Source organism: Heteronotia binoei, chromosome 6 (assembly GCF_032191835.1).
Source record: "Heteronotia binoei isolate CCM8104 ecotype False Entrance Well chromosome 6, APGP_CSIRO_Hbin_v1, whole genome shotgun sequence".
NCBI lineage: Eukaryota > Metazoa > Chordata > Lepidosauria > Squamata > Gekkonidae > Heteronotia > Heteronotia binoei.
Window position 1 is genome coordinate 148,208,700 of NC_083228.1, and position 142,174 is coordinate 148,350,873.

Consider the following 142,174-nt stretch of genomic DNA (forward strand, 5'->3'; position numbering starts at 1 on the left):
CACACTTCCTCAGACGAGGAATCCAGCACAGTGAGCAAAGCCATACAGAGCTGAGCAGAGCCATACAGAGCTGGTAGGCAGTGGGCCAGAATGCAACATGGTACAAGTTTAAGAACCAACGACAGTGAAGTAAAATGGTAGGCAGGGGTTTAGAATGTAAAATGGTACAATGACAGAATAGTAAAATTAACAAATGGAGCACACCTTTGATCTGAGTAGCATGAGCATGTGAAAGCAACAAAACAGCAGTATTCCTCCTCTGAAGTTCGTCTGGATTCCTCGTCCGATGAAGTGTGCTTAAGAGCACACGAAAGCTGACGTTCTAAATAAAAATCGGTTGGTCTTAAGGGTGCAGCTTGACTCCTGCTTTGTTCAGCTGCTTCAGACCAACACGGCTGCCCGCTTGGCTCTATTTAAAGGGACCACACCCCTTTTAAATGCCTTCCCTCCGTTTATTTCACCTTATTTATTTATTTCATTGCATTTGCATCCCGCCCTCCCCGGATGGTCTCAGGGTGGCTAACGACAATAAAACAACATAGTGCAAAGATAAAATCGCAATAAAAGCATTGAAAACATTTCATACAGTTTTGCACAATTCCATTGGGAATAATGAAGGATGGGGCGCCTTCTTTTTGGGGCTCATAGAATGGGACCCCCTGGTCCTGCCTTTTTGGAACTTGCAGGGTGTTTTGAAGAGACGCATTGGATGCTGTGCTGCACCCCCCAAAAACAGCCCCTCCAGAGGCTGAGCCCCAGATACCAGTGGATCAATTCTCCGTTATACCCCATGGGAATTGGTCTCCATAGGGAGTGCCCAGCAGACATTTCCCTCCCCTCACTGCTTTCTGATGACCCTGAAGCGGGGGAAGGGCCTCCAAACCAGAGGATCCCCCGCCCCCACCGGGGGACTGGCAACTCAAGCCCCCAGGTTGAATTCTCAGCGTTTTGCAAAGTGCGTGACGGCCAACTATGTGAATGCAAACAGGAAGGCATAGATACGTTGAGGGAGGGTGGGAGGACTAGCACCAAAGGGAGAGGGACTTGCACAGAGGTCTCCAGGGGGTGGGGGGTGGGGAGGACTGTAGCTCAGTGGGGTAGCCAGAGGCCTCTCGGGTACAGCCCTGTTCTATTCTGGCTGGGAAAAAACCAGGACCTCTGCCCTCAGCCCACTTGGGGAGGAGACATAAGGGATGGGCGGTTTGCAGATACCTCCCCTTAGTTGCAAGGCAGCTTTGCATACTCTGCTTATGTAGGGTGCTGGGCTGGGTGGAGATTTCGGCATCTATGAAGAGCTCGTCTCTCATTCCTGCTCTAAGTTGACAGCTGGAGGTTGTTTTGTTTTAATTATGCTTCTTGCAGCCAGCCTTTCTCAGTGGGGCTCAGAGCAGAACACCTGCCATGTTAGGCAGCACCAGGGGTGGCCAGGGGTAGCTCTCCAGATGTTCTTTTTGCCTACAACTCCCATCAGCCCCAGCCATTGGCCATGCTGACTGGGGCTGATGGGAGTTGTAGGCCAAAAACATCTGGAGAGCTACCGTTGGCCACCCCTGCAATAGACTGATGGCCTCTGGAACTGTGGCCGGTTATCACCTTGAAAGTCCTCTGGAAAGCCCTTTCCACAGTTCAGAAAGACTGTCTAAGAACATAAGAGAAGCCATGTTGAATTAGGGCAATGGCCCATCCAGTCCAACAATCTGTGTCACACAGGGGCCAAAAAACCCACCCAAATGCCATCAGGAGGTCCACCAGTGGGGCCAGGACACTAGAAGCCCCTCCACTGTGCTCCCCCAAGCACCAAGAATACAGAGCATCACTGCCCCAGACATAAGAACATGAGAGAAGCCACGTTGGATCAGGCCAATGGCCCATGCAGTTCAACACTCTGTGTCACACAGTGGCCAAAAACCCCCCCAGGTGCCATCAGGAGGTCTACCAGTGGGGCCAGGACACTAGAAGTCCTCCCACTGTGCCCCCTAATCACCAAGAATACAGAGCATCACTGCCCCAGACATAAGAACATGAGAGAAGCCACGTTGGATCAGGCCAATGGCCCATCCAGTCCAACATTCTGTGTCACACAGGGGCCAAAAAAAACCCCGGGTGCCATCAGGAGGTCCATCAGTGGGGCCAGGACACTAGAAGCCCCCCCACTGTGCCCTCCCCCCAAACACCAAGAATACAGAGCATCGCTGCCCCAGACAGAGAGTCCCAACAATACGCTGTGGCTCATAGCCACTGATGGATCTCTGCTCCATATATTTATCCAATCCCCTCTTGAAGCTGGCTATGTTTGTAGCCTCCGCCACCTCCTGTGGCAGTGAATTCCACATGTTAATCTCTCTTTGGGTGAAGAAGTACTTCCTTTTATCTGTTCTAACCTGACTGCTCAGCAATTTCATCAAATGCCCACGAGTTCTTGTATTGTGAGAAAGGGAGAAAAGGACTTCTTTCTCTACCTCTCCATCCCATGCATAATCTTGTAAACCTCTCTCATGCCACCCCGCAGTCGACATTTCTCCAAGCTAAAGAGCCCCAAGCGTTTTCACCTTTCTTCCTAGGGAAAGTGTCCCAACCCTTTAATCCTTCTAGTTGCCCTTTTCTGCCCTTTTCTCCTCCTTTGTGTTCCTGAGCAGCAGCTACATTTGCCAGGCGGTCATCTGCTCCTGAGGGGTGGGCCTGTCTGGCATCGACCGGGGCCTTTTCCCTCGTGGCTCCGGCTCTGTGGAAGGGGCTTCCTGAAAAGGTGTTTGTGGGGGGCTACTTGGTGATCTTCAGGAGGTTCTGCCAGGCCTGTCTGTTATATGCCAGGACTTTTGAGGGGAGTCTAAATGGGAAGGGAACGATTTGGGGTTTGTTATTCTACTTTGGTTTTAACGGAGAATGTTTTTAACTGACCGAGCGGCTCGGGGAAGTTTGTCTCTGAGGTCTTGCCGAACTCAAATCTAGCCAAACGTGTTTTTGACTGTTATTGCAAGTTGTCTTGGGACACCGAGGAAATGGGGGATATAAATGTTTTGATAAGTAAAGTAAATAAATCCACAGGATGGGAATCCAGTTAGCAGAGCAGTAATTTCTGGCTTGCAGAAATCCAAGCGTATTGCTGAAACAAAGCGTTGCATTACCAGGGGTTTTTTTCGAGCAGGAACGCACAGAAACGCAGTTCCGGCTGGCTTGTTGTTGGGGTGTGTGTCCTAATATGCAAATGAGTCCCTGCTGGGCTTTTCCAACCAAAAAAGCCCTGTATGAAACAACGGTGATATCAGGGGTGTGTGGTCTGGTATGCAAATGAGTTCCGACTGGAGCTTTTTTGCCCCAGAAAAGGAAACAAGAGTTGGGGGTATTGGTTAGTAGCTACAGCAGAAACGAGGTATAATGAAGTCTTTCAGTACTCTTATCGCAACGTTCCTCTGCGTAGTTGATCATCAAGCACAAGTGTGCAGGATTCGTAGAGGCCTAGATCCGTGAATGTCTTTGAGAAAGTGAGTCTGCTAATACCCGTGTGCCATCAGAAAGCCTGGCCTCTATTGCAAGAATTTAACTCCGTTACAGTTGTTTGCATGTATTCAGCGTCAGAGCGATCTAGTCCGCTGTTTCCAGACTTGATTTTAAGATGTTTTTAATCCTTAGCGGGCCCCTTGGGCTCAGGAGGCCTGTGGGAGCTTCAGCCGTCCCCACTGATGGGATAGTGAACACCTTAAAAGCTTCCTGTTTTGGCCCAGCAGCTGATCTTTTCATTAACTTGAGGAACTCCAGACTGTTCCTGCCTTGTTGAAAGGTTTAATCAATGGTGCACCTTTAAGATACTGGTTTTATGTGTTTAGAGCAAGGGTAGCCAAAATTGCTTAAAAGCCATATAGAGAAAAGTCAGATGTTTGAGAGCCACAAGGCATGAACGTCAGCTGTTTGAAGGAAGGCAGGCAGGCAAATAGATGGGGAGGGAAAGGTGGAAAGAAAGCAACTTTAACTTTAAATGCATTCTCCAAGCTGGCTGATGGGGTGCTTGGGACTTCGAGAGCCACACAATATGTGCGAAGGAGCCTCAGTTTGGCCACTCTTTGTTTAGAGTATTATTACTTTTATATCCTGGCTTCCCTTGATAAAATGTCAGAGATGGTGTAAAGTGGATAAAAACCCTTCGCGAAAAAAATTGAAGCAACATCCCAAAACTCCGAGAGAAGGACCAGCAACAAGCTTCAGACGCACAATGTGCAACAGAACGGAATGGTTTTAACTTGGAACTGGTCCTAGCAGATGTTATAGAAGAGGGTGATCTACAGCTGGGGTGCCACCACAGAGGGGACCCTGTTCCAGGGGATGGGAACCCCAGGAGCAGGGTCTGGGCAGAGTAACTTGCAGAACAGGTGGTTTTATGAAGGGACGTTGGCTCTTCCGTTTCCCTAGTCCCAGTTCACAGAAAGCTTTAAAATATAGAAACAGGACCTGGTCTCGCATCCAGAAGCAAAAGGAAATTCACAGCAGAGTTCTTAAGCACTAGCAAGTATGATCAGATCAGACAATCTGAGGCACTAATCCTTTGAATCTCAGTGTCTGGAGGCAACATCTGGGGAAGGCCTTGGCCTCGGAGAGCCAGTTTGGTGTAGTGGTGAAGTGTGCGGACTCTTATCTGGGAGAACCGGGTTTGATTCCCCACTCCTCCACTTGCAGCTGCTGGAATGGCCTTGGGTCAGCCATAGCTCTCTTATCTGGGAGAACAGGGTTTGATTCCCCACTCCTCCCCTTGCAGCTGCTGGAATGGCCTTGGGTCAGCCATAGCTGTCTTATCTGGGAGAACAGGGTTTGATTCCCCCCTCCTCCACTTGCAGCTGCTGGAATGGCCTTGGGTCAGCCAGAGCTCTGGCAGAGGTTGTCCTTGAAAGGGCAGCTTCTGTGAGAGCCCTCTCAGCGCCACCCACCTCACAGGGTGTCTGTTGTGGGGGAGGAAGGGAAAGGAGATTGTGACCACTCTGAGACTCAGTCCATGAAAGGGCAGCTGCTGGGAGAGCCCTCTCAGCCCCACCCACCTCACAGGGTATCTGTTGCGGGGGAGGAAGGGAAAGGAGAATGTGAGCTGCTCTGAGAGTCTTCGGAGTGGAGGGCGGGATATAAATCCAATTTCTTCTTCTTCTTCTTCTTCTTCTTCTTCTTCTTCTTCTTCTTCTTCTTCTTCTCCTTCTCCTTCTCCTTCTCCTTCTCCTTCTCCTTCTCCTTCTCCTTCTCCTTCTCCTTCTCCTTCTCCTTCTCCTTCTCCTTCTCCTTCTCCTTCTCCTCCTCCTCCTCCTCCTCCTCCTCCTCCTCCTCCTCCTCCTCCTCCTCCTCCTCCTCTCTGTCCTGTTGGCCCTCCAGAGGAACTGGCTGGCCACTGTGTGAGACAAGAGGTTGGACTAGATGAACCCTCACTGGTCTGACCCAGCAGAGCTCTTCTGATATTCTTCTCGGGGGAAGGCCTCAGCCTCTCTACCCTGTTGTTGGCCCTCCAGAGGAACTGGTTGGCCTCTGTGTGAGACAGGAGGCTGGACTAGATGGACCCTCCCTGGTCTGACCCAGCTGGGTTCTTCTGATATTCTTCTCAGGGGAGGGCCTCAGCCTCTCTGCCCTGTTGTTGGCCCTCCAGAGGAACTGGCTGGCCCCTGTGTGAGACAGGAGGCTGGCCTAGATGGACCCTCCCTGGTCTGATCCAGCAGGGCTCTTCTGAGGTTCTTCTCAGGGGAAGGCCTTGGCCTCTCTGCCCTGTTGCTGGCCCTCCAGAGGAACTGGTTGGCCACTGTGTGAGACAGGAGGCTGGCCTAGATGGACCCTCCCTGGTCTGATCCAGCAGGGCTCTTCTGATGTTCTTCTCAAAGGAAGGCCTTGGCCTCTCTGCCCTGTTGCTGGCCCTCCAGAGGAACTGGTTGGCCACTGTGTGAGACAGGAGGCTGGACTAGATGCACCCTCCCTGGTCTGATCCAGCAGGGCTCGTCTTATGTTCTTAGGAAGGCCTTGGTCTCTCTGCCCTGTTGTTGGCCCTCCAGAGGAACTAGTTGGCCTCTGTGTGAGACAGGAGGCTGGCCTAGATGGACCCTCCCTGGTCTGACCCAGCTGGGTTCTTCTGATATTCTTCTCAGGGGAGGGCCTCAGCCTCTCTGCCCTGTTGTTGGCCCTCCAGAGGAACTGGCTGGCCCCTGTGTGAGACAGGAGGCTGGCCTAGATGGACCCTCCCTGGTCTGATCCAGCAGGGCTCTTCTGAGGTTCTTCTCAGGGGAAGGCCTTGGCCTCTCTGCCCTGTTGCTGGCCCTCCAGAGGAACTGGTTGGCCACTGTGTGAGACAGGAGGCTGGACTAGATGCACCCTTCCTGGTCTGATCCAGCAGGGCTCGTCTTATGTTCTTAGGAAGGCCTTGGTCTCTCTGCCCTGTTGTTGGTCCTCCAGAGGAACTGGTTGGCCACTGTGTGAGACAGGAGGCTGGCCTAGATGGACCCTCCCTGGTCTGACCCAGCAGGGCTCTTCTGAGGTTCTTAATCCCAGTTAACCACGTGGCTGCTGCAACCCCATTGATATTTCCAAAATGGCTTTCAAAGGCAATCCTGACATTGCAGCTGTCACATGGACATGACCGGATCCAGACCGCTCCCACACCAATCTCAGTGGTGTTTTTTTTTTTTTATCAGCTTCTGGGTATTTTACCTTGAGAGCTTTTTGTTTAAAGATACGAACTGTGACCTTTCGAATAAATCCATACGTAAGATAAAAATTAACAGGCTTGCTCAAGATCCAAGGCGGAGGGATTTTGTTGTCTGGGCGTGGGGCTCATTTGGGGAACGTCGCTTTTTGCTGCACCCCCTTTGGAACCGAACGGTCGTTTTCAAGAGCGCATTGTTCCTTAACAAGCCAAACATCGCAGGTTTTTTTTTGGGTTTTTTTGCACCGTTCATATTTCTCAGATCTGCTGCTTTAAACAAACACCAAGAGTTTTCCGGTGGAGGAAACGACACGGACTTTCTGTCCCCCAAGAGTGACTCTCGCTGCTGTAAAGGGAGCTGGAATTTCCTTGACTGAAGCTAGCAACTTCCTCCAGAGATAAGGAGGCCCCGGGCTGTACCAGAGAGAGCCCATCCCACTTTGATTGGTGTGAGGAGGAGAAAAGACAGGCTGCCAGCCTGTGGGACTCCTGGCAAGGCTGGAGTGAATTTTGCCTCCTGCAGACACGGCCCTCCTGGCGATGCTGCGGTTGCGTCTGCTTCTGGGCCTGTCTTTGTTGCCCAGAGACGGATCTGAGAGACTGCAGAGGAAGCCGTCTGTCTCGGCGACGAAGGAAGAAGACACATCTGTCATCTTTCCTAGCGGCAGGCCAGCTTCTCCGGAGGCGGTGGCAGGTCCTCAGGCACATGTCTGTGGGAAGCGGAAGCCGGCCTAGATCCAGCATGCCAAAGAATGTGGGCCGGTCCATTTGCATTTCCTGTGTGGGGAGCGGGGGCTGCGCTCCTTCAAGCTGTTCTTTCTTCTCTCCACCCCCCCCCCAGTCGCAGTAGATGAACCTTGCGCTGGAGATGCACCATGCAGAGTTGCAGCTCTGTGTGCGCTTTTAAAAAGAGTCAGCAAATGTCAAAGCTGGGGACCGCCTTTTATTTTGTCTTGCCTGGCTCAGGCTCGCCGTGGCTCCCTGTCTTTTGACCTTCCTTTTCCAGATTGTGCAGAAAGGGGGTGTCTGTACTTTTGTCCAGGGTTTTTTTTTTTTTTTGAGCAGGAACACAGTTCCGGCTGGCTTGGTGTCAGGGGATGTGACCTAATATGCAGATGACTGCATATTAGTACTCAGTCCTGGGTCCCATGCTCTTTAACTTGTTCGTTAATGCTTTGGAGTTGGGAGTGAGCAGAGTGTTGGACTGAATGGGCCATTGGCCTGATCCAGCATGTCTTCTTATGTTCTTATGACTTCCTGCTGGGCTTTTTCTACAAAAAGCCCTGTGTGAAACAATGGTGATGTCAGGGGGTGGGGCCCCATATGCAAATGAGTTCCTGCTGGGCTTTTTCTACAACCCCCCCTCCCCACTTTTGTCCTTGCTGTCCTGAAGCACAAGAGAGGAGGGGAAGGGGTTGCATGAGGGTGAGAGAGGTTGCCAGAGGGAGAAATGGACGTTCCACGATCCACTGGCCCTTAAAAGCACTGGGAGAGTTTATAGCTGGCTGGAGGAGGTGGGGCTCTGATATCCAGGAGCAAAGCAACTCTCAGTACTTCCGGCAGCATTTCACAGAGTCTTCGGCTTGGGTTGGGCCAGCTGCAATGTCGGTGGGGCTGGGGCTTCTGACGGCAGAGATGCTTCTCCCAGCGGCTCTGGGTGCACCTTTGAAGGCCAAGTTGGCACACGGACAAAATTGTTCAGAGGCCATTTTGCTGAGGTCCTGAAATGTGGCATGGGAGGGGAGGTTCTTTCTCCTGTGTCTCTCCTGCCTTTTTAGAGCATGCTTATGGGTGGGATCCTGGTCTGGTTTTGTGATTATAGAATCCTAGAGTTGGAAGGGACCTCCAGGGTCATCTAGTCCAACGCCCTGCACAATGCAGGAAGCTCACAAACTCCTCCCCCTAAATTCACAGGATCTGCATTGCTGTCTGATGTCCATCTATCTTCTGTTTAAAAACCTCCAAGGAAGAGGCTAGCCAGCTGGTAGCTTTTCCAGTGTTTGAAGAAGACTGCAGGTTTATACCCTGCCCTTCTCTCTGAATTAGAGAATCAGAGCGGCTTATGATCTCCCGTATCTCTCCCCCCACAATAGACACCCTGTGAGGTGGGTGGGGCTGAGAGAGCTCTCCCAGAAGCCGCCCTTTCAAGGACAACTCCTGTGAGAGCTATGGCTGACCCAGGGCCATTCCAGCAGCTGCAAGTGGAGGAGTGGGGAATCAAACCCGGTTTTCCCAGATAAGAGCCCGCACACTTCACCACTACACCAAACTGGCTCTCAGAGACTCAGAGCAGCTCACAATCTCCTTTCCCTTCCTCCCCCACAACAGATACCCTGTGAGGTGGGTGGGGCTGAGGGGGCTATCACAGCAGCTGACCTTCAAGGACAACCTCTGCCAGAGCTATGGCTGACCCAAGGCCATTCCAGCATCTGCAAGTGGAGAAGTGGGGAATCAAACCCGGTTCTCCCGGATAAGAGAGCTCTGGCTGACCCAAGGCCATGCCAGCAGGTGCAAGTGGAGGAGTGGGGGATCAAATCCGGTTCTCCCAGATAAGAGAGCTTTGGCTGACCCAAGGCCATTCCAGCAGGGGCAGGTGGAGGAATGGGGAATCAAACCCGGTTGTCCCAGATAAGAGAGTGATGGCTGACCCAAGGCCATTCCAGCAGGTGCAAGTGGAAGAGTGCGGAATCAAACCCGGTTCTCCCAGATAAGAGAGCTCTGGCTGACCCAAGGCCATTCCAGCAGGTGCAAGTGGAGGAGTGGGGAATCAAACCGGGTTCTCCCAGATAAGAGAGCTCTGGCTGATCCAAGGCCATTCCAGCAGGTGCAAGTGGAGGAGTGGGGAATTAAACCCAGTTCTGCCAGATAAGAGAGCTATGGCTGACCCAAGGCCATTCCAGCAGGTGCAAGTGGAGGAATGGGGAATCCAACCCGGTTCTCCCAGATAAGAGAGCTCTGGCTGACCCAAGGCTATTCCAGCAGGTGCAAGTGGAGGAGTGGGGAATCAAACCGGGTTCTCCCAGATAAGAGAGCTATGCCTGACCCAAGGCCATTCCAGCAGCTGCAAGTGGAGGAGTGGGGAATCTAACCCGGTTCTGCCACTTAAGAGAGCGATGGCTGACACAAGGCCTTTCCAGCAGCTGCAAGTGGAGGAGTGGGGAATCCAACCCGGTTCTCCCAGATAAGAGAGCTCTGGCTGACTCAAGGCCTTTCCAGCAGCTGCAAGTGGAGGAGTGGGGAATCAAACCTGGTTCTCCCAGATAAGATTTTGTACACTTAACCACTGCACCAAGCAGGGCTCTACTGGTGTTCTTACGTTCCCCTGCTCTAGCATCCGGGCGAGCTGTTCTCCAGTGCCCTCCCCCCCCCCCCAGTGTAGGAATCTGGTGACATCTTCGTTGCGACTTCAGGGGCGCTGAGCCAGGGCTCCCCCAGCACAGACTCAACGGAGCGGAGAGTACAGAGTGAGGACGTGCAGCCAAAGCAACCTCCTCATGCAGCAAGCAATTTGGCTCCGCGCTTGTTGAGCAAATACAAGGCTGCCTTTTTCTCTCCCTGCCCTGCAGTGTGCCTGGCTGAGCTGAAAAGGTTTTGGGCGGCCACTTGGCCTCCCCAGCCCCAGAACGAAGGCAGAGGCCTCATCCTCCTCCTCCACCTCCTCCTGCGCAGCTTTATTGGTTGATCGATAAAGTTTGGGGGGCGGAACTGACTGGCTTTGCAGCCCCCATTTCTCTGTGGGTAGCAGCCCTTGGGGCCCATCCAAGGAGACTGGGGCATTGAACGGGGTAAGACCTGGATAGCCCAGGCTACCCAGTCACATGTGATCTCTGAAGCTAAGCAGAGTCGAGCTGGGTTAGTGCTTGGATGGGAGACCCCGAAGGAAATCCAGGATTGTTCTGCAGAGGCAGGCAAGGGCAAATCACCCCACTGCTGGATCTGGGAATGAGCAAGGTGAGCCCCGGTTTGTGCTTGGATGGAGGGTCCCAACTCATATTTGCAAATTGCCATGTGATGAACATAACAGCATAAGAGAAGCCATGGTGGATCAGGCCAGTGGCCCATCCAGTCCAACACTCTGTGTCACATAAGAACATAAGAGAAGCCATGTTGGATCAGGCCAATGGCCCCTCCAGTCCAACACTCTGTGCCACACAGGGGCCAAAAAACGAGGTGCCATCAGGAGGTCCACCAGTGGGGCCAGGACACTAGAAGCCCTCCCACTGTGACCCCCCAGGCACAAGAATGCACAGCATCACTGCCCCAGACATAAGAGAAGCTATGTTGGATCAGGCCAATGGTCCTTCCAGTCCAACGCTCTGTGTCACACAGGGGCCAAAGAAACCAGGCGCCATCAGGAGGTTCGTCAGTGGGGCCAGGACACCAGAAGCCCTCCCCCTGTTGCCCCCCCAAGCACCAAGAAGACAGAGCATCACTGCCCCAGACATAAGAACATAAGAGAAGCCATGTTGGATCAGGCCAATGGCCCATCCAGTCCAACACTCTGTGTCACATAAGAACATAAGAGAAGCCCTGTTGAATCAGACCAATGGCCCATCCAGTCCAACACTCTGTGTCACACAGTGGCCAAAAAAACCCCAAGTGCCGTCAGGAGGTCTACCAGTAGGGTTAGAAGCCCTTCCACTTTGCCCCCCCAAGGACCAAGAATACAGAGCATCACTGCCCCAGACAGAGAGTTCCAACAATACGCTGTGGCTAATAGCCACTGATGGACCTCTGATCCAGATGTTTATCCAATCCTCTCTTGAAGCTGGCTATGCTTGTGGCCGCCACCACCTCCTGTGGCAGTGAATTCCACATGAAAATCACCCTTTGGGTGAAGAAGGACTTCCTTTTATCCGTTCTAACCTGACTGCTCAGCAATTTCATCGAATGCCCACGAGTTCTTGTATTGTGAGAAAGGGAGAAAAGGACTTCTTTCTCTACCTTCTCCATCCCATGCATTATCTTGTAAACCTCTCTCATGTCACCCTGCAGTCGACGTTTCTCCAAACTAAAGAGCCCCAAGCGTTTTAACCTTTCTTCGCAGGGAAAGTGTTCCAACCCTTGAATCCCTCTAGTTGCCCTTTTCTCGATGCTATAATATCCTTTTTGAGGTGCGGTGACCAGAATTGTGCCTTCCTTCCGAGGGAGCCCTCTGATGCCCAGAGGTGACACGAAATGAGTGCTCAGCTGCGTGATTGAGTTGCGCAGTTGGTTGGCTGGTTCCTTCTCTGCGTTCTGCCCGTTCCGCTCAAAGGCTGTAGGGAGGAAGTAGAGAAAACGCCCACAGTTTTTGCCAAGGTGTAGGGTTGGCATGGGAGAGTGGGAGGAAGGGGATACTTGGAAACAATCACCTGCCCCCACCTCCGTCAGACGTCTGGGGGATTTGCATTCCCTTCTGCTGACCCAGCCCTCTCTCTGCTTTGCTCCTGCAGTGTGCCGGGACTTTGCCATCTTGGAGGATCACACCTTGGCCCACAACCTGCAAGAACAAGAGAGTAAGTCCTGACGTGCAGCTGAAGAGAGATGGGCATTTGACTGTGGCAGATGATGCTGGTTGTCATGGTTCGTTGTGCTCTGCAGAATTCCACTTTAGTCTCTCATGAAGAGGAACGTGTGGAGCACGATCTCCCGTGCAGGTGCCCAGGATAACCGCTGATCTTTGGCGTTGGGCGTTTCCATCTTTGGTTCAAGTGTAGCTCTGCAGTCCAAAGGGTTGATCTTTTTTTTTTTTTTTTAGCTGGGTTTTGTCTTTAGAATTCTGCATCAGAGACATTGCCCGGTCTCTGAGACTCGACGAGAGAAAGGTGGGCCCCTGTGTGCAAACGCCAAAGTTCTGCATGAACACCCTGAAGTGTGCGCTTTGGGTGCGAATCTTCACAAAAGTAATTTGATGGGGAGCTAAACGTGACGACAGATTTTCCTTGTTGGTGCTTTGGAGGGTTTTCCCTTGCCGCAGAGGAAGGGCCAAGGGTTTGTGTTTGCGGGAGGGGCTTTTGCTCTGTGGTAGAGCATCTGCTTGGCAAGCAGAAGGTCCCAAGTTCAGTCCCCGGCATCTCCAGTTAAAAGATCTGGCAGGAGGTGATGGGAAAGACCTCTGCCTGAGACCCTGGAGAGCAGCTGCCAGGCTGAGTAGACAAGACTGACTTGGATGGACCAAAGGTCTCATTGAGTCGAAGGCAGCTTCATGTGTTGTATCTTCTGTTGTGCTGTCAAATGTTATTCAGCTAACACCAAATGAAAGTGTTCAAAATGGCAACTGAGGAGCAGTGACTCGAGGTGGCCGAACTTGCTTAATGTAAGTGCCACACAGAATGAACATCAGATGTCTGAGAGCCGCAAGACATGAACATCAGATGTTGGAGGGGAGGGAGGGGAGGGAAGGAAGGCGGGAAGGGAAATAGATGTGGAGAGGAGGTAGAAAGAAAGCAACTTTAATTTTAAATGCATTCTCGAAGCTGCTGGCCGGCTTGGCTAAGAGAAGTGATTTGAAGAGACGAACGCCTTCTCCAAGCCAGTCAAAGGAGCGGTGGGGGCTTTGAGAGCCACACAGATTGTGTGAAAGAGCCACGTGTTCGGCCACCCCTGTCTTAGGCGGTCATCTGCCCCTCCTCCAAAATCTGGACAGCTCTCCCAACTCCGGAGCAGGGATTTCTTCCCACCGCCGGAGGTGTTGTGGGCCCTCCCGGAGCCGAGGCCTAACGGGGCACGTGTGCCTTCCCTTGCAGTCGAGCACCACTTGGCCACCAACATCCAGCGGAACCGCCTGGTCCAGTACGACTTGCAGGTGGCGAAGCAGCTTCAGGAGGAAGAGAACCGCAAGGCGCACGGCCGCATCCAGAAACGCCACAAAAACATGTGAGTGGGGACCTGTTTTCTTGGGCGGGCGGTGGGGGAGCAGCGGGTGGTAGCCAGGCAGAATTGTGGCCTTGTTTTGTAGCAGGACCTCCTTTGCATATTAGGCCACACCCCCCTGAGGTAGCCAATCCTCCGAGAGCTTATGGGGGCTCTTAGTACAGGGCCTACTGGCAGCTCCAGGAGGATTGGCTACATCCGGGGGGGCGTGGCCTAATATGCAAAGGAGCTCCTGCTACAAAAAAAGCTGTGGCCGCACATGACCCCATCCGCCTCAGCTCCCGCTACGTTTCACAGAACGATCAGCCTCTTTAAAGTAGGAGGAAGTTTAGATTAGATTAGAGTTTAAAATTCGGTCTGTGAGTAGAAAAGGTTTCATCAGAAGGGAGCCTAGTGGATCTTTGACGGACAGGCAAGGTTTTATTTCAGCTGTAATGGACTGGAGGTCCCTTTTCCCACAGCCTGGTAGCCGATGGGAGACTGCAGAGGCGGGGAGTTTTGCCATTTAGAGGTTATTATGTCGTATAGAGGATGGTGCAGAATGGTTTTGTGTGGCCCCAGACGGTCAGACCAGAACCAGCAGGTTGAAATTACATCAAAAGAGTTTCTTACTGAACCTTAGGAAGAACTTCCTGACCGTTAGAGCGGTTCCTCAGTGGAACAGGCTTCCTCGGGAGGTGGTGGGCTCTCCTTCCTTGGAGGTTTTTCAACAGAGGCTAGATGGCCCTCTGACAGCCAGGCTGACCTTGTGAATTTAGAGGGAGGTATTTGTGAATTTCCTGCATTGTGCAGGGGGTTGGACTAGATGACCCTGGGGGGTCCCTTCCAACTCTTATGCTTGGGGAGGAGTATAGCCATCCTTGGTGTGATGACATCACTTCCAGCGCAACCCGGTGTCAAGCATCGATATTTCCCAATAATCAGTCTTTTGTTATTGAATCAAAATTTGCTTTTTTGTAGAAACTCCATAGCTTTGCCAAGGACAGAATCCTTGAAAGTAATGACGTATACAGACTTACATAGCTACTTTATAGGATAGCTTCAAAGGAACATACAGATGCAATCTGAGTCACGGGTTCAAAGGTTACTGCAAAATATCTCTTTTATTACTGTAGCTACGCGCTCAGAAGCTGAAGCAGGGTGTATTGTATTTTCTGATTAGATGGAAACATTTTTCTGTAGCACACGATGAGTGGGTCGAGTGCTCAAATGTAAAAGCACCAGAATTAATTAAGAAATTCTATGCCAAACATCCTATCAAACCCCGATGAGAGTTTTTTTTGGGGGGGGGGCACTATGTAAGTCTGCATGTCATTACTTCCAAAATGTCAAGCATTGATATTTCCCAATAGTCTTTTGTTATTGAATCAAAAGTTGATTTATTGTAGAAACTCCATAGCTTTGCCAAGGACGGAATCCTTGGAAGTATTGACGTATACAGACTCACATAGTTACTTTATAGGATAGCTTCAAAGGATAACATATGGATGCAATTTGAGTCACGGGTTCAAAGGTCACTACAAAGTATCTCTTTAATTACTAAGGAATGTAAGTTAATAAAAACATCTCCCTTTCTCACACTTTCTCTGCTAGTAGATAAGACCTGTCTGTGTGAATCTGGGGGAGAGGCACGTCACACTGTTACCAGCCAGGCTAACCTAAACATTCTTGGGGCAGATAGATTTATTATTGCCCTTAAGTTGTAAAAGAGGGAGCAGGAGAGCTTGGTATTCTGCGCTTTGTCTGAGGGACCCTAATGGCACTCAGAAATATGCATGCTTGGCACCCAGAAGTGATGTCATTGCACCAGGATGCCACTGTAGCATTCACGTAAAGCTCTGTGGCTTAATCATAGCGTTTGGGGCCAATGCTAAAGCGTCACCTGCGGAGGAAGGGACATCATCAAGAGTGGGTCCATTGCTGCCCAGCTGAATTGTGGCAGGCAGTGGCAGGGCAGATGGGAGTCTTAGCAACCCTTGCAACCTTCCAGCAACCGTTTGCTGGAATAAAATCCATTCATTTTAGGCTCTAAGGGGCTGCTGGCCTCCTGTTGGCTCTTTCTGAAGTGGATTCTCGCGGCTGCCCTGTGGAAGGAAGGGCACCGGGCAGCTTCCTATCTTGGAGGCACCTCTCTCTTGCTCTCTGAGTGCACAGTCCTCTGGCTTCCTTTGTCCCTTCCTGTCTCCAGCTTGTGGCTCGTCCCTGTGGCCCCCTTCTGACCTCCCCCTTCTCTCCCCCCCTCAGAGAGCAGCAGGACTGCGAGATCGCTCAGGAAATCCAAGTCAAGCTGGTCATCGAAGCGGAGCAGAAGCGGCGGCAGGAAGAGGACGATGAGGTGAGCGCGGAGGAAGGGGCCCTCTAGCGCATGCAGACAGGCATTCCCCCCCCTGCCCCACAAGTCAGCTGGCTGCTCTGCTCGGGGCAGCTGTGCGGTGGTGGCGTCGAGCGGAAACAGCCCCCTTTGGAACTTGTCGCAAAAGGTCAAAAGAGACTATTTTGGGAGCCGGGATGCAGCGACACACCATCTCGTAGCTCAGTGGCGTCAAACTCATTTGTTATGAGGGCCGGATCTGACATAAATGAGACTTTGTTGGGCCGGGCAGTGTGTGTACCTATTTAAGATTAGATTAGCAGAGATATAAACTTTTTATAGGACACAGACAAACACAATTAAATATATATATATATATATATATAATATATATATATATATATATATATATATATAATATATATATATATATATATATATATATATATATATATTTAAAAAAACCTTAAAATAAAACATGCTTAAAACATTAGCACTCCTTGGTCTTAAAGGTGCTTTCTTTGTATTTCTCCCATGGGATCCAGGGAACTGGGCAAAGGAAGCTCTGGCTCTTTCCTTCCTTCCCCAGGGGACCAGGAGGGGGAGGAGCCTCAGCCAATAGAAGGAAGAGAGGGTTGTGGGATTGAGAGAGCCTGGCAAAGCAAGCTGAGATGCAGAAGGAAGCAAGAGAGAGGGAGACGGAAGCAGACAAGAGCCAGTTGCTTGGGGGCCTCTTAGGAGCCCTCCAGGGGGGCCAGATTTGGCCCCTCGGCCATATGTTTGACGCCCCTCTTGTAGCTGTTCCATCTTCCAGAGTACGGGGACGTTTGCAGGCTGCTTGTTGAGCTTTGGGAAGGATTTGGGGGAAGGTGATAAATGGCGTCCAGAGGCATCCTTTTTGGGGAGACCTGGCAACTCTCATCTTAGGGAAATGATGCATTGGTAGCTGCCCAGTTACAAGAACTGGCCTGCATTTTGTGCAACTGGAAATGAGATCAGATGATTCTCCTAACTGAGAAGAAATTGTTTCTACCCCATCTTTCTTCCCAGTGTGGACCCAAAGTGGCTTCCATCCTTCGCCTCGCCTCCATTTTGTCCTCACAACAACCCTGGGAGGTAGGCAAGGCGGTGAGTGACTGGCCCAAGGTCACTCAGCAAGATTCCACAGCAGAGTGGGGATTCGAACCTGGGTCTCCTAGCCCAGTGCTTTAACCTCTGCCCCACACAGCCGTAAAAAATAAAATAAAGAGGGACAAAGGCAATGTGTCCTTTTAAAGATTTTACTGAAAAATTAAAATAAAACACGGCAGGATAAGGAACATGTGTAATCCAAGTTTTTTTAAAGTCAGAGCTGTCTCTCTGAGAGTCAGTTTGGTGTAGTGGTGAAGTGCACAGACTCTTGTCTTGGAGGACTGGGTTGGATTCCCCACTCCTCCTCTGGCAGCTGCTGGAATGGCCTTGGGTCAGCCAGAGCTCTCTTATCTGGGAGAACCGGGTTTGATTCCCCGCTACTCCACTTGCAGCTGCTGGAATGGCCTTGGGTCAGCCAGAGCACTCTTATCTGGGAGAACCAGGTTTGATTCCCCACTCCTCCACTTGCACCTGCTGGAATGGCCTTGGGTCAGCCAGAGCTCTCTTATCTGAGAGAACCGGGTTTGATTCCCCACTCCTCCACTAGCACCTGCTGGAATGGCCTTGGGTCAGCCAGAGCTCTCTTATCTGGAAGAACCAGGTTTGATTCCCCACTCCTCCACTTGCAGCTGCTGGAATGGCCTTGAGTCAGCCAGAGCTCTCTTATCTGGGAGAACAGGGTTGGATTCCCCACTCCTCCACTTGCAGCTGCTGGAATGGCCTTGAGTCAGCCAGAGCTCTCTTATCTGGGAGAGCCGGGTTTGATTCCCCACTACTCCACTTGCAGCTGCTGGAATGGCCTTGGGTCAGCCAGAGCTCTCTTATCCGGGAGAACCGGGTTGGATTCCCCCCTCCTCCACTTGCACCTGCTGGAATGGCCTTGGGTCAGCCAGAGCTCTCTTATCTGGGAGAACCAGGTTTGATTCCCCGCTACTCCACTTGCAGCTGCTGGAATGGCCTTGGGTCAGCCAGAGCACTCTTATCTGGGAGAACCAGGTTTGATTCCCCACTCCTCCACTTGCACCTGCTGGAATGGCCTTGGGTCAGCCAGAGCTCTCTTATCTGAGAGAACCGGGTTTGATTCCCCACTCCTCCACTAGCACCTGCTGGAATGGCCTTGGGTCAGCCAGAGCTCTCTTATCTGGGGGAACCAGGTTTGATTCCCCACTCCTCCACTTGCAGCTGCTGGAATGGCCTTGAGTCAGCCAGAGCTCTCTTATCTGGGAGAACAGGGTTGGATTCCCCACTCCTCCACTTGCAGCTGCTGGAATGGCCTTGAGTCAGCCAGAGCTCTCTTATCTGGGGGAGCCGGGTTTGATTCCCCACTACTCCACTTGCAGCTGCTGGAATGGCCTTGGGTCAGCCAGAGCTCTCTTATCCGGGAGAACCGGGTTGGATTCCCCCCTCCTCCACTTGCACCTGCTGGAATGGCCTTGGGTCAGCCAGAGCTCTCTTATCTGGGAGAACCAGGTTTGATTCCCCACTCCTCCCTTTGCAGCTGCTGGAATGGCCTTGGGTCAGCCAGAGCTCTCTTATCTGGGAGAACCGGGTTTGATTCCCCACTCCTCCACTTGCAGCTGCTGGAATGGCCTTGGGTCAGCCAGAGCTCTCTTATCTGGGAGAACCGGGTTTGATTCCCCACTCCTTCACTTGCACCTGCTGGAATGGCCTTGGGTCAGCCAGAGCTCTCTTATCTGGGAGAACCGGGTTTGATTCCCCACTCCTCTACTTGCAGCTGCTGGAATGGCCTTGGGTCAGCCAGAGCTCTCTTATCTGGGAGAACCGGGTTGGATTCCCCACTCCTCCACTTGCAGCTGCTGGAATGGCCTTGGGTCAGCCAGAGCTCTCTTATCTGGGAGAACCGGGTTGGATTCCCCACTCCTCCACTTGCAGCTGCTGGAATGGCCTTGGGTCAGCCAGAGCTCTCTTATCTGGGAGAACCGGGTTTGATTCCCCACTCCTTCACTTGCACCTGCTGGAATGGCCTTGGGTCAGCCAGAGCTCTCTTATCTGGGAGAACCGGGTTTGATTCCCCACTCCTCTACTTGCAGCTGCTGGAATGGCCTTGGGTCAGCCAGAGCTCTCTTATCTGGGAGAACCGGGTTGGATTCCCCACTCCTCCACTTGCAGCTGCTGGAATGGCCTTGGGTCAGCCAGAGCTCTCTTATCTGGGAGAACCGGGTTGGATTCCCCACTCCTCCACTTGCAGCTGCTGGAATGGCCGTGGGTTAGCCATAGCTCTGGCAGAGCAATAGTAATAGTAAATACAACTGGAGCCGGTGTGAAGTGAAGCAACATAAGATAACCACCGGTAGCAATAAAACTTTCACGCAAAGCGTGTAAATAGGCGTTTTTCGTGAAGTAAAACAAAAACTAAGGAACACTGAACATTCTTGAAATTTTCCCCACAAAGTCTCTCAAGAGTCAAAGAATGACTGAAATAGGACTTCATGAAGACGTGGGTGAAGTCTTTAAATTCTTAGTGTTCCACTCGTGATGGTATGGAGAGAATAAAGAACCGCTTTTAAAAGGACTCTTCACGGTTTCAGTAGTTCTTCCTCAGCCTCTTTCTCCTGACGTTCCACAGAGCCACAGCTCTACTCTTTACAGCATGGATCCACGCATGCTCTAATTTGCTGCTACCGGCTCTTCAAGCTGGTCGGTAGCAGCAAATAAGAGCATGAAGATGGACTTGAAGATGGCAATCATATCACCTCTCAGCCGCCGCCTCTCTAGGCTAAACAGGCCCAGCTCCTTCAGCCTTTCCTCATAGGACTTAGTCTCCAGCTCTCTGTTTCCTCTTTTCTTTCTGAAGGATATTGCACGGATTCTCCAGCAGAAGGAACTCCAGGAAGAAAAGAGGAGGAAGAAGCCGCCCCCATCTGCAGAGCCTTTGAGGCGCAGCCCTTACGAAGACGGTTACTATCAAGACAGCAGAGGTAATAATGCACCCCAAGAGGCATAAAGCCTGCCATGGAAGAAGGGTGGGGGGGGGTCCCTTTGTTTTTGCAGTCTAATTTCAGGCCCCAAAGTCCTGAACTGCACAATCTGGGTAGCAGGAGGAGTGCAGCCTTCTGACACCAAGTTCCCTGGGCCGTTCTCTTCCGCTGGCTGTTGTGCCGGACCTCTGAAGAAGAAGATTTTGGATTTATATCCCACCGTATACTCTGAATCTCAGAGCGGTCACAATCTCCTCTACCTCCCCTCCCATAACAAACACCCTGTGAGGTAGGTGGGGCTGAGAGTGCTTTTACAGCAGCTGCCCTTTCAAGGACAGCTTCTAAGGGATTAAAACAATTTTTATTTGGTAACATATGGTGACAAATTATATTTCTTGCATCATTAATAACTTCTTTTATCTATCCCATATATTACTTTCTACCCACCCCTCCCCCCGTTACTTGACCCCCGCCGGTGTTATTTACTTAAAGTACTAATGTTTAAAAGTACACTTAACTAATAAAAACAAAAATTAATATTCTCCTTTTTTCTAAGACTTAATCATTATCAAAAATTGTCCAATGTCCTTTTATTTTCCACTCTTTTTCTACATATCTTCTGAACTTTTTCCACTCCATCTTAAAAACTTCTAAATCATAGTCTCTTAAAATTCTTGTTAATTTGTCCATTTCACTCCATGTCATAACTTTTACAATCCAATCCCATTTCTCTGGTATTTTTTCTCGCTTCCACAACAGTGCATATAATGTCCTAGCAGCTGAAAGCAAGTACCAACCCCGGAAGTCTCAAGGACAGCTTCTATGAAAGCTCTGGCTGACCCAAGGCCATCTTAGCAGGTGCAAGTGGAGGAGTGGGGAATCAACCCCGGTTCTCCCAGATAAGAGTCTGCGCACTTAACCACTACATCAAACTGAGCAGTTGGGGCAGTTTTCAGAATTTATCTATTACGTTAGATTTATATCCCGCCCATTCTACAAAGATGCAAGGCAGCTAACAACATAAGCGAAACAATGCTCAAACAGTAAAGAGCCAGTTTGGTGTAGTGGTTAAGTGTGCGGACTCTTATCTGGGAGAACTGGGTTTGATTCCCCACTCCTCCACTTGCAGCTGCTGGAATGGCCTTGGGTCAGCCAGAGCTCTCTTATCTGGGAGAACCAAATTTGATTCCCCACTCCTCCACTTGCAGCTGCTAGAATGGCCTTGGGTCAGCCAGAGCTCTCTTATCTGGGAGAACCGGGTTGGATTCCCCACTCCTCCACTTGCAGCTGCTGGAATGGCCTTGGGTCAGCCATAGTGGTTAAGTGTGCGGACTCTTATCTGGGAGAACCAGGTTTGATTCCCCACTCCTCCACTTGCAGCTGCTGGAAGGGCCTTGGGTCAGCCAGAGCTCTCTTATCTGGGAGAACCGGGTTGGATTCCCCACTCCTCCACTTGCAGCTGCTGGAATGGCCTTGGGTCAGCCATAGTGGTTAAGTGTGTGGACTCTTATATGGGAGAACTGGGTTGGATTCCCCACTCCTCCACTTGCAGCTGCTGGAATGGCCTTGGGTCAGCCAGAGCTCTCTTATCTGGGATAACCGGGTTTGATTCCCCACTCCTCCATTTGCTGCTGCTGCAATGGCCTTGGGTCAGCCAGAGCTCTCTTATCTGGGAGAACCGGGTTTGATTCCCCACTCCTCCACTTGCAGCTGCTGGAATGGCCTTGGATCAGCCAGAGCTCTCTTATCTGGGAGAACCGGGTTTGATTCCCCACTCCTCCCCTTTCACCTGCTGGAATGGCCTTGGGTCAGCCAGAGCTCTCTTATCTGGGAGAACCGGGTTTGATTCCCCACTCCTCCACTTGCACCTGCTGGAATGGCCTTGGGTCAGCCAGAGCTCTCTTATCTGGGAGAACCGGGTTTGATTCCCCACTCCTCCACTTGCACCTGCTGCAATGGCCTTGGGTCAGCCAGAGCTCTCTTATCTGGGAGAACCGGGTTTGATTCCCCACTCCTCCACTTGCACCTGCTGGAATGGCCTTGGGTCAGCCATAGCTCTGGTAGAGGTTGTCCTTGAAAGGGCAGCTGCTGGGAGAGCCCTCTCCAGTCCCACCCACCTCACAGGGTGTCTGTTGTGGGGGAGGAAGGAAAAGGAGATTGTAGGCTGCTCTGAGACTCTGTCCTTGAAAGGGCAGCTTCTGGGAGAGCTCTCTCAGCCCCACTCACCTCACAGGATGTCTGTTGTGGGGGAGGAAGGTAAAAGAAATTGTGAGCCGCTCTGAGACTCTTCGGAGTGGAGGGCAGGATATAAATCTAATATCATCATCTTCTTCTTCTAAAACAGTCAGATAAAATCCACAATAGTACTACTTCTATTAAGGCAGGATCATATAGTATTTTCCTTTCTCCGAAGCGGTCGTATCTTAGGCAGTTGGTACTAATGCGAGATAGATCGAGGTCAGGGGGCAACCCTCTCCCATTGAGATGTCATGTGCCATTTGAAACAATTCAGTCTTGCAGGCCCTGTGGAATTGCAATAGGCCCCGCAGGGCCCTGATGGCTTCTGGGAGGGAGTTCCAGATTATCGGGGCCGCCACCGAGAAGGCTCTTGCTCTGGTGGAATTTAGCCTGGCCTCTTTTAGCCTAGGGACAACCAGAAGATTTTGAGCCCTTGATCGAAGTGCTCTCTGGGGAACATGTGGGCAAGGTGGTCCCGCAGATGGATAGGTCCTAGGTCATATAGGGCTTTGAAGGTTAATATCAGGACCTTGAAACGGATTCACTGTGCGACTGTCGAAGGCTGCCTCTGGGGTGTACAGGGGACTGGGTGCTGGGTTCCAGCGCTTGGGTGGGGCGGGGCTCTTGCTAAGCTGCTGCTTCTTTCTTTCCTGAGTGTTTTGAGTGTGAGTGGTGTATGTATCTCATGGCTCATGGAAGCTGCATTGCTGGCGGTAGGCTTGCTTTAGAGCGCATAATGTGGTGGTGGGCGAAGTGGCAACAGATGCTAGTCAGTGGTGCAGAAATTGCCAGTTTGCTTCCGCGGGCTGCCAGAGCAGCGGGGGCTACTTGGTGGTGGTGCAACAGGACATGAACTGCAGTGTTCTGGAGGCGGTCCGCAGGGCAGCACAGGTGCGCAGCAGGGGCCCAGAAGCTCACAAGACGCCGGATGCAACGCTTGCTGAAATGCATTTCCAATCACCGTCCGCTGTCGTCTTTGGCGAGATTATTTCATGAGACTGGAAATTGCAGGCTGAATCTCCGTTTCTTGTCTGGGATCACTTTGGGATGAGATGAGTTCCAATCTCAGGGACTTTCATGACTAATGACGTTGGGATATTTCTTTGAAGTTGCAGCTGCTGGTGGTGGTTTCTTTGGCACGCATCTCTTTGGTTCTGTATTCTTCCTCTTCAGCTTGCGGGTGGCGGAGAAGTAGCGGGTGGCTTTTGAGGTCCCTTCTGGCTTCCTGATTGTCTGCTTTGTTGTCACTTTTCCCAACAAGGTGAAGGGTGAAGCGTAGCTGTCCTGCTTCCAGCTTTCCAGAGCTGAATTAACAAGTAGCCGCAGACCGCAGGAGATTTACCTGAAAAAGTCACATGGCAGTGAAATGTGTGCCTGCACAAGCCCATCTCCCACGAAGGCTGCCTTCTGTGGAATCAGATCCAACCCGTTAGGGTTTGTAGAATCTTTCGGGCTCAAGTGCCGTGTTCTACTGGAGAAAGTTTTCCTTCCAGACGTTTTGTTCTCAGCTGCGGAGAACATCCTCAGTGGCGTTGCAGCCGGAGCAGGCGCTCTGACCTTCTTGGCTGCTGTGCGTTGAGTGGGGCCAGGGCTGCTGGAGAGCTGCTATTTCTAGAAGGTCAGAGCGCCTGCTCCGGCTGCAACGCCACTGAGGATGTTCTCCGCAGCTGAGAATGAAACGTCTGGAAGGAAAACTTTCTCCAGTAGAACACGGCACTTGAGCCCGAAAGATTCTACAAACCCTAATGATGTTACCAGCCGTGAAAACCTGAAATCTTTGAGATCCAACCAGGTCTGGACCAGTAGCTCCTCTAAGCTGTGATTTCTTGTGTGCAAAAACTCTACATCATGAGCTACTAGCATTAATGTTGTGAGCTCTACTGCATCAGTCAGTTTGCGCTGGGGCCGTTTTATCTGAGCTGAGACAAAAATGTGTGAGCTGGTGGCTAGAAAACTGAGCTAGCTCACACTAATTCAGCTTAGGGGGAACACTGGTCTGGACCTCTCTAGGCCAAATTTGTCACCTTTTATGGGCCAATATGATCACCATCTTGAAGTACTTGAAGGGCTGTCCTACAGAGGATGGTGTGGAATTGTTTTCTGTGGCCCCGGAAGGTACGACCAGAACCAGTGGGTTGAAATTAAATCAGAAGAGTTTCCGGCTCAACATCAGGAAGAACTTCCTGACCGTTAAAGCGGTTCCTCAGTGGAACAGGCTTCCTCCTCTGGAGGTGGTGGGCTCTCCTTCCTTGGAGGTTTTTCAACAGAGGCTAGATGGCCCTCTGACAGCAATGGAGATCCTGTGAATTTAGGGGGAGGTATTTGTGAGTTTCCTGCATTGTGCAGGGGGTTGCACTAGATGACCCTGGAGATCCCTTCCAACTCTATGATTCTATGAGCTGGGGATGTTTAGCCTGAAGAGGAGGCGGCTGACAGGTGATAAGATCACCATCTTCAAGTACTTGAAGGGCTGTCCTATAGAGGAAGGTGTAGAATTGTTTTCTGTGGCCCCGCAAGGTAGGGGTTGCTATGCAGCCTCTGTTTATCTCTTGCCTTGGAAAACCCCATGAGGGGTCTCCATAAGTTGGGTGGGATTTGATAGCTTAAGGAGGAGAGCAGCTCTTCAAGCCTGGACAGAAGATGCTTCAGTCCTTCTGCTCTGGCATGTGGCTTGACGACTGTTTCCCCCATGCGTTTTAATGCCTTGTGTAGAAATTTCTAGTGGGTTTCTGGCCTATGTTCTTCCGCTTCCCCCGCATGCCTGAGTAACCTTGCATTTGCTCTTGAAGACTGACCCATTAAAACAACCAGTGATTCATGAGAACACCAGAAGAGCCTTGCTGGATCAGACCAGTGAGGATCCATCGGGTCCAGTATCCTGTCTCACACAGAGGCCTCTCTGCCCTTTTGTTGGCCCTCCAGAGGAACTGGTTGGCCCCTGTGTGAGACAGGAGGCTGGACTAGATGGATCCTCACTGGTCTGATCCAGCAGGGCTCTTCTGATGTTCTTCTCAGGGGAAGACCTTGGCCTCTCTGCCCTGTTGTTGGCCCTCCAGAGGAACTGGCTGGCCACTGTGTGAGACAGGAGGCTGGACTGGATGGACCCTCCCTGGTCTGATCCAGCAGGGTTCTTCAGATATTCCTCTCAGGGGAAGGCCTTGGCCTCTCTGCCCTGTGGTTGGCCCTCCAGAGGAACTGGTTGGCCACTGTGTGAGGCAGGAGGCTGGACTGGAAGGACCCTCACTGGTCTGACCCAGCAGGGCTCTTCTGATGTTCTTCTCAGGGGAAGGCCTCAGCCTCTCTGCCCTGTTGTTGGCCCTCCAGGGAAACTGGTTGGCCACTGTGTGAGGCAGGAGGCTGGACTGGAAGGACCTTCACTAGTCTGACCCAGCAGGGCTCTCCTGACGTTCTTCTCAGGGGAAGGCCTCAGCCTCTCTGCCCTGTTGTTGGCCCTCTAGAGGAAGTGGTTGGCTCCTGTGTGAGACAAGAGGCTGGACTAGATGGACCCTCACTGGTCTGATGCAGCAGGCCTCTTCTGACGTTCTTATGTCCACCTGCTTGGTGGTGTCAGTCCAGAGGCCCGTGTGCCCCCTCTGGTGTCTTCCTTGGCTCTGCAGTTTCCCACCAACTGCCTGCAGTCTCCTTGCCTGCCTGTCCTGTCTTTTTCCAGTCTCCCTTCTTTGTGGCTGTGCCTCCACCCCCACCCCTCAAATTGCACACCGTCAAGTCAGGCTCTCTCCCCCATTTGCATGTGTCACTAACTCCCCCACCCCTTATTGTTTGTCTCCTCCATTTGTCACTCAGAGGGAATAAGAGGTTGCCCGAGGGAGCAGGCCTCTGAGCCAGCTAGGCCTCGGCCACCCCAGCAGCCCCGGGACCACCGGAGGGGGCCTCCTCTTGTGTCAGAGGGCCTCGACTTGGAGGTCCTGGGGAGCTCTTCGGAAGTGACCACAGCCAGAGATGGCCAAAGGCGCAACAGAGAGAGGCGGGACAGGAAGCCAGGCTACCGAGACAAACCTCGCAGACCTCCTCAGGATGTGGAAGAAGATGAAGATGTCGGCCGTAGCCACAGTGGAAGCAGAGAATACAGGGAAAGAAAGGCAGGCAGCCAGGAGAGAGCGTGGGGCTCAGCCTCCCTTGGTCTGGATGAGGAGGAGGATCGAGCTCCACGGGGCAGCAGGGGGAGGCACGAGAGGCAGCCACGAAGCCGGGAGAGGCCCCAACGATCGCCCCCTCTCCTCCTGGACTGGGAAGCTGAGGAACGTGGCAGGAGACGTCGTGAACATCTCGAGAGCCACTCACCCAGCTCGGAGAAGTCTCTGAGACCACCCGGCAGGGAGGACAGGCGTCGGGAACGGAGGGATGGTACGAGCAGCTCACCAAACTCAGGCTATCATAGGCTGCCGCGGGAGGGTAACCAGTCACCGTTGGCCACCCGTGACCCCCGAATCCAGGACTCTGATGCATCCCCCCGGGGAGGCCGCAGGAGGGATGTCGAAAGAGAATTTGAAGGAGCAGGTTACGGGCCCAGAGCGTCTCCCTCCTCACTTCACAGGGAGGACTGGGAAGTGGACCGAGGACACCGTTGGACTCCAGGTAACCAAGAGAAGGCTGTAAGATGGCCGAGGAGAGCCAGATGTTTTGCGAAAGTATCTGAGTCAGTATGCTGAGGCTATGCTGGAGGTTGTTCCTGTGTTGGCCAGCTGACAGCAATGTTGATTCTGTGAACTTAGGCAGATCATGAGAAGGAGGGCAGGAAAGGTTGCATCAGGGCTTAGTTTCCCCTTCTTACGCACCCAGAGAAATGCTGTTCAACACTTTGGGATCAGCCAGCTGTTTTTCTCTAGGCCAGTTTGGCCATGGATCCTGGAGGGTTTTTTTTTTTGGCCATTTTCTGAGTGTGGAGCAGGGGTCACTCCGTATGCGTGTGTGTATGTGTGTGTGTGGTATTTTGAAGTCCCTGTGTTGTGTAGGGAGTTGGACTAAATGACCCTGGAGGTCCCTTCCAACTCTGTGATTCTAGGCCAGGGGTCTACAATGACACCCACCAACTGCTTTTAAAAATTGGGCATGCCTTTTGCTCAGCAGGGCATCTGATTGGCCGTGCATCCTATTAAACAAATCTTCTGCCTGCAATGTCGAAGCGTTATTGTTAGGGCTATAAACACGGCTCTTTTTGTAGCAGGAACTTCTTCGCCTCTTAGGCCACACACCCCTGATGCAGCCAATCCTCCTGGAACTTACAGCAGGCCCTGGAGAGCCAGTTTGGTGTAGTGGTTAAGTGTGCGGACTCTTATCTGGGAGAACCGGGTTTGATTCCCCACTCCTCCACTTACACCTGCTAGCATGGCCTTGGGTCAGCCATAGCCCTGGCAGAGGTTTACCTTGAAAGGGCAAATGCTGTGAGAGCCCTCTCAGCCCCATCCACCTCACAGGGTGTCTGTTGTGGGGAGGAAGGTAAAGGAGATTGTGAGCCGCTCTGAGACTCTTGGGAGTGGAGGGTGGGATATAAATCCAATATCTTCTTCTGTACTAAGAGCCCTGTAAGCTTGTGGAGGATTGGCTACATCTGAGGGGTGTGGCCTAATATGCAAAGGTGTTCCTGCTACCAAAAAAAAGCCCTGGTTATAAGCCCAGGCATTCTGTGACTTTCTGCTGTGGCCATTTTGTGGCTGCACCCACCTCCCAGTGTCAGAATTTCAAATGTGCCCACAGGTTCTTAGAAGTTGGAGACCCCTTTTGTAGACTTCCTCTGCGTCAGAGAGAGAGAGAGAGATTTCACTTAAATAAACTATGCAAGTGAAATATGTGAGAAATTCCTGTGCAGATTTATTAGTTAGCTTCTTTGTTTTCCAAAATGTTAGCTTCTGGCTTTGGTGCAGCCAGGACCTTTAAGTATAGTTTCTAAGAAAATAAGGTTGTCTTTCAGCGGAAAGTTTTTTCATCATTTGGAATGGTTTTGGTTTTATGGAATCTCTCGCTGTCGGTTGTCCTCCATCAACCTCTCCGTCAACAAGGGGTCCAGCCTGATATTGGGAAAGGAAGAAGTTTGTTTCAAACAGATCAAGGAGTTCCAATGTGTCTTTTTTTTTTAACCTAAAAGGGAGGGTGGGGGAATTATAACAACAGGCTGGGATGCGGAATGCCAGATCTGGGGCGCTCAACGCTGACGAGCTTGCATCTCGGAACGGTATATTAAGCCCATTGCCTCCTCCTGACGGGTAAAATGGCACTCTAATTGCCGTGTTATTTTGAAAATGACTCCGCTTTTGACTGCTTTCCAGCGGCAGCCTGAAATGGTTGGGTGCTATTTTTGACACCTTGCTTGCGGCTGCTATGATTTATATAATCCCTAAATGCACCTTGAGTGTTGTAATGATAAAGTCACAGGCTCCAGCCAGAAGCGGCTGAGGATCTTTCAAAAGCCAAAGCGGTGCTTGAAGACAACTCCAGACTCTGTGTCTGGACTTGTGCCGAAGCCGGCCTGACTTTGTGTGGTCTTCTAAGGCAGATGGTGGTGGAGAAGCAAGAATGGACTCTTCTGGTCCATTGCAAGGATGTCCACTTGGGGCATGCCATTTGGACTGTGTAGTGTGGTTACATATGGGGAAATAACTTCACCCCAGGATGTGGTTGCATGAATGAATCAGACCCTGGGCCAGTTATTGGTGTAGTGATGTAGTGAACCAGTTTTATGTAGTGGTTAAGTGAGCGGACTCTTATCTGGGAGAACCGGGTTTGATTCCCCACTCCTCCACTTGCACCTGCCGGAATGGCCTTGGGTCAGCCATAGTGGTTAAGTGAGCGGACTCTTATCTGGGAAAACCGGGTTTGATTCCCCACTCCTCCACTTGCACCTGCCGGAATGGCCTTGGGTCAGCCATAGTGGTTAAGTGAGCGGACTCTTATCTGGGAGAACCGGGTTTGATTCCCCACTCCTCCACTTGCACCTGCCGGAATGGCCTTGGGTCAGCCATAGTGGTTAAGTGAGCGGACTCTTATCTGGGAGAACCGGGTTTGATTCCCCACTCCTCCACTTGCACCTGCTGGAATGGCCTTGGGTCAGCCGTAGTGGTTAAGCGAGCGGACTCTTATCTGGGAGAACCGGGTTTGATTCCCCACTCCTCCACTTGCACCTGCCGGAATGGCCTTGGGTCAGCCATAGTGGTTAAGTGAGCGGACTCTTATCTGGGAGAACCGGGTTTGATTCCCCACTCCTCCACTTGCACCTGCCGGAATGGCCTTGGGTCAGCCATAGTGGTTAAGTGAGCGGACTCTTATCTGGGAGAACCGGGTTTGATTCCCCACTCCTCCACTTGCACCTGCTGGAATGGCCTTGGGTCAGCCGTAGTGGTTAAGTGAGCGGACTCTTATCTGGGAGAACCGGGTTTGATTCCACTTGCACCTGCCGGAATGGCCTTGGGTCAGCTGTAGCTCTCACAGAGCTGTCCTTGAAAGGGCAGCCGCTGTGAGAGCTCTCTCAGCCCCACCCACCTTACACGGTGTCTGCTTTGGGGGAAGCAGATAAAGGAGACTGTAAGCCGCTCTGAGTCTCTGATTCAGAGAGAAAGGTGGGGTATAAATATGCAATTCTTCTTCTTCACAGTGGTTTTTCCGGGTCTCAGGCCAAGGTCTTTCACATCACCTGCTCCTTTTAATTGGGGATGGCGGGGATTGAACCCAGAACCTTCTGCATGCCTAGCAGAGGCTCTTCCACTGAGCCATGGCCTCCCCCACTCCACATGAAGCTGCTGTATACTGAATCAGACCTTTGAATCAGATGCTCCATATTGTGTTCTCAGGCAGGCAGCTACCTCACAGGGTGTCTGTTGTGGGGAGAGGGAGGGAAGGAGATTATAAACCAATCCTCCAAGAGTTTACAGAGCTCTTCATACAGGGCCTACTGTAAGCTCCAAGAGGATTGGCTGCATCAGGGGTGTGTGGCCTAAGATGCGAAGGAGTTCCTGCTACAAAAAAAGCCTCATCGTTTTTATTTATTTCAGTTATACCCCAGGCTTTTTTTGTAGCAGGAACTCCTTTGCATCTTAGGCCACACCCTTGATGTAGCCAATCCTTTTGGAGCTTACAGGGCTCTTAGTACTACTGTAAGCTCCAGGAGGATTGGCTGCATAAGTGACCTAATATGCAAAGGAGTTCCTGCTACCCAAAAAGGCCCCATTATTTTTATTTATTTCAGTTATAAAAAGGTCAAGGTAGTCCCCCTGTGCAAGCACCAGTCGTTTTCGACTCTGGGGTGTCGTTGCTTTCACAACGTTTTCATGGCAGATTTTCTACGGGGTGGTTTGCCATTGCCTTCCCCAGACATCTACACTTCCCCCCCCCAGCAAGCTGGGGACTCATTTGACTGACCTCAGAAGGATGGAAGGCTGAGTCAACCTGGAGCTGGCTACCTGAACCAGCTTCTGCTGGAATCGAACTCAGGTCGCGAGCAGAGGGCTCCGACTGCAGTACTGCAGCTTTACCACTCTGGTTTTTTTTGTAACAGGAGCTCCTTTGCATCTTAGGCCACACCCCCTGATGTAGTCAATCCTCTTGGAGCTAGCAGTAGGCCCTGTAAGAAGACCCCTGTAAGCTCTTGGAGGATTGGCTACATCAGGGAAGTGTGGCCTAATATGCAAAGGAGTCCCTGCTATAAAAAAAAGCCCTGGCCGCGTTAATCTAAAATCTTCAGTCCTCTCCTCACCCCCCACCTCCTCCCGAGTTCTGTTGTGCTTTCAAGAAGGGTCAGGCTTGATATAGATCTTGGATCTATAAGTGGATGCGGACGTCCTCTTCCTGTGGGCGCTAATCATAGCCGGCTCTCTGGCAGCGGCTTCTGGCGAAGTTTGTGTAGGAGGAGCAGGGAAGTGTTGCCGCTCTGTCTCTCTGGTGCAGAGCTGACAGGTTACAATTTCCCACCTGCAGATCTGGCTGACCATGAGTGCCTTGTGGGGGCCGGATGGGGCTCTTTCCCCCATGTCTGTGCACCGTGGGAGCAAATGTTAAGGGCCGGCCGGAGTTTTTTGCAGCACCCAGGGCTGCACCGTTCGGTCCATCTCGGCTCCCTTGTGGCAGATGCGGGGATTCCCTTCTTGCAGCTAGGGAAAGAGTCGGGTCTCGGGCAGCGTTCCCTCTAAGCTGTGGAGTCTTGTTAGCAGAAATTCTACTTTGTGAGCTGCCAGCATTAAAGTTGGGAGCTGCTGGCATCAAAGTTGGGAGCTGCTGCATAAATTAGTTTGCTCTGGGACCATTTTCCATGCGTTAAGACAAAAATGTGTGAGCCAGAGGCTAAAGAACTGTGAGCTAGCTAGCTCACACTCACTCAGCTTAGTTAGAGGGAACGCTGGTCTCGGGTGCAACGGAGGAGGAGGAGGAGGGGGCTGCAGGAAGGAGAGAGCCTTTCAGGAGGGCTGCTTCCTCTGTTGTAGAACTGCCCAGAGCTAAGTGGTGTATTAACTCGCTGGACAAAAGGTACTGTGATTCTGCCCAGGGGAAGAGCGGCTGGTGCCCAAGTAAGCCCATAGCAGCTTAATGTTAAGCGAGCTTTTTTTGTAGCAGGAACTCCTTTGCCTCTTAGGCCACACCCCCCTGATGTAGCCAGACCTCCAAGAGCTTCCAGTAGGCCCTGTACTGAGAGCAGAAACTCCTTTGCACCTTAGGCCACACATCCCTGATGTAGCCAATCCTCCAAGAGCTTAAAGTAGGCCCTGTACTGAGAGCAGAAACTCCTTTGCATACTAGGCCACACCCCCTAATGTAGCCAGACCACCAAGAGCTTCCAGTAGGCCCTGTACTGAGAGCAGAAACTCCTTTGCACCTTAGGCTACACACCCCTGATGTAGCCAATCCTCCAAGAGCTTCCAGTAGGCTCTGTACTGAGAGCAGGAACTCCTTTCCATACTAGGCCACACATCCCTGATGTAGCCAGTCCTCCAAGAATTTAGAGGGCTCTTGGAGGATTGGCTACATCAGGGGTGTGTTGCCTTGCAAAGGAGTTCCTCCTACAAAAAAGCCTTGCGTATAAATGAAATAAATAAAAATAATGGGTTTTTTTTGTAGCAGGTACTCCTTCGCATCTTTGGCCACACACCCCTGATGTAGCCAATCCTCCTGGAGCTTACAGTAGGCCCTGTATTAAGAGCCCCGTAAGCTCTTGGAGGATTTGCTACATCAGGGGTGTGTGGCCCAATATGCAAAGGAGTTCCTGCTCTCAGTACAGGGCCTACTGGAAGCTCTTGGAGGATTGGCTACATCAGGGGTGTGTGGCCTAATATGCAAAGGAGTTCCTGCTCTCAGTACAGGGCCTACTGGAAGCTCTTGGAGGATTGGCTACATCAGGGGTGTGTGGCCTAAGAGGCAAAGGAGTTCTTGCTACAGAAAATGCCCTGGTGCCAAGCATGGTCTAGGAAGTGGCACCCAAGAGGGGAGCAATTGCTGGAGCCGCAGCTGCCAGTATTGGCTGCTTCACAAGGGGTGCCTGGTTCTGAAATCCAGTACAGGAAGAAGGGGGCTTTCTTCTGTTCTGAGAGAACCTTTCATGTGAATTGTCCATGAGAACTCAGAGCTGCCAGCCTGAGAGGAAGGGGGTCAAACTCGTGGGCATGAAAGGGGAAGCCGCACTCGCTCCCCACCCGTCACAGAGGTTTGGAGGTGTAGCAAGCTGGGTGTGTGTGTGTGTGTGTTGGTGTGCGCGCACACCTAGTGGCGGACGTCAGGTTTATTGCGCTGCAAGAAAGTGGTTTGGTGTGCAGAGGGAGAGCTGCCTCTGCTGCTGACTCACCGGGTGGCCCATCTGCAAAAAGGAGGCTCATACGGCTTGAGTAGATGTGGAGGCGGGGAGCGAGTCATCTTTTCCAGTTGCAAGGTGCTCTCCAAAAAAAGGGGCAGTGGTCTGCCTAGGGTGGGTTGCATTCGTGCTTCTGAAATCCCAGGGATAGAATCATAGACTTGGAAAGGACTTCCAGGGTCATCTAGTCCAACCCCCTGCACAACGCAGGAAACTCACAAACACCTCCCCCCAAATTCACAGGATCTTATCAAAGATTTCAGGTTTTCACGGCTGGCATCATCACTAGGGTTTGTAGAATCTTTCGGGCTCAAGTGCCGTGTTCTGCTGGAGAACACAGAACAATGGTCACATTCCACAGCCAGTTTCCTTATCACCACCCTTCCAGGAAGCCCCACCAAACAATGGGTACATTCACAAACCAATTGCCCTCTCACCACACCCCCTCCAGCCTAGAAATAGCAGCTCTCCAGCAGCCCTGGCCTCACTCAATGCACAGCAGCCAAGAAGGTCAGAGCGCCTGCTCCGGCTGCAACGCCACTGAGGATGTTCTCCGCAGCTGAGAACGAAACGTCTGGAAGAAAAACTTTCTCCAGTAGAACACGGCACTTGAGCCCGAAAGATTCTACAAACCCTTCTTTGCTGTCAGATGGCCATCTAGCCTCTGTTGAAACGAAGGAGAGCCCACCACCTCCCGAGGAAGCCTGTTGGGGCGTGCACCTTTCTCTTCCGTTCCAGCATGCACTCTTGCTGTGGGGGTGGCATTCTGCAGCAGTGGGGCCTGATGCCAGTTGGCATGGACCAGAGAATGCCCACGCAGGCCACCCTGGAGGGGTTGTCTGGAGAGGGCTTCGGGGCAGGGGGTGAGTCCCTCCCTGGGGATCTGATAACCTGACCTGTGTTTGGCACTTCTGCTTCATGCGTGCCTCTGGCTTTGTTTTAAAGGCAAGCCATTAGCAAATCAACCTCATAATGTAATTAATTCATCTACTACATTTCTTCCCTGCCTTTCTCCCCGTTGGGGGCCTAAAGTGACTTTTTCCTATTTGGGATTTCTCTTTTCAGCAGATCTGTCTTGGATCCCTCAACTTAGAACAGCGCGTAAGAAAGCTAAACCAGAAATAGATTCTTCCATAATAAGGCGGGGGAAGTATATTCCTGGAGCAATGGAAACGTTTGATCTAAAAGTCGTTCCCCTCATACAGAGCCAGCTTAGTGTAGTGGTTAAGTGTGTGGGCTCTTATCTGGGAGAACCGGGTTTGATTCCCCACTCCTCCACTTGCACCTGCTAGCATGGCTTGGGTCAGCCATAGCTCTCGCAGAGCTACCCTTGAAAGGGCGGCTTCTGTCAGAGCTCTCTCAGCCCCACCTATCTCACAGGGTGTCTCTTGTGGGGGAGGAAGGGAAAGGAGATAGTAGGCCGCTCTGAGACTCTGTCCTTGAAAGGGCAGCTTCTGGGAGAGCTCTCTCAGCCCCACCCCCCTCACAGGGTGTCTGTTGTGGGGGGAGGAGATATAGGACACTATAGGCCACTCTGGGACTCTGTCCTTGAAAGGGCAGCTTCTGAGAGAGCTCTCTCAGCCCCACCCACCTCACAGGGTGTCTGTTGTGGGAGAAGGAGATAAAGGAGATTGTAAGCAGCTCTGAGACTCTTAGTCAGAGGGGTATAAATCTGCGGTCGTCGTCTTCTTCTTCTTCTTCTTCTTCTTCTTCTTCTTCTTCTTCTTCTTCTTCTTCTTCTTCTTCTTCTTCTTCTTCTTCTTCTTCTTCTTCTTCTTCTTCTTCTTCTTCTTCTTCTTCTTCTTCTTCTTCTTCTTCTTCTTCTTCTTCTTCTTCTTCTTCTTCTTCTTCTTCTTCTTCTTCTTCTTCTTTATGGCTCAGCTATTTAGGTTAAAACTATCTCCAATAACATTGATCAGCCCTTAGCCCAGTTTTTAAGGGAAGTACTAAATATTCCCTGCTGTGTGTCTAACAGCATATTTCAGACAGACTTTGGACAGATTGCCTCGGAAACCAGCCCATGGCTTTGTGCCTTCAAGCTGAGATTAAGACAGCTCTGTGCCAGAGATGTTTGTTAGCTGCCCTAAATCGAGACACTCACAAATCAACTTGGATGAAAACCCTGATGGTAGCTGGAATATCGATGATTGATAGTTTTGAGACAGGCAAATCCAAAGCATTTTCTCTGATGAAAAAGCATGTCCTAGAAATCGGTCATAGTGGTCTGATCCTGAAAACTCAGAGTTTGCTCACCCCTATCTTTTGCCTTTTGCAAAATTAAATATTTCACCTACAATGGTCTTTCAGGGAAGATTTTTGAATAGGCCCGTATTCTGACAGGATCTCCCCTCGTGGCCTTAATAGAATAGCTACATCCTTCCAGAGCCAGTTTGGTGTAGTGGTGAAGTGTGTGGGACTCTTATCTGGGAGAACTGGGTTTGATTCCTCACTCATCCACTTGCATCTGCTGGAATGGCCTTGGGTCAGCCAGCCAGAGCTCTCTTATCTGGGAGAACCGGGTTGGATTCCCCACTCCTCCACTTGCAGCTGCTGGAATGGCCTTGGGTCAGCCATAGCTCTCTTATCTGGGAGAACCCGGGTTGGATTACCCACTCCTCCACTTGCAGCTGCTGGAATGGCCTTGGGTCAGCCAGAGCTCTCTTATCTGGGAGAACCGGGTTGGATTCTCCACTCCTCCACTTGCAGCTGCTGGAATGGCTTTGGGTCAGCCATCGCTCTCATCTGGGAGAACCGGGTTGGATTCTCCACTCCTCCACTTGCACCTGCTAGCATGGCCTTGGGTCAGCCATAGCTCTGGGAGAGGTTGTCCTTGAAAGGGCAGCTGCTGTGAGAGCCCTATCCAGCCCCACCCACCTCACAGGGTGTCTGTTGTGGGGGAGGAAGGTAAAGGAGATTGTGAGTTGCTCATAGACTCTTCGGAGTGGAGGGCGGGATATAAATCCAATATCTTCTTCATCATCTTCTTCTTCATCTTCCATTCCCTGCTTGAATGCAGGGTTTGGGGCTTTTTTAGAATATAAAGGATGATTATATTATACCTATAATCCACCATCCGCCTTCCCGCACTCTGGCTCTTTTGCTCAGTGATAAGGATCCTACATTTACTTTTAAAAGGTCAAGGCAGTCCCCTGTTCAACCACCAGTCATTTCCAACTCTGGGATGATGTTGCTTTCATGACATTTCCACGGCAGACTTTTTACGGGGTGGTTTGCCATTGCCTTCCCCAGTCATCTATCCTTTTCCCCCAGCAAGCTGGGGACTCATTTTACCAACCTCGGAAGGATGGAAGGCTGAGTCAACCTTGAGCCGGCTACCTGAACCCTGCTTCCGCCGGGATCAAACTCAGGTCGTGAGCAGAGAGTTCATACTGCAGTACTGCAACTTTACCACTCTGCACCATGGGGCTCTTCAAAGGAAAGGTCCCCTGTGCAAGCACCAGTCGTTTCTGACTGTGGGGTGACATTGCTTTCTCATCATTTTCACGGCAGACTTTTTACAGGGTGGTTTGCCATTGCCTTCCTCAGTCATCTACGCTTTCCCCTCAGCAAGCTGGGGACTCATTTTACCAACTCAGAAGGATGGAAGGCTGAGCCAACCTCGAGCCGGCTACCTGAAAACCCAGCTTTCACCGGGATCGAACTCAGGTCGTGAGCAGAGCTTGGACTGCAATACTGTAGCTTTACCACTCTGCATCACGGGGCTCGGTTCCTCTAGGTGACAGCCCTTCAAATACTCATAGAGAGCAATCTTGTCCCCCCCTCCTCCCCCCCAGTCAACCTGGAGCCAGCTACCTGAACCCAGCTTCCGCCGGGATTGAACCCAGGTCATGAGCAGAGCTTGGACTGCAGGACTGCAGCTTTACCACTCTGCGCCATAGGGGTCTTTAGACAATAGGTTAAAAATGTTAATGACCTTTTAGTAGTGACAGCCCTTCCAATACTTATAGCGAGCAATCCTGTCTCCCCCCCTCAACCTCCTCTTCTCCAGACTGAACGTCCCCAAGTGTAAAAGGGTCAAGGTAGTCCCTTGTGCAAGCACCAGTCGTTTCCGACTCTGGGGTGATGTTGCTTTCACAACGTTTTCACTGCAGGCTTGCCTTCCCCGGTCCTCTACGCCTTCCCCCCCAGCAAGCTGGGAACTAATTTTACCAACCTCGGAAGGATGGAAGGCTGAGTCAACCTTGAGCCCGCTACCTGAACCCAGCTTCCACCGGGATCAGGTCGTGAGCAGAGCTTAGGACTGCAGCTTTACCTTTTAACCCTTGCATCGCAAAATAAAGAAGCAAATATCTTCTGCTGCTCAAGAATCTGTGAGTCAGTGAGCTTCCAAGGTTATGAAAGAAAGGAATTAGCTTACAGTATTCTCCTCTCTTCCGTTTTATCACAGCAGCCCTATAAGGTAGTTTGGTTGAATGTGTATGATTGGCCCAATGTCACCAATGTTGCTTCCTGCAACTGGGCAAAGTCAACTTGCCCATCCACATGCTTGCTCTTTTGTGCCCCCCCGCCCCCATGGAATGGCTTGCCTCGGGGGGGGGGGGCGGGGTCAGGAAGGCTCCCCCTCACACAGCTTTCTGCAAACGGGGCAAAACTGAGTAACTAAAGAGGGCATCTCTGTGCAGGTAATAGGGTTGCCCTGTGCAAAAGACTTCTCAAAGTTGTTTGGATGAATCATTGCGGACTATGGTCTGCATGACTGCGTGTAGTTTGCAGCGGGCTGGATCCTGTGGTGTAACTTTGCATCATTTAAGGCTTTCCTTCAGTTCTATGAATACATTTAAAAAGGAGAGATGGGAACCTGGTTCCTAGTCTGATAGGATCACCATCTTCAAGTACTTGAAGGGCTGTCATATAGAGGAAGGTGTGGAATTGTTTTCTGTGGCCCCGGAAGGTAGGACCAGAACCAACGGGTCGAAATTAAATCAAAAGAGTTTCCGGCTCAGCATTAGGAAGCACTTCCTGACCGTTAGAGCAGTTCCTCAGTGGAACAGGCTTCTTTGGGAGATGGTGGGCTCTCCTTCCCTGGAGGTTATTAAACAGAGGCTAGATGGCCATCCGACAGCAATGAAGATCCTGTGAATTTAGGGGGAGTTATTTGTGAGTTTCCTGCATTGTGCAGGGGGTTGGAGTAGATGACCCTAGAGGTCCCTTCCAACTCTAGGATTCTGTGAACTTCCCCACCGTTAGAGTGGTTCCTCAGTGGAACAGGCTTCCTCGGGAGGTGGTGGGCTCTCCTTCCTTGGAGGTTTTTCAACAGAAGCTGGATGGCCATGTGAGAGCAATGAGGATCCTGTGAATTTAGGGGGAGGTGTTTGTGAGTTTCCTGCATTGTGCAGGGGGTTGGACTAGATGACCCTGGAGGTCCCTTCCAACTCTATGATTCTATGATTCCTCAGTGGAACAGGCTTCCTCCTCAGGAGGTGGTGGGCTCTTCTTCCTTGGAGGTTTTTCAACAGAGGCTAGATGGCCATCTGACAGCAATGAAGATCCAGTGAATTTAGGGGGAGGCGTTTGTGAGTTTTCTGCATTGTGCAGGGGGTTGGACTAGATGACCCTGGAGGTCCCTTCCAACTCTATGATTCTATGATTCCTCAGTGGAACAGGCTTCCTCCTCGGGAGGTGGTGGGCTCTCCTTCCTTGGAGGTTTTTCAACAGAGGCTGGATGGCCATGTGAGAGCAATGAGGATCCTGTGAATTTAGGGGGAGGTGTTTGTGAGTTTGCTGCATTGTGCAGGGGATTGGACTAGATGACCCTGGAGGTCCCTTCCAACTCTATGATTCTATGATTCCTCAGTGGAACAGGCTTCCTCCTCGGGAGGTGGTGGGCTCTCCTTCCTTGGAGGTTTTTCAACAGAGGCTAGATGGCCATCTGACAGCAATGAAGATCCTGTGAATTTAGGGGGAGGGATTTGTGAGTTTCCTGCATTGTGCAGGGGGTTGGACTAGATGACCCTGAAGGTCCCTTCCAACTCTGTGATTCTATGATACTCTGGCCCCTGAACTATATCGGCTCTCTTGGTGGCATCTCTGTGTCCAAAGGGGCGTGGCTGCTCTTTCAGTTGTGGGGAGCAAAGCCAGAGCTCAGTGGGGCAGCAACTGACCCATCAGTTCCGAGGTTCAGCCAGCTGACAGAGACAGCTTCTCTGAGCATGTGCAGAGTGTGTGTGTCCCTGGTGTTCGGCGCTGCTCCCCAGGCTAGTTTTCCAGAGGCGAGAAGACTTGGTGGATGCCTTACAGGTAGAATTTTTGGCTTATGCGCACTTTGGATTCTTTGGGGCTGTGTCCGCAAACATTACAATGAGGAATGTGACTTCCCACCCTTCTGGTTTTGTAGGCCCAAGACCGAAAGGAACGAAAGAAGCCCCTTACCAGAAGCCCCGTGTGGCTGGGCAGGGCCTGGAGCTCTACGATGCGGAGATGGCCCGGAAGATGCAGGAGGAAGAGTTGTTGGTGAGCAGGGCGGAGGAGGGTTTGTGGGGAGGGGAGAGAGGGAGGCTGGGGGTGCTCTTCTTATGCCAAAAGCAGAAGACCCGGTGGCCCCCTGTAACAGGAGGAAGCCTCGCAAGGTGTGCTCCCAAGTGTTTGGCCTGGAAACTGCGTCCTCATGCTGCTTCTGACCCTGCGCTCTTGATCTGTGTGAGAGTAAAATTCCAGTCTGAATGAACCTTTGAGAGTCAAGAGTTTCCTTCGTCAGAGAGTTGGGGTCTTGGAGGTGCTCCTGGTCTTCCTCTTCTTCTGCAGACCGGGGTGGGCTCCCTCCTGAAATTGTTTCTGTGCTGGAATCTCGTAAGAACAGAAGAGAAGCCATGTTGGATCAGGCCAATGGCCCATCCAGTCCAACACTCTGTGTCACATAAGAGAAGCCATATTGGATCAGGCCAATGGCCCTTCCAGCCCAACACTCTGTGTCACACGGGCCAAAAACCCCCAGGTGCCATCAGGAGGTCCATCAGTGGGGCCAGGACACTAGAAGCCCTCCCACTGTTGCCCCCCTGCAAACACCAAGAAGACAGAGCTTCACTGCTCCAGACATAAGAGAAGCCACGTTGGATCAGGCCAATGGCCCATCCAGCCCAACACTCTGTGTCACATAAGAACATAAGAGGAGCCATGTTGGATCAGGCCAATGACCCCTCAAGTCCAACACTCTGTGTCACATAAGAACATAAGAGAAGCCACGTTGGATCAGGCCAATGGCCTCTCCAGTCCAACACTCTGTGTCACATAAGAACATAAGAGGAGCCATGTTGGATCAGGCCAATGGCCCATCCAGCCCAACACTCTGTGTCACATAAGAACATAAGAGGAGCCATGTTGGATCAGGCCGATGGCCCATCCAGCCCAACACTCTGTGTCACATAAGAACATAAGAGGAGCCATGTTGGATCAGGCCAATGACCCCTCAAGTCCAACACTCTGTGTCACATAAGAACATAAGAGAAGCCACGTTGGATCAGGCCAATGGCCCCTCCAGTCCAACACTCTGTGTCACATAAGAACATAAGAGAAGCCACGTTGGATCAGGCCAATGGCCCCTCCAGTCCAACACTCTGGTAAGCAGAAGGTCCCAGGTTTAATCCATGGCATCTCCAAAAAAGGGTCCAGGCAAATAGGTGTGGAAAACCACAGCTTGAGGCCCTGGAGAGCCGCTGCCAGTCTGAGAAGACAATACTGACTTTGATGGACCAAAGGTCTGATTCAGGATAAGGCAGCTTCATATGTGTCACATAAGAACAGAATAGAAGCCATGATGGATCAGGCCAATGGCCCATCCAGTCCAACACTCTGTGTCACATAAGAACATAAGAGGAGCCATGAACTGCCACCCCAAACCCGTTTAGGCGGAGAGCATATTTTGGCTCGCCCGCGGAGCCTGATGGACCCGGAACGGTTCCTGACGGCCCTACGGGATACCTGGCCCACTGGCGATTCCCTGGAGGTTCTGGTTGAGTCCTGGAATGATGGACTCTCCAGGGCTATCAAGGAGATCGCGCCTAGGCGTCCTCTGCGCCCCCGCCTCAAACCGTCTCCCTGGTTCAATCAGGAATTACGGCAATTGAAGCAGGACCTCAGACAACTAGAGAGGCTATGGCGGCGTACTCGAGACGAAGTGACCCGAACATCTTATAGAGAGAGTTTGAAGACCTATGAGATGGCAATCAAATCCGCAAAGAAGACATACTTCGCGGCTAAGATTGCGTCCGCAACTTCGCGCCCGGCACAATTGTTTGAGATAATTCGAGATCTGACTACTCTGCCCCAGGGCAGACCAAATTCTAGTGAATTGGAGATAGGCTGTGAGGCTTTTGCGAACTATTTTGCGGACAAGATCGCATCACTCTGCCTCGACCTCCCCGTCAACTTTGAGGCAGTTAACGCAACCGAGGCCCCGAGCATGTCTTCGGATTATATCCTGGACGGTTTCAGCCCCCTCAGCCTGGAAGAAGTCGACAGGATCCTCTCATCTGCCCGCCCAACAACTTGTAAATTGGACCCATGCCCTTCCTGGCTTATTAAATCTTGCCAGGAGGATCTCAGATATCCTATACGGGATATCATAAACAGATCCCTAACGGAAGGGCTTTTTCCAGCGCCACTCAAAGAGGCTGTGGTCCGTCCCCTCCTAAAAAAACCATCTCTAGACCCGGCCCAATTGGCACACTATAGGCCGGTCTCAAACCTGCCCTTTTTGGGCAAACTCATTGAGAGGGCAGTGGCGAGGCAGCTACAGACTTTCCTGGAGGACGCTTCCATCCTTGACCCACTTCAGTCCGGCTTTCGCCCAGGTCATGGGACGGAGACGGTGTTGGTCGCCCTAATGGATGACCTTCAACGGCATCTGGATCGGGGTGGCTCGGCAGTGCTGATGCTGTTGGACCTATCGGCGGCGTTCGATACGGTCGACCATCAGTTGCTGACTTGCCGCCTCGCCGACGCGGGGATTCAGGGGTTGGCCTTGCAGTGGCTTTCCTCTTTCCTTGAAGGTCAGGGACAAAGGGTCGCGATTGGGGGGGAACTATCCCAGAGGCACTCACTTGACTGTGGGGTGCCCCAGGGAGCGGTTCTCTCCCCGATGTTATTTAACATCTATATGCGACCTCTTGCCCAGATTGCCCGAAGGTATGGGCTGGGGTGCCACCAGTATGCTGATGACACCCAGCTCTATCTACTTATGGACGGCCGACCGGTCTGCGCCCCAGATAACTTAGATCGGGCATTGCAGGCCGTGGCTGAGTGGCTCAGACTGAGTGGACTGACACTGAATCCTGCGAAGACAGAGGTCCTCTGTTTGGGCCGTCGGGGGCCGGGGGGGGGAATCCCCCTGCCAGCTTTTGGCGGTGTTCCGCTGAGGCCGGCGGACAGGGTCAAAAGCTTGGGGGTGCTACTGGAGCCGTCCCTAAATATGGAGGCTCAGATAGCGACCACTGCCAAGTCTGTGTTTTTTCATCTTAGACGGGCAAGGCAGTTGGCCCCCTTCCTGGACCCCGACGACCTAGCAACAGTGATCCATGCTACGGTCACCTCGAGGTTGGATTACTGCAATGCCCTCTACATGGGGCTGCCCCTGTGCCGGACCCGGAAATTGCAGCTGGTGCAGAATGCCGCGGCCCGGCTGTTATTGGGCCTCCCAAGATGGGGGCACATTCGGCCGGGTCTTCGGGCTCTGCACTGGCTTCCAATAATATACCGAGTCTGGTACAAGGTGCTGGTCATTACCTTTAAAGCCCTATATGGCCTGGGACCTGCCTACCTGAGGGACCGTCTCTCCCCACACGTTCCCCAGAGAGTACTGAGGTCTGGGACTCAAAATCTTCTCACCATCCCCGGGCCCAAGGAAGTGCGCCTCAAAAGAACCAGAGACAGGGCCTTTTCCACAATGGCCCCTATGTGGTGGAACCAGCTACCGGAAGAGGTGAGGGCCCTGCGGGATCTTACTCAGTTCCGCAGGGCCTGTAAGACGACCCTCTTCCGGTTAGCCTACGCCTGACTGGACAAATGTAGCTTTCAGATTCCAGATTTTTGTGATTATACTGTATAGTTTTAATGTATAATGTAAAATTTTAAGGTTTTTAGGTTTTAAATGCTTGATTTTAAATGTATTAATTTGTTCCGATTTTATTGTTTTATTGTTTGTTGTAAGCCACCCTGAGCCACTTGTGGGAAGGGCGGGATATAAGTTACGGAATGAATGAATGAATGAATGAATGAATGAATGAATGAATGAATGAATGAATGAATAAATAAATAAATGTTGGATCAGGCCAATGGCCCATCCAGTCCAACACCCTGTGTCACCCAGTGGCCGAAACCCAGGTGTCATCAGGAGGTCCACCAGTTGGGCCAGAACATTAGAAGTCCTACCACTGTTAAGTCTAGGGTTGCTGTGCAGAGGCACTTCTGTCCGGCTCTTGCCTTGAAGGACCTTGCAGGGTCTCCATAACTGGCTGTGACTTAAAGACACTTTCCACATATGCCGTTCTAGGGACAGGGGGGCTTTTCTTCCAGGGCAAACAAAAGTTCTCTAGAGGAGCAGAGACTGCAGTTTCAACCTTGGCACCCACCAATGCTGGAGCCTGCTTAGGTGTCTCTGGGGTTCAGGAGCCCTGCTGGGTCCTTCTTAGAGTTGTTTCATCCTCTTCTGCAAAACCAGTAGCATGAGCTCCCCCCCATCTCTCCCCCCCCCCCATGTCATGCCCTATTCTGCCAACTTCCAGGATTCATTAAGTTTGGGAGTGGAGGTGTCAAGAATTAGTAAGCTCCAGGGCATTTTATTTATAGCAGGAACTTCTTTGCTTATTAGGCCACACCCCCCTGATGATGCAGTCAACCCTCCAAGAACTCACAGGTCTCTTCTTACAGGGCCTATGGTAAGCTCCAGGAGAACTGGCTACATCAAGGGTATGTGGCTGTTGGGAAATGCATTTAAAATCAGCGGTGTGGGCGGTTGCAATAAATGGAGATGAGACTTGAGTTTATCAAAAGTTATGAAGTTTACTAGAAAAACATCAGAAAAAGGTACTTGGGATAAAAGAAATAAAACTTAGCTTGCTAGCATGGCTAGCTACGTCTAATCCACTACATATAGAGGTTTACAAGATTATGCATGGGATGGAGAAAGTAGAGAAAGAAGTCCTCTTCTCCCTTTCTCACAATACAAGAACTCGTGGGCATTCAATGAAATTGCTGAGCAGTCAGGTTAGAACGGATAAAAGGAAGTACTTCTTCACCCAAGGGGTTATTAACATGTGGAATTCACTGCCACAGGAGGTGGTGGCGGCTACAAGCATAGCCAGCTTTAAGAGGTGATTGGATAAAAATATGGAGCAGAGGTCCATCAGTGGCTATTAGCCACAGTATGTGTGTGTGTGTGTGTGTGTGTATATATATATATATATATGTGTGTGTGTGTGTGTTTGGCCACTGTGTGACACAGTGTGTTGGACTGGATGGGCCATTGGCCTGATCCAACATGGCTTCTCTTATGTTCTTATAGCTGCTTTTTATTACCCTTTGTTAGCTGGTTTCTTCTCCCCAGAGAACTTTGTGCCAGGAAGAAGAATGATTCTTGGAAAAAGTCCAGAAAAGGGCAGCTAGAATGATTAAAGGTTTGGAACACTTTCCCTATGAAGAAAGGTTAAAATGCTTGGGGCTCTTTAGCTTGGAGAAACGTCGACTGCAGGGTGACATGATAGAGGTTTACAAGATAATGCATGGGATGGAGAAAGTAGAGAAAGAAGTCCTTTTCTCCCTTTCTCACAATACAATACAAGAACTCGTGGGCATTCGATGAAATTGCTGAGCAGTCGGGTTAAAACGGATAAAAGGAAGTACTTCTTCACCCAAAGGGTGATTAACATGTGGAATTCACTGCCACAGGAGGTGGTGGCGGCTACTAGCATACAAGTGTGTGTGTAATCTTTTTGTCCCCTGTGTGACAGTGAGTTGGACTGGATGGGCCATTGGCCTGATCCAACATGGCTTCTCTTATGTTCTTATGATTCAGCTTGCATATAACATCAAAGGAGTTAACCCACAAGGTGCCAACTGACCATTACAGTCTTTATCTTTTTCCCGGGCTTAGAAGGAAGGAAAGGTCCCCTGTGCAAGCACCAGTCGTTTCCGACTCTGGGTGACGTGGCTTTCACAACATTTTCACGGCAGACTTTTGACGGGGTGGTTTGCCATTGCCTTCCCCAGTTCTCTACACGGGGTTTAGAAGATCCAGTACCTAATGGGGTTTAGGTTACGATACATCACTTTCTCTTTTAGGTAAACAGAAACAGTTAACTCTGTAATGGCTGGAATGTAAACTACTTGTATTCCAACAGGGGCCCAAGATGCCTTCAAAAAAGACCTGATTAAGCTCTGCAAGAAGCCTTTATTCTTTGCGGCTTCTGTCATCAAGATCTTGGAAGCGCAGAAAAGGGAGCAGGGGGGCGTGAATAGGGATCCCCCCCCCCCTCAACTGGCACTGCCCACACCTCTCTGAGGTTCACCTTGGGCTTTCTGTGTTTGTTTCCTTCAGGCCAGCCACGTGGACAAGCGGGCAGCCCAGGTCGCCCAGGACGAGGTAGGCACGGGAGGGAGGGAGGGGAGGGGAGGGGTGTGTGTGAAGGGCAAGGTGGAGGGGAGGAAGGGGAAGGAGAGTGGGAGGGCCGGGGATTGCGGGCGCCCACGCTGCTTCCGCTTCTGCGCTTGTTCTTCCTTCTCCGCTTCTGTCCCCCACCCTGCATTTTTCCTGCCCGCCTGCGTCCTTCCCTATTGGCTGCTGCCCCACTTCTGTCGCTGCCGTGGGTGCTGTTTCCCCTTGCTGGGAAGGCTGCCTCCGCCCCGCCCTGGTCTCAGTTGAGACCCAGTTTGGTGTAGTGGTGAAGTGTGCAGACTCTTATATGGGAGAACAAGGTTTGATTCCCCACTCCTCCACTTGCACCTGCTGGAATGGCCTTGGGTCAGCCATAGCTCTGGCAGAGGTTGTCCTTGAAAGGGAAGCTTCTGGGAGAGCTCTCTCAGCCCCACCCACCTCACAGGGTGTCTGTCTCCTGAGAGCCAGTTTGGTGCAGTGGTTAAGTGTGCGGACTCTTGTCTGGGAGAACTGGGTTTGATTCCCCATTCCTCCACTTGCACCTGCTGGAATGGCCTTGGGTTAGCCATAGCTCTGGCAGAGGTTGTCCTTGAAAGGGCAGCTTCTGTCAGAGCTCTCTCAGCCCCACCCACCTCACAGGGTGTCTGTTGTGGGGGAGGAAGATAAAGGAGATTGTGAGAGAAGAGCAAGGTATAAATCCGCAGTCTTCTTCATCATCTTCTGAATAACCTCCAGATGAGACTATTGTAACTCTCTCTACGTGGAGCTACCCTTGACTCTGCTCCAGAAACTCCATCAGGTGCAGAACGCTTCAGCCCGGTTATTAGCATCGAAGCCTACACGGGCGCGGATGCACATGGTACTGTGCGAACTGCACTGGCCACTGGCTACCCCTCGAGTATTGGATCTATTTCACGGTGTTGGTCCTTACTTTTAGGACCCTTTATGCCTTGGGTCCCGCATATCTCTGGGACCACCTTGCCATATGCGAGCCCCCCCCCCTGGGCTCTGAGGTCAGCTGCACAACATCTTCTCGTGATCCGTGGGCCTAGGGACACCCGACTGGCTTCAACGAGGAACAGGGCCTTTTCGGTCCAGGCCCCTATCCGATGGAATGAGCTCCCGTTGGAGATCCGGGCCCTGTGGGACTTATCCAAGTTTCGCAGGGCCTGTAAGGTGGAACTCTTCCGCCAGGTTTGAATTGATCCAGTGGGCATCCCCTGAGGTCATCGCTCCTCCCCCAGCACCTTTACTATCTAAGTGCTCAAGTTATGCTGAATACAACCAGCCGATATGTGGCTTTATGACTTTCTACTGATGGCGTGGATCGTGGTCTTGGTCTGATTTGATAATTTTGTAATTACGACCTTGTTCAGCTCGGATGTGGTTTGTTTAATCTTGCTGTAAAGTTTTTAATATTGTAAGACGCCCTGAGCACGCTTTTGGGGTAGGTCGGGGTATGAATTGAAAAAAAATAAATTAACAGTTAAATTAAATTAAACCCTTTCCACCCAAGTTGCTGCAGCTGGTGAAGAGGTCCCTGACCCAAACCCTGGTGCCCCTGGGACTGATCTTGGTGGTGAAGAAGAAGCAGCCTGCAGATTTATACCCCGCCCTTCTCCCTGAATCGGAGACTCAGAGCTCACAGTCTCCTATATCTTCACCCCCACAACAGACACCCTGTGAGGTGGGGGCAGATTTATACCCCGCCCTTCTCCCTGAATCAGAGACTCAGAGCGGCTCACAATCTCCTATATCTTCTCCCCCCCCACAACAGACACCCTGTGAGGTGGGGGCAGATGTATACCCTGCCCTTCTCCCTAAATCAGACACTCAGAGCGGCTTACAATCTCCTATGTCTTCCTCCCCCCACAACAGACACCCTGTGAGGTAGGTGGGGCTGAGAGGGCTCTGACAGAAGCTGCTCTTTCAAGGACAACTCCTGCGATAGCTATGGCTGACCCTAGGTCATTCCAGCGGCTGCAAATGGTGGAGTGGGGAATCAAACCCGGTTCTCCCAGATAAGAGTCTACACACTTTACCACCACACCAACATTCCGGCTCAACATTAGGAAGAACTTCCTGTCTGTTAGAGCGATTCCTCAGTGGAACAGGCTTCCTCCTCGGGAGGTGGTGGGCTCTCCTTCCTTGGAGGTTTTTCAACAGAGGCCAGATGACCATCTGACAGCAATGAAGGTCCTGTGAATTTAGGGGGAGTTGTTTGTGAGTTTCCTTCATTGTGCAGGGGTTGGACTAGACGACTCTGGAGGTCCCTTCCAATTCTTCCTCCTCAGGAGGTGGTGGGCTCTTCTTCCTTGGAGGTTTTTAGTTTTCAAACAATTTTATTAGTAACATATGGTAATAAATTTCAATTTCTTACTTCATTAATAATTACTTTTTAAAAATATATTCCATATATTACTTTCTACGCACCCCTCCCCCCGTTATTTGACCCCACCTGGTGTTATATACTTAAAATCTTAATATTAAAGGTACCCTTAATTAATAAGAACCAAAATTAATATCCTCCTCCCTCTTGTACTTAGTCATTATCAAAAATTGTCCAATGTTCTTTTATTTTCCACTCTTTTTCTACGTATCTTCTGAACTTTTTCCACTCCATCTTAAATACTTCTAAATCATAGTCTCTTAAGGTTCTTGTCAACTTGTCCATTTCACTCCATGTCATAACTTTTACAATCCAATCCCATTTCTCTGTTTTTTTTTTCTTGCTTCCACAACTGCACATACAATGTCTTAGCAGCTGAGAGCAAGTACCAAATTATAGTTCTATCTTCTTTTGGAAATTTTTGCATTTGTAATCCCAACAGAAAAGTCTCTGCAACTTTATTAAATTCGTATCCCAAGATCTTAGAAATCTCTTGTTGAAACATCTGCCAGTACTTTTTCGCTCTTTTACAAGTCCACCACATATGGTAGAAAGAACCGTCATGTTTTTTACATTTCCAACATCTATTTGGCATCTTATTGTTCATCCTTGCCAATTTTTTAGGAGTCATATACCATCTGTACATCATCTTAAAACAATTTTCTTTAATACTCTGATATGTTGAGAGTTTCATAGAGTTCTTCCACAAATATTCCCATGTGTCCATCTGTATTTCTTTATTTACTTTAATTGCCCACTTAATCATTTGAGATTTCACTACTTCATCTTCTGTAGACCATTTTAAAAGTAACATAGATTTTCGAAATTAATTTTTCATTATTTCCAAGCAGAATTTTTTTCCATTTCTGTTTGTTCTCGCCTTATTCCTTCAGTTTTAACATCGCTTTCCACCGAACTTTTTATTTGTTACATTTGAAACCAATCATATTTATTATTTAACTCTTCAGCAGTTTTCAATTCTATTTTACCGCTTTGTATTTTTAGTAATTGATTATATGACATCCCTTTTTCCTCTTCTGTCTCAGCTTTTATTCTTATTACTTCTGCTGGCACTATCCATAGTGGTTTTCTCTCATCGCCATATTTCTTGTACTTCATCCAAATATTTAGTAGATTATTTCTTATATAATGGTGAGAAAAAAAACCATCCGACTTTTTTCTTTCCATAGTACATATAAGCGTGCCAGTCGAATTTATTTCCATGACCTTCCAACGTTAAAAGTTTTTTATTCAACAGCGTCACCCAATCTTTTATCCACAGTAGACAAACTGCTTCATGATATAATCTTAAATCTGGTAGTTGAAATCCTCTTTCTTTAGCATCTGTTAAAACTTTCATTTTAATCCTTGTTTTTTTCCCCGGCCCATACAAATTCTGAAATCTTTCTTTGCCATTTATTAAATTGTTTACTGTCTTTCACAATCCTTCCTTGGAGGTTTTTCAACAGAGGCTAGATGGCCATCAGACAGCAATGCTGATTCTGTGAATTTAGGGGGAGGTGTTTGTGGGTTTCCTGCATTGTGCAGGGGGTTGGGCTAGATGACCCTGGAGGTCCCTTCCAACTCTAGGATTCTATGAAACTGGCATCTGCTGTCGACGTGTAAACGTCCCGCTTCCCAGCCAGTGGCTGTCAGGAGCAGTAGAGAAGCAAGAGCTCTCGAAACGGCCCCAGCTGTGCTTGAAGGGGCAAGTAGAGCATCGCTGTCAGAACCGGCTGAGGGCTGATCTCCATGAAGGTCGCCGTCTGTCTCCCTCCTGCCCCTGCATCCGTGCATCTCTCTGGCCGTCCGAGAGGCAGGTGGAGGCAGCTTGTCACTCGAGGGAGAAACCTGGAAGCTGATGCTTGGGACAGATGAGCTGCTTTATTCAAACAAATTTCTAGCCTCCCCTGCATGTTTCGGGCTGCGGGTGGGTTGCTGTAGAAAAACATGGCCAAAATAAAACTCTGTGTGTGTGTGTGTGTGTGTGTGTGGAATAAAATAGATCAGGGGTGGCTAACGGTAGCTCTCCAGATGTTTTTTGCCTACAACTCCCATCAGTCCCAGCCAGCGTGGCCAGTGGCTCGGGCTGATGGAAGTTGTAGGCAAAAAAAAAACATCCGGAGAGCTACCGTTGGCCACCCCTGATAGATTCTGAAGCATTTTCTGAGCTGAACAGTTAAAGACGTGTTCCCTGCTCAGGTGTGAAGATACGGCCGGCAGGGCTTCCACAAGAGACGCAGGCTTGTGTTTCAGCATATCTCTTGAGACAAGGCTTGCCAACTCCAGGTTGGGAAACTCCTGGAGATTTAAGGGTGCAGTCTGGGGAGGGAGGGGTCTCAGCCAGCGATGAAGCCGCAGAGTCCGCCCTCCAAAGTGGCCGTTAGTTTCAGGGGATTTGATCCCTGTATTCTGGAGAGCTGTTGTAATTCTGGGAAACCTCCAGGCCTCATCTGGATGTCAGGACAAAGCAAAAAAAAAGCTGTGGAAGATTAACAAAGCCCCAAACACTAGAAGTTGCTACTGTTAAACCTAGTTCCAGAACTCTCTTGAAAGTGAAACAGGCCCCAAAAATAAATTTTTCATCTCAATATTGCATATATTTCATTATTTTCACAGTAAATTCTAAACAGTCAAACAAAAATTATAACAACCAACGTCCCAGCCCATTCAGTCCGATGGAAGCTTGTCAGTTTCAGACCTCAGTAGCTTATTTCAGACGTCAATAACTTCACTCCGGGTGTTTAGCGCTGTAGGAATGATCCATTTCTGAAGTGCTGAGTGGGGCCTGCATCTTCCAGGAAGGGTGAACTGGAAACCGGCACAAATGCTGGCGTTACTGTCAGAGGCTTCCTTTGCACCCACTTCGATGAATTCCAACTTGTGGGTGTTCTGAAGCTGTTATAACTGCTGTCTGCAAACAGGAAAGAACTGATATAAAATCATAAGGCACTTTTCTTCAAAAAAAGGCGAACGCCAAGCTGGGAATTATTAGAAAGGGAACTGAAAACAAATCAGCCAGTATCATAATGCCCCTGTATAAATCGATGGTGCAGTCTCACCTGGAATACTGTCTGCAGTTCTGGTCACCGCACCTCAAGAAGGATATTATAGCATTGGAGAAAGTGCAGAAAAGGGCAAGTAGAATGATTCAAGGTTTGGAACACTTTCCCTATGAAGAAAGGCTAAAACGCTTGGGGCTCTTTAGCTTGGAGAAACGTCGACTGTGGGGTGACATGATAGAGGTTTACAAGATTATGCATGGGATGGAGAGGGTAGAGAGAAGTCCTTTTCTCCCTTTCTCACAATACAAGAACTCGTGGGCATTCAATGAAATTGCTGAACAGTCAGGTTAGAACAGATAAAAGGAAGTCCTTCTTCACCCAAAGGGTGATTAACACGTGGAATTCACTGCCACAGGAGGTGGTGGCGGCTACAAGCATAGTCAGCTTCAAGAGGGGGTTAGATAAAAATATGGAGCAGAGGTCCATCAGTGGCTATTAGCCACAGAGTGTGTATATATATATGTGTGTGTATATGTGTGTGTGTATACACACACACATATTGGCCCCTGTGTGACACAGAGTGTTGGACTGGATGGGCCATTGGCCTGATCCAACATGGCTTCTCTTATGTTCAATGGAATCAGCACAAGCGCTAGAACTTTAACCCGCCCCACAGGAGTGGGGTTGGGGAGTGAAGTTACTGAAGTCTGAAACTGACATGCTTCCATGGAACTGAATGGTCTGGGACTTTGGTTGTTATAACATGTTTGACTGTTTACAATCTACTGTGATAATAATGAAATATATGTAATGTTGAAATACAAAATTATTTTTTGGGGCTGTTTCACTTTCAAGAGAGTTTTGGAACTAGGTTTGACAGTAACAACTTCTAGTATTTGGGACTTCATTAATCTTCCACAGGTTTTTTTGGTTTTTCCTTGCTTCTGCTTGCGGTTCCCCCAACCTTTTTGGCACCAGGGACTGGTTTTGTGGAAGACAATTTTTCCAGGGTCCGGGAGGCAGGGGGGGAGGGCGATGGTTTAGGGATGATATAATAGTGCACTTTATTTCTGTTAGAGCCCCGTGGCGCAGAGTGTTAAAGCTGCAGTACTGCAGTCCTAAGCTCTGCTCACGACCTGAGTTCCGTCGATCCTCGGCAGAAGCTGGGTTTTCAAGTAGCCAGCTCAAGGTTGACTCAGCCTTCCATCCTTCCGAAGTCGGTAAAATGAGTCCCCAGCTTGCTGGGGTGGGGGGAGTGTAGATAACTGGGGAAGGCAATGGCAAACCACCCTGTAAAAAGTCTGCGATGAAAACGTTGTGAGAGCAACGTCACCCCAGAGTTGGAAACGACTGGTGCTTGCACAGGGGATCTTTCCTTTCCTTTCCTTTCCTTTCCTTTCCTTTCCTTTCCTTTCCTTTCCTTTCCTTTCCTTTCCTTTCCTTTCCTTTCCTTTCCTTTCCTTTCCTTATTTCTGTTAGTCTGGTGTGGCGATTAAGTGTGCAGACTCTTCTCTAGGAGAACAGGGTTTGATTCCTCACTCCTCCAGCTTGCAGCTGCTGGATAGCTCTTGCAGAACTGTCCGTAAAAGGGCAGCTGCTGTGAGAGCTCTCTCAGCCCCACCCACCTCACAGGGTTTCTGTTGTGGGGGAGAAAGGGAAAGGAGGTTGTGAGCTGCTCTGAGGCGCTGAAATTCAGAGTGGAGGGCGGGATATAAATCCAGTGTCATCGTCGTCTTCCTCTTCTTATTATTACTGCATTGCAATATATAATGAAATAATTATACAACTCACGACCTGGTTGCTAACAGGCCACGAATTGGTACCGGTCCACAACCCAGGGATTGGGGACCCCTGCTCTAGGGTGATGTATACTCACCTGGATGTTGGCAACCCTACATGGGGAAGTCTTCAGGAATCTTTCTCTACAGGAGACTTGGTGTGTGGACAGGAAGTTCTTGAGAGAGTTTTCAGTAAATCAGAGGAGAGGGGGAGGAGAGGGAGTAGCCGCTGGATGCAGCACGAGAGCTCACGTGACTTCCAACCTTCTGGGCCCCCTGCCCCAGCCCTTCTGCTTCTGGCTTCAGCCCTCTTTCCCTGGGTCTGGGGTCTGCACAAGCCCGCCCAGTGACTCAACACTCGTGGTGGGAGACCAGGAAAACTTCTTCGAAAGCTGCAGCACCCGTTGGTGTGTTTCTTTGTAGGAAATCGCTCGCCTCTTGATGGCAGAGGAAAAGGCGGCTTACAGAAAAGCCAAGGAGCGAGAAAAGTCGTCTTTGGACAAAAGGAGGCAGGACCAAGACTGGAAGGTAGGGGGTGAAGCTCCAGGTGAGCGAGGTGGGTGGTTGGCTATCCATTGGCCTTGCAGGGGGACTGTTAGTTTGTGCCTGGAATGGCCCCAGCACAGACTCTGTATTTCCTGCTTCTCTAGGTTACTGGGTGTCTGGTATTTGTAGTTGAGGGACATTATTTGAATCTCGTTTTATGCTGAAGACCTTGGCTTTGTGGTCAGGTCAGAGGTTTACACTGGTTCCGTGACTAAAGGAAACCTCCAGCTTCAGAGGCAGAGACTTCAGAATCCCAGAACCAGGAGACAACATCAGGGGAAGGCCTCAACCTCTATGACGTGCTGTTGGCCCTCTAGAGGAACTGGTTGGCCACTGTGTGAGACAGGAGACTGGACTAGATGGACCCTCCCTGGTCTGACCCAGCAGGGCTCTTCTGATGTTCTTCTCAGGGAAAGGCCTTGGCCTCTCTGCCCTGTTTTTGGCTCTCCAGAGGAACTGGTTGGCCACTGGGTGAGACAGGAGGCTGGACTAGATGGACCTTCACTGGTCTGATCCAGCAGGGGTCTTCTGATGTTCCTCTCAGGGAAAGGCCTGGGCCTCTGCCCTGTTGTTGGCTCTCCAGAGGAACTGGTTGGCCACTGTGTGAGACAGGAGGCTGGACTAGATGGACCCTCCCTGGTCTGACCCAACAGGGCTCTTCTGAAGTTCTTCTCAGGATAAGGCCTCAGCCTCTCTGCCCTGTTGTTGGCTCTCCAGAGGAACTGTCTGGCCCCTGTGTGAGACAGGAGGCTGGACTAGATGGACCCTCACTGGTCTGATCCAGCAGGGCTCTTCTGATGTTCTTCTCAGGGGAAGGCCTTGGCCTTTCTGCCCTGTTATTGGCCCTCCAGAGGAAATGGCTGGCCATTGTGTGAGACAGGAGGCTGGACTAAATGGACCCTCACTGGTCTGACCCAGCAGGGCTCTTCTGATGTTCTTCTCAGGAGAAGGCCTCGGCCTCTCTGCCCTGTTGTTGGCCTCCAGAGGAAATGGCTGGCCATTGTGTGAGACAGGAGGCTGGACTAAATGGACCCTCACTGGTCTGACCCAGCAGGGCTCTTCTGATGTTCTTCTCAGGGGAAGGCCTCAGCCTCTCTGCCCTGTTGTTGGCCCTCCAGAGGAACTGGCTGGCCACTGTGTGAGACAGGATGCTGGACTGATGTTCTTGTGAAGGCCTCAACCTCTCTGCCCTGTTGTTGGCCCTCCAGAGGAACTGGTTGAGCATTGTATGATGCAGGATGCTGGACTAGAGGGACCCTCACTACTGGGTTCCTTCTTTAAGGATGCTCAAGATGGCAGACTCTGAGCCAGATACGGCACGTGCTGTCTCTGCAGTGAATGGGGTCCTTGTCAGTCCTTTTGCTGATCTCGGTGAGCGAAATGTCCTCCTCTCTTCTCTCTGCCCAGCACGACACGCATGAATTGGTGCCCCCACGGTCCAGAGAAGGTTCCGAAGGTCACAGACACAGGAGTGACAAACCAACACGGTAAGAGGTGAAGGATTCCGTAAGATTTTGCAGGCAGACGCTTTCGAGAGTTAAAACTCTCTTCTCAGATGCCACGGGAGCTCTGAGTCTTTGGAACTCACCCCCCCCGAAATCATGTTGGCCCCTCAGGTTCTGCTGAACCCAAAACTAGTCCTTCCACTGCAAACCAACTCAGCTCCTCTCCTGGATCTGTCTTCATTAAAAAAAAATGTGTAATCCACTAACTCATTTGTTATGAGGGCCGGATGTGACATGAATGAGACTTTAGGGTTTATAGAATCTTTCGGGATCAAGTGCCGTGTTCTACTGGAGAAAGTTTTTCTTCCAGACGTTTCGTTCTCAGCTGCGGAGAACATCCTCAGTGGCGTTGCAGCCGGAGCAGGCGGAGTGGCTGTAACGCCACTGAGGATGTTCTCCACAGCTGAGAACGAAACGTCTGGAAGAAAAACTTTCTTCAGTAGAACACGGCACTTGAGCCCGAAAGATTCTACAAACCCTAATGATGTTACCAGCCGTGAAAACCTGAAATCTTAAATGAGACTTTGTTGGGCCAGGCCATGTTGGATATAAACTTTATAAAGGACACCGACAAACACAATTAAAGATTTTTTTAAAAAATATAAAACATGCTTAAAACATTAGCACTGGTTGGTCTTAAAGGTGCTTTCTTTATATCTCTCCCATGGGATCCAGGGAACTGGGCAAAGGAAGCTCTGGCTCTTTCTTTCCTTCCCCAGGGGACCAGGAGGGGGAGGAACCTCAGCCAATAGAAGGAAGAGAGGCTTGCTCAGTAGCTCTGCTGTGCGATTGAGAGAGCCTGGCAAAGCAAGCTCTGTCTCCCCCCTTCCTCCCCAAGGGAGGAGCCTCAGCCAGTGGGCAAAAAACAGAGGTTTTGCTCTGTAGCTCATGTGCGATTGAGCAAGCCTTGCAAAGCGAGCTGTGATGCAGAAGGAAGCAAGAGAGAGGGAGAAGGAAGCAGAGGACAGCCAGTTGCTCGGGGGCCTGATAGGAGCCCTCTGGGGGCCTGATTCGACCCCTGGGCCAGATGTTTGACTCCCCTGCACTAAATGTATTGTGAGAGAAGGAAGATGTGGGGCAGGGGTAGTTGCTTATGTTTTTCCTTCACAGTTCTTGCCGTTTCTTCCCCAGGCCGCCTCTGCCTCTCAGCGAGGAGCTCGGACACCCGGCCACTCTGATCGGCCCACAGATCTTGGCTCATCCAAGCTCCAAGTCGGAGTCTTCTCATAAAGGTGCGGAGAAGCCAAATTGGGAGTGGTGGGGGGAGGGCTTTCAAAAGCCAAAAGGGGCCAAGTCGAAGGCTAGCATCGGCTGGCCTGTGGGGCTTGCAGCTCTGGGTTTATACCCACTTCCACCATCGGTTGCCGGAAGGGTGGGAGTTTGTCAGGATGAGGTGAAAACTGGCCACGCCGGGCTAGGCAGCTCCTGCAAGCAAAGCGGGCAGGGCAGTTCTCCAGATGTGCCTCCCAAGCAGGGGGGGGGGGGTGGGGGGCTGATCAAGAAGAAGAAGGACTGCAGATTTATACCTCGCCCTTCTCTCTGCGAGAGCCCCGTGGTGCAGAGTGTTAAAGCTGCAGTACTTCAGTCCTAAGCTCTGCTCACAACCTGAGTTTGATCCCAGCGGAAGCTGGGTTCAGGTAGCCGGCTCCAGGTTGACTCAGCCTTCCATCCTTCTGAGGTCAGTCAAAGGAATCCCCAGCTTGCTGGGGGGGAAGTGTAGATGACCGGGGAAGGCAATGGCAAACCACCCCGTGAAAAAGTCTGCCATGAAAACGTTGTGATGCAACGTCACCCCAGAGTCGGAAACGACTGGTGCTTGCACAGGGGAGTACCTTTACCTTTAAGGAGCCCCGTGGTTTAGAGTGGTAAAGCTGCAGTACTGCAATCCAAGCTCTGCTCATGACCTGAGTTCGATTCCAGCAGAAGCTGGGTTTTCAGGTCGCTGGCTCCAGGTTGACTCAGCCTTCCATCCTTCCGAGGTCGGTCAAATGAGTCCCCAGCTTGCTGGGGGGAAAGTGTAGAAGACTGGGGAAGGCAAGGGCAAACCACCCCGTAAAAAGTCTGCCGTAAAAATGTTGTGAAAGCAACGTCACCCCAGAGTTGGAAACGACTGGTGTTTTTCCTCCTCTCTGAATCAGAGACTCAGAGCAGCTTACAATCTCCTATATCGGGGTGGCCAACGGTAGCTCTCCAGATGTTTTTTGCCTACAACTTCCATCAGCCCCAGCCAGCACGGCCAATGGCTGGGTCTGATGGGAGTTGTAGGCAAAAAACATCTGGAGAGCTACCGTTGGCCACCCCTGTCCTATATCTTCTCCCCCCACAACAGACAACTTGCACCTGCTGGAATGGCCTTGGGTCAGCCATAGCTGCTGGAATGGCCTTGGGTCAGCCATAGCTCTCGCAGGAGTTGTCCTCGAAAGGGAAGGTGCTGTAAGAGCTCTCTCAGCCCCACCCACCTCTCAGGGTGTCTGCTGTGGGGGAGGAAGGCAAAGGAGATTGTAAGCCGATCTGAGTCTCTGATTCAGAGAGAAGGGTGGGGTATAAATCTGCAACCTTCTTCTTCTCCAAAAATAATTTAATTAAGTCAACTTTTATAACTTTTGTGGATGGGCTTTTTCAACCTAATATCTACAAGGCTGGATTATGATAAATTTCCAGGTCTGCTAAGCTTCGGTTGCTAAGTTTCTTGTCACAACCACTATGGCAGCCCCTGGCTGATGCAATATTTCTCTTTCTTTCTCCAGGTTACCACTACAAGCCGTAGGCACACTAGACTTTGTGTTGATACTGACTCTCTTCTGTAGCAGCTCGAACTGGAATGTGTCTGGGAGACCGTTGGGGGCCGTTTTCCGAGGGTCCCAGAAGCTGGACGGCCTCCGCGCACGGACAGTGCCTCTTTTTCTTCCTTCCGCCTGTGGGTTCCTTTCTTCTTCTTCTTCATTGTGTCTTCTCTCTTGGGGCAGGGCAGTTAAATCTTGCTTGGGAGGGGCTAACCAACCCTTCCCCCACACCCCACTCCTCCTAGTAGAATTTCTTGGGGGCATAATTGTAGCTCCGCCTTCAGCTGTCCCCCCTCCCAAACCTTCCTTTTGTTTTTCTGAGAATGAGGGAAGGGGGGGGGGAAGAATGGGGACAGAGCAGTAATCAGATCCAAGTGAGCAGCCGTGTTGCTCTGAAGCAGTAGAACAAAGGAGAAATCAAGTGCACCTTTAAGACCAACAAAGTTTTATTAGTGTGTTCTAAGCAGAATAGTAAAATTAAATTTGTTAAGAACATAAGAGAAGCCATATTGAATCAGGCCAATGGCCCATCCAGTCCAACACTCTGTGTCACACAGTGGCCAAAAAAATTATACATATACACACACACACACACACACACACACACACACACACACTGTGGCTAATAGCCACTGATGAACCTCTGCTCCATATTTTTATCTAACCCCCTCTTGAAGGTGGCTCTGCTTCAATGCTCAATTTGTTAATTTTACTGTTCTGTGTTTGGATCTTAAATTTGTACCATTTTGCATTCTAAGCCACTGCCTACCAGCTGTATGTAGGCTCTGCTCTCTGTACCTGATTCCTCGTCTGATGAAGTGCGCTTGGAACACACAAAAGCTCACGTTCAGAATAAAACTTTGTTGGTCTTATAGGTACACTTGACTCCCACTTTGTTCTAGAGCAGTAATCAGCCGGGGTTCCTTTCAGATAGAGTCGTGGGTCGGATTCAGATGGGCGGCAGGGGAGGTGGGGGCGACACTTCCTGTAAATGTTCCGATTGGCTGCCTCTGGGGCAGGGCGGCTCCCACCCTCCCCCTATCAGCTGATGGCTTCCTGGTTGGGCTTTCGTCACCCAAGCTATCCTGGGGATTCTCCCTTACGGATTCACACATCAGTTTCATTCACGGAGGTGTCGGGGAGTCATGTCTTGTTGCCAAGATGTGTATCCTGTCAGAAGACCAGCGGAGGGAACCCAACGAGGTCGGGGAAACAGGCCTTGCATGCAGAAGGCCCGTGCAGGCCAGAGCTATGGGCTGATTGACTTGGAGCACAAGTGGCGGCCAGTTTACAGCCACCCCTTACAGGCAAGAGATGTTCGGAGCAGCCCCATCACTAGGGCCCACAGGGGGAGAGGGCCACTGGGGGTGAGTGCAGAAAGCTGGAGAGGTGAGGGGGGCCCATACCTCTCCCTCTTGCATGATTTAAAGAGCCTGCAGGATCAGCTGACTGCCGGGCCCTTTAACTGATGTGGGAGGAGCAGTGGCACAATTTAAGTCATGGACTCAGAATCCTAGAGTGGGAAGGGACCTCCAGGGTCATCTAGTCCAACCCCCTGCACAATGCAGGAAGCTCACAAACACCTCCCCCTAAATTCACAGGATCTTCATCGCTGTCAGATGGCCATCTAGCCTCTGTTTTAAAACCTCCAAGGAAGGAGAGCCCACCACCAGGTTCAATCCCCGGCATCTCCAACTAAAAAGGGTCCAGACAAGTAGGCCTGAAAAACCTCAGCTTGAGATCCTAGAGATCCGCTGCCAGTCTGAGTAGACAATACTGACTTTGATGGACCAAGGGTCTGATTCAGTGTAAGGCAGCTTCATATGTTCATATGTTCACCTCCAGAGGGAGCCTGTTCCACTGAGGAACCGCTCTATCGCTCAGGAAGTTCTTCCTAATGATGAGCCGGAAACTCTTGTGATTTAATTTCAACCCATTGGTCCTGGTCCTATCTTTCAGGGCCACAGAAAACAATTCCACCCCATCCTCTATATGACAGCCTTTCAAGGACTTGAAGATGGTGATCATATCACCTCTCGGCCACCTCCTCTCCAGGCTAAACATGCTTAGCTCCTTCAACCTTTCCTCATAGGACTTGGTCTCCAGACCCAGTCCTATGAAGAGGGGGTGACCATGGGAAGCGGGTGAAGGCCCCCCCCCCCGAAATCTGTCAGGGGGCCAGGCCCTGTGGGCCCCTGGTTAGCTACAGGCCTGATTCGGAGGGGGTTATGTCCTTGCCTGCCTCTCCGTAGTGACCCAGGACTTCTTTGGGGGTCTCATCCAGGGTTCACTTTGTAGCAGGACCTCCTTTGCATATTAGGCTGCACCTCCCCCCCTGATGTAGTCAATCCTCATGGAGTTTACAGTAGGCCCTGTACTGAGAGCCCTGTAAGCTCTTGGAGGATTGGCCCAGGGGTGGAATTCTAGCAGAGCTCCTTTGCATATTAGGCCACACCCCCTGATGTAGCCAATCCTCCTGGAGCTTACAGTAGGCCCTGTAAGAAGAGCCCTGTAAGCTCTTGGAGGATTGGCTGCATCAGGGATGGGTGGCCTAAGAGGCAAAGGAGTTCCTGCTACAAAGCGGGCTCTGCTCCAATCCAAGAACTAACTGAGGCTGGCCCTGCTTAGCTCCCAAGACCCGATGAGATCAGGCTAGCCTGGGCCGTCTAGGGCAGGGGTGACCAACGGTAGCTCTCCAGATGTTTTTTGCCTACAACTCCCATCAACCCCAGCCGTTGGCCAGGCTGGCTGGGGCTGATGGGAGTTGTAGGCAAAAAACATCTGGAGAGCCACTGTTACCCACCCCTGGTCTAGGGCAAGGCTGAAGGAGATCAGAGGTGGTTTGCCTTTGCCTGCGTCTGTGTAGGAGCCCCGCCCCCCCCAATCCAAGGATTCACAAGCCGCACTTCATTATACCCTATTTTGCCATTGATTTCAATGGCCCACAGGATATAATGGAGCCGAATGGCCACCGAATATGCAGCTCCCGAATCAGGTCAGAGAATCCGATTCAGCTCCGTACGGCTTTAATACCGCTGGATCGGCGTTTTTTCAAGAGTGTATTCGGTTCAGCCAAGCCGAAAGCACACCCCTCGGATGTGGTTTCTTTAATCCTGCTGTAAAATATTTAATATTGTAAGCCGCCCTGAGTCCGCTTGCGGGATAGGGCGGGGAATAAGCCGGAAAATTAAATTAAAAATTAAATTAAAACCTCCCCCCTTCCCCCCCAGTTGCTGCAGCTGGTGAAGAGGTCCGTGGCCCAACCCCCCGGGGCTGATCTTGAGGGAGGGGCTGTGGGTTCAGTGGTGAAGCATCTGCTTTCTGTGCATAAGTCAGAGCTTGACCCTCTTTGCACCTGATGGGAGTGAGCTAGCCTGTGTGTCACCCAGCTCAGGGCTCCGTCTCTGGTCTCGGGTCAAGAGGGGCTTGGAGAGCTGCTGCGGCCAATCAGAGCCTTGAGCCTGCGGAATCCCTGGCTTGACCTGGGCTAAAGCAGCTCCATCCCTTCCCAGAATACTTGCCCTGCAGCGGGATTAGCTCCTCCTGAGGCCTGTGCAGTGGGAAGCTCTGCTCCCATGAGAGCTCTCTCGTCCCTGCCTTTTGTGAGAGGGGTTGGGAGCAGTCTCCTTCTAAGCTGTGGAGTCTTGTGGGCGAGGCTTTTTTGTAGCAGGAACTCCTTTGCTTATTAGGCCACACCCCCTGGTGTAGCCAGTCCTCCAAGAGCTGGCAGGGCTCTTTGTACAGGGCCTCCGGTAAGCTCCAGGAAGACTGGCTGCATCAGGGGGGTGTGGCCTAAGATTCAGGGCCTTTTTTGTAGCAGGAACTCCTTTGCCTATTAGGCCACACCCCCTGGTGTAGCCAATCCTCCAAGAGCTGGCAGGGCTCTTTGTGCAGGGCCTACGGTAAGCTCCAGGAAGATGGGCTACATCGGGGGGGTGTGGCCTATGATGCAGGGCCTTTTTTGTAGCAGGAACTCCTTTGCCGATTAGGCCACACCCCCTGGTGTAGCCAATTCTCCAAGAGCTGGCAGGGCTCTTTGTACAGGGCCTCCGGTAAGCTCCAGGAAGACTGGCTGCATCGGGAGGGGGGGGTGTGTGGCCTAAGAGGCAAAGGAGTAAAGTTCTACATGGTGAGCAACTGGCATTAAAGCAGCGAGCAGCGGCATCAGTTAGCATGCTCTGGGGTCCTCCCTACTGAGCTAGGACAAAAATGTGAGCCGGAGGCTAAAAAACAGTGAGCTAGCTCACACTAACTCAGCTTAGAGGGAACTCTGGTTGGGAGACCCAGAAACGTGCTGATTGAATCAAGTGCCTCAGTTCCTGAAGCCACCTCGAGGCTCAAATTCCCCTCCAGAAGTGGGCATGGCCCCTGCTTGACTAATGTCGTAAATGCCGCATCCCAGAATGCTCTCAGCTGCCACGGTGTGAGCAGCGCATGAGTGAACGGAGCTTCTTAGAGCGTGGCCTTTGGAAGCCAAATGCTTAGCCTGGGAACCTCTCGTGGGCTTGTTTGCCTGCGTGCCTTGAGGGTGGTTTTTATTTGACGCGGGTGGCCTTGGAGCAGATTCTGAGCTCCGCAGTGACTGAGCGGCAGTGGCCCCTCTAACGGGAGCTGCAGTTGAGTCTTGGAAGGCCGAAAATCACCTTTAACGTTTGCTCCTCTCTCTGCTTTAGAGGCTCAGAAGCCTTCACCATTTCTGTACCTGTTTGTGAAACAAGGAGGTCTGGAAACATATTTCTGAGAGCCGGGGGTGAGTGGGGTTGAGATACCGCAGGTGGATAGAAGTGCCTCAGGCAGGGTGGGAGACAATCCCACAGTCTCCCCCCCCCTCCCTCCTCTCAGGTGTCTGTTTCAGCAGCACCCCAGAAAGGAACTTGCCACCTTCCCTTTCCCCAAACTTCAACCCCAACCGCGCCTAGATTTCACTGCCCTTCCGTCTATCCCTTTTACTTTTCCCTCTCCGTGTTTTAAAGCGTTTGCTCCCTTTCTCTCTCTCTCTCCCGCCACCCCCACACAATAACCCGTAAGCACAGTGTAAATGTTCCTTCCACTGCCCCCGCCCCCTGTGTCTTTCTCTTTTATTCAGACCTCTCGCAGTGCCATAATCTTAGCAGTTTGGTTTTATATACGTTTATTTTTATATGACATGGAATAGTCAAATGTTAATGATTTTTTTTACTAACAAAGCTGACATTTCCCCTTCCTCTGTTGTTTGAGCCCCATCGGAACTGTATTTATTGTTGCTTCGTGTTCTGGGGTGATTTGGGGTCGCTGAAGGGCTTGCCTGCACCCCAGAGCCCCCCGTTTGCTCTGTGTATTCAAACACCCGTCTTGCTGCATCAAAGCGCTTCATTGGGAACCCAAAAGCTTCCTACGCTTTTGTCCCTTTGCACTGCCGAGCAGAGGGAAGGTCCATTTGGCTCTGGAAGGGGAACTCCAAGGAGGAATGGAGAATCTGAAAATCCAGAGTAGGAGATGAGGATCCAGGCTGGGCAAATGCGCCCTCCTGTGGCCGAGTTTGGGATGTTGAAGCTGGAAACTCTTCTCTTGATCCCCGGTCGCTTGCTGGCGTCCCAAACTGACCAGGCAGTCTGGTGTAGTGGTTAAATGTGCGGACTCTTATCTGGGAGAACCAGGTTTGATTCCTCCACCTGCACCTGCTGGAATGGCCTTGGGTCAGCCATAGCTCTCTTATCTGGGAGAACCGGGTTGGATTCCCCCCTCCTTCACTTGCACCTGCTGGAATGGCCTTGGGTCAGCCAGAGTTCTCTTATCTGGGAGAACCGGGTTGGATTCCCCCCTCCTCCACTTGCACCTGCTGGAATGGCCTTGGGTCAGCCAGAGCTCTCTTATCTGGGAGAACCGGGTTTGATTCCCCCCTCCTCCACTTGCAGCTGCTGGAATGGCCTTGAGTCAGCCAGAGCTCTCTTATCTGGGAGAACTGGGTTTGATTCCCCACTCCTCCACTTGCACCTGCTGGGATGGCCTTGGGTCAGCCATAGCTATCGCAGGAGTTGTCCTTGAAAGGGCAGCTTCTGGGAGAGCTCTCTCAGCCCCACTTATCTCACAGGGTGTCTGTTGTGGGGGGATTGTAAGCCACTCTGAGTTTCCGATTCAGAGAGAAGGGCAGGCTATATATCTGCAGTCTTGGTCTTCTAAAATGCTCCTGTAGAAGACAGGACCTTGAAGCAGAGTCTGCTTTCTTATTTGTATCTGGCCACGTGCTTAATTTGTACGCACACTTTGGTCTGTGTTAAAATGCTTCCTGGATGATTCATGGAAGGGTGCAAAGAGAAGCCAGGGAGGATAACTTCTCCTTAAAGGGTTACATATGAACATATAAAGCTGCCTTATACTGAATCAGACCCTCGGTCCATCAAAGTCAGTCTTGTCTTCTCAGACTGGCAGCGGCTCTCCAGGGTCTCAAGCTGAGGTTTTTCACACCTATTTGCCTGGACCCTTTTTTGGAGATGCCAGGGATTGAACCTGGGACCTTCTGCTTCCCAAGCAGATGCTCTACCACTGAGCCACCGTCCCTCTTTGGGACGGTTAAATAGCAACCTTAAATAGTAACCATTGAGTGGCTGCTATTCAAGTCTTTGTGAGTGGGGAGGCCAGTGCAAAAAAACGCAGGCAGTGTTCCCTAGGAGAGCAGTTAAAGTAGAGGAAGAGGAAGACATTGGATTTATATCCCGCCTTTCACTCTGAGTCTCAGAGTGGCTCACAATCTCCCTTCCCCACAACAGACACCCTGTGAGGTGGGTGGGGCCGAGAGAGCTCTCCCAGCAGCCGCCCTTTCAAGGACAACCTCTGCCAGAGCTCTGGCTGACCCAAAGCCATTCCAGCAGGTGCAAGTGGAGAAGTGGGGAATCAAACCCGGATCTCCCAGGTAAGAGTCCGCACACTTAACCACTGCACCAAACTGGCTCTCTCCGCACACTGAACCGCTACACGAAATCGAACCCTCCCTTCCTCTCACACCGTAGGCTAAGTCTCATCAAGAACTTGTGAGATCTGTCATGAAGAGGGCAGCAGTGGGGTTTTCCGCCAGGAATAGCTGTACTCACCCGAAATTTGGCCAGTTGCTCTCTCTGTCTGAATCAGAATGCAGTATGGACGCTTGGGAATACTGGCAGCTTCATGCCCTGTTGCCCCTCTGGCTTTTCTGCTTTCTGGAAGCCTAGAGCGGCCCAGGTGCCTCACCATTTTCCCAGTGAGTCCTTTTAGGTCCCATCATTCTTGCGAACAGATCTTTGTGTCTTCTGTCAGTCCAGACAGTTGGTCCACTTCAGCCACAATAGTCTCTCCTGGCTGGCAGAAGCGTCTCAGCCTGGATCTGAATCCGATGCTTCCCCCAGTCTATTTACATCCCCCAGTGCAATGAAAGGCACCTTTCCACCTGCCTGAACCCCACCTCCCCCAGCACTGGCTTAGAACCAGAGGGAAGCAAACGCAGGCGACTTCCTTCCCTCGTGTTGGGAGGTGCAAGAGGCCCACCACAAAAAGCACAAGATTTCCAGTGCCTTTGGAGGACCGAGCGGGGCAAAGGATGAGGTCACCGTGCCTCCTTTATGCCCAGAGTTGCCTTCCCCACTCTGGTCCGGTCAGCAACTCCTTGCCACAAAAGGCCGGTCGTCGGCCCTCCGCAGAAATCCCGTCTGCGATCTCAGGAACAGAGGTGGAGTCTGACTCCTCCGCCATCTTGGCACGACCCACGTCGATACTTCTGAAAAAAAAGGTCTTTCTCGTTTCCTAATAACATTTTCGTTCTTTAGGCAGCGGGTGATGAGAATGTAGGCATTTTTTTCTTTTTAAAAGGGGCTTTTAAAATTGTATTTATTTACTTCGCCTGTACCCCGCCTTTATTTATTTATTTTGTTTATACCCCGGGGGGGGGGGGGAACCAAAATAGCTGACTTCATTCTCCTTCCGTTTGATCTTTACGACAGCCCTGTGAGGTAGGCCAGGTGGGGTGTGTGTGACTGGCTCAAGGTCTGTGGCTGAGTGGGGATTCGAACCGTGGTCTCCCAGATCTTAATCCGACACTAGCCACATTGGCTGCAGCTGCTACACCCCAGTTAGGTTTGTGTGTTGGTATCCTCTGCGTCTTTCTGCCCCCTCCCTTTAGAGCCCCCAGCCCAGACCTCTTGCAGATGTGTTGGGGAAACCCTGCATGTCTCACTTGCTGCTGCTTCTGGAGGAAGGGCAGTAGAAACTTTCACTGTTTTGTCTCCCTGTCCCAGATTGGGGCAGCTGCCACCCCCATGAGACAGGCACAAAAGTCTCCATCGTTTCTGTGAGGATGAGCCGTTGTTCAGCAGTAGAGCCTCTGTGAGTGCCCCGTGGTGCAGAGTGGTGAAGCTGCGCTACTGCAGTTCTAAGCTCTGCTCACGACCTGAGTTCGATCCCGGCAGAAGCTGGGTTCAGGTCGCCAGCTCGAGGTTGACTCAGTCTTCCATCCTTCCGAGGTTGGTAAAATGAGGACCCAGGTTGCTGGGGGGGGAAGTGTAAGATGACTGGGGAAGGCAAGGGCAAACCACCCCGTAAAAAGTCTGCCGTAAAAACGACGTCACCCCAGAGTCGGAAACGACGTGCTTGCACAGGGGACTGCAGTCCTAAGCTCTGCTCACGACTTGAGTTCAATCCCCGGCGGAAGCTGGGTTTTCAGATAACCAGCTCCAGGTTGACTCCGCCTTCCATCCTTCCGAGGTCGGTCAAATGTGTCCCCAGCTTGCTGGGGTGAAAGCGTAGACGACTGGGGAAGGCAAGGGCAAACCACCCCGTCAAAAGTCTGCCGTGAAAACATGAAAGCGACGTCACCCCAGAGTCAGAAACGACTGGTGCTTGCACGGGGGACTACCTTGATCTTAGAGCCTCTGCTTGGCACGCAAAACATCCCAAGTTCAATCCCTGGCATCTCCACTTTAAAAAGGCAGGTGACACGAAAGACCTTAGCCTGAGACCCTGGAGAGCAGCTGCCAGTCTGAGTAGACAAGACGGACCAAGGGGCGGGGTTCGGTTTCAGTAAAAGGCAGCTTTGCATTTCCAAACCTGACTCTTCCAAGAGAGAACTTCAGAGATGCAGCTTTCCTTCTGCAGTTGTGACCAAAATACATCCTCCCCATTCTTGTGCCAGCTTTTGCAACTCCCTGGCTGCAAACCCAACGGGTTGCCTCCCGCTGGAATGGGGGGGCCTGCAGCGTCTCTTGCCGGCTGCCCCCTCGGAAGCCTCGCTGGGCCTCCTCTGCAGGAGAAGTTGTTGTTAAGTGTAGCACGAAGGGATGTGACTTTTAAGCTCAAGGTGAGTATTGAGCTCCACCCCCTCCCCCCCTTCTGGAGCTCCGTGCCCTGTGGAGTCTCCTGCCTGAATGTAAATTGAATGTATTCACAGCTGCCTGTCTATGCCGCCCGCCTGCTTGGCTGCCATTCCTTCCGTTGCCCATCTGTGATGCGCCTCGATGTCCCACGTGTTGTGAAGCAAATGCCATCTTGGCCTGCCTTTTGGGTTTTCTGTCGCATCTCGACTCTGGCCAGGGGACCTCAAGGGTCATCTAGTCCAGCCCTCTGCACAATGCAGGAAATTCAAACCAGCCCCCCACTCGGTGCTCCCTCTACGCCGTGGCGTCTTACGAGCAAAAAAAGATCTACTTTATGAGCCGCTGGCATTGAAGTTTGTGAGCTGCTGCTTAAATTAGGTTGCTTTGGGGCCGTTTTTCTCAGGATAAGACAAAAATGTGCGAGCCGGAGGCTAAAAACCTGTGAGCTGGCTCACACTAACTCAGCTTAGAGGGAACGCTGGCCCTGCTCCCCCCAGGGACCCTTGCTCTATGTCTGGAGGAAGGCCAAAAGCCTCCGGGATCCCTGGGCCAATCCGTCCTGGAGAAAAATTCCTTCATGACCCCAAAGCTTTACCCTGGGCATCTGAGAAAGGCCCACAAAAGCTGGGCGTTGGCTCATCCCTTTCCATCCACCTTCTTGCAATCAGCCTAAATTCAAAGAGTCAGCATAGCCGCCCTGAGCCTGCTGTGGCGGGGAGGGCGGGATATAAATTAAAAATTATTATTATTAAATGGGCCATCTGACCTCTTTCAAAACCTCAAAAGAAGGCAGTTTATTCTTAGAGCAGGATTTTGGAACTCGGAGGCTTTTAAAGAAAAAAAAAATCAAAGCTGTGGGGTAGGGGGAAGTGAAATATATTGTAAACGTAAGGGGAAAGTTGTGAAATGCATTCTCTCGAAATGGCAACAGAATTTAAAGCTGTTTTGTAGCTTTCTGGATACCATAGGCCTTTGAAGCAGCCCACCCACCCCCCGAAAGAAAAAGCTGGAATCATTCTGAGAGCAGATTTCCCCAGTTTCCCCAAGAATACAGAAACATAATGACTGCATGGGCAAACTTTATCGTTTTGTTAGCATCTTTCACAAATACCCAAGGGGGTATGATGCAGTGTGTTAAGACTGTTGAAGTAAACTTAATCCACATCCCAGTGGAACCTTGAAGATTACCGACATTTATTTCAACAGAAGCTTTTGTCAGTCAGAGGAGCCTGCCGGTTATCTGGTGACTTGAGCTCCGGCACGCAAATGCGTCTGCTGGAATAAACTGTTCATCTTTGGGGAGGGCACATTGAAGATTCTCCCCGTGTGAGAATCGTCTCTTTTAGCTCACCCAGGTCTTAAACCTGCCGTTTAGCAAGAGGCTTCAGTTGGCAAGGAAACATCCAACTGACGATTCTCCTTGGGTCATCGTGACCCCCGATTGTATGGTTCTGGAAATCTGGAGTTTATTGTCTGAAGAAAAAGAAGATGATATTGGATTTATATCCCGCCCTATACTCTGAATCTCAAAGTGGTCACAATCTCCTTTGCCTCCCCTGTGAGGTGCGTGGGGCTGAGAGAGCTCTTATAGAGCCGGTTTGGTGCATTGGTAAAGTGCGCGGACTCTTATCTGGGAGAACTGGGTTTGATTCCCCACTCCTCCACTTGCACCTGCTGGAATGGCCTTGGGTCAGCCATAGCTCTGGCAGAGGTTGTCCTTGAAAGGGCAGCTGCTGGGAGAGCCCTCTCCGGCCCCACCCACCTCACAGGGTGTCTGTTGTGGGGGAGGAAGGGAAAGAAGGTTGTGAGCCGCTGTGAGACTCTTCGGAGTGGAGGGCGGGATATAAATCCAATATCATCTTCTTACAGCAGTTGCCCTTTCAAGGACAACTGCGAGAGCTCTGGCTAGCCCAAGGCCATTCCAGCAGATGCAAGTGGAGGAGCGGGGACTCAAACCCGGTTCTCTTAGGTAAGAGTCTGCAGACTTAACCACGACACCAAACTGGCTCTCAGACTTTGCTGTGGGGCAAAGAAAGTGTACAGACAGAAGGTGTTGGGGGCTGCTTTGCTGTGCACCCTCCTATTTTTCCTTCTAGGGTTTCTGCTCTGCTACGCCACGGTCTGCGAAGCGATCGAGCAAGCCTACAAGCCTGCGTGTGTGCCAGCAGCGTGCTTTTCATCGGGCTTCAGGGGTTGGCGGAACAGGATGAACATTTCCGCTTCCAAAGCAACCGATTCCAGATGCCCCTGCCCGGAGCACCCCCAAAACATTGACATTCCCCCTTCCTTAAATTGAGAATGTAGCTCCCCTTTTTGTTGGTCGCCTTGGTTGTTCTCTGGGCCAGGCCTGGCTGGGCGGGGCTTTCCATCCTTCCTCCCCCCATGCCTGAGCTTGGCCTTTGACCCCTGGCTTCTAGCACCGGTAGCCTCCCCTCTTCCGATCTAGTCTATGTAGCCAAGTAGCCCTGTAGACTTTCTCTCCGCGTTCTCTGTCTGGAGAGATTAGAGAGAGCTCTTTCCTGTCGGGACAGGCTTTGAAGCGTGCTTTCTTTCTGAAACGGAGACGCTGGAATGGAAAATAAAAGTCTCAGCATTTTATCTACAAAAGGTGAATTGTCTTTTGTGATACGGTGTGTCCTTTGGTGATCAGGCCTACTTAGCCGCAGCGCATTTCCAGTTCCTGGTGGGGGCGGGGGTTAGGAAATGTTATCATCGGGTCATTTTGTAGAAAAATAGGTGGTGGAGCTCTTTAGCATAACTCATAAGCATAAGCTGCCTCCGCCAGCCAAAAGCGACCCGGCTCAAGAAAGGAGAGCCCCAGGGGAGTGAGGCCTCCTTGGACTGGCTGGATCTTCAGCAGGCCTTGTTCCCCTGGGGCTCTCTGGGGCTGCCCCTCCCCACCCCAGTCCAAAGGCCAGCAAGCCACCTGCCACCCAAAATCACATCAGAAGTGGAGAAAGGGTGGGGTGGGCTTCTCCAGGGATTCATGAGGGCTGCTGGGGGTGTGGTAAAGCCCCTGGTGGCTGGCTGGCTGCCCGCTTTCCTAATCCGGGGATTGTTATGCAGCTGCACCTCCTATTCGATGGACAAGGTAGGTGGGGAGGAAGAGGGGGAACCCTCAGAAAGGTCCAGGAGCTGCATCGTCATGAGCGAAAGGAGGTGGGTTTTTTTTTTTAAATTTTTTCCACCATGGTGGCCTGGTTTTTGTGCAGGGGACCCTGCAGCTGGCTGTGAAACTAGAAGAGGAGGAATTTGGATTTATGCCCCGCCCTTCACTAGCCAAATGAGTCTCAGAGCGACTTACAAATCTCCTTTCCCTCCCCAGGAAAGGAGCATCCTGTAAGGCAGGTGGGGCTGAGAGAGCTCTGACAGAAACTGCTCTTGAGCGGAACAGCCTTGAGAAAACTTGTGGCTGACCCAAGGTCACATCAGCAGGTGTATGTGGAGGAGTGGGAAATCAAACCCGGTTCTCCCAGATAAGAGTCGGCACACTTAACCACTACACCAAACTACTCCCTTGGGCTGAAGCCAGAAAATTTGAATGTGGTTTACAAAAATTGCATATCATCTAATAGCCTCGTATGCTTTCTGAATAAGAACATAAGAGTAAGGGAAGCCATGTTGGATCAGGCCAATGGCCCATCCAGTCCAGCACTGTGTTACACAGGGTCCATCCGGAGGTCCACCAGTAGGGCCAGAACTCCAGATGCACTCCCTGTCATGAGCCCTGACGAGGAAGAGCTGGAAGGGTTAACAGACCTGGAAGAGTTGCCAGCCAGTTCCTCAGCTGAACAAACAGCAGCTGGCCCATCAATCACTCTCCAGGCACCAGTGTCAGCTGTTGACAATCAATCTCCTCCAAGCTCTCCTCCTCCCATCTCAAGAGTTCAAAGCAGGCTCCGGAAAGAACTTTCTGAGCGAAGACATAAGGCACGCCAATGCTTCAGATCAGCCCTGAGTTCTAGCAGAGTCACTGCCACCCAGGGAGCAGGCTGATTGAGACTCCCATATAGCTCCCACCCAGGACCTGGTAACCTTGTGGAAGCAACGTCAATTCTTTGGCTTGCATACACGCTCCTTACCGATTCCTGATCCTGACCTGCTTGATTTCCTTGGCACCCTGACTTTTTGGCTTTTGGACACTGACTTCTGATTCCGGTTTGTGATTCTGCATTGGTGACTTGGCTCCTGCTTGACTTCCTGGATTTTGACCTTGGACTGGCTTTGGACTCCTGCCTGCCTGCACCCTGAGAATGTGACACTCCCACTCTTGCCTCCCCCCCAAATGCTGGACTAGATAGACCATAAGAACATAAGAGAAGCCATGTTTGATCAGGCCAATGGCCAAAACCAAGGTGCCAAAACCAAGGTGCCATCAGGAGGTCCACCAGTGTGGCCAGAACACTAGAAGCCCTCCCACTGTGCCCCCCCAAGCACCCAGATTACAGAGCATCACTGCCCCAGACATAATAACATAAGAGAAGCCATGTTGGATCAGGCCAATGGCCCATCCAGTCCAACACTCTGTGTCACATAAGAGAAGCCATGTTGGATCAGGCTAATGGCCCATCCAGTCCAACACTCTGTGTCACATAAGAACATAAGAGAAGCCATGTTGGATCAGGCCAATGGCCCATCCAGTCCAACACTCTGTGTTACATAAGAACATAAGAGAAGGCCTGCTGGATCAGGCCAATGGCCCATCCAGTCCGACACTCTGTGTCACATAAGAACATAAGAGAAGCCATGTTGGATCAGGCTAGTGGCCCATCCTGTCCAACACTCTGAGTCACATAAGAGAAGCCCTGTAGGATCAGACCAATGGCCCATCCAGTCCAACACTCTGTCACACAGTGGCCAAAAAAACCCCAGGTGCCATCACGAGGTCCACCAGTGGGGCCAGAGGATAAACACACATTATGACAAACAGACACAAAATCTCCCCGAAACTACAATGTCTAGGATGAGTGTTAACATCAGTGAACAGATGGAAATTCTAGATCTATGCAAAGAGAGAAAAGGACTCTCCTCCCCCCACACCTCAAAAAATCCCAAAGCAAGAACTTTTAGGGCATTTTTTTCCATCTTGTTTGCCAGGGAAATTCCTCAGTGCTGGGAGGTTCTGAGCGCCCCCTTATGGGCAGTCTTGAAACAGCGGCTGGACAAACACTGCTCAGGGATGCTCTGCAGGGGTGTCAAACTCATTTGTTATGAGGGCCGGGCTGACATGAATGAGACCTGGTTGGGCTGAGCCATATGGACATATGAAGCTGCCTTATACTGAATCAGACCCCCGTGGGTGCATCAAAGTCAGTATTGTCTTCTCAGACTGGCAGCGGCTCTCCAGGGCCTCAAGCTGAGGTTTTTCACACCTATTTGCCTGACCCTTTTTGGGAGATGCCAGGGATTGAATCTGGGACCTTCTGCTTCTCAAGCAGATGCTCTACCACTGAGCCACCGTCCCTCCCCAATGTCGGCCATGTCGGGTTGGGCCAGGCCATGTGTTCAGTTTTGGGCGCCACATTTTAAGAAGGATCTAGACAAGCTGGAAGGGGTTCAGAGGAGGGTGACGAAGGTGGTGAAAGTTCTGGAGACCAAATCCTATGAGGAAAAGGTGAAGGAGCTGGGGATGTTTATCCTGGAGTGAGGCGGCTGAGAGATGATATGATCACCATCTTCAAGTACTTGAAGGGCTGTCCTAGAGAGGATGGGGTGGAATTGTTTTCTGTGGCCCCAGAAAGTAGGACCAGAACCAATGAGCTGAAATTAAATCAAAAGAGTTTCTCGCTCAACATCAGGAAGAACTTCCTGACTGTTAGACCCGTTCCTCAGTGGAACAGGCTTCCTCAGGAGGTGGTGGGCTCTCCTTCCTTGGAGGTTTTTAAATAGAAGCTAGAGGGCCATCTGACAGCAATGAAGATCCTGTAAATTTAGGGGGAGGTGTTTGTGAGTTTGGGGGAATCTACAAACCCAACAGAACCTTTATTGGCAAGAGGAACAGATTTATTTCCTTATACATTTTTCACCCCGGTGGGGTCCCAAATCAGCTAACATCCTTCTCTCCCCACCCACCCCATTTTATCTTCACAGTAACCCTGTGAGGTAGGTGAGGCTGAAAATGTGTGACACCCAGCAAGCTTCCAGGGCACAAATGTAGTTTCAAACCTGGATTTCCCAGATGTTAGCCTGACTCTTTAAGCACTACACCCTTCTGCCTGGCTGATGCAGAAGAAAATGCTCCCTGGCCAAAGAGGTCATAGAATTGTAGAATCCTAGAGTTGGAAGGGACCTCTAGGGTCATCTAGTCCAACCCCCTGCACAATGCAGAAAACTCACAAACACCTCCCCCTAAATTCACAGGATCCTCATCGTTGTCAGATGGCCATCTAGCCATTGTTGAAAAACCTCCAAGGAAGGAGAGCCCACCACCTCCCAAGGAGGAAGCCTGTTCCACTGAGGAATCGCTCTAACGGTCAAGAAGTTCTTCCTAATGTTGAGTCGGAAACTCTTGATTTAATTTCAGCCCGTTGATTCTGGTCCTGCCTTCCGGGGCAACAGAAAACAATTCCACACCATCCTAGCTAGGTGCAGCTAGGGAGATATTTGGTACTTTGATTTGGCCCTTTACACAGCCCATTCAGTTTCCAAACTGGGGGAGTGCGAGGGGGGTATTAATTAGGGTTTCCAGGTCTGAGTTAGGATATACCTGGGGCCTGGGGTGGGGGGAGGTCTGTGTCCTATCATGCCAAAGAGTCCACCTTCCAAAGCATCCAATTTTCTCCAAAGGAATTTTTGCACCTGGAGATCCACTGTAGTTCTGGGAGATCTCCAGCTGCCAGAATACCATCGGACGCTTCTGGTTCTGGGTCCATTGGAATGATTGATGTATGAAAGTGATGAGACACAAAACGACATGGTTTTTAAAAGTATCTTTATTTGATTTCTGGGACTGCACAAGCACTTTCTAAGAAGAACATCGAAGCGGATAGGAAGACCTGATTTATATTTGAAGAGAACGGTTCGTGTACCTCAGTAATCAACGCAATCAATGCGCTTGATGAACTTTTTGAAAATACCTACCGGGCATTTTTCGCAAAACTGCAGCAAGCATCACAGTTTTCACGCAGCAAACAGAAACTGGGTTTCAGCGGTTTCTGTTTACTGCACAAAGACTGCGATGTTTTGCAGATAGTGAGGAATCGGAAAGGACGCCGCGCTGAGAAGACGAACATGAGAGCGGCGTAAGGTGAGTGCGAAATCGGTCAATGTATTGATGATTGTGTGTTATTCCCATTAATAATTATTGGCATACTTGTGAATTTGGTTAGTTATTTTCCACAGCTGTTTTCTGGGTTGCTCTGCTTCTGTGATTCTCTCTGGGTGGCACCACCTGGAGGTTGGTAACCCTAGGAATGTGGCAAGGTAATCAAAAAATTTATCTATCTATCTATCAAAGGTTATAATCATTGCCACCTGTGAGAGATCTCTCTGGCTTTGGGAGAGCACGGGGGAGATCCCCTTTGTCTTTCTGCCTGCTACTCACAAAATTACCTCTTGTTTATGGGCACAGCAGATGTCTCTGCTCAAGGACAGATGGGAAGTTTAATTACACACCCCATTATTCTGGGAGAATGAACCCTTCTGCACAATTTTAGTTTTGGTGGGGGGTTTTTTTTGCGGGGGGGGGGGGGGCTGTTATTATTGGGTTTTTTTCAAGTCAAGGAGGTAAATAAAAGTCAAACCAGAGAAGAGCTAGGTGCTTCATGACCTTCCCCATATCATTTACTTATCTAACCCCACTTTTCGTCATGGCTTTAGGAGGCTTATAAATCACGATTTCACTTGCTGGCATTAAAGCACTGGAGCAGGCCCTCAGCCAGACTCATCTCTCTTTCTCTGTCACTGTTTTGGGATCTCCAGAGGAACGGGCTGGACATTGCGTGAGACAGGAAGTTGGGCTAGATGGTCTAATCCAGAAGGGCTCTTTTTATTTTCTTCTCAGGGGAAGGCCTTGGCCTCTCTGCCCTCCAGAGCAACTGGCTGGCCACTGTGTGAGACAGGAGGCTGGACTAGATGGACCCTCACTGGTCTGATCCAGCTAGGGTTGCCAAGTCCAACCCCAGAAATATCTGGGGACTTTGGGGGTGGAGCCAGGAGACTTTGCGGGTGGAGCCAGGAGACACTGGGGTGGGGCTAGGGGGAGGGGGGGAAACGGCACCGGGGAGCAGCCCCGCAGCTGCTGCCACTTCTCGGCTCGCCGTGGCTGCTTCTCCGAGATGGGCTCAGGCTGAGCCCATCTCGGAGGAGCAGCCACGGCAAGCAGAGAAGAGGCGGCAGCAGCGTGGCGGCCTCGCCCACCCTGCTTCTGGGGTGGAAGCGGGGGTGGTGGTAGAGGCGGGCCGGGGGCATGGCGAGCCGCAAGTCCGGGTCCTAGAAGGGCCCGGATTTGCGGCTCGCCATGCTCCTGGCCTGCCTCGCCCTCCCCTGCGCTGCTGCCGCCTCTTGGCTGCTCCTCTGAGATGGGCTCAGCCTGGGCCCATCTTGGAGGAGCAGCTGCGGTGGGTGGGGAGGCGGGGAGGGGGGCGGCAGCGGTGCGGCGCAGCGCAGCGGCCTCGCCCACCCCAGGATCGGGCGGCTCGCCATGCTCCCCAGCGCCGTTTCCCCCCTCTCCCCTCGCTTCCATTTTTTGGGGAGCGGGGGAAGAGGGTGGAAATCCTGGTCTCCCCCGCCAGGGCAGGAGGGTTGGGAAGCCTAGATCCAGCAGGGCTCTTCTGATGTTCTTCTCAGGGGAAGGCCTGGGCCTCTCTGCCCTGTTGTTGGCCCTGCAGAGGAACTGGCTGGCCACTGTGTGAGACAGGAGGCTGGACTAGATGGATCCTCCCTGGTCTGATCCAGTAGGGCTCTTCTGAGGTTCTTCTCAGGGGAAGGCCTGGGCCTCTCTGCCCTGTTGTTGGCTCTCCAGAGGAACTGGCTGACCACTGTGTGAGACAGGAGGCTGGACTGGATGGACCCTCACTGGTTTGATCCAGCAGGGTTCTTCTTATGTTCTTATGAAGGCCTCAGCCTCTCTGCCCTGTTGTTGGCCTTCCAGAGAAGCTGGCTGGCCACTGAGTGAGACAGGAGGCTGGACTAGGGGGATCTTCATGGGTCTGATCCAGCAGGGCTCTTCTGATGTTCTTCTCAGGGGAAGGCCTCAGCCTCTTTGCCCTGTTGTTGGCCCTCCAGAGGAACTGGTTGGCCACTGTGTGAGACAGGAGGCTGGAATGGATGGACCCTTTCCACCAAAGTAGGTTCCACGAGATAAAATTAGGGTTGTAAGGCTGTGCTGTACCTGGCAATCAGAGGGAGTTTTGGGAGCAGGAATTGTGGGGGGGAGGTCCCGCTAGCATTTTGTCACTTTTGGAAGAAACAGGAAGTGATGACACACTACTCAAGGAATCACTGAAACTCTATGGGAGTTTCCAGTGATTCCTAGAGTGATGTGACATCACTTTTGGTTTTCCTGGAAGTGATGTCACAACTCACGTGATGCTTGCAGAGTCTCACCCCTGCCCCCTGCACTGCTGCTCCAAGTGAAGAGGTCTGGTGACCTTAGACAGTGAATCTCAAAACATTTAAACATTTGAATATTAAAACATCAGAGTATTTAACATAACCAGTCATTTCTGACTCTGGAGTGATGTTGCATCACGTTTTCACAGCAGACATTTTACAGGGTGGTTTGCCATTGCTTTCCCAGTCATCTATGCTCCCCCCCCCCCCCAAGCAAGCTGGGTACTCATTTTTCCAACCTCGGAAGGGTGGAAGGCTGAGCCGGCTACCTGAAAACCCAGCTTCCGCTGGGATCGAACTCAAGTCGTGAGCAGAGAGCTTGGACTGCAGTACTGCAGCTTTACCATTCTGCGCCACGGTTACATTATTATTAGAGAGAATCTCTATTTGGTATGATCCTTTGGCTTTGTGGTCTTGAACAAGGAGAATTGCTGTCTTTGTAGCTATTGTTTTAAGAAACTGTGAACCAGTGGAAGTCTGTAAAGGAGAAAGTTTAGTGCACGCATTTTAAAATAATTGAAGTTGAACGCCAGGACCTCTTGACAGGGGAGAACACAGAGGTGAAAATATCTGTGTTTATAGAATGAGACTTCTAAGTATCTCCACCAGGTGGCTTTAGAAGACTGGCTATGCATTTCGAGTGGCTCGTAGAATTCCTGTACAGAGAGACAGGCAGCTGCGTGATAATAAGAGGAAATGTTTTATCTGAGGAGCGTAAAGCAGCATTTTGCAGTTCTCCTGGCGTGCGTAGCAGCTGGTGATTAACAGCTGAGAGACAAGAGCCTTTCTCCTGCTTGCAATCTCTGAGGTCCAGGCCTAGAGAGAATAAGAACATAAGAGAAACCACGTTGGATCAGGGCTTCAATAGAAAAGGGCTTATTAAGTAGTCTGAACTCCTGAGAGAATAATCTGCATCCCCCTTCTCTCTCAGGACTATTCTTTGGGGTTCTCTTCAAGACCAGCAGCCTCTGAACTTAAGAACATTAGAGAAGTCATGTTGTATCAGGCCAATGGCCCCTCCAGTCCAACACTCTGTGTCACATAAGAACATAAGAGAAGCCATGTTGGATCAGGCCAGTGGCCCATCCAGTCCAACACTCTGAGTCACATAAGAACATAAGAGAAGCCCTGTTGGATCAGGCCAGTGGCCCCTCCAGTCCAACACTCTGTGTCACATAAGAACATAAGAGAAGCCATGTTGGATCAGGCCAATGGCCCCTCCAGTCCAATACTCTGTGTCACATAAGAACATAAGAGAAGCCATGTTGGATCAGGCCAATGGCCCCTCCAGTCCAACACTCTGTGTCACATAAGAACATAAGAGAAGCCATGATGGATCAGGCCAATGGCCCCTCCAGTCCAACACTCTGTGTCACATAAGAGAAGCCCTGTTGGATCAGGCCAATGGCCCTTCCAGTCCAACACTCTGTGTCACATAAGAACATAAGAGAAGCCCTGTTGGATCAGGCCAATGGCCTATCCCGTCCAACATGCTGTGTCACATAAGAACATAAGAGAAGCCATGTTGGATCAGGCCAATGGCCCCTCCAGTCCAACACTTTGTATCACACAGTGGCCAAAATACACACACTGTGGCTAATAGCCATTGATGGACCTCATAAGAACATAAGAGAAGCCATGTTGACATAAGAGAAGCCATGCTGCCACTGGGACCCTCCATCTCCCCTCCCTCCACCTTTTAATAACCAAGACTGGCTAATGTGAGTGTATCCCCATAGCCCTTCTTCTTTCATGGAAATTCCTGAGGTCATGAGATTTATTTATTTAGGTTCTTTACAATCCGCTTTTCTCCCCGCGGCTGGAGGCAGATTACTCAGTGAAAATCAATACAGTCAATAGGATGGGACATCCAATAAGCTGTGCGATAGGTTTTGGATTGCAGAAATCTGAAAACAAGCCGAAATATGAACACAGAGCTGATACCAAGCATAAGCCCTGAAACATGATTTGTTACACGATCCAGAAATTACTTAGGGGGCACATGTTTACCGCAACAGAGCGCTCACACTAGCATATGCCACAGTTCCCCTGTTAAGCATCGATATTTCTCAATAACCAGTCTTTCGTTGTTAAATCAAAAGTTGCTTTATTGTAGAAACTCTGAAGCTTTACCAAGGACAGAATCCTTGAAATGGCGTATACATGATTATGCAGTTACTATATAGGATTCCTTGAGAGGATACTATACGGATGCAGTTTGAATTACGGGTTCAAAGGTTAGTACATAGTATCTATTTTATTACAAGAGAATGTAGGCTATTAAAAACATCTCCCTTTCTCACACTTCTTCCAGACCTGATAAGAGCTGTCTGTGTGAATGTGGGGGAGAGGCACCTCACAGCCAGGCTGCCACCTAAACATCCTTGGGCTAGATGGATTTACTGTTTGCCCAAACGTTGTAAAAGGGAGAGGGGCAGTGGATACTGGTGGCCTGCTTCCTGCCAAACAATCATTGCACTTAGAAATACGCATGCTTGACACCCTTCCTATCCTTTTACCAAATGGCCTTCTGGGAAACATTGAATTACAGTATAATCCTATTACCTGTGCAATAAAAGCCCCTCCTGAAGAATTCAGTTTTTCATAGTTTGCAAAAAGGACAGTGCAATCCTTTCTTACCTCTTTAAGTAGGTCATTCCATACGGGGAGAACCACTACAGAAAATGTACACATATCAGCAGCACTTGCTGATTTTGTCCACTTGCAAGCTGGCACTGGCAAAATGAACACTGGGACATGAGAAGGGCCCTGTTGGATCAGACCAGTGAGGATCCCTCTAGTCCAGCCTCCGGTCTCACTCAGCAGCCAAACAGTTCCTCTGAAGGGCCAACAACAGGGCAGAGAGGCTGAGGCCTTCCCCTGAGAAGAACATCAGAAGAGCCCTGCTGGATTACACCCGTGAGGGTTCATCTAGTCCAGCCTCCTGCCTCACACAGTGGCCAGCCAGTTCCTCTGGGGGGCCAACAACAGGGCAGAGAGGCCGAGGCCTTCCCCTGAGAAGAACATCAGAAGAGCCCTGCTGGGTCAGACCAGGGAGGGTCCATCTAGTCCAGCCTCCTGTCTCACACAGTGGCCAACAAGTTCTTCTGGAGGGTGAACTACAGGGCAGAGAGGCTGAGGCCTTCATAATGACATCAGAAGAGCCCTACTGGATCAGACCAGTGAGGGTCCATCTAGTCCAGTCTCCTGTCTCACACAGGGGCCAACCAGTTCTTCTGGACAGCCAACAACAAGGCGGAGAGGCTAAGGCCTTCCCCTGATGTTGCCTCCTGGCACTGGGATTCAGAGGTTTAGGGGAAGGGACAGTAGCTCAGAGGAAGGGACAGAGGCTCAGTGGCAGAGCATCTGCTTGGGAAGCAGAAGGTCCCAGGTTCAATCCCCACTGGCATCTCCAACTCAAAAGAGTCCAGCCAAGTAGGCGTGAAGAACCTCAGCTTGAGCCCCTGGAGAGCCATGAATGGGGCTGTGGCTCAGTGGCAGAGCATCTGCTTGGAAAGCAGAAGGTCTCAGGTTCAATCCCCACTGGCATCTCCAACTCAAAAGGGTCCAGCCAAGTTGGCGTGAAGAACCTCAGCTTGAGCCCCTGCATAGCCATGAATGGGGCTGTGGCTCAGTGGCAGAGCATCTACTTGGGAAGCAGAAGGTCCCAGGTTCAATCCCCACTGGCATCTCCAACTACAAAGTGTCCAGGCAAATAGGTGTGAAAAACCTCAGCTTGAGACCCTGGAGAGCTGCTGCCAGTCTGAGTAGACAAGACTGGCTTTGATGAACCGAGAGGGGTCTGATTCAGTATAAGACAGCTTCATATGTTCGTATATGTTTATATGTGTAGGTTGATGGCCTCTGGATTTGGAGATTTCCCTCAGTCACCATGGCTAATAGCCGTTGACAAATTTCTCCTCCATGAATCTATCCAATCCCCTTTTGAAGCTTTTTATTCTGGTAGCCCTTGAGTTCCAGTACTTGAGGAGAAAGTACTGGGCATTTCGAGATGGTTGCCGTGAAAGGAACAGCTCTAACACCAAGACCACAGAAAGGGAGGCGGAAAGAACCCTCCTGACACCGCTCTAAATAACTCTGTGCATCAGGCTGGAGGTGCTGGAAGGCTGGATTCAGACCTCACAGGTATTGACATAACTCCCCTAGGATACCCTCCCTCCCCGCCAGCCCAGGAAGACACATGGCATTTGCAGGCTATAAATCAACGGCATCCCGTTCTCCCTTCTTGCAATATTTCAGATTTATTCCTGGTGATTCATCGCCTTTGTTATAGAATTTATTACAGCAGACAAATGATTCTGTCCTTGGGGAGGAAGGCGCTGCAGAGAGGGCTGGGGTCTTGTGTCTCTGTGAGGCAGCTGACCCAGCATGGGAACAGGGGCGGGCTCATGTGTGCCCAGAAGAACCCCCTTCCCACAGTCCCAGCTCCAGGTTAAACTGCTCATTCCCGGACTGCCTTCTTGACCACTTCTTAGGCCAACTTGAGATTGTGCATCTCAAGTGAGATTTGAATCTTCCAAGGAGGGGCACAATCAATTCTGTACACAGGAAAAAAGCCCACATGGGAAAATCATAGAATCCTAGAGTTGGAAGGGACCTCCAGGGTCATCTAATCCAACCCCCTGCACAACGCAGGAAACTCACAAACACCTCCTCCTAAATTCACAGGATCTTCATCGCTGTCAGATGGCCATCTAGCCTCTGTTGAAAAACCTCCAAGGAAGGAGAGCCCACCACCTCCCAAGGAGGAAGCCTGTTCCACTGAGGAACCGCTCTAACGGTGGGGAAGTTCATAGAATCCTAGAGTTGGAAGGGACCTCCAGGGTCATCTAGTCCAACCCCCTGCACAATGCAGGAAACTCACAAACACCTCCCCCTTAATTTGCAGGATCTTCATTGCTGTCAGATCAGATGGCCATCCAGCCTCTGTTGAAAAACCTCCAAGGAAGGAGAGCCCACCACCTCCCGAGGAAGCCTGTTCCACAGAGGAACCTCTCTAATGGTCAAGAAGTTCTTCCTAATGTTGAGCTGGAAACTCTTTTGATTTAATTTCAACCCATTGGTTCTGGTCCTACCTTCTGGGGCCACAGAAAACAATTCCACATGGAAAATGCCCACATGGAAATAAGATCACATGGGGAAAAAAACCTATCTGTGGGTTGCCAGCCTGCAGGTCTGGCCTGGAGATCTCCTGCTTTTACAACTGATCTCCAACTGGCAGTTTGGTGGCAGAGGTTAAGTGTGCGGACTCTTATCTGGGAGAACCGGGTTTGATTCCCCACTCCTCCACTTGCACCTGCTGGAATGGCCTTGGGTCAGCCATAGCTCTGGCAGAGGTTGTCCTTGAAAGGGCAGCTGCTGTGAGAGCCCTCTGAGCCCCACCTACCTCACAAGGTGTCTGTTGTGGGGGAGGAAGGGAAAGGAGATTGTGAGTCGCTCTGAGACTCTGAGATTCGGAGTGGAGGGCGGGATATAAATCCAATATCATCTTCTTGGCAGAGATCGCCTCCCCTAAAGAAAATGGCAGCTTAGAAGGGCGGACTCTGCGGCATTGTACCATCCTGAGGCCCCTCCCCTCCACAAGTCCCACCCTCTCCCAGACCCACCCCCAAAGTTCCCAGGCATTTTCCAACACAGATCCGGCCACCCTATCCCGGCTTTCATCTCAAACACAAAATGTCAGAGAATGTTTCAGAAAGATGCCCCAGTTTGACCTCCGGCTGGTCCTCAGACAACGGGAGAGGAGCTTGGCCATGGTGGGACAGCCACTGACACGGCCCCTTCCTCTCCATTGGCTGGGAGCGCAGAGGGCGTGGCTTGGCTGGCCTTCTTGTAGACAGACCCCAAGGGGTCCCAAAGAAGATGCAGTCTGATGCTGACCAGAGGCAAAACAATGGCCCTGCTCAGAGAAGGATGCTCGGTCTCAACTGTAACACATCGAAAACATGCAACATGAGATGGCAATCAAATCCGCAAAGAGAGCATTCTTTGAGGCTAAGATTGCATCCGCAACTTCGCGCCCGGCACAATTATTTGACGTAATTAAAGGACTTACTACGCTGCCGCAAGGCAGGTTAAATTCTACCGAATTGGAAATAGGCTGTGAGGCTTTTGCGAAATTTTTTGCGGATAAAGTCGCATCACTCCGCCCCGACTTCCCTGCCAGTTTGGAGACAGTTAGTGAACCTGAGGCCCCGAGCCTGTCCTCGGATTATATACTGGATGGCTTTGACCCCCTCAGTCTGGAGGAAGTTGACAGGATTCTTGTATCTGCTCGCCCAACAACTTGTAAATTAGACCCATGCCCTTCCTGGCTTATTAAATCTTGCAAGGGGGACCTTAGATATCCCGTGCGGGATATCATAAATAGATCCCTAACGGAAGGGCACTTTCCAACGCCACTTAAAGAGGCTGTGGTCCGACCCCTCTTAAAAAAGCCATCTCTAGATCCGGCCCAATTGACACACTATCGGCCGGTTTCAAATTTGCCCTTTCTGGGTAAACTTATTGAGAGGGCAGTGGCGAAGCAGTTACAGACCTTCCTGGATGACACTTCCGTCCTCGACCCATTTCAGTCCGGCTTTCGCCCGGGACACGGGACGGAGACAGTGTTGGTTGCCTTAGTGGATGACCTTCAACGGCATCTGGATCGGGGTGGCTCGGCGGTGCTGATGTTGTTAGACCTGTCGGCGGCGTTCGACATGGTCGACCATCGGCTACTGACGTGCCGCCTCGCCGACGCAGGGATTCAGGGGTTGGCCTTACAGTGGCTTTCCTCTTTCCTGGAAGGTCGGGGACAAAGGGTCGCAATTGGGGGGGAGCTGTCTCGGAGGCGCTCACTTGATTGTGGTGTGCCCCAAGGGGCGGTTCTCTCCCCGATGTTATTTAACATCTACATGCGGCCTCTTGCCCAGATTGCCCGAAGGTATGGGTTGGGGTGTCACCAGTATGCTGATGACACCCAGCTCTATCTGCTGATGGATGGCCAGCCTGTCTGCGCCCCGGAAAACCTTGACCAGGCACTACGGGCCGTGGCTGAGTGGCTCAGACTGAGTGGGCTGAAGTTAAATCCTATGAAGACAGAGGTCCTTTGCTTGGGCCGCCGCGGCCCGGGGAGGGGGATCCCCCTGCCGGCTTTTGATGGTGCGCCGCTTATGGCGGCGGACAGGGTCAGGAGCTTGGGGGTGCTATTGGAGCCTTCTTTAAAGATGGAGGCTCAGATAGCAGCCGCTGCCAAGTCCGCATTTTTTCATCTTAGACGGGCAAGGCAGCTGGCCCCCTTTCTGGAGCGCGACAACCTAGCAACAGTGATCCATGCTACGGTCACCTCAAGGTTGGACTGCAACGCCCTCTACATGGGGCTGCCCTTGTCTCGGACCCGGAAACTGCAGCTGGTGCAGAATGCCGCGGCCCGGCTGTTATTGGGTCTCCCAAAGTGGGAACACATCCAGCCGGGTCTCCGGACTCTGCACTGGCTTCCAGTGATATACCGAGTCCGGTACAAGGTGCTGGTTATTACCTTTAAAGCCCTATATGGCCTGGGACCTGCCTACCTGAAGGACCGTCTCTCCCCACATGTTCCCCAGAGAGCACTGAGGTCAGGAACACAAAATCTCCTCACTATCCCCGGGCCAAAAGAAGCCCGCCTGAAAGCCACCAGGGAAAGGGCTTTCCTGTTATGGCCCCCGTATGGTGGAATCAGCTGCCGGAAGAGGTGAGGGCCCTGCGGGACCTAGTTCAGTTCCGCAGGGCCTGTAAGACGACCCTCTTCCGGCTAGCCTATACCTAGCCTACATTTAGCTAGGATAACAACTTGAGGAAACTGGCCAGCCATCTGTTCATAGGAAACTGAATTACTCTGTTTAATGTTTTAACTGCTTAAATTATTTAACTGTTTTATATTTGAAATTGTTTACTTTTAAGTTTGATTAATTGTTGGAAGCCGCCCTGAGCCATTCGTGGGAAGGGTGGGATATAAATCCCAAATAAATAAATAAATAAATAAACATTCCCTAGTCTGATACCAGAAAGCCCCTGCAACTGAACGGCAGAAAGATCCAGGTTCGAATCTACCCGAAATATCCAATTGCAATGTTAAGAACGTCTCTTAACTGCCCTGCGCTTTCAAACATTGTACACAGCATTTTCGAATGGTCGATACTTTAAAATTCCATCAGACGATTGTATTTGCATTTGTGGCTCGCAATTGAGTCATTGAGAACCTCCCCCATCGTGTTCTCTCTTGCCCGTTGTACAACACACCTAGAGATAAATTTTTGACTGGAGTTTTATTTGCTATAGATGTGTACTCTGAAAATGAGAAGATTATGTCCTTTATTTTATTTTATTTATTTTATTTACTTTCCATTTATATCCCGCCCATTCCAAACGGACTCAGATACTTGCTATCAGATATATTTTCAAACAATTTTATTAGTAACATATGGTAATAGATTTCAAATTCTTACATCATTAATATATATATTTTTAATCTATCTCATATATTACTTTCTACCCACCCCTCCCCTTGTTACTTGACACCCACCGGTGTTATATACTTAAAATCTTAATATTAAAGGTACCCTTAATTAATAACCAAAATTAATATCCTCCTCCCTCTTGTACTTAGTCATTATCCAAAATTGTCCAATGTTTTTTTATTTTCTACTCTTTTTCTACGTATCTTCTGAACTTTTTCCACTCCATCTTAAGTACTTCTTGTAATGCTGTGGATCAAAATTATATATGGTTCCTCTTAAATTTAAGTTTGGGCAGGCTTGAGGCCTGCTCATAAATTTTTAAATGTTTTATTTTTCTTTGGCAAAGCCCTAGAATCTAAAGGTCAGGCCCATTAGAGAGGGCCTTGAGTTGGTGCACCTGCAGATTTGTTGCCCAGGGAACTGAAGGGAGACACCTGTGGCTGACACCCATATCTGGGTCTCATTAATGTTATTTTGTGGAGTTGAGTTCTGATTGGGTTTTTTGAATCTACCCACGAGGGCTCCTTAAGAATAAAAGATTACCTTTTTCTTTGCTCTGGGCCCTCTACGGGACGATTGGACTAGACTCTGGGACCCTAGACTCTACGCTGGGGCTTTCTGTTTGTGGATTCAATGGACTTTGTTGCTTGATTTCTTTGGAACCATATGGTGCCTTTAGTTAAGTATATTTTGCAACATTATTGTTTTGGCTCACTGCTCTTAATGATAATTTTTAAGCCTATCTTTAAATAAACTCTTTTTTGGTTTTTTTAAAAAAGAGCTTTATTGTCGCTTTGTGTGGGGGGGTTGTAGCAACATGCCAAAAGCTTACTCAACCGCCCCAAAGGTCGCCTAATCTACCAAATAAGAAAAAATACCTTGTCTGGGGAACTCCCGGCCACATCAGCTGTGGTTGGGCTTTCCCTGGTCTTAGAGCATAAAACTCTGAGGTTGGGCTGGGATCTCAGAGTGTAAAAAGTAATCCAGCCTGGTGGCAGTTTACCCCAGGATCCGGCTTTGGGCCTGGATATTCGGATTTTTGTTTGAGCCACCATTCTAACGGCCCACCTGGTCTCGGTCATAAGGGTTGGTCCGTTACACTTCTAAATCATAGTCTCTTAAGGTTCTTGTCAACTTGTCCATTTCACTCCATGTCATAACTTTTACAATCCAATCCCATTTCTCTGGTATTTTTTCTTGCTTCCACAACTGCGCATACAATGTCCTAGCAGCTGAGAGCAAGTACCAGATTAAAGTTCTATCTTCTTTTGGAAATTTTTCCATTTGTAATCCCAGCAGAAAAGTCTCTGCAACTTTGTTAAATTCGTATCCCAAGATCTTAGAAATCTTTTGTTGAATCATCTGCCAATAATATTTTGCTCTTTCACAAGTCCACCACATATGGTAGAAAGAACCTTCGTGTTTTTTACATTTCCAACATCTATCTATCCAATACTTGTTATCAGATATAGATGCATTTGTATCCTATAGAGTTGCTCTTTTTTGCTTTTGCTGCTAAGAAGCTCAGAGCCAGGGCAGTCTCAGAAGGGTTAACCTGTAGACCAGTTTATCTGATTCCCATCTTATTGTCTAAATGTATTCATGCGATTGTAGTTTTAGCTTTATAGTATTCTACTATATTTTTTTCTTTTCTTTTTTTTTAGTACTTGAACATTTTGCAGTCTTATTATGGCCAATGGCTAATACAATAGAAGTTGACTTGACTTGAATCCGTGCTCTGCTACAGAGGTTTCTTGAGGGTGACCTTTGGCCAGTCATACACTCTCAGCCTAGCCTACCTTACAGGGTTGTTATTGGTGCGGGCTTCGAAAGGCAGAGAGGCGGTCTGTGCAACCTGCTTTGATTTCCCCGTGGGGAGAAAGATAGGGCATAAATGTAGGGTTGCCAATCCCCAGGTGGGGGCAGGGGATCCCCTGGTTTGGAGGCCCTCCCCCCGCTTCAGGGTCATCAGAAAGTTGGGGAGGGAAATGTCTGCTGGGCACTCTATTATTCCTTATGGAGACCAATTCCCATAGGGTATAATGGAAAATTGATCCACAGGTATCTGGGGCTCTTGGGGGACTGTTTTTTGAAGTAGAAGCACCAAATTTGCAGCATAGCATCCAGTGCCTCTCCTCAAACTGCTCTCCAAGTTTTAAAAAGATTGGACAAGGGGGTCCAATTTTATGACCCCCAAAAGAAGGCATCCCTATGCTTCATTACTGCCAATGGAAGGAAGGCATTTAAAAAGTGTGCAGTGCAGTCCCTTTAAATGTGATGGGCAGAACTCTCTTTGGGATTCAGTCCTGCTTGTCACAACCTTGCTCCTGGCTCCACCCCCAAAGTCTCCGGGCTCCACCCCCAAAGTCTCCGGGCTCCACCCCCAAAGTCTTCTAGCTCCACCCTCAGCTTTTCTCCCTTCCTCACAATACAAGAACTCGTGGGCATTCAATGAAATTGCTGAGCAGCCAGGTTAAAACGGATAAAAGGAAGTACTTCTTCACCCAAAGGGTGATTAACATGTGGAATTCACTGTCACAGGAGGTGGTGGCGGCCACAAGCATAGCCAGCTTCAAGAGGGGATTGGATAAAAATATGGAGCAGAGGTCCATCAGTGGCTATTAGCCACAGTATATATATATATATATATATATATATATATGTGTGTGTGTGTGTGTGTGTTTGTGTATATATGTGGGTGTGTGTATGTATGTATATATATATATATATATATACACACACACACACACATACACACATATATTGGCCACTGTGTGACACAGAGCGTTGGACTGGATGGGCCATTGGCCTGATCCAACATGGCTTCTCTTATGTTCTTATGTGTGACACAGAGTGTTGAACTGGAGGGGCCATTAGCCTGATCCAACATGGCATCTCTTATGTGTGACACAGAGTGTTGGACTGGATGGGTCACTGGCCTGATCCAACATGGCTTCTCTTATGTTCTTATGTGTGACACAGAATGTTGGACTGGAGGGGCTATTGGCCTGATCCAACATGGCATCTCTTATGTTCTTATGTGTGACACAGAATGTTGGACTGGAGGGGCCATTGGCCTGATCCAACACGGCATCTCTTATGTTCTTATGTGTGACACAGAGTGTTGAACTGGATGGGCCATTGGCCTGATCCAACATGGCATCTCTTATGTTCTTATGTGTGACACAGAGTGTTGGACTGGATGGGTCACTGGCCTGATCCAACATGGCTTCTCTTATGTTCTTATGTGCGACACAGAGTGTTGGACTGGAGGGGCCATTGGCCTGATCCAACATGGCATCTCTTATGTTCTTATGTGTGACACAGAGTGTTGAACTGGATGGGCCATTGGCCTGATCCAACATGGCATCTCTTATGTTCTTATGTGTGACACGGAGTGTTGGACTGGATGGGTCACTGGCCTGATCCAACATGGCTTCTCTTATGTTCTTATGTGCGACACAGAGTGTTGAACTGGAGGGGCCATTGGCCTGATCCAACATGGCATCTCTTATGTTCTTATGTGTGACACAGAATGTTGGACTGGAGGGGCCATTGGGCTGATCCAACATGGTATCTCTTATGTTCTTATGTGTGACACAGAATGTTGGACTGGAGGGGCCATTGGCCTGATCCAACATGGCATCTCTTATGTTCTTATGTGTGACACAGAGTGTTGGACTGGATAGATCACTGGCCTGATCCAACATGGCATCTCTTATGTTCTTATGTGTGACACAGAGTGTTGGACTGGGTGGGCCATTGGCCTGATCCAACATGGCTTCTCTTCTGTTCTTATGTCCCCGGATATTTCTTGAACTGGACTTGGTAACTCTGTACGAACGAAGGACATCCAACTCCGAAACCAGCTCCGTGGCGGGCGGGAGTCCATCTTTCCCTGTTAAGTGCCTGTTTGCTGTTTCAAAACCGTCCTGCTGGGCCAAAAGGTGCTGGGGCTGAAAGAGCCGCCACCGGGGCTGGATCCGTAACCGGCTCTGCTCGTCCCATTAGGCAGCAATCTCAGGCTGTGGAACATCCATCCTTCTGGAGGGGGGCGGGAGGAAGAGACGTGAGGCTGAGGGTGGGGGGAGACTTAATAGTCTGGCCTGTGCAATGACAAACTCAGGAACTCTGCGGAGCGGCCATTTGTCAGGGGACTTGTTTGACAGCTCCTTCCACTTCAGAAATGACACAGTGAAAAATCTCCTTATTAGCGGAGACGGCAACAGGGCCTTCTCGCTAACTGTAACGGATCGGAATCCATTTGGCAGTCTGCACGGGGTGGGGAGGACAAGCCCCCAATCCATTACCAGGGCTGCTTTCACAGCCCCCCACGCTGGCCCCCGGGGAGGGGCTCAAGGTCAGCCCAAGGTGATCTTCTGCAAAGCTGTACATGCCGAGGAGGGATTCTGTTCCTCTGCAGTCTGGCAGGTGAGGCCCACGATCCTTTGCACCGCTGCAGAGGAGGCTGGGTAGGGTTGCCAAGTCCAATTCAAGAAATATCTTTGGAGGTGGAGCCAGGAGACTTTGGGGGTGGAGCCAGGAAACATTGGGGCGGAGCCAGGAGCAAGGGTGTGACAAGCATCACTGAACTCCGAAGGGAGTTCTGGCCATCACATTTAAAGGGACTGCACACCTTTTTAAATGCCTTCCTTCCATAGGAAATAATGAAGGATAGGGGCAGCTTCTTTTGGGGATCATAGATTTGGACCCCCTGGTCCAATCGTTTTGAAACTTGGGGGGCATTTTGGGGAGAGGTACTAGATGCTATACTGAAAATTTGGTGCCTCTACCTCAAAAAACTGCCCCCCCCAGAGCCCCCGATACTCGCGGATCAATTCCCCATTATTCCCTATGGGAATCATTCTCCATAGGGAATAATTGCCCAGTAGACATTTCCCTCTCCCCTCCCTTGCTGCTTTCTGATGACCCTAAAGGAGGGGGGGAGGGCTCCAAACTGGGGATTGGCAACCCTCTATCTCTCACACACTCACACACTTACTGGATCTGGTCCCTCCACAACGACATCTGAAAAGAACAGGGGCTATGCTGCTCTCTGTCTGTCTGTCTGTCTCTCTCTCTCTCTCTCACTCACACACACACACTCTTAGTTGCTCTGAAACGAAAGGAAAACAAACCGAGGGACTGTGCTGCAGACCCTTCCCATGAAGTACTTCCTGCTCAACTTTAAAGGCACACACACACACACACTTTTTGAAACGGACCTCTTTGCAGGTTTCTAAACCTGCCCAAGATCTAGAGCTGCGTGGGGGCTGTGGGGGTGGAGGGGAAGCCAGTAAAACCGGGGGATCCCCCGCTGGGACCTGGGGATTGGGAAGCCTAAGACTGGGTAGGGTTGCCAGCCTCCAGGTGGGGCTGGAGATCTCCCAACGTTTCAGCTGATCAGTTCCCCTGGAGAAAACAGAGGATGGATTGCATGGCATTGTATGGTTTGGTGTAGTGGTTAAGTGCGCGGCTCCAAAGAACCTGCCATTCCAGCGAAGCAGAGGAAAGCAGCAGGGTTGCCCCTTTCCTTTGAGGAAGAAGCAAGCGGGCACCACCCACAGTGCTCATGGCAGCACACTGGGGATCCCTCGTGAAGGAAGAACATTGAAACCCCAGGAGTCCTATTTATCCAGCCTCTTCAGACAATAGAGGGAGCTCTCCACTGAGAGCCAGTTTGGTGTAGTGGTTAGGTGCGCGGACTCTCATCTGGGAATTAGTTTGGTGGGCAAAGATGACCAACTTAAGCAGGATCCAAACCTTTGTATACAGGAGGAGATTTTGGAGTAAACGAAAAGATATTTATTAAGAAATCACAACTTCAAACAAGGTAAATAATAATCACACAGTTCCTAAGAAAAATAGAGATTAAATTGATAGGGGAAGGGAAGGGAAGGGAAGGGAAGGGAAGGGAAGGGAAGGGAAGGGAAGGGAAGGAAAAGGAAAAGGAAAGGAAAAGGAAAGGAAAGGAAAAGGAAAGGAAAAGGAAAGGAAAAGGAAAGGAAAAGGAAAGGAAAAGGAAAGGAAAAGGAAAGGAAAAGGAAAGGAAAGGAAAGGAAAGGAAAGGACCCCTGTGCAAGCACCAGTCATTTCCGACTCTGGGGTGATGTTGCTTTCACAACGTTTTCACGGCAGACTTTTGACGGGGTGGTTTGCCATTGCCTTCCCCAGTCTTTTACACTTTCCCCCCAGAAAGCTGGAAACTCGTTTTACCGATCTTGGAAGGATAGAAGGCTGAGTCAACCTCGAGCCGACTACCTGAAAACCCAGCTTCCGCCGGGGATCGAACTCAGGTCGTGAGCAGAGTTTAGGACTGCAGTACTGCAGCTTTAACACTCTGCGCCATGGGGAACACAAGGATAAAACATAGACAGGGTAATACAACCTGGTCCAGATGTGCTGAGGTCCAGTTACAAACCTGAGGACAGAGACATGCATGGCCATGTGCCATGTCTGATGGACCCCCTTACTTAGAGTAATGGGTGGTGGGGGGGAACAATCTGGTTACATGTGCTCAGCTTGGAGGGAGAGAGAGAGAGAGAGAGATGAAGCTTTCTCTAAGGTATATAATCTTTGGAGGGGGTGAGGCCCTCCCAGAAAAAGGGCTGGCTTGTAGTGGGCAGTGTTGAATCTTTTCTGGGTACCTGATTGGGTGCTCACCTCAAGCCAATGAGCAAAGCTGACTCTGGTCACCAGAATGGGTCTCCAGATAACCATAGATAGAAGAATGGGTCAGGATAAGAACATAAGAAGCCATGTTGGATCAGGCCAATGGCCCATCCAGTCCAACACTCTGGGTCACATAAGAACATAAGAGAAGCCCTGTTGGATCAGGCCAATGGCCATCCAGTCCAACACTCTGTGTCACACAGTGGCCAAAAAACCCCCCAATTGCCATCAGAAGGTTCACAAGTGGGGCTAGAAGCCCTTCCACTTTGCCCCCCCCCCCCCACAAGCACCAAGAATACAGAGCATCACTGCCCCAGACAGTTCCAACAATATGCTGTGGCTAAAAGCCACCTATGGACCTCTGCTCCATATTTTCATCCATTCCCCTCATGAAGCTGTCTATGCTTGTAGCCGCCGCCACCTCCTGTGGCAGTGAATTCCACATGTGAATCACCCTTTGGGTGAAGAAGGACTTCCTTTTATCCGTTTTAACCCGACTGCTCAGCAATTTCATTGAATGCCCACGAGTTCTTGTATTGTGAGAAAGGGAGAAAAGTACTTCTTTCTCTACTTTCTCCATCCCATGCACAATCTTGTAAACCTCTATCATGTCACCCCGCAGTTGACGTTTCTCCAAGCTAAAGAGCCCCAAGTGTTTTAACCTTTCTTCATAGGGAAAGTGTTCCAACCCTGTAATCATTCTAGTTGCCCTTTTTTGGACTTTTTTTCTGGACTTTTTCCAATGCTATAATATCCTTTTTGAGGTGCGGTGACCATAATTGTACAACCCCAAGACCTCTCTCTTGGTCAGAGAGATACAGTTGATGGATACAGTTGATGGGTTTAAACTGGTTTGGTTGACACCCAGGAAGGAAATCGGTGCAGTAGACAAAGACCTTGAGCACCTTGGTAGGCATTAGGTTTTTAAGTAAGAGATCAATTCTGTGTTTCTTTGCCTTCCTCGGCCAGCTTTCAAACTAAGCTACCCCAGAAACATGCAGAACTGGGAATTTTCAAGATGGGGAAAAAAGTAATTTCTGGCCTGAATGCAGCAGAAGCTTCTTGAGACCACGTCCTCCTCTTCAAACTCCACAACTTGTAACGCCAACTGAACAGGATGGCATTGGCTCTGTGTGCGATCGGACAGGGTGAGAAAATGCCAGGCCACGCGGGTGTTTGTGTTGTAACCGGCGACACTTTCCATCTGTTGATTGCGGATGGGGTTTACAGCTGGGCTGCGGTAAATCTTAGCTGGGTGGTTTCGGGCTCCTGGCAGATCCGGAAGGGAAGATCTGTTCTCTCATTCCCGGCACAAGCAGCCTCATTTCTCATTCAAGGCAAGCAAAAGTGAGCTCTGCAATGGCTGACAGGAGTCCAGACTCCAGCCTGCTGAGGTCTGAGCCGGGACGTATACTGGGGAAAAGGAAAGGAAAGGTCCCCTGTGCAAGCACGTCATTTCCGACTCTGGGGTGACGTTGCTTTCACAACGTTTTCACGGCAGACCTTTTTACGGGGTGGTTTGCCATTGCCTTCCCCAGTCCTCTACACTTTCCCTCCAGCAAGCTGGGGACTCCTTTGACCGACCTCGGAAGGATGGAAGGCTGAGTCAACCTTGGGCCGGCTCCCTGAACCAGCTTTCTCTGGGATAGAACTCAGGTCGTGAGCAGAGAGTTCAGATCACAGTACTGCAGTACTGCTGCTTTACCGCTCTGCGCCACGGGGCCGCTATACTGGGGAGTCTTCCTTTAAAAGAAAAGAAAAAATAACAAGTTATATAAGATTTCTAAGCAAATCCTGCAGGGAAGAAAGCGGTGGGCATGTCACATAACTGAATTTCAGTGGGACCCGTGCTTGGAAACCCTAGAGAAAACATTTCAGACAGCTTTAAGGTATTCAAAGCACTCAAAGGACATGATAGGATAGCGTTCAGTTTGCAAGAACTTGGTCGGATACCTCTGCGAAGTTCACGAGCAGTTTAAGAAAGTGACGGCTTCTCATGCTGATTGGCTCCGCCTCCGGCTTTTGATATTCAGAGGTATGCTGCCTTTGGACATGGAGGTTCCATTGGGCCGGGATGGCATAGATAGTGGTTATAGTGTTGGACAAGGAGCTGGGAGACCCAGGTTCAAATCCACGCTCTGCCGTGGGAGCTTGTTAAGTGACCTTGGGCCAGTCACACAGTCTCAACCTAACCCTAATTCCATCATTATTGTTTCAGCTGGATGGGCCTCTGTTTCTTTCTTTGCAGCCTCATCTTTGCACAGGAGGTGGCGGCGGCTACAAGCATAGCCAACTTCAGGAGGGATTGGATAAGCATATGGAGCAGAGGTCCATCAGTGGCTATTAGCCACAGCGCATTGATGGAGCTCTCTGTCTGGGGCAGAGACTCTGTATTCTTGGTGCCTGGGGGGGGCACAGTGGGAGGGCCTCTAGTGTCCTGGCCCCACTGATGGACCTCCTGATGGCGCCTGGTTTTTTTGGCCACTGTGTGACACAGAGTGTTGGACTGGAGGGGCCACTGGCCTGATCCAACAGGGCTTCTCTTATGTTCTTATGTGACACAGATTGTTGGACTGGAGGAGCCACTGGCCTGATCCAACAGGGCTTCTCTTATGTTTTTATGTGACATAGAGTGTTGGACTGGATGGGCCATTGGCCTGATCCAACAGGGCTTCTCTTATGTTCTTATGAGACACAGAGTGTTGGACTGGATGGGCCACTGGCCTGATCCAACAGGGCTTCTCTTATGTGACACAGAGTGTTGGACTGGAGGGGCCATTGGCCTGATCCAACATGGCTTCTCTTATGTTCTTCTGTGACACAGAGTGTTGGACTGGAGGGGCCACTGGCCTGATCCAACAGGGCTTCTCTTATGTGACACAGAGTGTTGGACTGGATGGGCCATTGGCCTGATCCAACAGGGCTTCTCTTATGTTCTTATGTGACACAGAGTGTTGGACTGGAGGGGCCGCTGGCCTGATCCAACATGGCTTCTCTTATGTTCTTATGTGACCCAGAGTGTTGGACTGGATGGGCCACTGGCCTGATCCAACATGGCTTCTCTTATGTTCTTATGTACCCAGAGTGTTGGGCTGGAGGGGCCATTGGCCTGATCCAACAGGGTTTCTCTTATGTTCTTATGTGACACAGAGTGTTGGACTGGATGGGCCACTGGCCTGATCCAACATGGCTTCTCTTATGTTCTTATGTGACCCAGAGTGTTGGACTGGATGGGCCACTGGCCTGATCCAACATGGCTTCTCTTATGTTCTTCTGTGACACAGAGTGTTGGACTGGAGGGGCCATTGGCCTGATCCAACATGGCTTCTCTTATGTTCTTATGTACCCAGAGTGTTGGGCTGGAGGGGCCACTGGCCTGATCCAACAGGGCTTCTCTTATGTGACCCAGAGTGTTGGACTGGATGGGCCACTGGCCTGATCCAACATGGCTTCTCTTATGTTCTTATGTACCCAGAGTGTTGGGCTGGAGGGGCCACTGGCCTGATCCAACAGGGCTTCTCTTCTGTTCTTATTCACAAAAGCTATCGAGCAAGTATACTATTTACATCATGGGCAGAACACCCAGGACAGAGGCTGGAGGCATGAAGAACGGGGCCCATGTTTCTCTCCTATTGGACTGGCAAGTACAACTGGAGTTGGGCATACTGAAACTTTTCGGGGTGGGGGTGGGGAATGGGAATTCGGTTTTGCAGCTTCGAGTCCGATTCAGACAGCCCTCTCAGCTGTGTCTCCAGGCCAGAATCCCTCCGAGCTCAAAGCTGTTCTCCGCAGCTGCTCAGCAAATGCAGGGGGGGGGGGAGCCTTTTGCAAGGGAATATTAGTCAGCAGAAGGCCTGAAATAATAACTTTTTGGGTGGTGGGGGTGGGGAACAGGAAAAGAAGAGGACTCCGGCATTTGCAGCCAGCTGCTTGTTCAGAATTGCTCGGAGAATCTGCGGGGGGGTGTGGGTGTGGGGGGAGGGAGGGAGCAAAAGAGTTCCTCTTTTTTTAAAAAAGCTCAGCTGGAACAATTAAGAGCCGGTTAATGTTTTATATGGAATCCTAAATAATTAAAGCCCATTCATTGTCAGAGTGTTTAAAAAGACAGCTGCAAATCGAGAGCTTTGGGAAGGGGGTGGGGCTTCAAAATGGGCACATTCAGATGACTAGGTCGGGCCACAGGGGTCAGAGATGGGTCCTTGGGACAAGGTCAGCTGGGCAAAGCAGCCTGCAGGCTTCTGAGGCTCTGTGGTCCTCTTCTGTAGAGACTTAGAGATCGCCTTGCGCATTCTGTGCACGTAGGGTTGCCAAGTCCAATTCAAGAAATATCTGGGGACTTTGGGGGTGGGGCCAGGAGACATTGGGGGTGGGGCCAGGAGCAAGGGCGTGACAAGCATAATTGAACTCCAAAGGGAGTTCTGGCCCTCACATTTGAAGGGACCACACACCTTTTAAATGCCTTCCTTCCATAGGAAATAATGAAGGATAGGGGCACCTTCTTTTGGGGCTCATACAATTGGACCCCCTGGCCCCATCCTTTGAAACTTTAGGGGTAGTTTGGGGAGAAGCAGTGGATGCTGTACTGAAAATGTGGTGCCTCTGTCTCAAAAAACAGCCCCCCCCACAGAGCCCCAGATACCTGCAGATCAATTTTCCATTATTTTCTATGGGAATAAGTCTCCATAGGGAATAATGGAGTGTCCAGCAGCTATTTCCCTCCCCTCTCCTCTCTTTCTGATGACCCCAAAGCGGGGGGAGGGCCTCTAAACTGGGAGATCCCCTGCCTCTACCTGGGAATTGGCAACCCTATGTGCACACCCCACGGGGACACAGTCCTCCTCTGCTAGCCCCACTGAAATCCATGGTAGGTGAGCATGCAAAACCGGGAATGCTCCTGCACGTCTCCCAAGTGTTTTGGCGAGGCAGAGTGAAGGCGAAGACTTGTGCCAAATGGCGTCTCTGGCTGTATCGCCCTGTTCCATCCCAGGATGTGCATTCAGCATAATAATATCTCCTTCCTGCTTTCTATCCCGTGTTCATAAGAACAGAAGAGAAGCGGCACTTCTGTCCCTAATTGTTGCCTCTTTGTGCAGTCGTTTGATGCACAATGTGAAGTGGAGAGCTTTGGTCTCTCCTCCCCTAAATCGCTGGGAAGATGGCGTGTTGTTTGCATTCTGCTGAGATTCTGCTTTTTTTGCAGCAGACGGAATGACAGAAGGTGATGGGAAGGATCTTTTCTACACAATTAGTAGGATTTCACTTGGAGAAATGTCTCGGGGCTGTGGTGTATACCACTGTGCATACGTCGTTGTAAGGAGGATTACAGTACAATGTTACTTTGCAGCTTGCACAAATGGAGCTGCAAAGTAACATTGTATTCTATTGTGTATTGCATTGTATTGTAATATGTGAGCCATTGCCTTTAGCACAAGTTCCAAAGCTAAAAGAAAGCGGCCAGTGGAAGGTGAACGAAACACAGAACTGAACCGAGGAGCTGTGTAGCCGCCGCACCTGTCAGACTTCGGTCTGCTACCCATAGGAAGAATCCTATACAAGCGTGGTGCTGTCTACGTCCTTCAAGCAAAGGAGAACTGAGACAGTGGACTGTAAAGCGCTACCTTACAAGAGTGATGTGAAATAACGTTCCGATTTTGAAAATACTACCTTACAAGAGTGGTGTGAAATAACTTTTTGATTTTTCTATGGACAGTTAATGAATTTTGGTTTGTGATGATGATAATATAGCAGTAGTAGTAGACCGTTATTGGCATTGATATAAGAGTACAGTATACTTTAACCGACAGTAACGCTATAAAATATAATAAAACCTTAAAAAACCAGCAAAAGTTAAATGACATAAAATAGCAGTAGGCTATGCATGAGTAAAAGCCTCTCTGATTTGGATCGCAACCTGTAAAAAGCAAGCCACGTGAGTGGTGACAAAGTTGTGTTTCCCGTGGAGTAAAAAGCGAACCTTGGCATTGACAGAGAGGCCTTGATGGTCAAAGAGCAGAGCATCTAAGTATCTTGCTCGTGGACTGCTATAGAAAGGGCAGTCCAAAAGAACATGAGGGACCGTTTCGATGACTCCTTGGCTACAAGGGCATCGTCTAAGATTGCGGGGGGATTCTGTGGTATCTTCCGGAGAGGATGGCCGATGGTAGTGCATTAAATCTGGCCAGCATGAAAGCTCTTCTTTGGTGAGGATCAGTTAAACAGAGGAAATAGGGAGCTAAAAACCCAGGAGTCAGGGATAAACCCAAATAGCTTGGGGAGCAGGTTTTCCGAGCTGCCTCAGTTAGACGTTGCAACTGGATATCTAGTAATCTAGTAATCCAATCTTGATGGATTGGAATACCGCAGGAGCAGAGGATAGATAAAATGCATCCAAGGAAATTCCTGTGGATGTAATTTTCTTTTGGATCAGGGTCAACCATTTGGATGCATGATGGTCCATCAACATCAAAAAGGTGAAATAGTTCTGATCAGAGTTAAATAAAAGGCGCAGCCAAAACTTAAAGGTCAAAAGCCAGGCGCGAGTTTCCAGCAGCAACAGTCCAGTTTCCATGCAAATTGCAATATAAGGATCACAGTTGGGTAATCCCAGTATTTTCCTCAAAAAAAGGGATTGTAGGCCTTCGGTGGTGTGATCGAAGGCGCTGATCCATATGGGAGCACCATATAAGAGTTGGGGGCTAGATTTCGCATTGAAAGCTCTTAGGGCCAAAGGGACATAACGGTTCCCTTTCAGATAAAAAAAACGGGCAATAGCCAGGGCACTAGTTCTTGCCACTGTTAGAGCGCACTTGCGATGGGTTGCCCAGCTCCCATTGTAGGAAAAATTAATCCCCAGATATTTGGTAGTTTTAAACCTGTTCAATAGGGTTTCCCTGGACTGACCATAAATGTTGTTTCCAAGATCTAGAGAAGACCAAAATCTTTGTTTTCCCATAATTGAGGGACAACACGTTATTGAGATAGGTCATAACTTGGCATAATTGACGCCTCAATCCAATTTGGGAACATGACAGTAAGACGGCATCATCCGCATATAAAAGGATGGGAACATGACGGTGAGCAATTTTAGGGGCATGCCCATCGATTGCATATAAAACAGGGTCAAGATCATTTAGAAAAAGATTAAAAAGTGCTGGGGCAAGGATACAGCCCTGTTTCACACCCTTGCAAATTGGAATTTCGGAAGTTAGATTTCCCTGAAGGTTATACTTAACTTGACAGGTGGTGCATGTATACAATTTTTTGATCAAGGTAAGCAATCTGGGATCCATGTTCATCCTTGCCAACTTAACCCAAAGCAACTCTCTGGGTATTGAGTCAAATGCCGCCTTGAGGTCTAGAAAGGCAGCGAAGAGTTTGTTGCCAGATTTCCCACTGTATTTAGAAACTAGGTGCGATAAAACGACACAGTGGTCAAGGGTGGATTTACCATGGCGAAACCCTATTTGTTCTGGGCCTAGTATGTTGTTTGTTGTCAGCCAGCTTTCTAATTTCACTAGAAGGTGTTTGGCATAAAGCTTGCCGACAACTGACAGGAGGCTAATCGGCCGATAGTTCTCAGGTAATGAAGGATTGCCCTTTTTATGAATAGGGACAATGATTGCATTGGTCCATGTCCTGGGCATTATTCCAGTGTTATTTATTATAGTAAACAAAGCAGCCAGGGGTGGAGCCCACCATTCTGGGTGGAACTTCAATAGCTCTGGGATGACTGCGTCAGGGCCGGGGGCCTTTTTAGGCTTAAGTTGCGAGATCAGGGTAATGATGTCCTTCCATGATAATATAATTGCATCGTTATGAAAGAAATTGCTTAAGCATTTATTTGCAATATAAAAATGCAGGGGTTTATTTCTAGGGTTTACTAATCAGTGCACTGCAGTTTCCGGTTTGCCCACCTGGGGATTGGCAACCCAATTCATAGATCTATCTGGGGGAATTGCAGTATTGGCCATTGTATTCTCAGTGCTTTTCATAATCATCCCTAACAGAGAGTTTACCTTTTCACTGCTGTAGCACCCTGGGTTGACCCTTTCATGGTGCTAGCCCCAGTGAGAAGGGCAGACGATACATAATGTGCATAAGTTAATAAAATATCTTATGCGTGTCACCTCTGGAGAGGGTGAGCATGGATGGAACCACAGCACAAGCACCAAATTTATAGCAAGCATGGCTGTGAGAGTTGGACCATAAGGAAGCCTGAGCATAGAAGAACAGATGCTTTTGAGCTGCGGTGCTGGAGAAGACTCTTGAGAGTCCCTTGGACTGCAAGAAGATCAAATCAGTCAGTCCGAAGGGAAATCAACCCAGACTGTTCCCTGGAAGGTCATATGCTGAAGCTGAAGCTCAAATACTTTGGCCACCCAATGAGAAGGGAGCCCTCCCTGGAGAAGACTCGAGAGTCCCTTGGACTGCAAGAAGATCCAATCAGTCAGTCCTCAGGGAAATCAACCCAGACTGTTCCCTGGAAGGTCAGATGCTGAAGCTGAAGCTCAAATACTTTGGCCACCCAATAAGAAGGGAGCCCTCCCTGGAGAAGACTCGAGAGTCCCTTGGACTGCAAGAAGATCCAATCAGTCAGTCCTCAGGGAAATCAACCCAGAATGTTCCCTGGAAGGTCAGATGCTGAAGCTCAAATACTTTGGCCACCCAATGAGAAGGGAGCGCTCCCTGGAGAAGATCCTGATGCTGGGAAAGACAGAAGGCAAAAAGAAGAAGGGGACGGCAAAAGAGGAGATGGCTGGACAGCGTTACTGATGTAACTAACAGAAATTTGAGCAGACTTTGGAGGATGGCCTGGTGTGACTTTGTCCGTGGGGTCGCAAAGAGTCAAACTCGACTGTGCAACTGAACAACAACAACAAAATGATCACACCGTGAGCCCTATCTGGGAGCAGGGCCATCCCTGTTTAGTGTTTGCTGGGAGACCACCCAAGAAGTCCAAGGTTGCTACGCGGGGGCAGGTGAGGGAAAACTACCTCTCTTGGCTTGGAAATCCTGCGCAGGGGTGTCAAACTCATTTGTTATGAGGACCGGATCTGACATAAATGAGACCTGGGCTCTGTTGGGCCGGGCCATGTGCGTACCTATTTAAGATTAGGTAGTGGACATAAAAACTTTTTAAAGGACATGACTAAAGATTCTTTAAAAAAAACTTAAAACATGCTAATCTTAAAGGTGCTTTCTTTGTATCTCTCCCATGGGATCCAGGGAACTGGGCAAAGGAAGCTCTGGCTCTTTCTTTCCCTCCCCAGGGGACCATGAGGAGGAGGAGCCTCAGCCAATGGAGAAAATTGAGGTTTTGCTCTGTAGCTCCTATGCGATTCAGCAAGCCTTCTAGAGCAAGCTGAGATGCAGAAGGAAGCAAGAGAGAGGAAGAAGGAAGCAGACAAGAGCCAGTTGCTCAGGGGCCTGACAGGAGCCCTCTGGGGGCTGATTCGGCCCCCGGGCTGCATGTTTGACACCCCTGCCGTACAGGGTGAGCACAAGTCTGCTGGGACTTGATAGCACTTTAGACCCACACGTGATCCTCCCAAATCCTCATGCTCTATTCTCTTTGGAGGGCAGGGTGTGTGTACAGAGCAGGCCGAGTAAATTTCCTGAAGCTGCTGACTTGTGAAAGGCACTCATTTCCTGCAACAGGGTTTCCTTCCCGGTTCTGTGGAAAATTGGAAGGCTTCAGCCCTCACAGTGGGGTTGCCAATCCCCAGGTGGAGGCAGGGGATCCCCCGGTTTGGAGGCCCTCCCCCTGCTTCAGGGTCATCAGAAAGCTGGTGGGGGGGGGAGGAGAGAAATGTCTGCTGGGCACTCCATTATTCCCTATGGAGACTGATTCCCATAGGGTTTAATAGATAATTGATCTGCAGGTATCTGGAGCTCTGGGAGGGCTGTCTTTTGAGGTAGAGGCACCACATTTTCAGCATAGCATCTAGTGCCTCTCCTCCCACTCAGTATCTCCCACTCGGTATCTCCCACTCAGTATCTCTCCCCCCACTCGATATCAGTTCTGCAACATATGATGTCCTGCTTTGCAGAGGCTGCCAAGCTATTCGGCCTAGAAGTTAGTCTGAAGAAGACAGAAGTTCTCCACCAGCCTGCACCCCAGGAAGATTATCACCCTCCCTGCATCACTGTGGGTGAATCAGTTCTGAAGACAGTCCAGCAGTTCAGCTACCTGGGGTGCATCATCTCCTCAGATGCCAAGATCGACAAGGAGATTGACAACAGGCTGGCAAAGGCAAACCGTGCATTTGGCCGACTGCACAAAAGAGTGTGGAGCAACAAGCATCTGAAAAAAGGCACAAAGATCAATGTTTACAAAGCGGTTGTGATGACAACCCTCATCTACGGCTCCGAATCGTGGGTTTTATACCGTCATCACCTACGACTCCTTGAGCGCTTTCATCAGCGCCGCCTTCACACCATCCTCAACATCCACTGGAGTGACTTTGTGACCAACACTGAAGTCCTAAAGAGGGCAGAGGTTACAAGCATCGAGGCACTGCTGTTGAAGACGCAGCTGCGCTGGGCAGGGCATATTTCTAGGATGGAAAACCACCGCCTTCCCAAGATTGCTCTGTATGGCGAACTTTCCACCGGCCATCGAAATAGAGGGGCACCAAAGAAGAGGTACAAGGACTCCTTGAAGAAATCCCTTGGCACTTGTCGCATCAACCATCACCAGTGGTCTGACCTAGCCTCAGATCGCAAAGCATGGAGGCACACCATCCACCAGGCTGTCTCTTCCTTTGAGAACGCATGCTCTTGAGGACAAAAGGAGATTGAGGAAGAATTGAACTGCTACAGCACCAACCCCAAATCAGACTTTTCCCTGCAGCCACTGTGGCCGGATCTGCCTGTCCCGCATTGGTCTTGTCAGCCACCAGCGAGCCTGCAGCAGACGTGGACTACTGCACCCTTCTTAAATCTTCGTTCACGAAGTCAAGCCGAGAGAGAGAGAGAGATCAAAATTGTACACAGTATTCCAAATGAGACCTCACCATTGATTTATACAGGGGCATTATGATACTGGCTGATTTGTTTTCAATTCCCTTCCTAATAATTCCCAGCATGGCGTTGGCCTTTTTTATTGCAAACGCACACTGTCTTGACATTTTCAGGGAGTTATCTACCACGACCCCAAGATCTCTCTCTTGGTCAGTCTCTGCCAGTTCACACCCCATCAACTTGTATTTGTAGCTGGGATTCTTGGCCCTAATGTGCATTACTTTGCACTTGGCCACATTGAACCTCATCTGCCACGTTGACGCCCACTCACCCAGCCTCAACAGATCCCTTTGGAGTGCCTCACAATCCTCTCTGGTTCTCACCACCCTGAACAATTTAGTGTCATCTGCGAACTTGGCCAATTCACTGCTCACTCCCAACTCCAAATCATTTATGAACAAGTTAAAGAGCATGGGACCCAGTACTGAGCCCTGTGGCACCCCACTGCTTACCGTCCTCCACTGCGAAGACTGCCCATTTATACTCACTCTCTGCTTCCTATTAATTAGCCATTTTTTGATCCACAAGAGGATCCCTGATCCAGGCTGCCCTGTTTTGGACCGCAGAAGCCGCTTCCGCTGCCAGAGGCTCTCTCTGCTGAGCACCGGCTCTCTCCGACAGAGCGCCATCCACTTTGGAGAGCGCCGCTCCAGCTGCTGAAACAAATTGGACTGATGTAATTGCCAATCATGTTGGAGCAATTGCTTTCCGAAAGACTTGGATGGGCCCAAACTGCTGATGCAGGAACATCTATCCTCTGTAGTTTCCCCCCCCCCCTCCACACACACACATTTTTCTGGCTGAGGGGAGCACAGCAGTGAACGTGATTTACTGCTTCCCGGAGATGAAGGCCACGCAGACCTCAAAGCTGGCAATTAAGAGAAGCTGGGCTGACATAAAGTCCTCGGCCTTCATGGGAATCCTGCTGTAGTGATTTCCACTGAATAGACATCACCTACTCAGATTGCTCTTTTTACTAGATGCCCTTCTAAAAATTGGAAGCAGCCGATAGGAGATGGGGGCAGCAGCGAGAACAAATGCAAAAAGCGGAGCGACAGACACATCGGAATTCATTTGCACACATCTGAATAGCTCACCGAACAACAAGATTTTCAGGGTATACACTTCCAAGGGTCAAAAGCTCCGTTTGCAAAGGGAACTTTACTCTTGAAAACTTATACCCTGAAAAATCTGGTGCTTCTGGAGTCGAATGTAGCGGTTCTACTGCAAACCAAAACGGCTGCCCTCTGAAACTATCTGAACAATTTGCTTTCTTTCCAGTTTGGTGTAGTGGTGAAGTGTGCAGACTCTTATCTGGGAGAACCGGGTTTGATTCCCCACTCCTCCACTTGCACCTGCTGGAATGGCCTTGGGTCAGCCAGAGCTCTCTTATCTGGGAGAACCAGGTTTGATTCCCCCCTCCTCCACTTGCACCTGCTGGAATGGCCTTGGGTCAGCCATAGTGGTTAAATGCACAGACTCTTATCTGGGAAAACCAGGTTTGATTCCCCACTCCTCTCCTTGCAGCTGCTGGAATGGCCTTGGGTCAGCCAGAGCTGTCTTATCTGGGAGAACCGGGTTTGATTCCCCACTCCTCCACTTGCAGCTGCTGGAATGGCCTTGGGTCAGCCACAGCTCTCTTATCTGGGAGAACCGGGTTGGATTCCCCACTCCTCCACTTGCAGCTGCTGCTGCTGGAATGGCCTTGGGTCAGCCATAGTGGTTAAGTGCACAGACTCTTATCTTGGAGAACCGGGTTGGATTCCCCACTACTCCACTTGCAGCTGCTGGAATGGCCTTGGGTCAGCCAGAGCTCTCTTATCTGGGAGAACCAGGTTGGAGTCCCCACTCCTCCACTTGCAGCTGCTGGAATGGCCTTGAGTCAGCCAGAGCTCTCTTATCTGGGAGAACCAGGCTTGATTCCCCACTCCTCCACTTGCAGCTGCTGGAATGGCCTTGGGTCAGCCAGAGCTCTCTTATCTGGGAGAACCGGGTTTGATTCCCCACTTCTCCACTTGCAGCTGCTGGAATGGCCTTGGGTCAGCCGTAGCTCTCTTATCTGGAAGAACCGGGTTGGATTCCCCACTTCTCCACTTGCAGCTGCTGGAATGGCCTTGGGTCAGCCAGAGCTCTCTTATCTGGGAGAACCGGGTTTGATTCCCCACTTCTCCACTTGCAGCTGCTGGAATGGCCTTGGGTCAGCCACAGCTCTCTTATCTGGGAGAACCGGGTTTCATTCCCCACTCCTCCACTTGCAGCTGCTGGAATGGCCTCGGGTCAGCCAGAGCTCTGGCAGAGGTTGTCCTTGAAAGGGAAGCTGCTGGGAGAGCCCTCTCAGCCCCACCCACCTCACAGGGTGTCTGTTGTGGGGGGAGAAGACATAGGAGATTGTAAGCCTCTTTGAGTCTCTGATTCAGAGAGAAGGGCGGGGTATAAATCTGCAGTCTTCTTTTTCTTCTTCTTCCTGACCTGTGCGCAGGTTGAGACTGTGAGCCCAACCAGCAGGGGTTGAAAACAAATCAGCCAGTATCATAATGCCCCTGTATAAATAGATGGTGCGGTCCCATTTGGAGTACTGTTTGCAGTTCTGATCGCCGCACCTCAAAAAGGATATTATAGCATTGGAGAAAGTGCAGAAAAGGGCAACTAGAATGATTAAAGGGCTGGAACATTTTCCCTATCAAGAAAGGTTGAAACGCTTGGGACATAGCCAGCTTCAAGAGGGAATTGGATAAACATCTGGAGTTGGGGTACATCAGTGACTATTAGCCACAGCTTATCGTTGGGACTCTCTGTCTGGAGCAGTGATGTTCTGTATCCTTGGTGCTTGGGGGGGCAACAGTGGGAGGGCTTCTAGTGTCCTGGCCCCACTGGTGGACCTCCTGATGGTACCTAGGTTTCTGGCCACTGTGTGACACAGAATGTTGGACTGGATGGGCCATTGGCCTGATCCAACATGGCTTCTCTTATGTTCTTATGAAGCCTGCACACTTGCACAAATTTTGCCCTCATTCTGTGGCACGATGCCCACTTGCAAGCTGAGGGAACTGAGGGGTCAAGGCCTTCTCTTCAGAGCTCTGCTCAGAGTGCCGACCCACAGTGGAAGGCAGCTGTTTTTGTGGGTTCCACTTACCTGGTTTGTACACCTTGGAACTTTCTCTCTTGCCCATCAAGAATTTGCATGCTGCTTAGGCTTGCCAAGAAGATGAAGAAATTGCAGATTTATACCCCGCCCATCTCTCTGAATCAGAGACTCAGAGAGGCTTATAATCTCCTATATCTTCTCCCCCCACAACAGACACCCTGTGAGGTGGGTGGGGCTGAGAGGGCTCTTCCAGCAGCTGCCCTTTCAAGGACAACTCCTACGAGAGCTGTGGCTGACCCAAGGCCATTCCAGCAGCTGCAAGGGGAGGAGTGGGGAATCAAACCCAGTTCTCCCAGATAAGAGTCTGCACACTTCACCACTGCCAGGTGTACACATATGTATGTACACAGAGGGTTGCCAGATCTGACTCAAGAAAGATCTGGGTCCAATCTTTTTAAAATGGGGGGCGCATTTTACATTGGTAGAGTTTAAGAATGCAATGAAGAGGAGAGCTCCAGCTGCTGAAAGAATAAACGGTTTCATTTAGAAGAGAAACAACAATTCAAAGAGAGGAGAGAAAGAGATCTGCTTAACAGCTTAACAGTCCAGAAGGAGAAGGGAAGGAAGAGAACTCAGAAGGAAAGGATCTCTCCAATGAGCCCATCAGGAGACAGGAGGGGATAATTTCAAGAATACCAGGAGGTCCTTGATCTGACTTTGCTAGATGCCCCTGCAAGGAAACTCTTCTAATCCTTCTTGCTGCATGCAGACAGCAGATCTTATGTATTCTAACACAACGGTCCCCAACCTTTTTGTGGAAGATAATTTTTCCACGAACCGGGCATGGGGGGGATGGTTTCGGGATGATACAATTGTGCACTTTATTTTGGTATGGTGGTGAAGTGTGCAGACTCTTATCTGGGAGAACCAGGTTTGATTCCCCACTCCTCCACTTGCACCTGCCAGAATGGCCTTGGGTCAGTCATAGCCCTCACAGAGTTGTCCTTGAAAGAGTAGCTTCTGGGTGAGCTCTCTCAGCTCCACTCACCTCACAGGGTATCTGCTGTAGGGGAGGAAGATAAAGGAGATTGTGAGCCACTCTGAGATTTGGAGTGGAGGGCAGGATATAAATCCAATGTCTTCTTATTATTAATATTACTACATTGTAATATATCAGGGGTGGCCAACGGTAGCTCTCCAGATGTTTTTTTGCCTACAACTCCCATCAGCCCCAGCCAGCATGGCCAATGGCTGGGGCTGATGGGAGTTGTAGGCAAAAAAAACATCTGGAGAACTACCGTTGGCCACCCCTGAAATATATAATGAAATAATTATACAAGTCACAGCCCGGTACTGGTCGACAGACCAGAGTTTGGGATCCCTGATCTAACACTTCGAAGAGGTGAAGAAACTCACTCTCACAAACACCTGCACATAGGCTTCCCAATCCCCAGGTACCAGAGGGGGATCCCCCGGTTTTACAGGCTTCCCCCCTCCCCCAGTCAGCTGGCCGGCGGGGGAAGCCCCGCCCCCACAGCTATCATGCACCTCCATGAACGATTCCCATAGGGAATGATGGGGAATTGATCCGCGGGTATCGGGGGCTCTGGGGGGCTGCTTTTTGAGATAGAGGCACCAAATTTTCAGTATAGCATCTAGTGCCTCTCCGCTAAATACCCCCAAGTTTCAAAAAAGATTGGACCAAGGGGTCCAATTCTATGAGCCCCAAAAGAAGGTGCCCCTATCCTTCATTATTTCCTATGGAAGGAAGGCATTTAAAAGGTGTGCAGTCCCTTTAAATGTGAGGGCCAAAACTCCCTTTGGAGTTCAATGATGCTTGCCACACCCTTGCTCCTGGCTCCACCCCCAATGTCTCCTGGCTCCACCCCAAAGTCCCCAGATATTTCATGAATTGGACTTGGCAACCCTAGCTGCACATCCTGATATTTATGAGCACAACAAAATTGTGTTTGTGTGTATAATCTTTCTAACAATGGGTGGAAGTAGGGTTCCCCCCCCCCTTTTCAGCGGGTTAATCTTCCATACCTTTCCTTCAGCCGTCTCACAAAAAGCAGGTTTGCAAAAAATTGATCATCCGCCTTTTAAACAATCCATCGATGAAGAGCTGCCCTACAGCCCAGAGACAGGGCATCTTCTGCCTCCAGCAAAGCCCCTTCTTTGGAGCATTTCAATTCCAGCACTGCCAAAGAAGAGATGAGGTGTGGGGGGGGTGAGCCCTTCCCTGCTCCCAGCCCATGTGTTGCTATTAATTCCCCTTTCATCTGACAGTCGCTGCAAAGGGGGAACCACCGAACTAAAGAAGGGCAATCTCCACATGACGCCCCGCTGCTGGCTCTAGGGTTGCCAATTCCCAGGTGGGGGCAGGGGATCTCCCGGTTTGGAGGCCCTCCCCCTGCTTCAGGGTCATCAGAAAACAGGGGGGGGGGAGGGGAGGGAAATGTCTGCTGGGAACTCTATTATTCCCTATGGAGATGTATTCCCATAGAAAATCATGGAGAATTGATCCGCGGGTATCTGGGGCTCTGGGGGGCTGTTTTATTTGGGTAGAGGCACCCAATTTTCAGTATAGCATCTAGTGCCTCTCCCCAAATACCCCCCTATGTTTTGAAAAGGTTGGACCAGGGGTCAATTCTGAGCGCCAAAAGAAGGTGCCCCTATCCTTCATTATTTCCTATGGAAGGAAGGCATTGAAAAGGTGTGCTGTTCCTTTAAATGTGATGGCTAGAACTCCCTTTGGAGTTCAATTATGCTTGTCACAGCCTTGATCTTGGCTCCACCCCTAATGTCTCCTGGCTCCACCTCCAAAGTCCCCAGATATTTCTTGATTTGGACTTGGCCACCCTAGCTGGCTCTGCTTTCTTGTTGCTGGAGAGTTTTGCAGGCCAGGTAATCACAGGCGACGGTCCCCGGAGGTGTGCGGAGGGGACAGCCCTGTTTAGTTATGGCCTTGCAGCATCAGGGCAATTGATGGCTCAGGACGAAGCACTCAAAGGAATCCGCTGGGCTGGCTGGAGATGAATCAACAGAAATGGCTGTTCAGAGCGCTCCTTCCCTCCCCTTGGGGAAGACACAGACAGACAGAGAGAAATATCCCCTGAACTGTCAGCAACAGAGAAAGACAAGCCGGAGGGGCTGAATATAGAAAGGAGAGATGGCCGGAAAGAGAAACAGGTGGTGGGGCTTGAGCCCTTCCCAACCCTAGGGTTGCCAACCCCGGGCTGGAAAATTCCAGGGAGATTTGGGAGTGGAGCCTGTGGGAGGTGAGATTTGGGGGGGGAACACAGCGGAATAGAATGCCATAGTCCCCCCCCCCCCGCTCTCCCCCCCCCGCCAGCAGGCATAGCCTTCTGCTGTGTAGTCTGTTAATTGCTAACTTTAATTATTTCCTCTCCCTTTGACTACAGGTTGATCGGAAAGAAAGAGAGAAAGAGAGAAAAAGAAAGGGAGAAAGGGAAGGGAAAGAAAGAAAGAAAGAAAGAAAGAAAGAAAGAAGAAAGAAAGAAAGAAAGAAAGAAAGAAAGAAAGAAGAAGAAAGAAAGAAAGAAAGAAAGAAAGAAAGAAGAAAGAGAAGAAAGAAAGAAAGAAAGACTGCAGATTTATACCCCGCTTTCTCTCTGAATTAGAGACTCAGAGCGGCTCACAATCTCCTACATCTTCTCCCCCCACAACAGACACCCTGTTAGGTGGGTGGAAGAGCTCTCACGGCAGCTGCCCTTTCAAGGACAGCTCTGCAAGAGCTCTGGCTAACCCAAGACCATTCCAGCAGCTGCAACTGGAGGAGTGGAGAATCAAACGCAGTTCTCCCAGATTCCACACACTTAGCCACTACACCAAACTGGCTCCCCAGGGGGTGCTGTTTGGCAGTGAACCTGTTTGGCAGTGAACTGTTCAGTGCAGAAGTTTCCTGGTTTTTTGTCCCCCTCCACCCCCCCAAAAAAATAATGGCTGGAGATGATTTACTGCATTAGGTTGTAGGTGCTGGCTAATGAGAAGCTGCAAGCATTCCATCCTGCCTGGCCCGCTGCCCTTACCAAGCCTCTGAACACACTGAAATTCAAACATTTCATCTTCCACCTCGAAAGTATCCTATTTTAATTATTGTCACTGTGTTGCAGGCTGCCCCCTTTTGTTCCAAGTGGGGCCTTCTCCTATCCAACCCCAGGAGCTCTACTGGGAGTGAGCAGCCGCCAAGGAAGAAGAACACCCTTCTGCATCCCTCAGGGCTTTGGGCTGAGAACCCGGCAGCGGGGGAGAAAAGCCAGGATGGTCTAACCCAGGGGTGGCCAAACTGCAGCTTGGGAGCCACATGTGGCTCTCTCACATAGAGAGTGCGGCTCTCGAAGCTCCACGGACCCTTCGGCTGGCTTGCAGAAGACATTTCTCTCTTTACATCACTTCTCTTAGACAGCCACTTCCACACGTCCCTCCCCCCATCTTAGTGCCCTTCCGTGGCCAGACCAACCCTCCCGCCGTCCCTCCTCCCTCCCTCTCTTCCTTCCCCCTCCCTCTCTTTCCTTCCCCCCTCCCTCCCCCCTCCCTCCCTTCCTCCGTCTCTCCCTCCCTCCCCTCCCTCCCCCCTCCCTCCCTCCCTCCCTCCCTTCCTCCGTCTCTCCCTCCCTTCCCTCCTCCCTCCCTTTTCCCCCCTCCCTTCCTCCCTCCCTTCCTTCCCCCCTCCCTCCTTCATTCCCACCTCCCACCTCCCTTCCCCCTTCCTCCCCCTCCCTTCCCCCTCCCTCCCTCCCTCCCTCCCTTCCTCCATCTCTCCCTCCCTTCCTCCTCCCTCCCTTTCCCCTCTCTTCCTCCCTCCCTCCCTTCCTTCCCCCCTCCCTCCCTTCATTCCCACCTCCCTTCCCCCTCCCTTCTCCCTCCCTCCCTCCCTCCCTCCCTCCCTCCCTTCCTTCCTTCCTCCCTCCCTTCCTTCCTTCCTTCCTTCCTTCCTTCCTTCCTTCCTTCCTTCCTTCCTTCCTTCCTCCCTTCCTCCCTCCCTTCCCCCTCCCTCTCTTCCTCCCTTTCTTCCTTCCTTCCCCCTCCCTCCCTCCCTTCCTCCGTCTCTCCCTCCCTCCCTTCCTCCCTCCCTGCCTTCCTTCCCCCCTTCCTTCCCCCTCTCCCTCCCTTCCCTCCTCCCTCCCCTTCCCCCTCCCTTCCTCCCTCCCTTCCTTTCCCCCTCCCTCCCTTCATTCCCACCTCCCTTCCCCCTCCCTCCCTTCTTTCCCCCCTCCCTCCCACCCTTCCTCCCCTCCCTTCCCCTCTCCCACCCTCTTCTCAAACATCTGATATTCATGTCTTGCGACTCTCAAACGTCTGACATTTATTCTATGAGGCTCTTCCATTGAGCAAGTCTGCCCCCCCTGGTCTGTCTGGTCTCAAAATCGCTGGGGTGGATGGGGCAAGGGACTTTCTAAACTTCTCTGCTTGCTCAGGATCCCCTTGGAGCTGAGGCCTTGAGCTGCTCAAAGAAGGAATGAACAGTTTCCTGGCTGAAAACCGCGATGTTTGCTGCAGCCCCGGCGCAAATAGTGGGAAATCAGGAGGACGCTGCGCTGAGAAGACAGATGTGAGAGTGGCGAAAGGTGAGTGCGAAATCAACCTTAGAGTAGCTTACAATCTCCTTTCCCTTCCTCCCCCACAACAGACACCCTGCGAGGAGGGTGGGGCTGAGAGAGCTCTCCCATAGGCTGCCCTTTCAAGGACAGAGTCTCAGAGTGGCCTACAATCTCCTTTCCCTTCCTCCCCCCACAACAGACACCCTGTGAGGTAGATGAAGATATTGGATTTATATCCCGCCCTCCACTCTGAAGAGTCTCAGAGCGGCTCACAATCTCCTTTCCCTTCCTCCCCTCAACAGACACACCTGTGAGGTGGGTGGGGCTGAGAGGGCTCTCACAGCAGCTGCCCTTTCAAGGACAGAATCTCAGAGCGGCCTACAATCTCCTTTCCCTTCCTCCCCCACAACAGACACCCTGTGAGGAGGGTGGGGCTGAGAGAGCTCTCCCAGAAGCTGCACTTTCAAGGACAGAGTCTCAGAGTGGCCTACAATCTCCTTTCCCTTCCTCCCCCACAACAGACACCCTGTGAGGAGGGTGGGGCTGAGAGAGCTCTCCCATAGGCTGCCCTTTCAAGGACAGAGTCTCAGAGCGGCTCACAATCTCCTTTCCCTTCCTCCCCCACAACAGACACCCTGTGAGGCAGATGGGGGTTGAGAGAGCTCTCACAGCAGCTGCCCTTTCAAGGACAACCTCTGCCAGAGCTCTGGCTGACCCAAGGCCATTCCAGCAGCTGCAAGTGGAGGAGTGGGAATCAAACCCAGTTCTCCCAGATAAGAGTCCACACACTTCACCACTACACCAATTTGGCTCTGTGACAATTTGATGCTCTGCATCCCCTTAAATTTAAATAAGGCCCTCATAAGGAACGCCACGCGTTCTCTCCCAAAGAGCTGCTGACCTCAAGCCTAACTGAGATGAAAGCAGATCCCGATGGGGAGCCGGGTGAAGCATCAGCTCCCCCCCCCCCCCAAATTTGGCCCTTCTTCAAGAGAGGGGGCAGGAGGGCCCGGAGGAGAAGTTATCCTGCAAGAAGAGCCCTTGGAAAGGAGAAGGCAACTTCTAGATACTGATCACTCCCTTCCCTACTCTTGAAATGACAGCAGCCTATTAAGAGGTGAGGCAATCAATCAGCCGGCTGAGCAGGACGGAACAATCACTCAGTCCCCACACGTCCTTCTCCAGATGGAGGCTTCTCCTCATCTGATGAAGTAGAGTCAAGCCCGGATGAGAATCTTTTTTCTTCAGTTCTGTTCTTGCTGCAAAAGAAATAACCTGACAGGCTGGGGAATTTGCAGCCATTGATTGCACCTGCCAGCATCTGGGCCGCCACAAGAATGAGATTAGAATAATAGAATCCTAGAATCATGGACTTGGAAGGGACCTCTAGGGTCATCTAGTCCAACCCCCTGCACAATACAGGAAACTCACAAACACCTCCCCCTAAATCCAAAGGATCTTCATTGCTGCCAGATGGCCATCTAGCGTGTGTTGAAAAACCTCCAAGGAAGGAAAGCCCACCACCTCCGGAGGAGGAAGCCTGTTCCACTGAGGAACCACTCTAACGGTCAGGAAGTTCATAGAATCATAGAGTTGGAAGGGACCTCCAGGGTCATCTAGTCCAACCCCCTGCACAATGCAGGAAACTCACAAACCCCTCCCCCTAAATTCACAGGATCTTCATTGCTGTCAGATGGCTATCTAGCCTCTGTGGAAAAACCTCCAAGGAAGGAGAGCCCACCACCTCCCGAGGAAGCCTGTTCCACTGAGGAACTGCTCTAACAGTCAAGAAGCTCTTCCTAATGTTGAGCTGGAAACTTTTGATTAAATTTCAACCCATTGGTTCTGGTCCTATCTTCCGGGGCCACAGAAAACAATTCCACACCATGCTCTGCAGAACAGGCCTTCAAGGACTTGAAGATGGTGATCCTATCACCTCTCAGCCGCCTCCTCTCCAGGCTAAACATCCCCAGCTCCTTCAACCTTTTCTCACAGGACTTGGTCTCCAGACCCCTCACCATCTTCATCACCCTCCTCTGGACCCCTTCCAGCTTGTCTATATCCTTCTTAAAATGTGGTGCCCAAAACTGAACATAAGACTCCAGGTGAGGTCTTACCCAGTGGTGGGATTCAAATAAATTAACAACAGGTTCTATGTCCTAATGACCATTTTAACTATACCAAAAGATATACCGAAAGGTAGTTTAATAATTCACGCATTAAATACTGCAATAAGAACAGTAAAAGAGGTAAAGACAACTAGATTATGTTTAAAGAAAGATTTATTGAAGATATTTCCATATTGGGAGTTCTGGCCCTCACATTTAAAGGGACGGCACACCTTTTCAATGCCTTCCTTTCATAGGAAATAATGAAGGATAAGGGCACCTTCTTTTGGGGCTCATAGAATTGGACCCCCTGGTCCAATCTTTTTGAAACTGGGAGGGTATTTTGGGGAGAGGCACTACCGTCCTCCACTGTGAAGACTGCCCATTTATACTCACTCTCTGATTCCTATTACTCAGCCAGTTTTTGATCCACAAGAGGACCTTCCTTTTACTCCATGACTCTCAAGCTTTCTAAGGAGCCTTTGATGAGGAACTTTATCAAAAGCTTTCTGGAAGTCAAGGTAAACAACATCTATTGGGTCCCCTTTTTCCACCCCCTCAAAGAACTGTAACAGGTTAGTGAGGCAAGATCTTCCCTTACAGAACCGATGCTGAGTCTTCCTCAATAACCCGTGTTCATCAATGTGCCTGCTCATTCTGTCCTTGATAATGGTTTCTAACAACTTTCCCGGTATTGAAGTCAGACTGACTGGCCTGTAATTTCCCGGAAATCCTCTGGAACCCTTTTTAAAGATGGGGGTGACATTTGCTACCTTCCAGTTTTCAGGAACGGAGGCAGATTTCAATGAAAGATTACATATTTTTGTCAGAAGATCAACAAGTTCAACTTTGAGTTCTTTCAGAACTCTTGGATATATGCCATCTGGACCTGGTGACTTATTAGTTTTTAATTTGTCTATCAGTTATAGGACCTCCTCTCTTGTCACCTCAATCTGACTCAGGTCTTTCAACACCCCTTCCAAAATTAGTGGTTCTGGAGCGGGCAAACACTTCTCGTCTTCCACAGTGAAGGCAAAAAATGCATTCAACTTCTCAGCCATTTCCCTACCCCTGATGTAGCCCATCTTTGTATTCAGGTACTCATGATGTTATACATGGTTTACTAGCCTTCCCCTTTAAATCCGCACAACCTTGTGCAGTAGGTGGGGCTGACAGACACAGCACCATCCTTAGGAGTTCTAACTCAGACTCTCACGCAGGTCTATGCAACTGGGCTGCATAGGGAAATGGCTTTAGGATTGCGCTGATAGTGACTGATTGAAATCAGCCTGTGAGCTTTGCAGGAATCTGACCTTCAGTCTTCCCAGTCCAGAATTCTGATTGCAACAAATCTTGGCTTCTTCTTCTGGCCAATTAAATAAAACACGATTGCTCCTAACTTTGAACAATTGCTTTGAACAATTTTGAGGAAGAGAAGAAGAAGAAGAAAAAGAAGACCATAGATTTATACCCCACTCTTCTCTCTGAATCAGTCTCAGAGTGGCTTACAATTTCCATTATCTTCTTCCCCCACAACTGACTCCCTGTGAGGTAGGTGGAGCTGAGAGAGCTCTTCCAGAAGCTGCTCTTTCAAAGACAACCTCTGCAAGAACTATAGCTGACCCAAGGCCATTCCAGCAGCTGCAAGTGGAGGAGTGGGGAATAAAACCCAGTTCTTCCAGACAAGAGTCCGCACACTTCACCACCACAACAAACTGGCTCTTGATAGAAAGGATAAACAGGATAGAAACCTGGTAAACTAGTCACTAACTGCTGTTAATACACCTATGTCCTTAGTAATGTTTGATTTTTTCCCTCTTCAGTGTTGGATCGAACCATTTTCTCGCCATAAATACCAACAACTGTCCATAACAATATAATTCCCAGGGTCCTGGGTGGGACGTGCCAAAAAAGTACCTTTTCAGGTTCAGGTATATTGGACTGGGAATATATTGGTAATTCCAATATTCCTGAATCCCAGATACCTGTATGGTAATTGGATTTGGAGGGTCCCCCCTTCATTTCCAGTTTTTTCAGGACCATTATTCTGTATGGGAATGGCTGGGGAAATGGAACAGTTGTTTTGAAAGATTTCCAGGTGGCTGGGGGAGTTGTTTTTAGAAGAAGAAGAAGAAGATATTGGATTTATATCCCGCCCTCCACTCCGAAGAGTCTCAGAGCGGCTCACAATCTCCTTTACCTTCCTCCCCCACAACAGACACCCTGTGAGGTGGGTGGGGCTGGAGAGGGCTCTCACAGCAGCTGCCCTTTCAAGGACAACCTCTGCCAGAGCTATGGCTGACCCGAGGCCATTCCAGCAGCTGCAAGTGGAGGAGTGGGGAATCAAACCCGGTTCTCCCAGATAAGAGTCCGCACACTTAACCACTACACCAAACTGGCTTTTAGAGGCACAAGCACCACAATCACAGGGAAGCTGCTGGTGCCTGTCCTTTCAATCAGTGGCTCCCAACCTTTTTGGCACCAGGGACCAGTTTTGTAGCAGACAATTTTTCCATGGACTGTGGGGGGTGGTGCAGGGGTTCTTGCTGCCCCAGGCCACCCTGCTCCCATGTCCCTGCCCCCATGGGGGTCTTTAAATACGGGGGAGACTGGGGCTGCTTCTGGCCACCTCCCCTGGAAGGGGAGGCAGCCTCAGAGCGAGGCCACACTGCCTCTTTCGTCCACCACGGTCTTTGGAGTGAGGCTGTGTGGGTGGGCAAAAGGGGTGGTGGAGCAAGCCTGCTCTCCTCTATGCCTGGGAAGCAGGGCTTGGAGGAGAGCACACGCCGCTGATCCATCCCACCGCTCTCAGCTTCCCGGATCTGTGACCCAGGAAGCCAAGAGTGCTGTCCCTGTGCAGCCTGGATGCTAACACACCACGGACCGGGACCGGTCCATGGCCTGGGGGTTGGGGGGAGTGAGTCCACTTTTATGGGCCTCTGAACATTATTTCCAGTGGAAGGGGGGACAGAAAACCCTGCAAGCTGCTTCCAGGGCAACCCCCCCCCCCCATGTCTGCAAGTAGGAATCACTGACAGACAGCGAGTTCAGCAGAACTTCTACAGAACTCAGTAATCCCAGAGGAACCACAAGCCAATGTGTCAAGCCAGAGAACCAAAATTAAACCAGAGAATCTTGCAGTGGAACCTGAAGCGGGGTGAGGGTTGGGAGGTTCAAGCCTGTTACAACCAGTGTACAGACTGCTATGGAAGTGTCAAACTCATTTTGTTATGAGGGCCGAATCTGACATAAAGGAGACCTTGTCTGGCTGGGCCATGTCAGGCTGGGCCATGTATGTTCGTATTTAAAGATTAGGTAGCAAAGATACAAACTTTATAAAGGACACAAACACAAATATATTTCCTAAAAAACTTAAAACATGCTAAAAGCATTAGCACTTGTTGGTCTTAAAGGTGCTTTCTTTGTATTTCTCCCATGGGATCCAGGGAACTGGGCAAAGGAAGCTCTGGCTCTTTCCTTCCTTCCCCAGGGGACTGGGGTGGGGGAGCCTCAGCAAATAGAAGGAAGAGAGGCTTCACTCAGTATCTCTGCTGTGCGATTGAGGGAGCCTGGCAAAGCAAGCTATTCCTCCTCCTTCCTCCCCAAGGGAGGAGCCTCAGCCAATGGAGAAAATAGAAGTTTTGCTCTGCAGTTCCTAAGCAATTGAGGGAGCCTTGCAAAGCAAGCTGTTATACAGAAAGGAGAAAGAAGGAAGCAGATGACAGTCAGTTGCTCAGGGGCCTGATAGGAGCCCTCCGAGGGCCTGATTCGGCCCCCAGGTTAGATGTTTGACACCCCGGCTTTGCAGAACGAAGTGTCACTCTGGCAATGTGAGCTTAAAAGGCTGGCCTCCCTAAAAAAGCAGTGTGCCAACCGAAGCTGGTTATACAAGCTTGAGCAAACATGGGTGGAGGACTCACATGTCCAGGCAGAGGTTTTTTTTTTACCATCACCTGAAAGCTACTAAAGTTGGGGCACCCAAACGCATGCCACAGAACCCATCTGAACAGATCAACCGTTGGCTGGGGAAAAGCCCGGCTATCAAGCCTTGTTTTGCATACATGGCAACACGCTCCAATATTTATCTCTCTGCAAAAAGAAAAATCTGTCACCTAATTTGACTCCCATTTGCAAAAAAACCAAACAAGCCCGATGCCCCCACAAGCGTTTGCAGCCAACAGACCTTCGCCTACTCATCCTTCCAGGAATGAAAGTGGGCAGGGCTTCCTGACTCCACGAGCGCGCACGAGCGAGCGGAGCCCTTCTTTGCCGAGGGGCATGCCGGGTCTGGTAGTCTTTCGAGCCTCTTGCCCGCTGTGCTACCGAGCACAAGGACTACGAGTCCCAGAAGGCACCGCGGTGGTTAGCTTGAGCTGCTTTTTCCTCGGCACCTGGGTTTTAATCACACGTGGGAGTGGTGAAGCTGGAAGGGGCTGGAGGGAGTGAGATGCAATTCCTGGCAGGGCGCGCATCTAACTTGTTCGCTTGGGCTTTTTTGCAGTCTGGTGGGGAAAAGAAACTGGTGAGTTTTAGGCACTTAGAGGGGAAAGTCCCCGTTGATCCGAGGGCGCCCGACCAACAAACGGTTCTATAGAACCGATAGCACATTAGGTAACGGTTCCATAGAACCTGTGCGAACCTGCTGAATCCCACCACTGGTCTTACCAGAGCAGAGTAAAGCGATACCATCACATCACGTGATCTGGACACTCGACTTGATGAAGACGAAGGACATTGGGGCAACTTGAAGAGTCCTCAGAAGATCCAAGAGGAGGAAGGAGGAGGCTGGGCAGGGCTGGATTAACAGTTAGGCCAAATAGGTGCTGGCCTATGGGGCCCCATGCCTTTAGGGGTCCCGGGCTGGCTTTTCTTGCCACCTTGCCTGAAGATGGGCTGTCTTTCCCAGAAGGGCCTCTGACCCTTTGAATAAAGTTTGAGTCTCATGGCACATACCTGTAGACAGTGTTCTCTCTAAGCTGAGTTAGTGTGAGCCAGCTTGCAGTTTTTTAGCCTCCGACTCACACATTTTTGTCTTGGCTCAAGAAAAACGGCCCCAGAGCAAACGAACGGAAGCAGGAGCTCGGCGCTTTAATGCCAGTAGCTCACCAAGTAGAATTTTGGCTCGCAAAACTTCCCAGCTTAGAGGGAGTATTGCCTGTAGGACCAGTAATTCTGGGTATAAGCTTTTGCGTATAACTGCAGAAATGGGCAGGCACGCAAAAGCAGACACTCAGAATAAAACTTGGTCGGCCTTCAAGGTGCCCCCTGGACTCCAAGTTTGTTCTGTGGCTTCAAGCCAATCCAGCAACCCACTGGGTCAGAGCTTTTGAGTGCAGCTCAGCTGCTCTATCTGGGAGTCCGAAGGGGGGGGGGAATGGTGCTAATTTGGCCTCCATCCTTTCAGATAGAGGCATTAAAAGGGCAAGAAGATAATCAGCCCAGTCTCAGGAAAGAGCAGGGAACCTTGAGAGCCTCTGCGGTTTCTCTGCCTTATCTTATCTCTCTCCCACTCGCACAATGTCTGGCAGAGCCAAGCCAGCTGGAAGGGGGCCGCCCGGTCTAGGCCTATACTTTTGGAAGGGGGTGGGGCAGGGAAATTAACCCTTAGCACTCTTGGGCACTGTGATGTTCAGCTTTCCCGATGACGCTTCAGTGAGACTCAAGAAGGGCCCCTGAGAAGGGAGGGACTGGGGGGGGGCAGAATTCCTGGGGTCCTAACATGGCCGGTGGGTGGGTAGGCCAAGTAGGTGGTTGTCTTGGGCACTACTGGCCTAGGGGGCGCCATGAGGTGCCCCATCTCCTCATGTGCAGTCCGTATGCTCCTTGGAGCCTGCCTTCCGCAGTGAAAAGCAGGTTCCATGGAGTAGGGTTGCCCAGTCCAATTCAAGAAATATCTGGGGACTTTGGGGGTGGAGCCAGGAGACATGGGGGTGGAGCCAAGATCAAGGCTGTGACAAGCATCACTGAACTCCAAAGGGAGTTCTGGCCATCACATTTAAAAGGACGGCACACCTTTTCAATGCCTTCCTTCCATAGGAAATAGTGAAGGATAGGGGCACCTTCTTTTGGGGCTCATAGAATTGGATCCCTTGGTCCAATCCTTTTGAAACTTGGGGGGGGTATTTTGGGGAGAGGCACTAGATGCTCTACTGAAAATTTGGTGCCTCTACCCCCCAAAACAGCCCCCCCCAGAGCCCCAGATACCCGCAGATCAATTCTCCATGATTTTCTATGGGAATAAATCTCCATAGAAAATAACAGAGTTCCCAGCAGACATTTCCCTCCCTCCCCCCGCTTTCTGACGACCCTGAAGCGGGGGGAGGGCCTCCAAACCGGCGGATCCCCTGCCCCCACCTGGGGATTGGCAACCCTACCATAGAGTGTGGACGCTGCCCAGCTGGTTTTGCATTCCCTGGGTCTGTTGCAGACCCAGGAAATGCAAAAGCGGATGGCGCCTGTACAGTGTGCTCCTCGGAACCCAGCAGGGATAAATTAATTAAACGCTGAAGAAGAGCCCGTTGCAGTTTCTATAAACTGGCTCCTGTTGAAGTTGTATAGAATCATAGAGTTGGAAGGGGCCTCCAGGGTAGGGTTGCTAAGTCCAATTCAAGAAATATCTGGGGACTTTGGGGGTGGAGCCAGGAGACATTGCTGGCGGAGCCAGGAACAAGGCTGTGACACGCATAATTGAACTCCAAGGGACATTTAAAGGGACAGCACACCTTTTAAATGCCTTCCTTCCATAGGAAATAATGAAGGATAGGGGCACCTTCTTTTGGGGCTCATAGAATTGGACCCCCTGGTCCAATCGTTTTGAAACTTGGGGGGTACTTTGGGGAGAGGCACTAGATACTATACTGAAACTTTGATGCTTCTACCTCAAAAATAACAGCTCCCGCAGAGCCCCTGAAACCTCCAGATCAATTCGCCATTATACCCTATGAAAATCGATCTCCACATAGGAAATAATGATGTGCTCAGCAGACGTTCTCCCCCCCCTCCCTGTTTCTGGCAACTCTGAAGTGAGGGATTGGCCTCTCTACTCACAAGTTGCTGCCAACTTCTTCAAAGTAGCACAGACACACCATCCCAAGAGGAAGCCTTTCAATCGGAATCTGGAGCCTCTGGAGGGAGAAAGTCACATGGTGGCTTTGGGGGCGGCGCTCCCCCCCACCAGCCAGCTGACTGGGGGCGGGAAGGAGCCTGGGGAAGTGGAAGAACCCCCGCTGGGACCTGGGGATTGGCAAGCCTACTCCAGGATCATCTAGTCCACCCCCTTGAGCAATGCAGGAAACTCACAAACACCTCCCCCTAAATTCACAGGATCTTCACTGCTGTCAGATGGCCATCTAGCCTCTGCTTAAAAACATCCAAGGGAGGAGAGCCCACCACCTCCCAAGGAGGAAGCCTGTTCCACTGAGGAACCCCTCTAATGGTCAGGAAGTTCATAGAATCCTAGAGTTGGAAGGGATCTCTAGGGTCATCTAGTCCAACCCCCTACACAATGCAGGAAACTCACAAACACCTCCCCCTAAATTCACAGGATCTTCATTGCTGGCACCTCCAGCTAAAAGGATCGAGTAGAAATGGTCGTGTGAAGGTCTTGTCCCTGGCACCTCCAGCTACAAGGATCAAGTAGAAATGGTCATGTGAAGGTCTTGTCCCTGGCACCTCCAGCTACAAGGATCAAGTAGAAATGGTCATGTGAAGGTCTTGTCCCTGGCACCTCCAGCTAAAAGGATCAAGCAGAAATGGCCGTGTGAAGGTCTTGTCCCTGGCACCTCCAGCTACAAGGATCAAGTAGAAATGGTCATGTGAAGGTCTTGTCCCTGGCACCTCCAGCTACAAGGATCAAGTAGAAATGGTCGTGTGAAGGTCTTGTCCCTGGCACCTCCAGCTACAAGGATCAAGTAGAAATGGTCATGTGAAGGTCTTGTCCCTGGCACCTCCAGCTACAAGGATCAAGTAGAAATGGTCGTGTGAAGGGCTTGTCCCTGGCACCTCCAGCTACAAGGATCAAGTAGAAATGGTCATGTGAAGGTCTTGTCCCTGGCACCTCCAGCTACAAGGATCAAGTAGAAATGGTCGTGTGAAGGTCTTGTCCCTGGCACCTCCAGCTACAAGGATCAAGTAGAAATGGTCGTGTGAAGGTCTTGTCCCTGGCACCTCCAGCTACAAGGATCAAGTAGAAATGGTCCTGTGAAGGTCTTGTCCCTGGCACCTCCAGCTACAAGGATCAAGTAGAAATGGTCATGTGAAGGTCTTGTCCCTGGCACCTCCAGCTACAAGGATCAAGTAGAAATGGCCGTGTGAAGGTCTTGTCCCTGGCACCTCCAGCTACAAGGATCAAGGAGAAATGGCCGTGTGAAGGTCTTGTCCCTGGCACCTCCAGCTACAAGGATCAAGTAGAAATGGCCGTGTGAAGGTCTTGTCCCTGGCACCTCCAGCTACAAGGATCAAGTAGAAATGGTCATGTGAAGGTCTTGTCCCTGGCACCTCCAGCTACAAGGATCAAGTAGAAATGGTCGTGTGAAGGTCTTGTCCCTGGCACCTCCAGCTAAAAGGATCAAGTAGAAATGGCCGTGTGAAAGTCTTGTCCCTGGCACCTCCAGCTAAAAGGATCGAGTAGAAATGGTCATGTGAAGGTCTTGTCCCTGGCACCTCCAGCTACAAGGATCAAGTAGAAATGGTCGTGGGAAGGTCTTGTCCCTGGCACCTCCAGCTACAAGGATCAAGTAGAAATGGTCGTGTGAAGGTCTTGTCCCTGGCACCTCCAGCTACAAGGATCAAGTAGAAATGGTCGTGTGAAAGTCTTGTCCCTGGCACCTCCAGCTACAAGGATCAAGTAGAAATGGTCGTGTGAAAGTCTTGTCCCTGGCACCTCCAGCTACAAGGATCAAGTAGAAATGGTCGTGTGAAAGTCTTGTCCCTGGCACCTCCAGCTACAAGGATCAAGTAGAAATGGTCATGTGAAGGTCTTGTCCCTGGCACCTCCAGCTACAAGGATCAAGTAGAAATGGTCATGTGAAGGTCTTGTCCCTGGCACCTCCAGCTAAAAGGATCAAGTAGAAATGGCCGTGTGAAGGTCTTGTCCCTGGCACCTCCAGCTACAAGGATCAAGTAGAAATGGTCATGTGAAGGTCTTGTCCCTGGCACCTCCAGCTACAAGGATCAAGTAGAAATGGTCGTGTGAAGGTCTTGTCCCTGGCACCTCCAGCTACAAGGATCAAGTAGAAATGGTCATGTGAAGGTCTTGTCCCTGGCACCTCCAGCTACAAGGATCAAGTAGAAATGGTCGTGTGAAGGGCTTGTCCCTGGCACCTCCAGCTACAAAGATCAAGTAGAAATGGTCATGTGAAGGTCTTGTCCCTGGCACCTCCAGCTACAAGGATCAAGTAGAAATGGTCGTGTGAAGGGCTTGTCCCTGGCACCTCCAGCTACAAGGATCAAGTAGAAATGGTCATGTGAAGGTCTTGTCCCTGGCACCTCCAGCTACAAGGATCAAGTAGAAATGGTCATGTGAAGGTCTTGTCCCTGGCACCTCCAGCTACAAGGATCAAGTAGAAATGGTCGTGTGAAGGTCTTGTCCCTGGCACCTCCAGCTACAAGGATCAAGTAGAAATGGTCATGTGAAGGTCTTGTCCCTGGCACCTCCAGCTACAAGGATCAAGTAGAAATGGTCGTGTGAAGGTCTTGTCCCTGGCACCTCCAGCTACAAGGATCAAGTAGAAATGGTCATGTGAAGGTCTTGTCCCTGGCACCTCCAGCTACAAGGATCAAGTAGAAATGGTCGTGTGAAGGTTTTGTCCCTGGCACATCCAGCTACAAGGATCAAGTAGAAATGGCCGTGTGAAAGTCTTGTCCCTGGCACCTCCAGCTACAAGGATCAAGTAGAAATGGTCGTGGGAAGGTCTTGTCCCTGGCACCTCCAGCTACAAGGATCAAGTAGAAATGGTCATGTGAAGGTCTTGTCCCTGGCACCTCCAGCTACAAGGATCAAGTAGAAATGGTCATGTGAAGGTCTTGTCCCTAGCACCTCCAGCTACAAGGATCAAGTAGAAATGGTCGTGTGAAGGTTTTGTCCCTGGCACCTCCAGCTACAAGGATCAAGTAGAAATGGTCATGTGAAGGTCTTGTCCCTGGCACCTCCAGCTACAAGGATCAAGTAGAAATGGCCGTGTGAAGGTCTTGTCCCTGGCACCTCCAGCTACAAGGATCAAGTAGAAATGGTCATGTGAAGGTCTTGTCCCTGGCACCTCCAGCTACAAGGATCAAGTAGAAATGGTCATGTGAAGGTCTTGTCCCTGGCACCTCCAGCTACAAGGATCAAGTAGAAATGGCCGTGTGAAGGTCTTGTCCCTGGCACCTCCAGCTACAAGGATCAAGTAGAAATGGCCGTGTGAAGGTCTTGTCCCTGGCACTTCCAGCTACAAGGATCAAGTAGAAATGGCCGTGTGAAGGTCTTGTCCCTGGCACCTCCAGCTACAAGGTTCAAGTAGAAATGGTCATGTGAAGGTCTTGTCCCTGGCACCTCCAGCTACAAGGATCAAGTAGAAATGGTCGTGTGAAGGTCTTGTCCCTGGCACCTCCAGCTAAAAGGATCAAGTAGAAATGGCCGTGTGAAAGTCTTGTCCCTGGCACCTCCAGCTAAACGGATCGAGTAGAAATGGTCGTGTGAAGGTCTTGTCCCTGGCACCTCCAGCTACAAGGATCAAGTAGAAATGGTCGTGGGAAGGTCTTGTCCCTGGCACCTCCAGCTACAAGGATCAAGTAGAAATGGTCGTGTGAAGGTCTTGTCCCTGGCACCTCCAGCTACAAGGATCAAGTAGAAATGGTCGTGTGAAAGTCTTGTCCCTGGCACCTCCAGCTACAAGGATCAAGTAGAAATGGTCATGTGAAGGTCTTGTCCCTGGCACCTCCTGCTAAAAGGATCAAGTAGAAATGGTCGTGTGAAGGTCTTGTCCCTGGCACCTCCAGCTACAAGGATCAAGTAGAAATGGTCGTGTGAAAGTCTTGTCCCTGGCACCTCCAGCTACAAGGATCAAGTAGAAATGGTCGTGGGAAGGTCTTGTCCCTGGCACCTCCAGCTACAAGGATCAAGTAGAAATGGTCGTGTGAAGGTCTTGTCCCTGGCACCTCCAGCTACAAGGATCAAGTAGAAATGGTCGTGTGAAGGTCTTGTCCCTGGCACCTCCAGCTACAAGGATCAAGTAGAAATGGTCATGTGAAGGTCTTGTCCCTGGCACCTCCAGCTACAAGGATCAAGTAGAAATGGTCGTGTGAAGGTCTTGTCCCTGGCACCTCCAGCTACAAGGATCAAGTAGAAATGGTCGTGTGAAAGTCTTGTCCCTGGCACCTCCAGCTACAAGGATCAAGTAGAAATGGTCGTGGGAAGGTCTTGTCCCTGGCACCTCCAGCTACAAGGATCAAGTAGAAATGGTCGTGTGAAGGTCTTGTCCCTGGCACCTCCAGCTACAAGGATCAAGTAGAAATGGTCGTGTGAAGGGCTTGTCCCTGGAACCTCCAGCTACAAGGATCAAGTAGAAATGGTCGTGTGAAAGTCTTGTCCCTGGCACCTCCAGCTACAAGGATCAAGTAGAAATGATCGTGTGAAGGTCTTGTCCCTGGCACCTCCAGCTACAAGGATCAAGTAGAAATGGTCATGTGAAGGTCTTGTCCCTGGCACCTCCAGCTACAAGGATCAAGTAGAAATGGTCGTGTGAAGGTCTTGTCCCTGGCACCTCCAGCTACAAGGATCAAGTAGAAATGGTCGTGTGAAAGTCTTGTCCCTGGCACCTCCAGCTACAAGGATCAAGTAGAAATGGTCGTGTGAAGGTCTTGTCCCTGGCACCTCCAGCTACAAGGATCGAGTAGAAATGGTCATGTGAAGGTCTTGTCCCTGGCACCTCCAGCTACAAGGATCAAGTAGAAATGGTCGTGGGAAGGTCTTGTCCCTGGCACCTCCAGCTACAAGGATCAAGTAGAAATGGTCGTGTGAAGGTCTTGTCCCTGGCACCTCCAGCTACAAGGATCAAGTAGAAATGGTCGTGTGAAAGTCTTGTCCCTGGCACCTCCAGCTACAAGGATCAAGTAGAAATGGTCATGTGAAGGTCTTGTCCCTGGCACCTCCAGCTAAAAGGATCAAGTAGAAATGGTCGTGTGAAGGTCTTGTCCCTGGCACCTCCAGCTACAAGGATCAAGTAGAAATGGTCGTGTGAAGGTCTTGTCCCTGGCACCTCCAGCTACAAGGATCAAGTAGAAATGGTCGTGTGAAAGTCTTGTCCCTGGCACCTCCAGCTACAAGGATCAAGTAGAAATGGTCGTGTGAAGGTCTTGTCCCTGGCACCTCCAGCTAAAAGGATCAAGTAGAAATGGCCGTGTGAAAGTCTTGTCCCTGGCACCTCCAGCTAAAAGGATCGAGTAGAAATGGTCGTGTGAATGTCTTGTCCCTGGCACCTCCAGCTACAAGGATCAAGTAGAAATGGTCATGTGAAGGTCTTGTTCCTGGCACCTCCAGCTAAAAGGATCAAGTAGAAATGGTCGTGTGATGGTCTTGTCCCTGGCACCTCCAGCTACAAGGATCGAGTAGAAATGGTCGTGTGAAGGTCTTGTCCCTGGCACCTCCAGCTACAAGGATCGAGTAGAAATGGTCGTGTGAAGGTCTTGTTCCTGGCACCTCCAGCTACAAGGATCAAGTAGAAATGGTTGTGGGAAGGTCTTGTCCCTGGCACCTCCAGCTACAAGGATCAAGTAGAAATGGTCGTGTGAAGGTCTTGTCCCTGGCACCTCCAGCTACAAGGATCAAGTAGAAATGGTCGTGTGAAAGTCTTGTCCCTGGCACCTCCAGCTACAAGGATCAAGTAGAAATGGTCATGTGAAGGTCTTGTCCCTGGCACCTCCAGCTAAAAGGATCAAGTAGAAATGGTCGTGTGAAGGTCTTGTCCCTGGCACCTCCAGCTACAATGATCAAGTAGAAATGGTCGTGTGAAGGTCTTGTCCCTGGCACCTCCAGCTACAAGGATCAAGTAGAAATGGTCGTGTGAAAGTCTTTTCCCTGGCACCTCCAGCTACAAGGATCAAGTAGAAATGGTCGTGTGAAGGTCTTGTCCCTGGCACCTCCAGCTAAAAGGATCAAGTAGAAATGGCCGTGTGAAAGTCTTGTCCCTGGCACCTCCAGCTAAAAGGATCGAGTAGAAATGGTCGTGTGAATGTCTTGTCCCTGGCACCTCCAGCTACAAGGATCAAGTAGAAATGGTCATGTGAAGGTCTTGTTCCTGGCACCTCCAGCTAAAAGGATCAAGTAGAAATGGTCGTGTGAAGGTCTTGTCCCTGGCACCTCCAGCTACAAGGATCGAGTAGAAATGGTCGTGTGAAGGTCTTGTCCCTGGCACCTCCACCTACAAGGATCGAGTAGAAATGGTCGTGTGAAGGTCTTGTTCCTGGCACCTCCAGCTAAAAGGATCAAGTAGAAATGGCCGTGTGAAGGTCTTGTTCCTGGCACCTCCAGCTACAAGGATCAAGTAGAAATGGTCATGTGAAGGTCTTGTCCCTGGCACCTCCAGCTAAAAGGATCAAGCAGAAATGGCCGTGTGAAGGTCTTGTTCCTGGCACCTCCAGCTACAAGGATCAAGTAGAAATGGTCGTGTGAAAGTCTTGTCCCTGGCACCTCCATCTAAAAGGATCAAGCAGTTATTCTCACAATTTTTATTGCTTAATCTCACAATTTTGTTTTAAATAATAACATTTAAAACAAAAAAACCCTTTAATTTCAAAATGGAAATAGCCTCAATTTTTTTCATTTCTCCTACAATTCTCCATTTTTTATTTTTTTTGTGGGGGGGGGGGACTAGTGGGCAGCTTGCCTCGGGCAGCAAAAACCCTCGCCCTGTGTCCAAGTCAGCTCAAGAGCCCTTTAAACAGTTCCAGATTAAACCCTGTAGAGGTCCTTAAACAGTTGAAATCTCGGGACGGGGGCGGGGCTTGCAAATTATCTCCGATCTTAATGCATGCAGACTGGGAGGGCTGCAAAAAGGAAGGAAACTGGGGTGTGTGTGTGTGGGGGGAACGGCAGCCCAGCGCCCTTAAAGGTGTGGGAGCCCATTGGGCACTACCTGCTTGGCCTATTTGTTAATCCGGCCTTGCCATTAAATGAGAGTCAAGCTGCGTTTAGCCAGAGGCATTGCAAAATATTTTACCTTTAAGGCAGTTGTGCACTGCAGCCACTAGGGGACAGGAAAGGAAGAGCCAAGGAAAAGGCCGTCTCTCCGGTGATCGGCCAACCTCCCTTCGCTGTAAGGCGACGGTTGCCAGGTCTGTGTTGGAAAATACCTGGAGACTTTGGGGGTGGATCCAGGAGGGGACGGGGTTTGGGAAGAGGAGGGGCCTCTGCATAGTACAATGCCTTACAACTCATCCTTCGCAGTAGCTGTTTTTCTTCAAGGGAGTTGATTTCTCCCAGCTGGAGAACAGTTGTAAAAGCAGGAGATCACCAGGCCCCACCTGGAGGCTGGCAACCCTATATAAGGCTGAAGCTCATCAATCAATCACTCACGCCTTTATTGGCATAACCAAAAGAGATATACAGAGACGTGTCAGCCAAACAATAATCAAACAATGCCGGTTCAAAGCATAAAAGGCTAAAAATAAGATTAAGAATCACAATAAAACCTGCTTAGAATAATTTTTGACCATTTCAGCCAAGAATTTGGAAACAGCTCTTGCGGTATCTTGTGATCTGACGCTTGTCAAAGAGGTCGTGTGCGTGTGCACAAAAGCTTTAGGGTTGTCAACCTCCAGGCGGGTCCTGGAGATCTCCTGGAATGACAACAGTTCTCCAGACTACGAAGATTAGTTTCCCTGGAGGAAATGGAAGAAGATGAAGATGAAGAAGATATTGGATTTATATCCCACCCTCCACTCCGAAGAGTCTCAGAGTGGCTCACAATCTCCTTTCCCTTCCTCCCCCACAACAGACACCCTGTGAGGTAGATGAAGATATTGGATTTATATCCCGCCCTCCACTCCAAAGAGTCTCAGAGCAACTCACACTCTCCTTTCCCTTCCCCCCCCCCCCCACAACAGACACCCTGTGAGGTAGATGAAGATATTGGATTTATATCCCACCCTCCACTCCAAAGAGTCTCAGAGCGGCTCACAATCTTCTTTACCTTCCTCCCCCACAACAGGCACCCTGTGAGATGGGTGGGGCTGGAGAGGGCTCTCACAGCAGCTGCCCTTTCAAGGACAACCTCTGCCAGAGCTCTGGCTGACCCAAGGCCATGCTAGCAGCTGCAAGTGGAGGAGTGGGGAATCAAACCCGGTTCTCCCAGATAAGAGAGCTCTGGCTGACCCAAGGCCATTCCAGCAGCTGTAAGTGGAGGAGGGGGGAATCAAACCCGGTTCTCCCAGATAAGAGTTCGCACACTTCACCACCACACCAAACTGGCTCTCCAAAATGGAGCCTTTGAAGGTTGCATTTTTTTTTGCAATAATGTCATTGGTGAAGTCCCTCCCCACGCTCTGCTCTCCCCCGATTCCCCCCCCCCATATCTCCAGCAATTTCTCAACCCGAAGTTGGCAACCCTATTTTATACCCAGAATTAAACTTTGTTGGTCTTCAAGGTGCCGCTGGACTCTGTTTGTTCTGTTGCTTCAGGCCAACATGGCTGCCCCCGCCTGACTCTTGTCAAACCGGTCAGCTAAGCCCACCAACCAAGCCAGCACTGAAGCTGGGCAGAAGGCCCCACGGTTCAGTCCCCAGCAGCACCTCCACTCGGAAGGACCACGCAGCAGGTGATGTTAAAGGCCTTTCTCTGCCTGAGACCCTGGAGAGCGGCTGCCAGTCTGAGGAGGCAAGGTTGACCTTGAGCGATGCTGTGTATGTGGACTAATGTTGCTATTAATCAGGTTCCCACCTGGCTCATAGGAGCCTTTAGGTCAGAGCTTGGGGACTCAGGAGCAAGGGGCAGCGGGATCCAAACCCCTGCTGCCCTGCTCCAATCACGGGCCCCCTACAGGTTTGAACGATCCAATGGCGTCGTAGAGCGGGAACCTTGAACTGTATATAGTTGGCCCCGTCAGCCCAGTAAGGCGTTCTTCTAGTTCAGCCGTTACCCTGCTGTAACTAATAAAGAGAGCTACGATCTCTGCAACTGTGTCTCCTCCTTGCATTGAACCCACTATATCAGGGGTGGCCAACGGGTAGCTCTCCAGATGGTTTTTTGCCTACAACTCCCATCAGCCCCAGTCAGCATGGCCGATGGCTGGGGCTGATGGGAGTTGTAGGCAAGAACATCTGGAGAGCTACCATGGGCCACCCCTGCACTGTGTTATAAGGGACCGGGGGAGGGGGGGGCTGATTCAGTAGAAGGCAGCTTCAGGTGTGTGTTCACTGTGGGGAGCGTTTGTGGCTCAGTGGCAGAGCCTCCGCTTGGCCTGCAGGAGGTCCCCGGTTCGATCCCCAGCAGCATCTCCAGTTGAAAGAGCCAGGTAGGATGCGATGGGAAAGACTTCCTCATGGACAAATACTGATGCTGGGGGACTGAGAGTCTGAGTCAGCTCAAAGTCAGGCAGCACTGTGTGCGTGTGTAACGTTGTAAGCATCAGATTCTATAACATAGCGATTTCAATGCATGGCAGAGGCGAGGTGGTAGTAAAGCACCAGCTCTTTATCGATTACAGCAACTTGAGGCATACACATAAGCCTGCGCGCAAGCGTTTGGTTGGTCCATTCAAACCAGCAGGGGGCCCGTGATTGGAGCAGGGCAGCAGGGTTTTGGATCCTGCATGCCCATTGTTCCCGAGTCCCCAAGCTCTGGCCGTCTGGCTCCAAAGAGCCTGGCAGGAACACGCTTCCAGTTCTCCCTTGAGTCCGCATACATGACAGATTCAGAATAAGGCTGTTTCATGGGGCAGCGAGATCCCTGCAGATGTACCTGGCCTGCCTGAAGTCTTGCCAGGCGCAGATTAGCATCTCTCTCTGCCCTGAACAATTCCCCTCCTGTGGTGGGTGTGGTGGTGGTGGGGGGGGTGGGTGAGCAGCCGCTGGCTTCTGCAGCGGGTTTAATTGAAGATGGTCTAATGGGAAGAAGAAGCCGGCTGCTCTCTCTGCTGCAACTGCTGCGCATGAAGGATGGAGGGGCTGCCCTTGAGGACCCCAGACCAGGCCAGCAGTGGGGGGGGGGGTCTCTCAGTGACCCATCTCCCCCCTCAGCAGAACCCAATTACCGTACAACCAGAGCTTTTGAGGTAGGAAAAAGACCAGCAGGAACTAATTTGCATATTATGCCACACCCCTTGGTGTCACCATTGATTCACAGGGTTTTGGTAGGAAAACACCCAGTAGGAACTCATTTGCATATTAGGCCACACCCTGACATCGCCATTTAAACTGAAGCTAGATGGCCATCTGACAGCAATGCGGATCCTGTGAATTTAGGGGGAGGTGTTTGTGAGTTTCCTGCATTGTGCAGGGGGTTGGACTAGATGACCCTGGAGGTCCCTTCCAACTCTAGGATTCTATGAGCTTCCTGACTGTTAGAGCGGTTCCTCAGTGGAACAGGCTTCCTCCTTGGGAGGTGGTGAGCTCTCCTTCCTTGGGGTTTTTTAAACAGAGGCTAGATGGCCCTCTGACAGCGATGAAGATCCTATGAATTCAGGGGGAGGCGTTTGTGAGTTTCCTGCATTGTGCAGGGGTTGGACTAGATGACCCTGGAGATACCTTCCAACTCTAGGATTCTGTGATTGTTTCACACAGGGCTTTTTCTACAAAAAAGCCCAGCAGGGACTCATTTCCATATTAGGCCACACCCCCTGACACCAAGCCAGCTGGAGCTGCGTTCCTGCTCAAGAAAGCTCTGAGGTCAGGTAATCTGTTTGATTCACTTCGATCTATTGCCAAGCGACAAGATGCACACACTATTGGATCACTCGTGTGAACTTCAGACACTGATGTGTGACTGACATGGTTGCCATCCCCAGTTGTCATTTCTGTGCACAGTCCCCTCCCCACAGACATCTCACTGCTAGCTCACTGCCTTAGGGAGGTATCTGACTCTGTGTAATGAGAGGTACTGAATACCTGAGCCATCTATTAGAACAGGGGTCCCCAACCCCAGGTCTGTGGACTGGTACCACTCCGTGGCCTGTTAGCAACCGGGCTGTGAGTTGTATAATTATTTCATTACATATTACAATGAAGTAATAATAATAATAAGACAACATTGAATTTATATCCTGTCCTCCACTATGAATTTCAGAGTCTCAGAGCAGCTCACAATCTCCTTTACTTTCCAGTTTGGTGTAGTGGTTAAGTGTGCGGGCAGTTATCTGGGAGAACCGGGTTTGATTCCCCACTCCTCCACTTGTAGCTGCTGGAATGGCCGTGGGGCAGCCATAGCTCTCTTATCTGGGAGAACCGGGTTTGATTCCCCACTCCTCCACTTGCACCTGCTGGAATGGCCTTGGGTCAGCCAGACCCAACTCGCGAGAGTTGTCCTTGAAAGGGCAGCTGCTGTGAGAGCCCTCTCAGCCCCACCCACCTCACAGGATGTCTGTTGTGGAGGAGGAAGGGAAAGGAGATTGTGAGCCACTCTGAGACTCTTCGGAGTGGAGGGCGGGATATAAATCCAATATCATCTTCTTCTTCTTCCTCCCCAACAACAGACACCTTGTGAGGTGGGTGGGGCTGAGAGAACTCTCCCAGAAGCTGCCCTTTCTAGGACAACTCTCGCGAGAGCTATGGCTGACCCAAGGCCATTCCAGCAGCTGCAAGTGGAGGAGTGGGGAATCCAACCCGGTTCTCCCCGATAAGAGTCCACACAACTACCACACCAAAGTAATGGAAATAAAGTGCAGAACTGTATCACCCTGAAACTATCCCCCTCCTCCCCCTGGTCCGTGGAAAAATTGTTTTCCACAAAACCGGTCCCCGGTGCCAAAAAGGTTGTGGTCCACTGTATTAGAAGAGAAAGTACGGAAGGACAGGTGTAGATCATTCACCCTTTTCTGACTCCACTCCTGCTCACTCGTTGTGCCACACACGTGGCCTTCTGGGGAAGACAAAGGGTTCGTCTGCATGCCTTTGCAAGAGCAGCCATTGCAGTCGCACCCAAAGATGCTGTGGCCGTTCTCCGCCCCCCTCCCCAACCCCTCCAAGCAGGTCTTATCACAGGCGTTTCTGGTTTGCTTTGCAGAACAGAGGAAAGGAAAGGTCCCCTGTGCAAGCCCCAGTCGTTTCCCACTCTGGGGTGACATTGCTTTCACAACGTTTCCATGGCAGACTTTTTACGGGGTGGTTTGCCACTGCCTTCCCCAGTCATCTACACTTTCCCCCCAGCAAGCTGGGGACTCATTTTACCGACCTCGGAAGGATGGAAAGCTGAGTCAACAAGTCGTGGGCAGAGAGTTCAGACCACAGTACTGCAGTACTGCTGCTTTACCACTTTGCGCCACGGGGCCCCAAAACAACAAGACAAAGAGCCATGCAGTGAGACCAGGGGGTGATCAGATCTCTCCATCTGAGAGAATCTTTAAAAGCAACCCATAAGAACATCAGAGAAGCCATGCTGGATCAGGCCAATGGCCCATCCAGTCCAACACTGTGTCACACAGGGACCAAAAAATAAAAGTTGCTATCATGAGGTCCACCAGTGGGACCAGGACACTAAAAGCACTCCCACTGTTGCCCCCCCAAACCCCAAGAATACAGAACATCACTGCCCCAGACATAAGAACATAAGAGAAGCCATGTTGGATCAGGCCAATGGCCCATCCAGTCCAACACTCTGTGTCACATAAGAACAGAAGAGAAGCCATGTTGGAACAGGCCAATGGCCCATCCAGTCCAACACTCTGTGTCACACAGTGGCCAAAAAACCCAGGTGTCATCAGGAGGTCCATCAGTGGGGCCAGGACACTAGAAGCCCTCCCACTGTGCCCCCCAGGTGCCTAGAATGCAGAGCATCACTGCCACAGACAGAGTTCCAACAATATGCTGTGGCTAATAGCCACTGATGGACCTCTGCTCCAGATGTTGATCCAATCCCCTCTTGAAGCTGGCTATGTCTGTAGCCCTGGGTACCACCGGGTATGGGGGTGGGGTCCCCAGTTATGTGCAAATCCTCCCTCCTCCCCAGGCCAGCATTGCAGGGATTCCTTGGCTCAGCCTGCCCCAGGACGACTGCCACGACCGCTTTCTCTCCTTCCTCAAGTGATGCCAGCCCTGTCCAAGGAGTGCCCACTTGCTTCCAAGCCAACTGGGAGGCCCTGACTCTTGCAAGCCGCAAGCAGCAGCTAGAGATTTGAAAAGCAGAACTAAAGTTGTCGGTCTTCATCGGCGGGGACACCTGCAGTATCATTCGTGTGCTCAGCACATTATAAAGCAGCGGTCCCCAACCTTTTTGGCACCAGGGATCGGTTTTGTGGAAGACAATTTTCCAGGGACCGGGGGTGGGGTGGGGGCGGGGCAGATGCTTTTGGGATGATGCAATTGTGCACTTTATTTCTATTGGTTTGGCATGGTGGTTAAGTGCGCAGACTCTTCTCTGGGTTTGATTTCTCACTCTTCCACTTGCAGCTGCTGGAATGGCCTTGGGTCAGCCATAGCTCTTGAAAGAGTTTTCCTTGAAAGGGCAGCTTCTGTCAGAGCTCTCTCAGCACCACCCACCTCACAGGGTGTCATGGGGGGAGAAGATATAGAAGATTGTAGGCCACTCTGAGACTCTGTCCTTGAAAGGGCAGCTTCTGGGAGAGCTCTCTCAGCCCTACCCACCTCACAGGGTGTCTGTTGTGGGGGGAGAAGATATAGGAGATTGTAGGCCACTCTGAGACTCTGTCCTTGAATGGGCAGCTTCTGTCAGAGCTCTCTCAGCCCCACCCTCCACACAGGGTGTCTGTTGTGGGGGGAGAAGATATAGGAGATTGTAGGCCACTCTGAGACTCTGTCATTGAAAGGTCAGCTTCTGTCAGAGCTCTCGGAGCACCACCCACCTCACAGGGTGTCTGTAGTGGGGGGAGAAGATATAGGAGATTGTAGGCCACTCTGAGACTCTGTCCTTGAATGGGCAGCTTCTGGGAGAGCTCTCTCAGCCCCACCCACCTCACAGAGTGTCTGTTGGGGCGGGGAGAAGGTAAAGGAGATTGTAGGCCACTCTGAGACTCTGTCCTTGAATGGGCAGCTTTTGTCAGAGCTCTCTCAGCCCCACCCACCTCACAGGGTGTCTGTTGTGGGGGGAGAAGATATAGGAGATTGTAGGCCACTCTGAGACTCTGTCCTTGAATGGGCAGCTTCTGTCAGAGCTCTCTCAGCCCCACCCTCCACACAGGGTGTCTGTTGTGGGGGGAGAAGATATAGGAGATTGTAGGCCACTCTGAGACTCTGTCATTGAAAGGTCAGCTTCTGTCAGAGCTCTCTCAGCACCACCCACCTCACAGGGTGTCTGTTGTGGGGGGAGAAGATATAGGAGATTGTAGGCCACTCTGAGACTCTGTCCTTGAATGGGCAGCTTCTGGGAGAGCTCTCTCAGCCCCACCCACCTCACAGAGTGTCTGTTGGGGCGGGGAGAAGGTAAAGGAGATTGTAGGCCACTCTGAGACTCTGTCCTTGAATGGGCAGCTTCTGTCAGAGCTCTCTCAGCCCCACCCTCCACACAGGGTGTCTGTTGTGGGGGGAGAAGATATAGGAGATTGTAGGCCACTCTGAGACTCTGTCATTGAAAGGTCAGCTGTCAGAGCTCTCGGAGCACCACCCACCTCACAGGGTGTCTGTAGTGGGGGGAGAAGATATAGGAGATTGTAGGCCACTCTGAGACTCTGTCCTTGAATGGGCAGCTTCTGGGAGAGCTCTCTCAGCCCCACCCACCTCACAGAGTGTCTGTTGGGGCGGGGAGAAGGTAAAGGAGATTGTAGGCCACTCTGAGACTCTGTCCTTGAATGGGCAGCTTTTGTCAGAGCTCTCTCAGCCCCACCCACCTCACAGGGTGTCTGTTGTGGGGGGAGAAGATATAGGAGATTGTAGGCCACTCTGAGACTCTGTCCTTGAATGGGCAGCTTCTGTCAGAGCTCTCTCAGCCCCACCCTCCACACAGGGTGTCTGTTGTGGGGAGAGAAGATATAGGAGATTGTAGGCCACTCTGAGACTCTGTCATTGAAAGGTCAGCTTCTGTCAGAGCTCTCTCAGCACCACCCACCTCACAGGGTGTCTGTTGTGGGGGGAGAAGATATAGGAGATTGTAGGCCACTCTGAGACTCTGTCCTTGAATGGGCAGCTTCTGGGAGAGCTCTCTCAGCCCCACCCACCTCACAGAGTGTCTGTTGGGGCGGGGAGAAGGTAAAGGAGATTGTAGGCCACTCTGAGACTCTGTCCTTGAATGGGCAGCTTTTGTCAGAGCTCTCTCAGCCCCACCCACCTCACAGGGTGCCTGTTGTGGGGGAGGAAGGTAAAGGAGTTTGTGAGATGCTCTGAGACTCTAAAATTTGAAGTGGAGGGCTGGATATCAATCCAATGTTGTCTCCTTCTCCTTCTCCTTTTTCTTACTACTACTACTACATTATTGTAATATATAATGAAATAATTATACAACTCACGGACCGGTTGCTAACAGGCCATGGCCCGGTACCAGTCCACGGCCTGGGGGTTGGGAACCCCTGTTATAGAGCAGCAAACCAGGGGCCAGTCTTTGCCGCAAGCAGCTTACAGTCTGAAAAGAAACAAAGGGGAAGTGAATGCTTAGTGGAGCAGAGAGTTGTGCAAATGATATGGTGGGTTTGGAGGAGGCGCTGGGAGGGACTGTGAGAGGCGGCTCCCGCCAGTAGATTTTTCTCTTCTCTGTCCATCTCTTTGCAGTGAGTCCGAAAAATCCTTCCCACCGTTGCCTTTTGGGTTTGGAAGCCAAGCACACAGGCCCCAAATCTGGCTCGGAGACCGAACGGCAGGATTCGGGAGATGGGAAAATCCACCCCCTGCAGAGAGTTAATTATCTGCACTTTCCCCCTCCCGGCTTTCTTTCTAATCTGAAATCATCCAGCCATAATTCCCAGCTGTCGGTTTGCATTATACCTTCCGCCGCTAATGTAGCACAAAATCAGGCGCCGAACAGCATGAGAACGGTTTGAAGCCTTCCTTAAAGGGCCCACTCACTCCAGCATCAGTTTGGGGTAGTGGTTAAGTGTGCGGACTCTTATCTGGGAGAACCGGGTTTAATTCCCCACTCCTCCACTTGCAGCTGCTGGAATGGCCTTGGGTCAGCCAGAGCTCTGGCAGAGGTTGTCCTTGAAAGGGCAGCTTCTGGGAGAGCCCTCTCCAGCTCCACCCACCTCACAGGGTGTCTGTTGTGGGGGAGGAAGGGAAAGGAAATTGTAAGCCGCTCTGAGACTCTTTGGGGTGGAGGGCGGGATATAAATCCAATGTCTTCATCTACCTCACAGGGTGTCTGTTGTGGGGGCGGAAGGTCAAAGAGATTGTGAGCTACTCTGAGACTCTTTGGAGTGGAGGGCAGGATATAAATCCGATATCTTCATCTACCTCACAGGGTGTCTGTTGTGGGGGAGGAAGGGAAAGGAGATTGTGAGCTGCTCTGAGACTCTTCGGAGTGGAGGGCGGGATATAAATCCAATATCTTCATCTACCTCACAGGGTGTCTGTTGTGGGGGAGGAAGGGAAAGGAGATTGTGAGCTGCTCTGAGACTCTTCGGAGTGGAGGGCGGGATATAAATCCAATATCTTCATCTACCTCACAGGATGCCTGTTGTGGGGGAGGAAGGAAAAGGAGATTGTGAGCCGCTCTGAGACTCTTTGGAGTGGAGGGTGGGATATAAATCCAATATCTTCATCTACTTCACAGGGTGTCTGTTGTGGGGGAGGAAGGGAAATTGTGAGCCGCTCTGAGACTTTTCGGAGTGGAGGGTGGGATATAAAGCCGATATCTTCATCTACTTCACAGGGTGTTTGTTGTGGGGGAGGAAGGGAAAGGAGTTTGTGAGCCGCTCTGAGACTCTTCGGAGTGGAGGGCGGGATATAAATCCAATATCTTCATCTACCTCACAGGGTGTCTGTTGTGGGGGAGGAAGGGAAAGGAGTTTGTGAGCCGCTCTGAGACTCTTCGGAGTGGAGGGCGGGATATAAATCCAATATCTTCATCTACTTCACAGGGTGTCTGTTGTGGAGGAGGAAGGGAAATTGTGAGCCGCTCTGAGACTCTTCGGAGTGGAGGGTGGGATATAAAGCCGATATCTTCATCTACTTCACAGGGTGTCTGTTGTGGGGGAGGAAGGGAAAGGAGTTTGTGAGCCGCTCTGAGACTCTTCGGAGTGGAGGGCGGGATATAAATCCAATATCTTCTTCTTCTTCAGATCTCCACTCCAGCTGGGGTCCCGGAGGAGGCCACCAAGTTCCTAAGATTGCAAATCCCCAGTTGGGTCAAAAGCAACAGAGTTCAGGTAGTCAAACAAACACCGTATATTAGATTGCTCAGAAATTGCTCATTGCATATACACAAATCATGCAAACATATTCTTACAGTCCCAGTCCACAAAAGTCCACTGTATTCCAATACATGCTTTAAGATGCAATCTTCAATTACTCGTAAGAAGTGTCGGAGAAGAAAATAGAGACCAGTTTTGGCCGCGCCTTTCTCAATCGTCACTCACAACGCAAATTGCTACGTCTGCCTTCTCTGATTTTTTGGAATGATCATTCGCCAAATGGGACCCAATCCTGCTGCATTAATGGGAATCGCCTCACACAAATTCCACAGATGGTTGCGTCCCTTCTACGCAACCAGCCGTAGAATTTGTGTGAGGCGATGCCCATTTGGAATACAGTGGACTTTTGTGGGCTGGGACTTTAAGAATATGTTTGTATGGTTTGTGTATATGCAATGAGCAATTTATGACCAATTGAATATATGGTGTTTGTTTGTGCTACCTGGACTCTGTTGTTTTGACACATCTATATCGGGTATCCTCTGTTCTTACCAAATCCCCAGTTGGGGGCAGGAGAGCCCCCTGTTTGGAGGCTCTCCCCGCACTTCAGGGCCATCAGAAAATGGGGAGTGGGGAGGGGAAATGTCTGCATAGGGTATAATGGAGAATTGATCCATGGGTATCTGGGGCTCCAGAGGGGCTGTGTTTTGAGGTAGAGGCACCAAACGTTCAGCATAGCATCCAGTGTTTCTCCTCAAAACACTTCCCAAGTTTCAAAAAGATTGGAACAGGGGGTCCAATTCTATGAGCCCCCCCAAGGAGGTGCCGCTGTCCTCCATTATTTCCTATGGAAGGGAGGCATTTTAAAGGACCACAATGCCTTTAAATTTGATGGCCAGAACTCCTTTTAGAGTTCAATTATGCTTGTTACACCCTTGCTCCTGGCTCCACCCCCAAAGTCTCCTGGCTCCAGCCCCAAAGTCCCCAGATATTTCTTGAGTCTGACTTGGCAACTCTAGAAGTTCCTCTAAAACTCCCAGAAGCAAGCTACCTCCTGAAGGCATGGCTGAAAGACCTTCTAGAGGCTGGCCAGGTCTCAGCCTAGCCAATTTGACTGCTCAGGGACTGGCAGAGAGTTGACATGGTGTAGTGGGGTTACAGTGCTGCACGAGGAGCTGGGAGATCCAGGTTCAAATTCCCCACTCCGCCATGGAAGCTTGCAGGGTGCCCTCAGGCTAGTCACGTGCTTTCAGCCCACCCTACCTCCCAGGGTTGTTGTGACGGTAAAAATGGAGGATAAGAGAATGGTCTCCTTCTTTGGGGGTTTTGAAGCAGAGGCTGGATGGCCATCTGACAGCAAGGCTGGCTGTGAGCTTAGGCAGATCATGAGAAGGAGGGCAGGAAGGGTTGCAGCAGGCTTAGTTCTTGTGGACCCTTCTTACATGCCCAGGGAAATGCTGATTCTGGCCGTGCAGGACTTTAAAAAGACAGACAGAGAGAGACAGAGAGAGAGACAGAGAGAGAGACAGAGAAAGAGAGACACAGAGACACAGACAGAGAGACAGAGACACAGAGACAGAGACACAGAGACACAGACAGAGAGAGAGAGACAGACAGACACAGACACAGAGAGAGACAGACAGACAGAGAGGCAGACAGAGAGAGAGACAGAGAGAGAGACAGAGAGAGAGATAGAGAGAGAGAGACAGAGATAGAGATAGAGAGAGACAGAGAGACACACAGAGAGAGACACAGAGAGAGAGAGAGAGACAGATAGAGACAGATAGATAGAGAGAGAGATAGAGATAGATGATAGATGATAGATCAATAGATACTGGCCATGGTGACTTGCTAGTAAGAAGGAATACACTCTGTACATTCTCAATGGTATGCTGGTCACGTCGTTGTTGTCACTTCCTGCATTCTGGGACTAAACTCTGCCATTCAAGGTCATAAGAACATAAAGGAAGCCATGTTGGATCAAGCCAATGGACCATTCAGTTCATAACTGTGTCACATAGTGGCCTGAAAAACCAAGTGCCATCATGACATCCACCAGTGGGGCTAGAAGCCCTTCCACTCTGCCCCCGAAGCACCAAGAATACAGAGCATCACTGCCCCAGACATAAGAAAAGCCATGTTGGATCAGGCCAGTGGCCCATCCAGTCCAACACTCTGTGTCGCACAGTGGCCAAAAAATCCAAAGTGCCATCAGGAGGTCCACCAGTGGGGCAAGTAGCCCTCCTACTGTGCCCCCCCACAAGAACCAAGAATCCTGCCCCAGACAGAAAGTTCCAACAATATGCTGTGGCTAATAACCATTGATGGACCTCTGCTCCATGTATTTATCCAATCCCCTCTTGAAGCTGGCTACGCTTGTAGCCGCCACCACCTCCTGTGGCAGTGAATTCCACGTGTTAATCACCCTTTGGGTGAAGAAGGACTTCCTTTTATCCGTTCTAACCCGACTGCTCAGCAATTTCATTGAACGTCCACGCGTTGTCGTAGTGTGAGAAAGGGAGAAAAGGACAGCACCACCCACCCACAAATACTTAAAATTAGGGACTGGGAGGCCTCCCCTTTCCCCTGGAGACCGCAGATCCTCCTTCCATTTCTGCAAGCTCCCACAAGTGAGAGAAGCACAGAAAGGGTGCCTCGTCTCTCGTGGCCCTCTGGGAAATTCCCCCGGGGGGCTCACTCCCTGGCTGCGAGGCCACGAAATAGATGTGTTATGTAACCTCCAAGTACGGCTTGCCAAGACTTGCCTTTCGCTTAAGTAACTCCATAAATGGAAAAATTCTAATTCGTTTAGGTGTCTTTCGGTTCTAAAGGAAATTTCCCCTGCAGTTTGCCTCCCAGCCATTCTAGCTCCTGCTGCCGCCTGGGAGATGGGATTCGCTCGGTGTCACTGCAAATCAGAAAGGCAAATCACCAAGTGAGAAGAGAGGCCCGCTCTGTTTTGCTGGCCAGGGGATTCTCTGCAGCTGGAGCCTGCTGGACACAGAGGTCCATTTGCAGAGGGCTGTCCAGATTATCATAGAATCACAGAGTTGGAAGGGACCGCCCAGGGTCATCTAGGCCAACCCCCTGCACAATGCAGGAAACTCACAAACACCTCCCCCTAAATTCACAGGATCTCCTTCGCTGTCAGGTGGCCATCTAGCCTCTGTTGAAGAAGGAGAGCCCACCACCTTCCGAGGAAGTCTGTTCCACTGAGGAACCGCTCTAACGGTCAGGAAATTCTTCCTAATGTTGAGCCGGAAACTCTTTTGATTAGATTTCAACCCGTTGGTTCTAGCCCTACCTTCCGGGGCCACATAAAACAATTCCACAACATCCTCTATAGGACAGCCCTTCAAGTGCTTGAAGATGGTGATCCTATCACCTCTCAGCCACCTCCTTTCCAGGCTAAACATCCCCAGCTCCTTCAACCTTTCCTCATAGGACTTGGTCTCCAGACCCATCACCATCTTCGTCGCCCTCCTCTGGACCCGTTCCAGCTTGTCTATATCCTTCTTTTATTATTATTATTATTATTAAATTTTATTTGTATCCCGCCCTCCCCGCCTAGGCAGGCTCAGGGTGGCTAACAACATTCGATAAAACATTTTACAGTGTACAATAATAAAACGGTATTAAAAATTATACAGTAGTTAAATCCATGTCTTAAAACCATTCCAGTTTATATAATTTATAATTTACTTTAACAGCAGCAAGGGTGTTCCGGCGCTATTCTATCCATTTACATAATGGCAAGGATCGCTATGGCGTTACTTTGCTGGATCATCAGTTCGGCCATTCTTTGTCAGCAGTCTGCGAAAGCCTTCCTAAAAAGGATGGTCTTGCAGGCCGTACGGAATTGGTCCAGACTCCGCATGGCCCGCACCTCTTCCGGGAGCTGGTTCCACAGGCACGGAGCTGCAACGGAGAAGGCCCGTGCACGAGTGTTCTGTAATTTCGCCTCCTTTGGCCCAGGGACAGTCAGCTTGTTCTTCCCTGCTGACCTCAGTCTTGTTCTTAAAATGTGGTGCCCAAAACTGAACCCAAGACTCCAGGGGAGGTCTTACCGGAGCAGAGTAAAGCGACACCATCACATCACGTGATCTGGACACTAGACTTCTGTGGATACAGCCCAAAATTGCATTTGCCTTTTTAGCCGCCGCATCACACTGTCGACTCATGTTCAGTGTATGGATTCTTGGTATTTCTTTCCTTTTGGTGCTGTGGAACAGACTTATCTCACAGGAACACACACTTAAGAACGTTCTGACTCAGACCCTTGGTGCATCAAGGTCAGTACTGTCCTCCCTTTAGACTGGTAGCAGCTCATGCAGAGGTCTTTCACATCACCTCCTACTTGATGGGATTTTCTGAATGCAAAGCAGAGACTCTTCCACTGACGGGC

At 50.6% G+C, this 142,174-nt stretch overlaps 1 protein-coding gene across 1 annotated transcript; it reads left to right on the forward strand.

Annotated features, from left to right (window-relative positions):
- Positions 1-11,972: 11,972 nt before the first annotated feature.
- Positions 11,973-54,741, forward strand: CCDC50 (coiled-coil domain containing 50). The gene is made up of 8 exons (XM_060240939.1): positions 11,973-12,156; positions 13,387-13,516; positions 15,758-15,848; positions 19,771-19,894; positions 39,274-39,389; positions 45,466-45,510; positions 53,118-53,222; positions 54,648-54,741. The coding sequence occupies exons 1-8, from the start codon at positions 11,973-11,975 to the stop codon at positions 54,729-54,731; spliced, it is 879 nt and encodes a 292-aa protein (XP_060096922.1). The 3' UTR covers positions 54,732-54,741.
- The last annotated feature ends 87,433 nt before the right edge of the window (positions 54,742-142,174 follow it).

Bases quoted from the DNA above. Each gene is read 5' to 3' on its own strand.
- CCDC50 (XM_060240939.1), top strand. From the start codon at position 11,973: ATGGGAGAGTGGGAGGAAGGGGATACTTGGAAACAATCACCTGCCCCC. The intron at 15,849-19,770 runs GTGAGCGCGGAG...TTCTTTCTGAAG, and splicing joins GGCAGGAAGAGGACGATGAG to GATATTGCACGGATTCTCCA. The intron at 19,895-39,273 runs GTAATAATGCAC...CTGGTTTTGTAG, and splicing joins TTACTATCAAGACAGCAGAG to GCCCAAGACCGAAAGGAACG.